The sequence below is a fragment of the Pleurodeles waltl genome, chromosome 6 (assembly GCF_031143425.1).
Source record: "Pleurodeles waltl isolate 20211129_DDA chromosome 6, aPleWal1.hap1.20221129, whole genome shotgun sequence".
Lineage (NCBI taxonomy): Eukaryota > Metazoa > Chordata > Amphibia > Caudata > Salamandridae > Pleurodeles > Pleurodeles waltl.
The window spans coordinates 505414687-505558865 of NC_090445.1; positions in this window are offsets into that span (position 1 = coordinate 505414687).

The window sequence follows — 144179 nt, forward strand, 5'->3', positions numbered from 1 at the left end:
CCTCACATTTCGGTGACAGAAAGTTCTGGAATCTGAGAGGAGCCACAAATTTCCTCCACCCAGCGTTCCCCAAGTCTCCCGATAAAAATGATACCTCACATGTGTGGGTAGGCCTAGTGCCCGTGACAGGAAATGCCCCAAAACACAACGTGGAAATATCACACTTTTCTACAGAAAACAGAGGTGTTTTTTGCAAAGTGCCTACCTGTAGATTTTAGCCTATAGCTCAGCCGGCACCTAGGGAAACCGACCAAACCTATGCGTTTTTTAAAACTAGAGACCTAGGGGAATCCAAGATGGGGTGACTTGTGGGGCTCTCACCAGGTTCTGTTACCCAGAATCCTTTGCAAACCTCACAAATTGGCTAACAAAACACATTTTCCTCAAATTTTGGTGACAGAAAGTTCTGGAATCTGAGAGGAGCCACAAGTTTCCTTCCACCCAGCGTTCCCCCAAGTTTCCTGATAAAAATGATACCTCACTTGTGTGGGTAGGCCTAGCGCCCGCGACAGGAAATGCCCCAAAACACAACATGGACACATCACATTTTTATACAGAAAACAGGTGTTTTTTGCAAAGTGCCTACCTGTAGATTTTGGCCTCTAGCTCAGCCGGCACCTAGGGAAACCGACCAAACCTATGCGTTTTTTAAAACTAGAGACCTAGGGGAATCCAAGATGGGGTGACTTGTGGGGCTCTCACCAGGTTCTGTTACCCAGAATCCTTTGCAAACCTCAAAATTTGGCTAAAAAATCACGTTTTCCTCACATTTCGGTGACAGAAAGTTCTGGAATCTGAGACGAGCCACAAATTTCCTTCCACCCAGCGTTCCCCCAAGTCTCCCGATAAAAATGATACCTCACTTGTGTGGGTAGTCCTAGTGCCCGCGACAGGAAATGCCCCAAAACACAACGTGGACACATCACATTTTTCTACAGAAAACAGATGTGTTTTTTGCAAAGTGCCTACCCGTAGATTTTAGCCTATAGCTCAGCCGACACCTTGGGAAACCGACCAAACCTGTGCATTTTTTTAAACTAGAGACGTAGGGGAATCCAAGATGGGGTGACTTGTGAGGCTCTCGCCAGGTTCTGTTACCCAGAATCCTTTGCAAACCTCACAAATTGGCTAAAAAAACAAGTTTTCCTCAAATTTTGGTGACAGAAAGTTCTGGAATCTGAGAGGAGCCACAAATTTCCTTCCACCCAGCGTTCCCCCAAGTCTCCTGATAAAAATGATACCTCACTTGTGTGGGTAGACCTAGCGCCCGCGACAGGAAATGCCCCAAAACACAACATGGACACATCACATTTTTCTACAGAAAACAGGTGTTTTTTGCAAAGTGCCTACCTGTAGATTTTGGCCTCTAGCTCAGCCGGCACCTAGGGAAACCTACCAAACCTATGCGTTTTTTAAAACTAGCGACCTAGGGGAATCCAAGATGTGGTGACTTGTGGGGCTCTCACCAGGTTCTGTTACCCAGAATCCTTTGCAAACCTCAAAATTTGGCTAAAAAATCACGTTTTCCTCACATTTTGGTGACAGAAAGTCCTGGAATCTGAGAGGAGCCACAAATTTCCTTCCACCCAGCGTTCCCCCCAAGTCTTCCGATAAAAATGATACCTCACTTGTGTGGGTAGGCCTAGCGCCCACGACAGGAAATGCCCCAAAACACAATGTGGACACATCACATTTTTTTACAGAAAACAGATGTGTTTTTTGCAAAGTGCCTACCTGTAGATTTTAGCCTCTAGCTCAGCCGGCGCCTAGGGAAACCTACCAAACCTGTGCATTTTTCAAAACTAGAGACCTACGGGAATCCAAGATTGGGTGACTTGTGGGGCTCTCACCAGGTTCTGTTACCCAGAACCCTTTGCAAACCTCAAAATGTGGCTAAAGAAACTGGTTTTCCTCACATTTCGGTGAGAGAAAGTTCTGGAATCTGAGAGGAGCCACAAATTTCCTTCCACCCAGCGTTCCCCCAAGTCTCCCGATAAAAATGATACCTTACTTGTGTGGGTAGGCCTAGGGCGCGTGACAGGAAATGCCCTAAAACACAACGTGGACACATCACATTTTTCTACAGAAAACAGAGGTGTTTTTTGCAAAGTGCCTACCTGTAGATTTTAGCCTATAGCTCAGCCGGCACCTAGGGAAACCTACCAAACCTGTGCATTTTTTTAAACTAGAGACCTAGGGGAATCCAAGATTGGGTGACTTGTGAGGCTCTCGCCAGGTTCTGTTACCCAGAATCCTTTGCAAACCTCAACATTTGGCTAAAAAAACATGTTTCCTCACATTTCGGTAACAGAAAGTTCTGGAATCTGAGAGGAGCCACAAATTTCCTTCCACCCAGCGTTCCCCCAAGTCTCCCGATAAAAATAATACCTTACTTGTGTGGGTAGGCCTAGCGCCCAGGTAGGCCTAGCGCCCGCGACAGAAAATGCCCCAAAACACAACGTGGACACATCACATTTTTCTACAGAAAACAGGTGTTTTTTGCAAAGTGCCTACCTGTAGATTTTGGCCTCTAGCTCAGCCGGCACCTAGGGAAACCTACCAAACCTGTGCATTTTTAAAAACTAGAGACCTACAGGAATCCAAGATGGGGCGACTTGTGGGGGTCTCACCAGGTTCTGTTACCCAGAATCCTTTGCAAACCTCAAAATTTGGCTACAAAAACACGTTTTCCTCACATTTCGGTGACAGAAAGTTCTGTAATCTGAGAGAAGCCACAAATTTCCTCCACACAGCGTTCCCCAAGTCTCCCGATAAAAATGATACCTCACATGTGTGGGTAGGCCTAGCGCCCGTGACAGAAAATGCCCCAAAACACAACGTGGACACATCACACTTTTCTACAGAAAACAGAGGTGTTTTTTGCAAAGTGCCTACCTGTAGATTGTGGCCTCTAGCTCAACCGGCGCCTAGGGAAACCTACCAAACCTGTGCATTTTTTAAAACTAGAGACCTACGGGAATCCAAGAAGGGGTGACTTGTGGGGCTCTCACCAGGTTCTGTTACCCAGAATCCTTTGCAAACCTCAAAATTTGGCTACAAAAACACGTTTTCCTCACATTCCGGTGACAGAAAGTTCTGGAATCTGAGAGGAGCCACAAATTTCCTCCACCCAGCGTTCCCCAAGTCTCCCGATAAAAATGATACCTCACATGTGTGGGTAGGCCTAGCGCCCGCGACAGGAAATGCCCCAAAACACAACATGGACACATCACATTTTTCTACAGAAAACAGAGGTGTTTTTTTGCAAAGTACCTACCTGTAGATTTTGGCCTCTTGCTCATCCGGCAACTAGGGAAATCTACCAAACCTGTGCATTTTTTAAAACTAGAGTCCTAGGGGAATCCAAGATGGGGTGACTTTTGGGGCTCTCACCTGGTTCTGTTACCCAGAACCCTTTGCAAACCTCAAAATTTGGCTAAAAAAACACGTTTTTCCTCACATTTCGGTGACTGAAAGTTCTAGAATCTGAGAGGAGCCACACATTTCCTTCCACCCAGCGTTACCCCAAGTCTCCCGATAAAAATGATACCTCACTTGTGTGGATAGGCCTAGCGCCCGTGACAGGAATTCCCCAAAACACAACGTGGACAAATCACATTTTTCTACAGAAAACAGAGGGTTTTTTTGCAAAGTGCCTACCTGTAGATTTTGGCCTCTAGCTCAGCCGGCACCTAGGGAAACCGACCAAACCTATGCGTTTTTTTAAACTAGAGACCTAGGGGAATCCAAGATGGGGTGACTTGTGGGGCTCTCACCAGGTTCTGTTACCCAGAATCCTTTCCAAACCTCAAAATTTGGCTATAAAATCACGTTTTCCTCACATTTCGGTGACAGAAAGTTCTGGAATCTGAGAGGAGCCACAAATTTCCTTCCACCCAGCGTTCCCCCAAGTCTTCCGATAAAAATGATACCTTACTTGTGTGGGTAGGCCTAGCGCCTGGGTAGGCCTAGCCCCCGCGACTGGAAATGCCCCAAAACACAACGTGGGCACATCACATTTTTCTACAGAAAACAGGTGTTTTTTGCAAAGTGCCTACCTGTAGGTTTTGGCCTCTAGCTCAGCCGGCACCTAAGGAAACCTACCAAACCTGTGCATTTTTTTAACCTAGAGACCTAGGGGAATCCAAGATGGGGTGACTTGTGAGGCTCTCGCCAGGTTCTGTTACTCAGAATCCTTTGCAAACCTCAAAATTTGGCTAAAAAAACATGTTTCCTCACATTTCGGTGACAGAAAGTTCTGGAATCTGAGAGGAGCCACAAATTTCCTTCCACCCAGCGTTCCCCCAAGTCTCCTGATAAAAATGATACCTCACTTGTGTGGGTAGACCTAGCGCCCGCGACAGGAAATGCCCCAAAACACAACATGGACACATCACATTTTTCTACAGAAAACAGGTGTTTTTTGCAAAGTGCCTACCTGTAGATTTTGGCCTCTAGCTCAGCCGGCACCTAGGGAAACCTACCAAACCTATGCGTTTTTTAAAACTAGCGACCTAGGGGAATCCAAGATGTGGTGACTTGTGGGGCTCTCACCAGGTTCTGTTACCCAGAATCTTTTGCAAACCTCAAAATTTGGCTAAAAAATCACGTTTTCCTCACATTGTGGTGACAGAAAGTCCTGGAATCTGAGAGGAGCCACAAATTTCCTTCCACACAGCGTTCCCCCAAGTCTTCCGATAAAAATGATACCTCACTTGTGTGGGTAGGCCTAGCGCCCACGACAGGAAATGCCCCAAAACACAATGTGGACACATCACATTTTTTTACAGAAAACAGATGTGTTTTTTGCAAAGTGCCTACCTGTAGATTTTAGCCTCTAGCTCAGCCGGCGCCTAGGGAAACCTACCAAACCTGTGCATTTTTCAAAACTAGAGACCTACTGGAATCCAAGATGGGGTGACTTGTGGGGCTCTCACCAGGTTCTGTTACCCAGAACCCTTTGCAAACCTCAAAATGTGGCTAAAGAAACAGGTTTTCCTCACATTTCGGTGAGAGAAAGTTCTGGAATCTGAGAGGAGCCACAAATTTCCTTCCACCCAGCGTTCCCCCAAGTCTCCCGATAAAAATGATACCTTACTTGTGTGGGTAGGCCTAGGGCGCGTGACAGGAAATGCCCTAAAACACAACGTGGACACATCACATTTTTCTACAGAAAACAGAGGTGTTTTTTGCAAAGTGCCTACCTGTAGATTTTAGCCTATAGCTCAGCCGGCACCTAGGGAAACCTACCAAACCTTTGCATTTTTTAAAACTAAAGACCTAGGCGAATCCAAGATTGGGTGACTTGTGAGGCTCTCGCCAGGTTCTGTTACCCAGAATCCTTTGCAAACCTCAACATTTGGCTAAAAAAACATGTTTCCTCACATTTCGGTAACAGAAAGTTCTGGAATCTGAGAGGAGCCACAAATTTCCTTCCACCCAGCGTTCCCCCAAGTCTTCCGATAAAAATGATACCTTACTTGTGTGGGTAGGCCTAGCGCCCAGGTAGGCCTAGCCCCCGCGACAGGAAATGCCCCAAAACACAACGTGGACACATCACATTTTTCTACAGAAAACAGGTGTTTTTTGCAAAGTGCCTACCTGTAGATTTTGGCCTCTAGCTCAGCCGGCACATAGGGAAACCTACCAAACCTGTGCATTTTTAAAAACTAGAGACCTACAGGAATCCAAGATGGGGCGACTTGTGGGGGTCTCACCAGGTTCTGTTCCCCAGAATCCTTTGCAAACCTCAAAATTTGGCTACAAAAACACGTTTTCCTCACATTTCGGTGACAGAAAGTTCTGTAATCTGAGAGAAGCCACAAATTTCCTCCACCCAGCGTTCCCCAAGTCTCCCGATAAAAATGATACCTCACATGTGTGGGTAGGCCTAGCGCCCGTGACAGAAAATGCCCCAAAACACAACGTGGACACATCACACTTTTCTACAGAAAACAGAGGTGTTTTTTGCAAAGTGCCTACCTGTAGATTGTGGCCTCTAGCTCAACCGGCACCTAGGGAAACCTACCAAACCTGTGCATTTTTTAAAACTAGAGACCTACGGGAATCCAAGATGGGGTGACTTGTGGGGCTCTCACCAGGTTCTGTTATCCAGAATCCTTTGCAAACCTCAAAATTTGGCTACAAAAACACGTTTTCCTCACATTCCGGTGACAGAAAGTTCTGGAATCTGAGAGGAGCCACAAATTTCCTCCACCCAGCGTTCCCCAAGTCTCCCGATAAAAATGATACCTCACATGTGTGGGTAGGCCTAGCGCCCGCGACAGGAAATGCCCCAAAACACAACATGGACACATCACATTTTTCTACAGAAAACAGAGGTGTTTTTTGCAAAGTACCTACCTGTAGATTTTGGCCTCTTGCTCATCCGGCAACTAGGGAAATCTTCCAAACCTGTGCATTTTTGAAAACTAGAGTCCTAGGGGAATCCAAGATGGGGTGACTTTTGGGGCTCTCACCTGGTTCTGTTACCCAGAACCCTTTGCAAACCTCAAAATTTGGCTAAAAAAACAAGTTTTCCTCACATTTCGGTGACTGAAAGTTCTAGAATCTGAGAGGAGCCACACATTTCCTTCCACCCAGCGTTACCCCAAGTCTCCCGATAAAAATGATACCTCACTTGTGTGGATAGGCCTAGCGCCCGTGACAGGAATTCCCCAAAACACAACGTGGACAAATCACATTTTTCTACAGAAAACAGAGGTTTTTTTTGCAAAGTGCCTACCTGTAGATTTTGGCCTCTAGCTCAGCCGGCACCTAGGGAAACCGACCAAACCTATGCGTTTTTTTAAACTAGAGACCTAGGGGAATCCAAGATGGGGTGACTTGTGGGGCTCTCACCAGGTTCTGTTACCCAGAATCCTTTCCAAACCTCAAAATTTGGCTATAAAATCACGTTTTCCTCACATTTCGGTGACAGAAAGTTCTGGAATCTGAGAGGAGCCACAAATTTCCTTCCACCCAGCGTTCCCCCAAGTCTTCCGATAAAAATGATACCTTACTTGTGTGGGTAGGCCTAGCGCCTGGGTAGGCCTAGCCCCCGCGACTGGAAATGCCCCAAAACACAACGTGGGCACATCACATTTTTCTACAGAAAACAGGTGTTTTTTGCAAAGTGCCTACCTGTAGGTTTTGGCCTCTAGCTCAGCCGGCACCTAAGGAAACCTACCAAACCTGTGCATTTTTTTAACCTAGAGACCTAGGGGAATCCAAGATGGGGTGACTTGTGAGGCTCTCGCCAGGTTCTGTTACTCAGAATCCTTTGCAAACCTCAAAATTTGGCTAAAAAAACATGTTTCCTCACATTTCGGTGACAGAAAGTTCTGGAATCTGAGAGGAGCCACAAATTTCCTTCCACCCAGCGTTCCCCCAAGTCTCCTGATAAAAATGATACCTCACTTGTGTGGGTAGACCTAGCGCCCGCGACAGGAAATGCCCCAAAACACAACATGGACACATCACATTTTTCTACAGAAAACAGGTGTTTTTTGCAAAGTGCCTACCTGTAGATTTTGGCCTCTAGCTCAGCCGGGCACCTAGGGAAACCTACCAAACCTATGCGTTTTTTAAAACTAGCGACCTAGGGGAATCCAAGATGTGGTGACTTGTGGGGCTCTCACCAGGTTCTGTTACCCAGAATCTTTTGCAAACCTCAAAATTTGGCTAAAAAATCACGTTTTCCTCACATTGTGGTGACAGAAAGTCCTGGAATCTGAGAGGAGCCACAAATTTCCTTCCACACAGCGTTCCCCCAAGTCTTCCGATAAAAATGATACCTCACTTGTGTGGGTAGGCCTAGCGCCCACGACAGGAAATGCCCCAAAACACAATGTGGACACATCACATTTTTTTACAGAAAACAGATGTGTTTTTTGCAAAGTGCCTACCTGTAGATTTTAGCCTCTAGCTCAGCCGGCGCCTAGGGAAACCTACCAAACCTGTGCATTTTTCAAAACTAGAGACCTACTGGAATCCAAGATGGGGTGACTTGTGGGGCTCTCACCAGGTTCTGTTACCCAGAACCCTTTGCAAACCTCAAAATGTGGCTAAAGAAACAGGTTTTCCTCACATTTCGGTGAGAGAAAGTTCTGGAATCTGAGAGGAGCCACAAATTTCCTTCCACCCAGCGTTCCCCCAAGTCTCCCGATAAAAATGATACCTTACTTGTGTGGGTAGGCCTAGGGCGCGTGACAGGAAATGCCCTAAAACACAACGTGGACACATCACATTTTTCTACAGAAAACAGAGGTGTTTTTTGCAAAGTGCCTACCTGTAGATTTTAGCCTATAGCTCAGCCGGCACCTAGGGAAACCTACCAAACCTTTGCATTTTTTAAAACTAGAGACCTAGGGGAATCCAAGAGTTGGGTGACTTGTGAGGCTCTCGCCAGGTTCTGTTACCCAGAATCCTTTGCAAACCTCAACATTTGGCTAAAAAAACATGTTTCCTCACATTTCGGTAACAGAAAGTTCTGGAATCTGAGAGGAGCCACAATTTCCTTCCACCCAGCGTTCCCCCAAGTCTTCCGATAAAAATGATACCTTACTTGTGTGGGTAGGCCTAGCGCCCAGGTAGGCCTAGCCCCCGCGACAGGAAATGCCCCAAAACACAACGTGGACACATCACATTTTTTCTACAGAAAACAGGTGTTTTTTGCAAAGTGCCTACCTGTAGATTTTGGCCTCTAGCTCAGCCGGCACATAGGGAAACCTACCAAACCTGTGCATTTTTAAAAACTAGAGACCTACAGGAATCCAAGATGGGGCGACTTGTGGGGGTCTCACCAGGTTCTGTTACCCAGAATCCTTTGCAAACCTCAAAATTTGGCTACAAAAACACGTTTTCCTCACATTTCGGTGACAGAAAGTTCTGTAATCTGAGAGAAGCCACAAATTTCCTCCACCCAGCGTTCCCCAAGTCTCCCGATAAAATGATACCTCACATGTGTGGGTAGGCCTAGCGCCCGTGACAGAAAATGCCCCAAAACACAACGTGGACACATCACACTTTTCTACAGAAAACAGAGGTGTTTTTTGCAAAGTACCTACCTGTAGATTTTGGCCTCTTGCTCATCCGGCACCTAGGGAAATCTACCAAACCTGTGCATTTTTGAAAACTAGAGTCCTAGGGGAATCCAAGATGGGGTGACTTTGGGGTTCTCACCTGGTTCTGTTACCCAGAACCCTTTGCAAACCTCAAAATTTGGCTAAAAAAACACGTTTTCCTCACATTTCGGTGACTGAAAGTTCTAGAATCTGAGAGGAGCCACACATTTCCTTTCACCCAGCGTTACCCCAAGTCTCCCGATAAAATGATACCTCACTTGTGTGGATAGGCCTAGCGCCCGTGACAGGAAATGCCCCAAAACACAACGTGGACAAATCACATTTTTCTACAGAAAACAGAGGTTTTTTTTGCAAAGTGCCTACCTGTAGATTTTGGCCTCTAGCTCAGCCGGCACCTAGGGAAACCGACCAAACCTATGCGTTTTTTTAAACTAGAGACCTAGGGGAATCCAAGATGGGGTGACTTGTGGGGCTCTCACCAGGTTCTGTTACCCAGAATCCTTTGCAAACCTCAAAATTTGGCTATAAAATAACGTTTTCCTCACATTTCGGAGACAGAAAGTTCTGGAATCTGAGAGGAGCCACAAATTTCCTTCCACCCAGCGTTCCCCCAAGTCTTCCGATAAAAATGATACCTTACTTGTGTGGGTAGGCCTAGCGCCCGAGTAGGCCTAGCCCCCGCGACAGGAAATGCCCCAAAACACAACGTGGGCACATCACATTTTTCTACAGAAAACAGGTGTTTTTTGCAAAGTGCCTACCTGTAGGTTTTGGCCTCTAGCTCAGCCGGCACCTAAGGAAACCTACCAAACCTGTGCATTTTTTAAACTAGAGACCTAGGGGAATCCAAGATGGGGTGACTTGTGAGGCTCTCGCCAGGTTCTGGTTACTCAGAATCCTTTGCAAACCTCATAATTTGGCTAAAAAAACATGTTTCCTCACATTTCGGTGACAGAAAGTTCTGGAATCTGAGAGGAGCCACAAATTTCCTTCCACCCAGCGTTCCCCCAAGTCTCCTGATAAAAATGATACCTCACTTGTGTGGGTAGGCCTAGCGCCCGGGTAGGCCTAGCCCCGCGACAGGAAATGCCCCAAAACACAACGTGGACACATCACATTTTTCTACAGAAAACAGGTGTTTTTTGCAAAGTGCCTACCTGTAGGTTTTGGCCTCTAGCTCAGCCGGCACCTAGGGAAACCTACCAAACCTGTGCATTTTTAAAAACTAGAGACCTACGGGAATCCAAGATTGGGTGACTTGTGGGGGTCTCACCAGGTTCTGTTACCCAGAATCCTTTGCAAACCTCAAAATTTGGCTACAAAAACACGTTTTCCCTCACATTTCGGTGACAGAAAGTTCTGGAATCTGAGAGGAGCCACAAATTTCCTCCACCCAGCGTTCCCCAAGTCTCACGATAAAAATGATACCTCACATGTGTGGGTAGGCCTAGTGCCCGTGACAGGAAATGCCCCAAAACACAACGTGGACACATCACACTTTTCTACAGAAAAACAGAGGTGTTTTTTGCAAAGTGCCTACCTGTAGATTTTAGCCTATAGCTCAGCCGGCACCTAGGGAAACGGACCAAACCTATGCGTTTTTTAAAACTAGAGACCTAGGGGAATCCAAGATGGGGTGACTTGTGGGGCTCTCACCAGGTTCTGTTACCCAGAATCCTTTGCAAACCTCACAAATTGGCTAAAAAAACACATTTTCCTCAAATTTTGGTGACAGAAAGTTCTGGAATCTGAGAGAGCCACAAGTTTCCTTCCACCCAGCGTTCCCTCCAAGTTTCCTGATAAAAATGATACCTCACTTGTGTGGGTAGGCCTAGCGCCCGCGACAGGAAATGCCCAAAACACAACATGGACACATCACATTTTTCTACAGAAAACAGGTGTTTTTTGCAAAGTGCCTACCTGTAGATTTTGGCCTCTAGCTCAGCCGGCACCTAGGGAAACCGACCAATCCTATGCGTTTTTTAAAACTAGAGACCTAGGGGAATCCAAGATGGGGTGACTTGTGGGGCTCTCACCAGGTTCTGTTACCCAGAATCCTTTGCAAACCTCAAAATTTGGCTAAAAAATCACGTTTTCCTCACATTTCGGTGACAGAAAGTTCTGGAATCTGAGACGAGCCACAAATTTCCTTCCACCCAGCGTTCCCCCAAGTCTCCCGATAAAAATGATACCTCACTTGTGTGGGTAGTCCTAGTGCCCGCGACAGGAAATGCCCCAAAACACAACGTGGACACATCACATTTTTCTACAGAAAACAGATGTGTTTTTTGCAAAGTGCCTACCCGTAGATTTTAGCCTATATCTCAGCCGACACCTAGGGAAACCTACCAAACCTGTGCATTTTTTTAAACTAGAGACGTAGGGGAATCCAAGATGGGGTGACTTGTGAGGCTCTCGCCAGGTTCTGTTACGCAGAATCCTTTGCAAACCTCACAAATTGGCTAAAAAAACAACTTTTCCTCAAATTTTGGTGACAGAAAGTTCTGGAATCTGAGAGGAGCCACAAATTTCCTTCCACCCAGCGTTCCCCCAAGTCTCCTGATAAAAATGATACTCACTTGTGTGGGTAGGCCTAGCGCCCGCGACAGGAAATGCCCCAAAACACAACATGGACACATCACATTTTTCTACAGAAAACAGGTGTTTTTTGCAAAGTGCCTACCTGTAGATTTGGCCTCTAGCTCAGCCGGCACCTAGGGAAACCTACCAAACCTATGCGTTTTTTAAAACTAGCGACCTAGGGGAATCCAAGATGTGGTGACTTGTGGGGCTCTCACCAGGTTCTGTTACCCAGAATCCTTTGCAAACCTCAAAATTTGGCTAAAAAATCACGTTTTCCTCACATTTTGGTGACAGAAAGTCCTGGAATCTGAGAGGAGCCACAAATTTCCTTCCACACAGCGTTCCCCCCAGTCTTCCGATAAAAATGATACCTCACTTGTGTGGGTAGGCCTAGCGCCCACAACAGAAAATGCCCCAAAAGACAATGTGGACACATCACATTTTTTTTACAGAAAACAGATGTGTTTTTTGCAAAGTGCCTACCTGTAGATTTTAGCCTCTAGCTCAGCCGGCGCCTAGGGAAACCTACCAAACCTGTGCATTTTTCAAAACTAGAGACCTACGGAAATCCAACATGGGGTGACTTGTGGGGCTCTCACCAGGTTCTGTTACCCAGAACCCTTTGCAAACCTCAAAATTTGGCTAAAGAAACAGGTTTTCCTCACATTTCGGTGAGAGAAAGTTCTGGAATCTGAGAGGAGCCACAAATTTCCTTCCACCCAGCGTTACCCCAAGTCTCCCGATAAAAAGGATACCTTACTTGTGTGGGTAGGCCTAGGGCGCGTGACAGGAAATGCCCCAAAACACAACGTGGACACATCACATTTTTCTACAGAAAACAGAGGTGTTTTTTGCAAAGTGCCTACCTGTAGATTTTAGCCTATAGCTCAGCCGGCACCTAGGGAAACCTACCAAACCTGTGCATTTTTTAAAACTAGAGACCTAGGGGAATCGAAGATTGGGTGACTTGTGAGGCTCTCGCCAGGTTCTGTTACCCAGAATCCTTTCCAAACCTCAACATTTGGCTAAAAAAACATGTTTCCTCACATTTCGGTGACAGAAAGTTCTGGAATCTGAGAGGAGCCACAAATTTCCTTCCACCCAGCGTTCCCCCAAGTCTCCCGATAAAAATGATACCTTACTTGTGTGGGTAGGCCTAGCGCCCAGGTAGGCCTAGCGCCCGCGACAGAAAATGCCCCAAAACACAACGTGGACACATCACATTTTTCTACAGAAAACAGGTGTTTTTTTGCAAAGTGCCTACCTGTAGATTTTGGCCTCTAGCTTAGCCGGCACCTAGGGAAACCGACCAAACCTGTGCATTTTTAAAAACTAGAGACCTACAGGAATCCAAGATGGGCGACTTGTGGGGGTCTCACCAGGTTCTGTTACCCAGAATCCTGTGCAAACCTCAAAATTTGGCTACAAAAACACGTTTTCCTCACATTTCGGTGACAGAAAGTTCTGTAATCTGAGAGAAGCCACAAATTTCCTCCACCCAGCGTTCCCCAAGTCTCCCGATAAAAATGATACCTCACATGTGTGGGTAGGCCTAGCGCCCGTGACAGAAAATGCCCCAAAACACAACGTGGACACATCACACTTTTCTACAGAAAACAGAGGTGTTTTTAGCAAAGTGCCTACCTGTAGATTGTGGCCTCTAGCTCAACCGGCGCCTAGGGAAACCTACCAAACCTGTGCATTTTTGAAAACTAGAGAACTACGGGAATCCAAGATGGGGTGACTTGTGGGGCTCTCACCAGGTTCTGTTACCCAGAATCCTTTGCAAACCTCAAAATTTGGCTAAAAAATCACGTTTTCCTCACATTTCGGTGACAGAAAGTTCTGGAATCTGAGACGAGCCACAAATTTCCTTCCACCCAGCGTTCCCCCAAGTCTCCCGATAAAAATGATACCTCACTTGTGTGGGTAGTCCTAGTGCCCGCGACAGGAAATGCCCCAAAACACAACGTGGACACATCACATTTTTCTACAGAAAACAGATGTGTTTTTTGCAAAGTGCCTACCCGTAGATTTTAGCCTATATCGGAAACCTACCAAACCTGTGCATTTTTTTAAACTAGAGACGTAGGGGAATCCAAGATGGGGTGACTTGTGGGGCTCTCACCAGGTTTCTGTTACCCAGAATCCTTTGCAAACCTCAAAATTTGGCTATAAAATCACGTTTTCCTCACATTTCGGTGACAGAAAGTTCTGGAATCTGAGAGGAGCCACAAATTTCCTTCCACCCAGCGTTCCCCCAAGTCTTCCGATAAAAATGATACCTTACTTGTGTGGGTAGGCCTAGCGCCCGGGTAGGCCTAGCCCCCGCGACAGGAAATGCCCCAAAACACAACGTGGGCTCATCACATTTTTTCTACAGAAAACAGGTGTTTTTTGCAAAGTGCCTACCTGTAGGTTTTGGCCTCTAGCTCAGCCGGCACCTAAGGAAACCTACCAAACCTGTGCATTTTTTTAACCTAGAGACCCTAGGGGAATCCAAGATGGGGTGACTTGTGAGGCTCTCGCCAGGTTCTGTTACTCAGAATCCTTTGCAAACCTCAAAATTTGGCTAAAAAAACATGTTTCCTCACATTTCGGTGACAGAAAGTTCTGGAATCTGAGAGGAGCCACAAATTTCCTTCCACCCAGCGTTCCCCCAAGTCTCCTGATAAAAATGATACCTCACTTGTGTGGGTAGACCTAGCGCCCGCGACAGGAAATGCCCCAAAACACAACATGGACACATCACATTTTTCTACAGAAAACAGGTGTTTTTTGCAAAGTGCCTACCTGTAGATTTTGGCCTCTAGCTCAGCCGGCACCTAGGGAAACCTACCAAACCTATGCGTTTTTTAAAACTAGCGACCTAGGGGAATCCAAGATGTGGTGACTTGTGGGGCTCTCACCAGGTTCTGTTACCCCAGAATCTTTTGCAAACCTCAAAATTTGGCTAAAAAATCACGTTTTCCTCACATTGTGGTGACAGAAAGTCCTGGAATCTGAGAGGAGCCACAAATTTCCTTCCACACAGCGTTCCCCCAAGTCTTCCGATAAAAATGATACCTCACTTGTGTGGGTAGGCCTAGCGCCCACGACAGGAAATGCCCCAAAACACAACATGGACACATCACATTTTTCTACAGAAAACAGGTGTTTTTTGCAAAGTGCCTACCTGTAGATTTTGGCCTCTAGCTCAGCCGGCACCTAGGGAAACCTACCAAACCTATGCGTTTTTTAAAACTAGCGACCTAGGGGAATCCAAGATGTGGTGACTTGTGGGGCTCTCACCAGGTTCTGTTACCCAGAATCTTTTGCCAAACCTCAAAATTTGGCTAAAAAATCACGTTTTCCTCACATTGTGGTGACAGAAAGTCCTGGAATCTGAGAGGGAGCCACAAATTTCCTTCCACACAGCGTTCCCCCAAGTCTTCCGATAAAAAATGATACCTCACATGTGTGGGTAGGCCTAGCGCCCGTGACAGAAAATGCCCCAAAACACAACGTGGACACATCACACTTTTCTACAGAAAACAGAGGTGTTTTTTGCAAAGTGCCTACCTGTAGATTGTGGCCTCTAGCTCAACCGGCGCCTAGGGAAACCTACCAAACCTGTGCATTTTTAAAACTAGAGACGTACGGGAATCCAAGATGGGGTGACTTGTGGGGCTCTCACCAGGTTCTGTTACCCAGAATCCTTTGAAAACCTCAAAATTTGGCTACAAAAACACGTTTTCCCTCACATTCCGGTGACAGAAAGTTCTGGAATCTGAGAGGAGCCACAAATTTCCTCCACCCAGCGTTCCCCAAGTTCTCCCGATAAAAAATGATACCTCACATGTGTGGGTAGGCCTAGCGCCCGCGACAGGAAATGCCCCAAAACACAACATGGACACATCACATTTTTCTACAGAAAACAGAGGTGTTTTTTGCAAAGTACCTACCTGTAGATTTTGGCCTCTTGCTCATCCGGCACCTAGGGAAATCTACCAAACCTGTGCATTTTTGAAAACTAGAGTCCTAGGGGAATCCAAGATGGGGTGACTTTTGGGGTTCTCACCTGGTTCTGTTACCCAGAACCCTTTGCAAACCTCAAAATTTGGCTAAAAAAACACGTTTCCCTCACATTTCGGTGACTGAAAGTTCTAGAATCTGAGAGGAGCCACACATTTCCTTTCACCCAGCGTTACCCCAAGTCTCCCGATAAAAATGATACCTCACTTGTGTGGATAGGCCTAGCGCCCGTGACAGGAAATGCCCCAAAACACAACGTGGACAAATCACATTTTTCTACAGAAAACAGAGGTTTTTTTTTGCAAAGTGCCTACCTGTAGATTTTGGCCTCTAGCTCAGCCGGCACCTAGGGAAACCGACCAAACCTATGCGTTTTTTTAAACTAGAGACCTAGGGGAATCCAAGATGGGGTGACTTGTGGGGCTCTCACCAGGTTCTGTTACCCAGAATCCTTTGCAAACCTCAAAATTTGGCTATAAAATAAAGTTTTCCTCACATTTCGGTGACAGAAAGTTCTGGAATCTGAGAGGAGCCACAAATTTCCTTCCACCCAGCGTTCCCCCCAAGTCTTCCGATAAAAATGATACCTTACTTGTGTGGGTAGGCCTAGCGCCCGAGTAGGCCTAGCCCCCGCGACAGGAAATGCCCCAAAACACAACGTGGGCACATCACATTTTTCTACAGAAAACAGGTGTTTTTTTGCAAAGTGCCTACCTGTAGGTTTTGGCCTCTAGCTCAGCCGGCACCTAAGGAAACCTACCAAACCTGTGCATTTTTTTAAACTAGAGACCTAGGGGAATCCAAGATGGGGTGACTTGTGAGGCTCTCGCCAGGTTCTGTTACTCAGAATCCTTTGCAAACCTCATAATTTGGCTAAAAAAACATGTTTCCTCACATTTCGGTGACAGAAAGTTCTGGAATCTGAGAGGGAGCCACAAATTTCCTTCCACCCAGCGTTCCCCCAAGTCTCCTGAAAAAATGATACCTCACATGTGTGGGTAGGCCTAGTGCCCGTGACAGGAAATGCCCCAAAACACAACGTGGACACATCACACTTTTCTACAGAAAACAGAGGTGTTTTTTGCAAAGTGCCTACCTGTAGATTTTAGCCTATAGCTCAGCCGGCACCTAGGGAAACCGACCAAACCTATGCGTTTTTTAAAACTAGAGACCTAGGGGAATCCAAGATGGGGTGACTTGTGGGGCTCTCACCAGGTTCTGTTACCCAGAATCCTTTGCAAACCTCACAAATTGGCTAAAAAAACACATTTTCCTCAAATTTTGGTGACAGAAAGTTCTGGAATCTGAGAGAGCCACAAGTTTCCTTCCACCCAGCGTTCCCTCCAAGTTTCCTGATAAAAATGATACCTCACTTGTGTGGGTAGGCCTAGCGCCCGCGACAGGAAATGCCCCAAAACACAACATGGACACATCACATTTTTCTACAGAAAACAGGTGTTTTTTGCAAAGTGCCTACCTGTAGATTTTGGCCTCTAGCTCAGCCGGCACCAAGGGAAACCGACCAATCCTATGCGTTTTTTAAAACGAGAGACCTAGGGGAATCCAAGATGGGGTGACTTGTGGGGCTCTCACCAGGTTCTGTTACCCAGAATCCTTTGCAAACCTCAAAATTTGGCTAAAAAATCACGTTTTCCTCACAGTTCGGTGACAGAAAGTTCTGGAATCTGAGACGAGCCACAAATTTCCTTCCACCCAGCGTTCACCCAAGTCTCCCGATAAAAATGATACCTCACTTGTGTGGGTAGTCCTAGTGCCCGCGACAGGAAATGCCCCAAAACACAACGTGGACACATCACATTTTTCTACAGAAAACAGATGTGTTTTTTGCAAAGTGCCTACCCGTAGATTTTAGCCTATATCTCAGCCGACACCTAGGGAAACCTACCAAACCTGTGCATTTTTTTAAACTAGAGACGTAGGGGAATCCAAGATGGGGTGACTTGTGAGGCTCTCGCCAGGTTCTGTTACGCAGAATCCTTTGCAAACCTCACAAATTGGCTAAAAAAACAACTTTTCCTCAAATTTTGGTGTCAGAAAGTTCTGGAATCTGAGAGGAGCCACAAATTTCCTTCCACCCAGCGTTCCCCCAAGTCTCCTGATAAAAATGATACCTCACTTGTGTGGGTAGGCCTAGCGCCCGCGACAGGAAATGCCCCAAAACACAACATGGACACATCACATTTTTCTACAGAAAACAGGTGTTTTTTGCAAAGTGCCTACCTGTAGATTTTGGCCTCTAGCTCAGCCGGCACCTAGGGAAACCTACCAAACCTATGCGTTTTTTAAAACTAGCGACCTTGGGGAATCCAAGATGTGGTGACTTGTGGGGCTCTCACCAGGTTCTGTTACCCAGAATCCTTTGCAAACCTCAAAATTTGGCTAAAAAATCACGTTTTCCTCACATTTTGGTGACAGAAAGTCCTGGAATCTGAGAGGAGCCACAAATTTCCTTCCACACAGCGTTCCCCCCAGTCTTCCGATAAAAATGATACCTCACTTGTGTGGGTAGGCCTAGCGCCCACAACAGAAAATGCCCCAAAAGACAATGTGGACACATCACATTTTTTTACAGAAAACAGATGTGTTTTTTGCAAAGTGCCTACCTGTAGATTTTAGCCTCTAGCTCAGCCGGCGCCTAGGGAAACCTACCAAAGCTGTGCATTTTTCAAAACTAGAGACCTACGGAAATCCAACATGGGGTGACTTGTGGGGCTCTCACCAGGTTCTGTTACCCAGAACCCTTTGCAAACCTCAAAATGTGGCTAAAGAAACAGGTTTTCCTCACATTTCGGTGAGAGAAAGTTCTGGAATCTGAGAGGAGCCACAAATTTCCTTCCACCCAGCGTTCCCCCAAGTCTCCCGATAAAAAGGATACCTTACTTGTGTGGGTAGGCCTAGGGCGCGTGACAGGAAATGCCCCAAAACACAACGTGGACACATCACATTTTTCTACAGAAAACAGAGGTGTTTTTTGCAAAGTGCCTACCTGTAGATTTTAGCCTATAGCTCAGCCGGCACCTAGGGAAACCTACCAAACCTGTGCATTTTTTAAAACTAGAGACCTAGGGGAATCCAAGATTGGGTGACTTGTGAGGCTCTCGCCAGGTTCTGTTACCCAGAATCCTTTCCAAACCTCAACATTTGGCTAAAAAAACATGTTTCCTCACATTTCGGTGACAGAAAGTTCTGGAATCTGAGAGGAGCCACAAATTTCCTTCCACCCAGCGTTCCCCCAAGTCTCCCGATAAAAATGATACCTTACTTGTGTGGGTAGGCCTAGCGCCCAGGTAGGCCTAGCGCCCGCGACAGAAAATGCCCCAAAACACAACGTGGACACATCACATTTTTCTACAGAAAACAGGTGTTTTTTGCAAAGTGCCTACCTGTAGATAATGGCCTCTAGCTTAGCCGGCACCTAGGGAAACCGACCAAACCTGTGCATTTTTAAAAACTAGAGACCTACAGGAATCCAAGATGGGGCGACTTGTGGGGGTCTCACCAGGTTCTGTTACCCAGAATCCTGTGCAAACCTCAAAATTTGGCTACAAAAACACGTTTTCCTCACATTTCGGTGACAGAAAGTTCTGTAATCTGAGAGAAGCCACAAATTTCCTCCACCCAGCGTTCCCCAAGTCTCCCGATAAAAATGATACCTCACATGTGTGGGTAGGCCTAGCGCCCGTGACAGAAAATGCCCCAAAACACAACGTGGACACATCACACTTTTCTACAGAAAACAGAGGTGTTTTTAGCAAAGTGCCTACCTGTAGATTGTGGCCTCTAGCTCAACCGGCGCCTAGGGAAACCTACCAAACCTGTGCATTTTTGAAAACTAGAGACCTACGGGAATCCAAGATGGGGTGACTTGTGGGGCTCTCACCAGGTTCTGTTACCCAGAATCCTTTGCAAACCTCAAAATTTGGCTAAAAAATCACGTTTTCCTCACATTTCGGTGACAGAAAGCTCTGGAATCTGAGACGAGCCACAAATTTCCTTCCACCCAGCGTTCCCCCAAGTCTCCCGATAAAAATGATACCTCACTTGTGTGGGTAGTCCTAGTGCCCGCGACAGGAAATGCCCCAAAACACAACGTGGACACATCACATTTTTCTACAGAAAACAGATGTGTTTTTTGCAAAGTGCCTACCCGTAGATTTTAGCCTATATCTCAGCCGACACCTAGGGAAACCTACCAAACCTGTGCATTTTTTTAAACTAGAGACGTAGGGGAATCCAAGATGGGGTGACTTGTGAGGCTCTCGCCAGGTTCTGTTACGCAGAATCCTTTGCAAACCTCACAAATTGGCTAAAAAAACAACTTTTCCTCAAATTTTGGTGACAGAAAGTTCTGGAATCTGAGAGGAGCCACAAATTTCCTTCCACCCAGCGTTCCCCCAAGTCTCCTGATAAAAATGATACCTCACTTGTGTGGGTAGCCTAGCGCCCGCGACAGGAAATGCCCCAAAACACAACATGGACACATCACATTTTTCTACAGAAAACAGGTGTTTTTTGCAAAGTGCCTACCTGTAGATTTTGGCCTCTAGCTCAGCCGGCACCTAGGGAAACCTACCAAACCTATGCGTTTTTTAAAACTAGCGACCTAGGGGAATCCAAGATGTGGTGACTTGTGGGCTCTCACCAGGTTCTGTTACCCAGAATCCTTTGCAAACCTCAAAATTTGGCTAAAAAATCACGTTTTCCTCACATTTTGGTGACAGAAAGTCCTGGGAGCCACAAATTTCCTTCCACACAGCGTTCCCCCCAGTCTTCCGATAAAAATGATACCTCACTTGTGTGGGTAGGCCTAGCGCCCACAACAGAAAATGCCCCAAAAGACAATGTGGACACATCACATTTTTTTACAGAAAACAGATGTGTTTTTTGCAAAGTGCCTACCTGTAGATTTTAGCCTCTAGCTCAGCCGGCGCCTAGGGAAACCTACCAAAGCTGTGCATTTTTCAAAACTAGAGACCTACGGAAATCCAACATGGGGTGACTTGTGGGGCTCTCACGAGGTTCTGTTACCCAGAACCCTTTGCAAACCTCAAAATGTGGCTAAAGAAACAGGTTTTCCTCACATTTCGGTGAGAGAAAGTTCTGGAATCTGAGAGGAGCCACAAATTTCCTTCCACCCAGCGTTCCCCCAAGTCTCCCGATAAAAAGGATACCTTACTTGTGTGGGTAGGCCTAGGGCGCGTGACAGGAAATGCCCCAAAACACAACGTGGACACATCACATTTTTCTACAGAAAACAGAGGTGTTTTTTGCAAAGTGCCTACCTGTAGATTTTAGCCTATAGCTCAGCCGGCACCTAGGGAAACCTACCAAACCTGTGCATTTTTTAAAACTAGAGACCTAGGGGAATCCAAGATTGGGTGACTTGTGAGGCTCTCGCCAGGTTCTGTTACCCAGAATCCTTTCCAAACCTCAACATTTGGCTAAAAAAACATGTTTCCTCACATTTCGGTGACAGAAAGTTCTGGAATCTGAGAGGAGCCACAAATTTCCTTCCACCCAGCGTTCCCCCAAGTCTCCCGATAAAAATGATACCTTACTTGTGTGGGTAGGCCTAGCGCCCAGGTAGGCCTAGCGCCCACGACAGAAAATGCCCCAAAACACAACGTGGACACATCACATTTTTCTACAGAAAACAGGTGTTTTTTGCAAAGTGCCTACCTGTAGGTTTTGGCCTCTAGCTCAGCCGGCACCTAGGGAAACCGACCAAACCTGTGCATTTTTAAAAACTAGAGACCTACAGGAATCCAAGATGGGGCAACTTGTGGGGGTCTCACCAGGTTCTGTTACCCAGAATCCTGTGCAAACCTCAAAATTTGGCTACAAAAACATGTTTTCCTCACATTTCGGTGACAGAAAGTTCTGTAATCTGAGAGAAGCCACAAATTTCCTCCACCCAGCGTTCCCCAAGTCTCCCGATAAAAATGATACCTCACATGTGTGGGTAGGCCTAGCGCCCGTGACAGAAAATGCCCCAAAACACAACGTGGACACATCACACTTTTCTACAGAAAACAGAGGTGTTTTTAGCAAAGTGCCTACCTGTAGATTGTGGCCTCTCGCTCAACCGGCGCCTAGGGAAACCTACCAAACCTGTGCATTTTTGAAAACTAGAGACCTACGGGAATCCAAGATGGGGTGACTTGTGGGGCTCTCACCAGGTTCTGTTACCCAGAATCCTTTGCAAACCTCAAAATTTGGCTACAAAAACACGTTTTCCTCACATTCCGGTGACAGAAAGTTCTGGAATCTGAGAGGAGCCACAAATTTCCTACACCCAGCGTTCCCCAAGTCTCCCGATAAAAATAATACCTCACATGTGTGGGTAGGCCTAGCGCCCGCGACAGGAAATGCCCCAAAACACAACATGGACACATCACATTTTTCTACAGAAAACAGAGGTGTTTTTTGCAAAGTACCTACCTGTAGATTTTGGCCTCTTGCTCAACCGGCACCTAAGGAAATCTACCAAACCTGTGCATTTTTGAAAACTAGAGTCCTAGGGGAATCCAAGATGGGGTGACTTTTGGGGCTCTCACCAGGTTCTGTTACCCAGAACCCTTTGCAAACCTCAAAATTTGGCTAAAAAAACACGTTTTCCTCACATTTCGGTGACAGAAAGTTATAGAATCTGAGAGGAGCCACACATTTCCTTCCACCCAGCGTTACCCCAAGTCTCCCGATAAAAATGATACCTCACTTGTGTGGATAGGCCTAGCACCCGTGACAGGAAATGCCCCAAAACACAACGTGGACAAATCACATTTTTCTACAGAAAACAGAGGATTTTTTTGCAAAGTGCCTACCTGTAGATTTTGGTCTCTAGCTCAGCCGGCACCTTGGGGAAACCTACCAAACTTGTGCATTTTTTAAAACTAGAGACCTAGGGGAATTCAAGATGGGGTGACTTGTGGGGCTCTTACCAGGTTTTGTTACCCAGAATCCTTTGCAAACCTCAAAATTTGGCTAAAAAAAACACGTTTTCCTCACATTTCGGTGACAGAAAGTTCTGGAATCTGAGAGGAGCCACAAATTTCCTTCCACCCAGCGTTCCCCCACATCTCCCGATAAAAATGATACCTCACTTGTGTGGGTAGGCCTTGTGCACACAACAGGAAATGCCCCAAAACACAACGTGGACACATCACATTTTTCTACAGAAAACGGAGGTGTTTTTTGCAAAGTGCCTACCTGTAGATTTTAGCCTCTAGCTCAGCCGGCGCCTAGGGAAACCGACCAAACCTGTGCATTTTTTAAAACTAGAGACCTACGGGAATTCAAGATGGGGTGACTTGTGGGGCTCTCACCAGGTTCTGTTACCCAGAATCCTTTGCAAACCTCAAAATTTGGCTACAAAAACACGTTTTCCTCACATTTCGGTGACAGAAAGTTCTGGAATCAGAGGGGAGCCACAAATTTCCTCCACCCCGGCGTTCCCCAAGTCTCCCGATAAAAATGATACCTCACATGTGTGGGTAGGCTTTGCGCCCGTGACAGGAAATGCCCCAAAACACAACGTGGACACATCACACTTTTCTACAGAAGACAGAGGTGTTTTTTGCAAAGTGCCTACCTGTAGATTTTGGCCTCTAGCTCAACCGGCGCCTAGGGAAACCTACCAAACCTGTGCATTTTTGAAAACTAGAGACCTACGGGAATCCAAGATGGGGTGACTTGTGGGGCTTTCACCAGGTTCTGTTACCCAGAATCCTTTGCAAACCTCAAAATTTGGCTACAAAAACACGTTTTCCTCACATTTCGGTGACAGAAAGTTCTGGAATCTGAGAGGAGCCACAAATTTCCTCCACCCAGCGTTCCCCAAGTCTCCCGATAAAAATGATACATCACATGTGTGGGTAGGCCTAGCGCCCGCGACAGGAAATGCCCCAAAATACAACATGGACACATCACATTTTTCTACAGAAAACAGAGGTGTTTTTTGCAAAGTACCTACCTGTAGATTTTGGCCTCTTGCTCATCCGGCACCTAGGGAAATCTACCAAACCTGTGCATTTTTGAAAACTAGAGTCCTAGGGGAATCCAAGATGGGGTGACTTGTGGGGCTCTGACCAGGTTCTGTTACCCAGAACCCTTTGCAAACCTCAAAATTTGGCTAAAAAAACACCTTTTCCTCACATTTCGGTGACAGAAAGTTCTGGAATCTGAGAGGAGCCACACATTTCCTTCCACCCAGCGTTACCCCAAGTCTCCCGATAAAAATTATACCTCACTTGTGTGGATAGGCCTAGCGCCCGTGACAGGAAATGCCCCAAAACACAACGTGGACAAATCACATTTTTCTACAGAAAACAAAGGTTTTTTTTGCAAAGTGCCTACCTGTAGATTTTGGCCTCTATCTCAGCCGGCACCTTGCAGAAACCTACCAAACTTGTGCATTTTTTAAAACTAGAGACCTAGGGGAATTCAAGATGGGGTGACTTGTGGGGCTCTTACCAGGTTCTGTTACCCAGAATCCTTTGCAAACCTCAAAATTCGGCTAAAAAAACATGTTTTCCTCATATTTCGGTGACAGAAAGTTCTGGAATCTGAGAGGAGCCACAAATTTCCTTCTACCCAGCGTTCCCCCACGTCTCCCGATAAAAATGATACCTCACTTGTGTGGGTAGGCCTAGTGCCCACGACAGGAAATGCCCCAAAACACAACGTGGACACATCACATTCTTCTACAGAAAACAGAGGTGTTTTTTGCAAAGTGCCTACCTGTAGATGTTGGCCTCTAGCTCAGCCGGCACCTAGGGAAACCTACCAAACCTGAGCATTTTTAAAAACTAGAGACTTAGGGGAATCCAAGATGGGGTGACTTGTGAGGCTCTCGCAAGGTTCTGTTACCCAGAATCCTTTGCAAACCTCAAAATTTGGCTAAAAAAACACGTTTTCCTCACATTTCGGTGACAGAAAGTTCTGGAATCAGAGGGGAGTCACAAATTTCCTCCACCCGGCGTTCCCCAAGTCTCCCGATAAAAATGATACCTCACATGTGTGGGTAGGCTTTGCGCCCGTGACAGGAAATGCCCCAAAACACAACGTGGACACATCACACTTTTCTACAGAAAACAGAGGTGTTTTTTGCAAAGTGCCTACCTGTAGATTTTGGCCTCTAGCTCAACCGGCGCCTAGGGAAACCTACCAAACCTGTGCATTTTTGAAAACTAGAGACCTACGGGAATCCAAGATGGGGTGACTTGTGGGGCTTTCACCAGGTTCTGTTACCCAGAATTCCCTTTGCAAACCTCAAAATTTGGCTACAAAAACACGTTTTCCTCACATTTCGGTGACAGAAAGTTCTGGAATCTGAGAGGAGCCACAAATTTCCTCCACCCAGCGTTCCCCAAGTCTCCCGATAAAAATGATACCTCACATGTGTGGGTAGGCCTAGCGCCCGCGACAGGAAATGCCCCAAAATACAACATGGACACATCACATTTTTCTACAGAAAACAGAGGTGTTTTTTGCAAAGTACCTACCTGTAGATTTTGGCCTCTTGCTCATCCGGCACCTAGGGAAATCTACCAAACCTGTGCATTTTTGAAAACTAGAGTCCTAGGGGAATCCAAGATGGGGTGACTTGTGGGGCTCTGACCAGGTTCTGTTACCCAGAACCCTTTGCAAACCTCAAAATTTGGCTAAAAAAACACGTTTTCCTCACATTTCGGTGACAGAAAGTTCTGGAATCTGAGAGGAGCCACAAATTTCCTTCTACCCAGCGTTCCCCCACGTCTCCCGATAAAAATGATACCTCACTTGTGTGGGTAGGCCTAGTGCCCACGACAGGAAATGCCCCAAAACACAACGCGGACACATCACATTCTTCTACAGAAAACAGAGGTGTTTTTTGCAAAGTGCCTACCTGTAGATGTTGGCCTCTAGCTCAGCCGGCACCTAGGGAAACCTACCAAACCTGAGCATTTTAAAAACTAGAGACTTAGGGGAATCCAAGATGGGGTGACTTGTGAGGCTCTCGCCAGGTTCTGTTACTCAGAATCCTTTGCAAACCTCAAAATTTGGCTAAAAAAACACGTTTTCCTCACATTTCGGTGACAGAAAGTTCTGGAATCTGAGAGGAGCCACACATTTCCTTCCACCCAGCGTTACCCCAAGTCTCCCGATAAAAATGATACCTCACTTGTGTGGATAGGCCTAGCACCCGTGACAGAAAATGCCCCAAAACACAACGTGGACAAATCACATTTTTCTACAGAAAACAGAGGTTTTTTTTGCAAAGTGCCTACCTGTAGATTTTGGCCTCTAGCTCAGCCGGCACCTTGGGGAAACCTACCAAACTTGTGCATTTTTTTAAACTAGAGACCTAGGGGAATTCAAGATGGGGTGACTTGTGGGGCTCTCACCAGGTTCTGTTACCCAGAATCCTTTGCAAACCTCAAAATATGGCTAAAAAAACACGTTTTCCTCACATTTCGGTGACAGAAAGTTCTGGAATCTGAGGGGAGCCACAAATTTCCTCCACCCAGCGTTCCCCAAGTCTCCCGATAAAAATGATACCTCACATGTGTGGGTAGGCTTTGCGCCCGTGACAGGAAATGCCCCAAAACACAACGTGGACACATCACACTTTTCTACAGAAAACAGAGGTGTTTTTTGCAAAGTGCCTACCTGTAGATTTTGGCCTCTAGCTCAACCGGCGCCTAGGGAAACCTACCAAACCTGTGCATTTTTGAAAACTAGAGACCTACGGGAATCCAAGATGGGGTGACTTGTGGGGCTTTCACCAGGTTCTGTTACCCAGAATCCTTTGCAAACCTCAAAATTTGGCTACAAAAACACGTTTTCCTCACATTTCGGTGACAGAAAGTTCTGGAATCTGAGAGGAGCCACAAATTTCCTCCACCCAGCGTTCCCCAAGTCTCCCGATAAAAATGATACCTCACATGTGTGGGTAGGCCTAGCGCCCGCGACAGGAAATGCCCCAAAATACAACATGGACACATCACATTTTTCTACAGAAAACCGAGGTGTTTTTTGCAAAGTACCTACCTGTAGATTTTGGCCTCTTGCTCATCCGGCACCTAGGGAAATCTACCAAAACCTGTGCATTTTTGAAAACTAGAGGCCTAGGGGAATCCAAGATGGGGTGACTTGTGGGGCTCTCACCAGGTTCTGTTACCCAGAACCCTTTGCAAACCTCAAAATTTGGCTAAAAAAACAAGTTTTCCTCACATTTCGGTGACAGAAAGTTCTGGAATCTGAGAGGAGCCACACATTTCCTTCCACCCAGCGTTACCCCAAGTCTCCCGATAAAAATGATACCTCACTTGTGTGGATAGGCCTAGCGCCCGTGACAGGAAATGCCCCAAAACACAACGTGGACAAATCACATTTTTCTACAGAAAACAGAGGTTTTTTTTGCAAAGTGCCTACCTGTAGATTTTGGCCTCTATCTCAGCGGCACCTTGCGGAAACCTACCAAACTTGTGCATTTTTTAAAACTAGAGACCTAGGGGAATTCAAGATGGGGTGACTTGTGGGGCTCTTATCAGGTTCTGTTACCCAGAATCCTTTGCAAACCTCAAAATTTGGCTAAAAAAACATGTTTTCCTCATATTTCGGTGACAGAAAGTTCTGGAATCTGAGAGGAGCCACAAATTTCCTTCTACCCAGCGTTCCCCCACGTCTCCCGATAAAAATGATACCTCACTTGTGTGGGTAGGCCGAGTGCCCACGATAGGAAATGCCCCAAAACACAACGTGGACACATCACATTCTTCTACAGAAAACAGAGGTGTTTTTTGCAAAGTGCCTACCTGTAGATTTTGGCCTCTAGCTCAGCCGGCACCTTGGGGAAACCTACCAAACTTGTGCATTTTTTAAAACTAGAGACATAGGGGAATTCAAGATGGGGTGACTTGTGGGGCTCTTACCAGGTTTTGTAACCCAGAATCCTTTGCAAACCTCAAAATTTGGCAAAAAAAACCACGTTTTCCTCACATTTCGGTGACAGAAAGTTCTGGAATCTGAGAGGAGGCACAAATTTCCTTCCACCCAGCGTTCCCCCACATCTCCCGATAAAAATGATACCTCACTTGTGTGGGTAGGCCTTGTGCACACAACAGGAAGTGCCCCAAAACACAACGTGGACACATCACATTTTTCTACAGAAAACTGAGGTGTTTTTTGCAAAGTGCCTACCTGTAGATTTTAGCCTCTAGCTCAGCCGGCGCCTAGGGAAACCGACCAAACCTGTGCATTTTTTAAAACTAGAGACCTACGGGAATCCAAGATGGGGTGACTTGTGGGGCTCTCACCAGGTTCTGTTACCCAGAATCCTTTGCAAACCTCAAAATTTGGCTACAAAAACACGTTTTCCTCACATTTCGGTGACAGAAAGTTCTGGAATCAGAGGGGAGCCACAAATTTCCTCCACCCGGCGTTCCCCCAAGTCTCCCGGTAAAAATGATACCTTACTTGTGTGGGTAGGCCTAGCGCCCGCGACAGGAAATGCCCCAAAACACAACATGGACACATCACATTTTTCTACAGAAAACAGAGGTGTTTTTTGCAAAGTACCTACCTGTAGATTTTGGCCTCTTGCTCATCCGGCACCTAGGGAAATCTACCAAACCTGTGCATTTTTTAAAACTAGAGTCCTAGGGGAATCCAAGATGGGGTGACTTTTGGGGCTCTCGCCAGGTTCTGTTACCCAGAATCCTTTGCAAACCTCAACATTTGGCTAAAAAAACATGTTTCCTCACATTTCGGTGACAGAAAGTTCTGGAATCTGAGAGGAGCCACAAATTTCCTTCCACCCAGCGTTCCCCCAAGTCTCCCGGTAAAAATGATACCTTACTTGTGTGGGTAGGCCTAGCGCCCAGGTAGGCCTAGCACCCACGACAGGAAATGCCCCAAAATACAACATGGACACATCACATTTTTCTACAGAAAACAGAGGTGTTTTTTGCAAAGTACCTACCTGTAGATTTTGGCCTCTTTCTCATCCGGCACCTAGGGAAATCTACCAAACCTGTGCATTTTTGAAAACTAGAGTCCTAGGGGAATCCAAGATGGGGTGACTTGTGGGGCTCTCACCAGGTTCTGTTACCCAGAACCCTTTGCAAACCTCAAAATTTGGCTAAAAAAACACTTTTTCCTCACATTTCGGTGACAGAAAGTTCTGGAATCTGAGAGGAGCCACACATTTCCTTCCACCCAGCATTACCCCAAGTCTCCCGATAAAAATGATACTTCACTTGTGTGGATAGGCCTAGCGCCCGTGACAGGAAATGCCCCAAAACAAAACGTGGACAAATCACATTTTTCTACAGAAAACAGAGGTTTTTTTTGCAAAGTGCCTACCTGTAGATTTTGGCCTCTATCTCAGCCGGCACCTTGGGGAAACCTACCAAACTTGTGCATTTTTTAAAACTAGAGACCTAGGGGAATTCAAGATGGGGTGACTTGTGGGGCTCTTACCAGGTTCTGTTACCCAGAATCCTTTGCAAACCTCAAAATTTGGCTAAAAAAACATGTTTTCCTCATATTTCGGTGACAGAAAGTTCTGGAATCTGAGAGGAGCCACACATTTCCTTCTACCCAGCGTTCCCCCATGTCTCCCGATAAAAATGATTCCTCACTTGTGTGGGTAGGCCTAGCGCCCGTGACAGGAAATGCCCCAAAACACAACGTGGACACATCACATTTTTCTACAGAAAACAGAGGTGTTTTTTGCAAAGTGCCTACCTGTAGATGTTGGCCTCTAGCTCAGCCGGCACCTAGGGAAACCTACCAAACCTGAGCATTTTTAAAAACTAGAGACTTAGGGGAATCCAAGATGGGGTGACTTCTGGGGCTCTCACCAGGTTCTGTTACCCAGAACCCTTTGCAAACCTCAAAATTTGGCTAAAAAAACACATTTTCTTCACATTTCGGTGACAGAAAGTTCTGGAATCTTAGAGGAGCAACACATTTCCTTCCACCCAGCGTTACCCCAAGTCTCCCGATAAAAATGATATCTCACTTGTGTGGGTAGGCCTAGCGCCTGTGACAGAAAATGCCCCAAAACACAACGTGGACACATCACACTTTTCTACAGAAAACAGAGGTGTTTTTTGCAAAGTGCCTACCTGTAGATTGTGGCCTCTAGCTCAACCGGCACCTAGGGAAACCTACCAAACCTGTGCATTTTTTAAAACTAGAGACCTACGGGAATCCAAGATAGGGTGACTTGTGGGGCTCTCACCAGGTTCTGTTACCCAGAATCCTTTGCAAACCTCAAAATTTGGCTACAAAAACACGTTTTCCTCACATTTCGGTGACAGAAAGTTCTGGAATCAGAGGGGAGCCACAAATTTCCTCCACCCGGCGTTCCCCAAGTCTCCCGATAAAAATGATACCTCACATGTGTGGGTAGGCTTTGCGCCCGTGACAGGAAATGCCCCAAAACACAACGTGGACACATCACACTTTTCTACAGAAAACAGAGGTGTTTTTTGCAAAGTGCCTACCTGTAGATTTTGGCCTCTAGCTCAACCGGCGCCTAGGGAAACCTACCAAACCTGTGCATTTTTGAAAACTATAGACCTACGGGAATCCAAGATGGGGTGACTTGTGGGGCTTTCACCAGGTTCTGTTACCCAGAATCCATTGCAAACCTCAAAATTTGGCTACAAAAACACGTTTTCCTCACATTTCGGTGACAGAAAGTTCTGGAATCTGAGAGGAGCCACAAATTTCCTCCACCCAGCGTTCCCCAAGTCTCCCGATAAAAATGATACCTCACTTGTGTGGATAGGCCTAGCGCCCGTGACAGGAAATGCCCCAAAACACAACGTGGACACATCACATTTTTCTACAGAAAACAGAGGTTTTTTTTGCAAAGTGCCTACCTGTAGATTTTGGCCTCTATCTCAGCCGGCACCTTGCGGAAACCTACCAAACTTGTGCATTTTTTAAAACTAGAGACCTAGGGGAATTCAAGATGGGGTGACTTGTGGGGCTCTTACCAGGTTCTGTTACCCAGAATCCTTTGCAAACCTCAAAATTTGGCTAAAAAAACATGTTTTCCTCATATTTCGGTGACAGAAAGTTCTGGAATCTGAGAGGAGCCACAAATTTCCTTCTACCCAGCGTTCCCCCACGTCTCCCGATAAAAATGATACCTCACTTGTGTGGCTAGGCCTAGTGCCCACGACAGGAAATGCCCCAAAACACAACGTGGACACATCACATTCTTCTACAGAAAACAGAGGTGTTTTTTGCAAAGTGCCTACCTGTAGATGTTGGCCTCTAGCTCAGCCGGCACCTAGGGAAACCTACCAAACCTGAGCATTTTTAAAAACTAGAGACTTAGGGGAATCCAAGATGGGGTGACTTCTGGGGCTCTCACCAGGTTCTGTTACCCAGAACCCTTTGCAAACCTCAAAATTTGGCTAAAAAAACACGTTTTCCTCACATTTCGGTGACAGAAAGTTCTGGAATCTTAGAGGAGCCACACATTTCCTTCCACCCAGCGTTACCCCAAGTATCCCGATAAAAATGATACCTCACTTGTGTGGATAGGCCTAGCGCCCGTGACAGGAAATGCCCCAAAACACAACGTGGACAAATCACATTTTTCTACAGAAAACAGAGGTTTTTTTTGCAAAGTGCCTACCTGTAGATTTTGGCCTCTAGCTCAGCCGGCATCTTGGGGAAACCTACCAAACTTGTGCATTTTTTTAAACTAGAGACCTAGGGGAATTCAAGATGGGGTGACTTGTGGGGCTCTTACCAGGTTCTGTTACCCAGAATCCTTTGCAAACCTCAAAATTTGGCTAAAAACACATGTTTTCCTCATATTTCGGTGACAGAAAGTTCTGGAATCTGAGAGGAGCCACACATTTCCTTCTACCCAGCGTTCCCCCACGTCTCCCGATAAAAATGATACCTCACTTGTGTGGGTAGGCCTAGCGCCCGTGACAGGAAATGCCCCAAAACACAACGTGGACACATCACATTTTACTACAGAAAACAGAGGTGTTTTTTGCAAAGTGCCTACCTGTAGATTTTGGCCTCTATATCAGCCGGCACCTTGCGGAAACCTACCAAACTTGTGCATTTTTTAAAACTAGAGACCTAGGGGAATTCAAGATGGGGTGACTTGTGGGGCTCTCACCAGGTTCTGTTACCCAGAACCCTTTGCAAACCTCAAAATTTGGCTAAAAAAACACGTTTTCCTCACATTTCGGTGACAGAAAGTTCTGGAATCTTAGAGGAGCCACACATTTCCTTCCACCCAGCGTTACCCCAAGTCTCCCGATAAAAATGATACCTCACTTGGGTGGATAGGCCTAGCGCCCGTGACAGGAAATGCCCCAAAACACAACGTGGACAAATCACATTTTTCTACAGAAAACAGAGGTTTTTTTTGCAAAGTGCCTACCTGTAGATTTTGGCCTCTAGCTCAGCCGGCACCTTGGGGAAACCTACCAAACTTGTGCATTTTTTTAAACTAGAGACCTAGGGGAATTCAAGATGGGGTGACTTGTGGGGCTCTCACCAGGTTCTGTTACCCAGAATCCTTTGCAAACCTCAAAATATGGCTAAAAAAACACGTTTTCCTCACATTTCGGTGACAGAAAGTTCTGGAATCTGAGGGGAGCCACAAATTTCCTCCACCCGGCGTTCCCCAAGTCTCCCGATAAAAATGATACCTCACATGTGTGGGTAGGCTTTGCGCCCGTGACAGGAAATGCCCCAAAACACAACGTGGACACATCACACTTTTCTACAGAAAACAGAGGTGTTTTTTGCAAAGTGCCTACCTGTAGATTTTGGCCTCTAGCTCAACCGGCGCCTAGGGAAACCTACCAAACCTGTGCATTTTTGAAAACTAGAGACCTACGGGAATCCAAGATGGGGTGACTTGTGGGGCTCTCACCAGGTTCTGTTACCCAGAACCCTTTGCAAACCTCAAAATTTGGCTTAAAAAACACGTTTTCCTCACATTTCGGTGACAGAAAGTTCTGGAATCTGAGAGGAGCCACACATTTCCTTCCACCCAGCGTTACACCAAGTCTCCCGATAAAAATGATACCTCACTTGTGTGGATAGGCCTAGCGCCCGTGACAGGAAATGCCCCAAAACACAACGTGGACAAATCACATTTTTCTACAGAAAACAGAGGCTTTTTTGCAAAGTGCCTACCTGTAGATTTTGGCCTCTATCTCAGCCGGCACCTTGCGGAAACCTACCAAACTTGTGCATTTTTTAAAACTAGAGACCTAGGGGAATTCAAGATGGGGTGACTTGTGGGGCTCTTACCAGGTTCTGTTACCCAGAATCCTTTGCGAACCTCAAAATATGGCTAAAAAAACATGTTTTCCTCATATTTCGGTGACAGAAAGTTCTGGAATCTGAGAGGAGCCACAAATGTCCTGCTACCCAGCGTTCCCCCACGTCTCCCGATAAAAATGATACCTCACTTGTGTGGGTAGGCCTAGTGCCCACGACAGGAAATGCCTCAAAACACAACGTGGACACATCACATTCTTCTACAGAAAACAGAGGTGTTTTTTGCAAAGTGCCTACCTGTAGATGTTGGCCTCTAGCTCAGCCGGCACCTAGGGAAACCTACCAAACCTGAGCATTTTTAAAAACTAGAGACTTAGGGGAATCCAAGATGGGGTGACTTCTGGGGCTCTCACCAGGTTCTGTTACCCAGAACCCTTTGCAAACCTCAAAATTTGGCTAAAAAAACACGTTTTCCTCACATTTCGGTGACAGAAAGTTCTGGAATCTTAGAGGAGCCACACATTTCCTTCCACCCAGCGTTACCCCAAGTCTCCCGATAAAAATGATACCTCACTTGTGTGGATAGGCCAAGCGCCCGTGACAGGAAATGCCCCAAAACACAACTTGGACAAATCACATTTTTCTACAGAAAACAGAGGTTTTTTTTGCAAAGTGCCTACCTGTAGATTTTGGCCTCTAGCTCAGCCGGCACCTTGGGGAAACCTACCAAACTTGTGCATTTTTTTAAACTAGAGACCTAGGGGAATTCAAGATGGGGTGACTTGTGGGGCTCTCACCAGGTTCTGTTACCCAGAATCCTTTGCAAACCTCAAAATATGGCTAAAAAAACACCTTTTCCTCACATTTCGGTGACAGAAAGTTCTGGAATCTGAGGGGAGCCACAAATTTCCTCCACCCAGCGTTCCCCAAGTCTCCCGATAAAAATGATACCTCACATGTGTGGGTAGGCTTTGCGCCCGTGACAGGAAATGCCCCAAAACACAACGTGGACACATCACACTTTTCTACAGAAAACAGAGGTGTTTTTTGCAAAGTGCCTACCTGTAGATTTTGGCCTCTAGCTCAACCGGCGCCTAGGGAAACCTACCAAACCTGTGCATTTTTTAAAACTAGTGACCTACGGGAATCCAAGATGGGGTGACTTGTGGGGCTTTCACCAGGTTCTGTTACCCAGAATCCTTTGCAAACCTCAAAATTTGGCTACAAAAACACGTTTTCCTCACATTTCGGTGACAGAAAGTTCTGGAATCTGAGATGAGCCACAAATTTCCTCCACCCAGCGTTCCCCAAGTCTCCCGATAAAAATGATACCTCACAAGTGTGGGTAGGCCTAGCGCCCGCGACAGGAAATGCCCCAAAATACAACATGGACACATCACATTTTTCTACAGAAAACCGAGGTGTTTTTTGCAAAGTACCTACCTGTAGATTTTGGCCTCTTGCTCATCCGGCACCTAGGGAAATCTACCAAAACCTGTGCATTTTTGAAAACTAGAGGCCTAGGGGAATCCAAGATGGGGTGACTTGTGGGGCTCTCACCAGGTTCTGTTACCCAGAACCCTTTGCAAACCTCAAAATTTGGCTAAAAAAACAAGTTTTCCTCACATTTCGGTGACAGAAAGTTCTGGAATCTGAGAGGAGCCACACATTTCCTTCCACCCAGCGTTACCCCAAGTCTCCCGATAAAAATGATACCTCACTTGTGTGGATAGGCCTAGCGCCCGTGACAGGAAATGCCCCAAAACACAACGTGGACAAATCACATTTTTCTACAGAAAACAGAGGTTTTTTTTGCAAAGTGCCTACCTGTAGATTTTGGCCTCTATCTCAGCCGGCACCTTGCGGAAACCTACCAAACTTGTGCATTTTTTAAAACTAGATACCTAGGGGAATTCAAGATGGGGTGACTTGTGGGGCTCTTACCAGGTTCTGTTACCCAGAATCCTTTGCAAACCTCAAAATTTGGCTAAAAAAACATGTTTTCCTCATATGTCGGTGACAGAAAGTTCTGGAATCTGAGAGGAGCCACAAATTTCCTTCTACCCAGCGTTCCCCCACGTCTCCCGATAAAAATGATACCTCACTTGTGTGGGTAGGCCTAGTGCCCACGACAGGAAATGCCCCAAAACACAACGTGGACACATCACATTCTTCTACAGAAAACAGAGGTGTTTTTTCCAAAGTGCCTACCTGTAGATGTTGGCCTCTAGCTCAGCCGGCACCTAGGGAAACCTACAAAACCTGAGCATTTTTAAAAACTAGAGACTTAGGGGAATCCAAGATGGGGTGACTTCTGGGGCTCTCACCAGGTTCTGTTACCCAGAACCCTTTGCAAACCTCAAAATTTGGCTAAAAAAACACGTTTTCCTCACATTTCGGTGACAGAAAGTTCTGGAATCTTAGAGGAGCCACACATTTCCTTCCACCCAGCGTTACCCCAAGTATCCCGATAAAAATGATACCTCACTTGTGTGGATAGGCCTAGCGCCCGTGACAGGAAATGCCCCAAAACACAACGTGGACAAATCACATTTTTCTACAGAAAACAGAGGTTTTTTTTGCAAAGTGCCTACCTGTAGATTTTGGCCTCTAGCTCAGCCGGCATCTTGGGGAAACCTACCAAACTTGTGCATTTTTTTAAACTAGAGACCTAGGGGAATTCAAGATGGGGTGACTTGTGGGGCTCTCACCAGGTTCTGTTACCCAGAATCCTTTGCAAACCTCAAAATATGGCTAAAAAAACACGTTTTCCTCACATTTCGGTGACAGAAAGTTCTGGAATATGAGGGGAGCCACAAATTTCCTCCACCCGGCGTTCCCCAAGTCTCCCGATAAAAATGATACCTCACATGTGTGGGTAGGCTTTGCGCCCGTGACAGGAAATGCCCCAAAACACAACGTGGACACATCACACTTTTCTACAGAAAACAGAGGTGTTTTTTGCAAAGTGCCTACCTGTAGATGTTGGCCTCTAGCTCATCCGGCACCTAGGGAAATCTACCAAAACCTGTGCATTTTTGAAAACTAGAGGCCTAGGGGAATCCAAGATGGGGTGACTTGTGGGGCTCTCACCAGGTTCTGTTACCCAGAACCCTTTGCAAACCTCAAAATTTGGCTAAAAAAACAAGTTTTCCTCACATTTCGGTGACAGAAAGTTCTGGAATCTGAGAGGAGCCACACATTTCCTTCCACCCAGCGTTACCCCAAGTCTCCCGATAAAAATGATACCTCACTTGTGTGGATAGGCCTAGCGCCCGTGACAGGAAATGCCCCAAAACACAACGTGGACAAATCACATTTTTCTACAGAAAACAGAGGTTTTTTTTGCAAAGTGCCTACCTGTAGATTTTGGCCTCTATCTCAGCCGGCACCTTGCGGAAACCTACCAAACTTGTGCATTTTTTAAAACTAGATACCTAGGGGAATTCAAGATGGGGTGACTTGTGGGGCTCTTACCAGGTTCTGTTACCCAGAATCCTTTGCAAACCTCAAAATTTGGCTAAAAAAACATGTTTTCCTCATATGTCGGTGACAGAAAGTTCTGGAATCTGAGAGGAGCCACAAATTTCCTTCTACCCAGCGTTCCCCCACGTCTCCCGATAAAAATGATACCTCACTTGTGTGGGTAGGCCTAGTGCCCACGACAGGAAATGCCCCAAAACACAACGTGGACACATCACATTCTTCTACAGAAAACAGAGGTGTTTTTTCCAAAGTGCCTACCTGTAGATGTTGGCCTCTAGCTCAGCCGGCACCTAGGGAAACCTACAAAACCTGAGCATTTTTAAAAACTAGAGACTTAGGGGAATCCAAGATGGGGTGACTTCTGGGGCTCTCACCAGGTTCTGTTACCCAGAACCCTTTGCAAACCTCAAAATTTGGCTAAAAAAACACGTTTTCCTCACATTTCGGTGACAGAAAGTTCTGGAATCTTAGAGGAGCCACACATTTCCTTCCACCCAGCGTTACCCCAAGTATCCCGATAAAAATGATACCTCACTTGTGTGGATAGGCCTAGCGCCCGTGACAGGAAATGCCCCAAAACACAACGTGGACAAATCACATTTTTCTACAGAAAACAGAGGTTTTTTTTGCAAAGTGCCTACCTGTAGATTTTGGCCTCTAGCTCAGCCGGCATCTTGGGGAAACCTACCAAACTTGTGCATTTTTTTAAACTAGAGACCTAGGGGAATTCAAGATGGGGTGACTTGTGGGGCTCTCACCAGGTTCTGTTACCCAGAATCCTTTGCAAACCTCAAAATATGGCTAAAAAAACACGTTTTCCTCACATTTCGGTGACAGAAAGTTCTGGAATATGAGGGGAGCCACAAATTTCCTCCACCCGGCGTTCCCCAAGTCTCCCGATAAAAATGATACCTCACATGTGTGGGTAGGCTTTGCGCCCGTGACAGGAAATGCCCCAAAACACAACGTGGACACATCACACTTTTCTACAGAAAACAGAGGTGTTTTTTGCAAAGTGCCTACCTGTAGATGTTGGCCTCTAGCTCAGCCGGCACCTAGGGAAACCTACGAAACCTGAGCATTTTTAAAAACTAGAGACTTAGGGGAATCCAAGATGGGGTGACTTCTGGTGCTCTCACCAGGTTCTGTTACCCAGAACCCTTTGCAAACCTCAAAATTTGGCTAAAAAAACACGTTTTCCTCACATTTCGGTGACAGAAAGTTCTGGAATCTTAGAGGAGCCACACATTTCCTTCCACCCAGCGTTACCCCAAGTCTCCCGATAAAAATGATACCTCACTTGTGTGGATAGGCCTAGCGCCCGTGACAGGAAATGCCCCAAAACACAACGTGGACAAATCACATTTTTCTACAGAAAACAGAGGTTTTTTTTGCAAAGTGCCTACCTGTAGATTTTGGCCTCTAGCTCAACCGGCGCCTAGGGAAACCTACCAAACCTGTGCATTTTTTAAAACTAGTGACCTACGGGAATCCAAGATGGGGTGACTTGTGGGGCTTTCACCAGGTTCTGTTACCCAGAATCCTTTGCAAACCTCAAAATTTGGCTACAAAAACACGTTTTCCTCACATTTCGGTGACAGAAAGTTCTGGAATCTGAGATGAGCCACAAATTTCCTCCACCCAGCGTTCCCCAAGTCTCCCGATAAAAATGATACCTCACAAGTGTGGGTAGGCCTAGCGCCCGCGACAGGAAATGCCCCAAAATACAACATGGACACATCACATTTTTCTACAGAAAACCGAGGTGTTTTTTGCAAAGTACCTACCTGTAGATTTTGGCCTCTTGCTCATCCGGCACCTAGGGAAATCTACCAAAACCTGTGCATTTTTGAAAACTAGAGGCCTAGGGGAATCCAAGATGGGGTGACTTGTGGGGCTCTCACCAGGTTCTGTTACCCAGAACCCTTTGCAAACCTCAAAATTTGGCTAAAAAAACAAGTTTTCCTCACATTTCGGTGACAGAAAGTTCTGGAATCTGAGAGGAGCCACACATTTCCTTCCACCCAGCGTTACCCCAAGTCTCCCGATAAAAATGATACCTCACTTGTGTGGATAGGCCTAGCGCCCGTGACAGGAAATGCCCCAAAACACAACGTGGACAAATCACATTTTTCTACAGAAAACAGAGGTTTTTTTTGCAAAGTGCCTACCTGTAGATTTTGGCCTCTATCTCAGCCGGCACCTTGCGGAAACCTACCAAACTTGTGCATTTTTTAAAACTAGATACCTAGGGGAATTCAAGATGGGGTGACTTGTGGGGCTCTTACCAGGTTCTGTTACCCAGAATCCTTTGCAAACCTCAAAATTTGGCTAAAAAAACATGTTTTCCTCATATGTCGGTGACAGAAAGTTCTGGAATCTGAGAGGAGCCACAAATTTCCTTCTACCCAGCGTTCCCCCACGTCTCCCGATAAAAATGATACCTCACTTGTGTGGGTAGGCCTAGTGCCCACGACAGGAAATGCCCCAAAACACAACGTGGACGCATCACATTCTTCTACAGAAAACAGAGGTGTTTTTTCCAAAGTGCCTACCTGTAGATGTTGGCCTCTAGCTCAGCCGGCACCTAGGGAAACCTACAAAACCTGAGCATTTTTAAAAACTAGAGACTTAGGGGAATCCAAGATGGGGTGACTTCTGGGGCTCTCACCAGGTTCTGTTACCCAGAACCCTTTGCAAACCTCAAAATTTGGCTAAAAAAACACGTTTTCCTCACATTTCGGTGACAGAAAGTTCTGGAATCTTAGAGGAGCAACACATTTCCTTCCACCCAGCGTTACCCCAAGTCTCCCGATAAAAATGATACCTCACTTGTGTGGGTAGGCCTAGCGCCCGTGACAGAAAATGCCCCAAAACACAACGTGGACACATCACACTTTTCTACAGAAAACAGAGGTGTTTTTTGCAAAGTGCCTACCTGTAGATTGTGGCCTCTAGCTCAACCGGCACCTAGGGAAACCTACCAAACCTGTGCATTTTTTAAAACTAGAGACCTACGGGAATCCAAGATGGGGTGACTTGTGGGGCTCTCACCAGGTGCTGTTACCCAGAATCCTTTGCAAACCTCAAAATTTGGCTACAAAAACACGTTTTCCTCACATTTCGGTGACAGAAAGTTCTGGAATCAGAGGGGAGCCACAAAGTTCCTCCACCCGGCGTTCCCCAAGTCTCCCGATAAAAATGATACCTCACATGTGTGGGTAGGCTTTGCGCCCGTGACAGGAAATGCCCCAAAACACAACGTGGACAAATCACATTTTTCTACAGAAAACAGAGATTTTTTTTGCAAAGTGCCTACCTGTAGATTTTGGCCTCTAGCTCAGCCGGCACCTTGGGGAAACCTACCAAACTTGTGCATTTTTTTAAACTAGAGACCTAGGGGAATTCAAGATGGGGTGACTTGTGGGGCTCTCACCAGGTTCTGTTACCCAGAATCCTTTGCAAACCTCAAAATATGGCTAAAAAAACACGTTTTCCTCACATTTCGGTGACAGAAAGTTCTGGAATCTGAGGGGAGCCACAAATTTCCTCCACCCGGCGTTCCCCAAGTCTCCCGATAAAAATGATACTTCACTTGTGTGGATAGGCCTAGCGCCCGTGACAGGAAATGCCCCAAAACACAACGTGGACAAATCACATTTTTCTACAGAAAACAGAGTTTTTTTTTGCAAAGTGCCTACCTGTAGATTTTGGCCTCTATCTCAGCCGGCACCTTGGGGAAACCTACCAAACTTGTGCATTTTTTAAAACTAGAGACCTAGGGGAATTCAAGATGGGGTGACTTGTGGGGCTCTTACCAGGTTCTGTTACCCAGAATCCTTTGCAAACCTCAAAATTTGGCTAAAAACACATGTTTTCCTCATATTTCGGTGACAGAAAGTTCTGGAATCTGAGAGGAGCCACACATTTCCTTCTACCCAGCGTTCCCCCACGTCTCCCGATAAAAATGATACCTCACTTGTGTGGGTAGGCCTAGCGCCCGTGACAGGAAATGCCCCAAAACACAACGTGGACACATCACATTTTACTACAGAAAACAGAGGTGTTTTTTGCAAAGTGCCTACCTGTAGATTTTGGCCTCTATATCAGCCGGCACCTTGCGGAAACCTACCAAACTTGTGCATTTTTTAAAACTAGAGACCTAGGGGAATTCAAGATGGGGTGACTTGTGGGGCTCTCACCAGGTTCTGTTACCCAGAACCCTTTGCAAACCTCAAAATTTGGCTAAAAAAACACGTTTTCCTCACATTTCGGTGACAGAAAGTTCTGGAATCTTAGAGGAGCCACACATTTCCTTCCACCCAGCGTTACCCCAAGTCTCCCGATAAAAATGATACCTCACTTGGGTGGATAGGCCTAGCGCCCGTGACAGGAAATGCCCCAAAACACAACGTGGACAAATCACATTTTTCTACAGAAAACAGAGGGTTTTTTTGCAAAGTGCCTACCTGTAGATTTTGGCCTCTAGCTCAGCCGGCACCTTGGGGAAACCTACCAAACTTGTGCATTTTTTTAAACTAGAGACCTAGGGGAATTCAAGATGGGGTGACTTGTGGGGCTCTCACCAGGTTCTGTTACCCAGAATCCTTTGCAAACCTCAAAATATGGCTAAAAAAACACGTTTTCCTCACATTTCGGTGACAGAAAGTTCTGGAATCTGAGGGGAGCCACAAATTTCCTCCACCCGGCGTTCCCCAAGTCTCCCGATAAAAATGATACCTCACATGTGTGGGTAGGCTTTGCGCCCGTGACAGGAAATGCCCCAAAACACAACGTGGACACATCACACTTTTCTACAGAAAACAGAGGTGTTTTTTGCAAAGTGCCTACCTGTAGATTTTGGCCTCTAGCTCAACCGGCGCCTAGGGAAACCTACCAAACCTGTGCATTTTTTAAAACTAGAGACCTACGGGAATCCAAGATGGGGTGACTTGTGGGGCTCTCACCAGGTTCTGTTACCCAGAACCCTTTGCAAACCTCAAAATTTGGCTTAAAAAACACGTTTTCCTCACATTTCGGTGACAGAAAGTTCTGGAATCTGAGAGGAGCCACACATTTCCTTCCACCCAGCGTTACACCAAGTCTCCCGATAAAAATGATACCTCACTTGTGTGGATAGGCCTAGCGCCCGTGACAGGAAATGCCCCAAAACACAACGTGGACAAATCACATTTTTCTACAGAAAACAGAGGCTTTTTTTGCAAAGTGCCTACCTGTAGATTTTGGCCTCTATCTCAGCCGGCACCTTGCGGAAACCTACCAAACTTGTGCATTTTTTAAAACTAGAGACCTAGGGGAATTCAAGATGGGGTGACTTGTGGGGCTCTTACCAGGTTCTGTTACCCAGAATCCTTTGCGAACCTCAAAATATGGCTAAAAAAACATGTTTTCCTCATATTTCGGTGACAGAAAGTTCTGGAATCTGAGAGGAGCCACAAATGTCCTGCTACCCAGCGTTCCCCCACGTCTCCCGATAAAAATGATACCTCACTTGTGTGGGTAGGCCTAGTGCCCACGACAGGAAATGCCTCAAAACACAACGTGGACACATCACATTCTTCTACAGAAAACAGAGGTGTTTTTTGCAAAGTGCCTACCTGTAGATGTTGGCCTCTAGCTCAGCCGGCACCTAGGGAAACCTACCAAACCTGAGCATTTTTAAAAACTAGAGACTTAGGGGAATCCAAGATGGGGTGACTTCTGGGGCTCTCACCAGGTTCTGTTACCCAGAACCCTTTGCAAACCTCAAAATTTGGCTAAAAAAACACGTTTTCCTCACATTTCGGTGACAGAAAGTTCTGGAATCTTAGAGGAGCCACACATTTCCTTCCACCCAGCGTTACCCCAAGTCTCCCGATAAAAATGATACCTCACTTGTGTGGATAGGCCAAGCGCCCGTGACAGGAAATGCCCCAAAACACAACTTGGACAAATCACATTTTTCTACAGAAAACAGAGGTTTTTTTTGCAAAGTGCCTACCTGTAGATTTTGGCCTCTAGCTCAGCCGGCACCTTGGGGAAACCTACCAAACTTGTGCATTTTTTTAAACTAGAGACCTAGGGGAATTCAAGATGGGGTGACTTGTGGGGCTCTCACCAGGTTCTGTTACCCAGAATCCTTTGCAAACCTCAAAATATGGCTAAAAAAACACGTTTTCCTCACATTTCGGTGACAGAAAGTTCTGGAATCTGAGGGGAGCCACAAATTTCCTCCACCCAGCGTTCCCCAAGTCTCCCGATAAAAATGATACCTCACATGTGTGGGTAGGCTTTGCGCCCGTGACAGGAAATGCCCCAAAACACAACGTGGACACATCACACTTTTCTACAGAAAACAGAGGTGTTTTTTGCAAAGTGCCTACCTGTAGATTTTGGCCTCTAGCTCAACCGGCGCCTAGGGAAACCTACCAAACCTGTGCATTTTTTAAAACTAGTGACCTACGGGAATCCAAGATGGGGTGACTTGTGGGGCTTTCACCAGGTTCTGTTACCCAGAATCCTTTGCAAACCTCAAAATTTGGCTACAAAAACACGTTTTCCTCACATTTCGGTGACAGAAAGTTCTGGAATCTGAGATGAGCCACAAATTTCCTCCACCCAGCGTTCCCCAAGTCTCCCGATAAAAATGATACCTCACAAGTGTGGGTAGGCCTAGCGCCCGCGACAGGAAATGCCCCAAAATACAACATGGACACATCACATTTTTCTACAGAAAACCGAGGTGTTTTTTGCAAAGTACCTACCTGTAGATTTTGGCCTCTTGCTCATCCGGCACCTAGGGAAATCTACCAAAACCTGTGCATTTTTGAAAACTAGAGGCCTAGGGGAATCCAAGATGGGGTGACTTGTGGGGCTCTCACCAGGTTCTGTTACCCAGAACCCTTTGCAAACCTCAAAATTTGGCTAAAAAAACAAGTTTTCCTCACATTTCGGTGACAGAAAGTTCTGGAATCTGAGAGGAGCCACACATTTCCTTCCACCCAGCGTTACCCCAAGTCTCCCGATAAAAATGATACCTCACTTGTGTGGATAGGCCTAGTGCCCACGACAGGAAATGCCCCAAAACACAACGTGGACGCATCACATTCTTCTACAGAAAACAGAGGTGTTTTTTCCAAAGTGCCTACCTGTAGATGTTGGCCTCTAGCTCAGCCGGCACCTAGGGAAACCTACAAAACCTGAGCATTTTTAAAAACTAGAGACTTAGGGGAATCCAAGATGGGGTGACTTCTGGGGCTCTCACCAGGTTCTGTTACCCAGAACCCTTTGCAAACCTCAAAATTTGGCTAAAAAAACACGTTTTCCTCACATTTCGGTGACAGAAAGTTCTGGAATCTTAGAGGAGCAACACATTTCCTTCCACCCAGCGTTACCCCAAGTCTCCCGATAAAAATGATACCTCACTTGTGTGGGTAGGCCTAGCGCCCGTGACAGAAAATGCCCCAAAACACAACGTGGACACATCACACTTTTCTACAGAAAACAGAGGTGTTTTTTGCAAAGTGCCTACCTGTAGATTGTGGCCTCTAGCTCAACCGGCACCTAGGGAAACCTACCAAACCTGTGCATTTTTTAAAACTAGAGACCTACGGGAATCCAAGATGGGGTGACTTGTGGGGCTCTCACCAGGTGCTGTTACCCAGAATCCTTTGCAAACCTCAAAATTTGGCTACAAAAACACGTTTTCCTCACATTTCGGTGACAGAAAGTTCTGGAATCAGAGGGGAGCCACAAAGTTCCTCCACCCGGCGTTCCCCAAGTCTCCCGATAAAAATGATACCTCACATGTGTGGGTAGGCTTTGCGCCCGTGACAGGAAATGCCCCAAAACACAACGTGGACAAATCACATTTTTCTACAGAAAACAGAGATTTTTTTTGCAAAGTGCCTACCTGTAGATTTTGGCCTCTAGCTCAGCCGGCACCTTGGGGAAACCTACCAAACTTGTGCATTTTTTTAAACTAGAGACCTAGGGGAATTCAAGATGGGGTGACTTGTGGGGCTCTCACCAGGTTCTGTTACCCAGAATCCTTTGCAAACCTCAAAATATGGCTAAAAAAACACGTTTTCCTCACATTTCGGTGACAGAAAGTTCTGGAATCTGAGGGGAGCCACAAATTTCCTCCACCCGGCGTTCCCCAAGTCTCCCGATAAAAATGATACTTCACTTGTGTGGATAGGCCTAGCGCCCGTGACAGGAAATGCCCCAAAACACAACGTGGACAAATCACATTTTTCTACAGAAAACAGAGTTTTTTTTTGCAAAGTGCCTACCTGTAGATTTTGGCCTCTATCTCAGCCGGCACCTTGGGGAAACCTACCAAACTTGTGCATTTTTTAAAACTAGAGACCTAGGGGAATTCAAGATGGGGTGACTTGTGGGGCTCTTACCAGGTTCTGTTACCCAGAATCCTTTGCAAACCTCAAAATTTGGCTAAAAACACATGTTTTCCTCATATTTCGGTGACAGAAAGTTCTGGAATCTGAGAGGAGCCACACATTTCCTTCTACCCAGCGTTCCCCCACGTCTCCCGATAAAAATGATACCTCACTTGTGTGGGTAGGCCTAGCGCCCGTGACAGGAAATGCCCCAAAACACAACGTGGACACATCACATTTTACTACAGAAAACAGAGGTGTTTTTTGCAAAGTGCCTACCTGTAGATTTTGGCCTCTATATCAGCCGGCACCTTGCGGAAACCTACCAAACTTGTGCATTTTTTAAAACTAGAGACCTAGGGGAATTCAAGATGGGGTGACTTGTGGGGCTCTCACCAGGTTCTGTTACCCAGAACCCTTTGCAAACCTCAAAATTTGGCTAAAAAAACACGTTTTCCTCACATTTCGGTGACAGAAAGTTCTGGAATCTTAGAGGAGCCACACATTTCCTTCCACCCAGCGTTACCCCAAGTCTCCCGATAAAAATGATACCTCACTTGGGTGGATAGGCCTAGCGCCCGTGACAGGAAATGCCCCAAAACACAACGTGGACAAATCACATTTTTCTACAGAAAACAGAGGGTTTTTTTGCAAAGTGCCTACCTGTAGATTTTGGCCTCTAGCTCAGCCGGCACCTTGGGGAAACCTACCAAACTTGTGCATTTTTTTAAACTAGAGACCTAGGGGAATTCAAGATGGGGTGACTTGTGGGGCTCTCACCAGGTTCTGTTACCCAGAATCCTTTGCAAACCTCAAAATATGGCTAAAAAAACACGTTTTCCTCACATTTCGGTGACAGAAAGTTCTGGAATCTGAGGGGAGCCACAAATTTCCTCCACCCGGCGTTCCCCAAGTCTCCCGATAAAAATGATACCTCACATGTGTGGGTAGGCTTTGCGCCCGTGACAGGAAATGCCCCAAAACACAACGTGGACACATCACACTTTTCTACAGAAAACAGAGGTGTTTTTTGCAAAGTGCCTACCTGTAGATTTTGGCCTCTAGCTCAACCGGCGCCTAGGGAAACCTACCAAACCTGTGCATTTTTTAAAACTAGAGACCTACGGGAATCCAAGATGGGGTGACTTGTGGGGCTCTCACCAGGTTCTGTTACCCAGAACCCTTTGCAAACCTCAAAATTTGGCTTAAAAAACACGTTTTCCTCACATTTTGGTGACAGAAAGTTCTGGAATCTGAGAGGAGCCACACATTTCCTTCCACCCAGCGTTACACCAAGTCTCCCGATAAAAATGATACCTCACTTGTGTGGATAGGCCTAGCGCCCGTGACAGGAAATGCCCCAAAACACAACGTGGACAAATCACATTTTTCTACAGAAAACAGAGGCTTTTTTTGCAAAGTGCCTACCTGTAGATTTTGGCCTCTATCTCAGCCGGCACCTTGCGGAAACCTACCAAACTTGTGCATTTTTTAAAACTAGAGACCTAGGGGAATTCAAGATGGGGTGACTTGTGGGGCTCTTACCAGGTTCTGTTACCCAGAATCCTTTGCGAACCTCAAAATATGGCTAAAAAAACATGTTTTCCTCATATTTCGGTGACAGAAAGTTCTGGAATCTGAGAGGAGCCACAAATGTCCTGCTACCCAGCGTTCCCCCACGTCTCCCGATAAAAATGATACCTCACTTGTGTGGGTAGGCCTAGTGCCCACGACAGGAAATGCCTCAAAACACAACGTGGACACATCACATTCTTCTACAGAAAACAGAGGTGTTTTTTGCAAAGTGCCTACCTGTAGATGTTGGCCTCTAGCTCAGCCGGCACCTAGGGAAACCTACCAAACCTGAGCATTTTTAAAAACTAGAGACTTAGGGGAATCCAAGATGGGGTGACTTCTGGGGCTCTCACCAGGTTCTGTTACCCAGAACCCTTTGCAAACCTCAAAATTTGGCTAAAAAAACACGTTTTCCTCACATTTCGGTGACAGAAAGTTCTGGAATCTTAGAGGAGCCACACATTTCCTTCCACCCAGCGTTACCCCAAGTCTCCCGATAAAAATGATACCTCACTTGTGTGGATAGGCCAAGCGCCCGTGACAGGAAATGCCCCAAAACACAACTTGGACAAATCACATTTTTCTACAGAAAACAGAGGTTTTTTTTGCAAAGTGCCTACCTGTAGATTTTGGCCTCTAGCTCAGCCGGCACCTTGGGGAAACCTACCAAACTTGTGCATTTTTTTAAACTAGAGACCTAGGGGAATTCAAGATGGGGTGACTTGTGGGGCTCTCACCAGGTTCTGTTACCCAGAATCCTTTGCAAACCTCAAAATATGGCTAAAAAAACACGTTTTCCTCACATTTCGGTGACAGAAAGTTCTGGAATCTGAGGGGAGCCACAAATTTCCTCCACCCAGCGTTCCCCAAGTCTCCCGATAAAAATGATACCTCACATGTGTGGGTAGGCTTTGCGCCTGTGACAGGAAATGCCCCAAAACACAACGTGGACACATCACACTTTTCTACAGAAAACAGAGGTGTTTTTTGCAAAGTGCCTACCTGTAGATTTTGGCCTCTAGCTCAACCGGCGCCTAGGGAAACCTACCAAACCTGTGCATTTTTTAAAACTAGTGACCTACGGGAATCCAAGATGGGGTGACTTGTGGGGCTTTCACCAGGTTCTGTTACCCAGAATCCTTTGCAAACCTCAAAATTTGGCTACAAAAACACGTTTTCCTCACATTTCGGTGACAGAAAGTTCTGGAATCTGAGATGAGCCACAAATTTCCTCCACCCAGCGTTCCCCAAGTCTCCCGATAAAAATGATACCTCACAAGTGTGGGTAGGCCTAGCGCCCGCGACAGGAAATGCCCCAAAATACAACATGGACACATCACATTTTTCTACAGAAAACCGAGGTGTTTTTTGCAAAGTACCTACCTGTAGATTTTGGCCTCTTGCTCATCCGGCACCTAGGGAAATCTACCAAAACCTGTGCATTTTTGAAAACTAGAGGCCTAGGGGAATCCAAGATGGGGTGACTTGTGGGGCTCTCACCAGGTTCTGTTACCCAGAACCCTTTGCAAACCTCAAAATTTGGCTAAAAAAACAAGTTTTCCTCACATTTCGGTGACAGAAAGTTCTGGAATCTGAGAGGAGCCACACATTTCCTTCCACCCAGCGTTACCCCAAGTCTCCCGATAAAAATGATACCTCACTTGTGTGGATAGGCCTAGCGCCCGTGACAGGAAATGCCCCAAAACACAACGTGGACAAATCACATTTTTCTACAGAAAACAGAGGTTTTTTTTGCAAAGTGCCTACCTGTAGATTTTGGCCTCTATCTCAGCCGGCACCTTGCGGAAACCTACCAAACTTGTGCATTTTTTAAAACTAGATACCTAGGGGAATTCAAGATGGGGTGACTTGTGGGGCTCTTACCAGGTTCTGTTACCCAGAATCCTTTGCAAACCTCAAAATTTGGCTAAAAAAACATGTTTTCCTCATATGTCGGTGACAGAAAGTTCTGGAATCTGAGAGGAGCCACAAATTTCCTTCTACCCAGCGTTCCCCCACGTCTCCCGATAAAAATGATACCTCACTTGTGTGGGTAGGCCTAGTGCCCACGACAGGAAATGCCCCAAAACACAACGTGGACACATCACATTCTTCTACAGAAAACAGAGGTGTTTTTTCCAAAGTGCCTACCTGTAGATGTTGGCCTCTAGCTCAGCCGGCACCTAGGGAAACCTACAAAACCTGAGCATTTTTAAAAACTAGAGACTTAGGGGAATCCAAGATGGGGTGACTTCTGGGGCTCTCACCAGGTTCTGTTACCCAGAACCCTTTGCAAACCTCAAAATTTGGCTAAAAAAACACGTTTTCCTCACATTTCGGTGACAGAAAGTTCTGGAATCTTAGAGGAGCCACACATTTCCTTCCACCCAGCGTTACCCCAAGTCTCCCGATAAAAATGATACCTCACTTGTGTGGATAGGCCTAGCGCCCGTGACAGGAAATGCCCCAAAACACAATGTGGACAAATCACATTTTTCTACAGAAAACAGAGGTTTTTTTTGCAAAGTGCCTACCTGTAGATTTTGGCCTCTAGCTCAGCCGGCATCTTGGGGAAACCTACCAAACTTGTGCATTTTTTTAAACTAGAGACCTAGGGGAATTCAAGATGGGGTGACTTGTGGGGCTCTCACCAGGTTCTGTTACCCAGAATCCTTTGCAAATCTCAAAATATGGCTAAAAAAACACGTTTTCCTCACATTTCGGTGACAGAAAGTTCTGGAATATGAGGGGAGCCACAAATTTCCTCCACCCGGCGTTCCCCAAGTCTCCCGATAAAAATGATACCTCACATGTGTGGGTAGGCTTTGCGCCCGTGACAGGAAATGCCCCAAAACACAACGTGGACACATCACACTTTTCTACAGAAAACAGAGGTGTTTTTTGCAAAGTGCCTACCTGTAGATGTTGGCCTCTAGCTCAGCCGGCACCTAGGGAAACCTACCAAACCTGAGCATTTTTAAAAACTAGAGACTTAGGGGAATCCAAGATGGGGTGACTTCTGGTGCTCTCACCAGGTTCTGTTACCCAGAACCCTTTGCAAACCTCAAAATTTGGCTAAAAAAACACGTTTTCCTCACATTTCGGTGACAGAAAGTTCTGGAATCTTAGAGGAGCCACACATTTCCTTCCACCCAGCGTTACCCCAAGTCTCCCGATAAAAATGATACCTCACTTGTGTGGATAGGCCTAGCGCCCGTGACAGGAAATGCCCCAAAACACAACGTGGACAAATCACATTTTTCTACAGAAAACAGAGTTTTTTTTTGCAAAGTGACTACCTGTAGATTTTGGCCTCTATCTCAGCCGGCACCTTGGGGAAACCTACCAAACTTGTGCATTTTTTAAAACTAGAGACCTAGGGGAATTCAAGATGGGGTGACTTGTGGGGCTCTTACCAGGTTCTGTTACCCAGAATCCTTTGCAAACCTCAAAATTTGGCTAAAAACACATGTTTTCCTCATATTTCGGTGACAGAAAGTTCTGGAATCTGAGAGGAGCCACACATTTCCTTCTACCCAGCGTTCCCCCACGTCTCCCGATAAAAATGATACCTCACTTGTGTGGGTAGGCCTAGCGCCCGTGACAGGAAATGCCCCAAAACACAACGTGGACACATCACATTTTACTACAGAAAACAGAGGTGTTTTTTGCAAAGTGCCTACCTGTAGATTTTGGCCTCTATATCAGCCGGCACCTTGCGGAAACCTACCAAACTTGTGCATTTTTTAAAACTAGAGACCTAGGGGAATTCAAGATGGGGTGACTTGTGGGGCTCTCACCAGGTTCTGTTACCCAGAACCCTTTGCAAACCTCAAAATTTGGCTAAAAAAACACGTTTTCCTCACATTTCGGTGACAGAAAGTTCTGGAATCTTAGAGGAGCCACACATTTCCTTCCACCCAGCGTTACCCCAAGTCTCCCGATAAAAATGATACCTCACTTGGGTGGATAGGCCTAGCGCCCGTGACAGGAAATGCCCCAAAACACAACGTGGACAAATCACATTTTTCTACAGAAAACAGAGGGTTTTTTTGCAAAGTGCCTACCTGTAGATTTTGGCCTCTAGCTCAGCCGGCACCTTGGGGAAACCTACCAAACTTGTGCATTTTTTTAAACTAGAGACCTAGGGGAATTCAAGATGGGGTGACTTGTGGGGCTCTCACCAGGTTCTGTTACCCAGAATCCTTTGCAAACCTCAAAATATGGCTAAAAAAACACGTTTTCCTCACATTTCGGTGACAGAAAGTTCTGGAATCTGAGGGGAGCCACAAATTTCCTCCACCCGGCGTTCCCCAAGTCTCCCGATAAAAATGATACCTCACATGTGTGGGTAGGCTTTGCGCCCGTGACAGGAAATGCCCCAAAACACAACGTGGACACATCACACTTTTCTACAGAAAACAGAGGTGTTTTTTGCAAAGTGCCTACCTGTAGATTTTGGCCTCTAGCTCAACCGGCGCCTAGGGAAACCTACCAAACCTGTGCATTTTTTAAAACTAGAGACCTACGGGAATCCAAGATGGGGTGACTTGTGGGGCTCTCACCAGGTTCTGTTACCCAGAACCCTTTGCAAACCTCAAAATTTGGCTTAAAAAACACGTTTTCCTCACATTTCGGTGACAGAAAGTTCTGGAATCTGAGAGGAGCCACACATTTCCTTCCACCCAGCGTTACACCAAGTCTCCCGATAAAAATGATACCTCACTTGTGTGGATAGGCCTAGCGCCCGTGACAGGAAATGCCCCAAAACACAACGTGGACAAATCACATTTTTCTACAGAAAACAGAGGCTTTTTTTGCAAAGTGCCTACCTGTAGATTTTGGCCTCTATCTCAGCCGGCACCTTGCGGAAACCTACCAAACTTGTGCATTTTTTAAAACTAGAGACCTAGGGGAATTCAAGATGGGGTGACTTGTGGGGCTCTTACCAGGTTCTGTTACCCAGAATCCTTTGCGAACCTCAAAATATGGCTAAAAAAACATGTTTTCCTCATATTTCGGTGACAGAAAGTTCTGGAATCTGAGAGGAGCCACAAATGTCCTGCTACCCAGCGTTCCCCCACGTCTCCCGATAAAAATGATACCTCACTTGTGTGGGTAGGCCTAGTGCCCACGACAGGAAATGCCTCAAAACACAACGTGGACACATCACATTCTTCTACAGAAAACAGAGGTGTTTTTTGCAAAGTGCCTACCTGTAGATGTTGGCCTCTAGCTCAGCCGGCACCTAGGGAAACCTACCAAACCTGAGCATTTTTAAAAACTAGAGACTTAGGGGAATCCAAGATGGGGTGACTTCTGGGGCTCTCACCAGGTTCTGTTACCCAGAACCCTTTGCAAACCTCAAAATTTGGCTAAAAAAACACGTTTTCCTCACATTTCGGTGACAGAAAGTTCTGGAATCTTAGAGGAGCCACAAATTTCCTCCACCCAGCGTTCCCCAAGTCTCCCGATAAAAATGATACCTCACATGTGTGGGTAGGCTTTGCGCCCGTGACAGGAAATGCCCCAAAACACAACGTGGACACATCACACTTTTCTACAGAAAACAGAGGTGTTTTTTGCAAAGTGCCTACCTGTAGATTTTGGCCTCTAGCTCAACCGGCGCCTAGGGAAACCTACCAAACCTGTGCATTTTTTAAAACTAGTGACCTACGGGAATCCAAGATGGGGTGACTTGTGGGGCTTTCACCAGGTTCTGTTACCCAGAATCCTTTGCAAACCTCAAAATTTGGCTACAAAAACACGTTTTCCTCACATTTCGGTGACAGAAAGTTCTGGAATCTGAGATGAGCCACAAATTTCCTCCACCCAGCGTTCCCCAAGTCTCCCGATAAAAATGATACCTCACAAGTGTGGGTAGGCCTAGCGCCCGCGACAGGAAATTCCCCAAAATACAACATGGACACATCACATTTTTCTACAGAAAACCGAGGTGTTTTTTGCAAAGTACCTACCTGTAGATTTTGGCCTCTTGCTCATCCGGCACCTAGGGAAATCTACCAAAACCTGTGCATTTTTGAAAACTAGAGGCCTAGGGGAATCCAAGATGGGGTGACTTGTGGGGCTCTCACCAGGTTCTGTTACCCAGAACCCTTTGCAAACCTCAAAATTTGGCTAAAAAAACAAGTTTTCCTCACATTTCGGTGACAGAAAGTTCTGGAATCTGAGAGGAGCCACACATTTCCTTCCACCCAGCGTTACCCCAAGTCTCCCGATAAAAATGATACCTCACTTGTGTGGATAGGCCTAGCGCCCGTGACAGGAAATGCCCCAAAACACAACGTGGACAAATCACATTTTTCTACAGAAAACAGAGGTTTTTTTTGCAAAGTGCCTACCTGTAGATTTTGGCCTCTATCTCAGCCGGCACCTTGCGGAAACCTACCAAACTTGTGCATTTTTTAAAACTAGATACCTAGGGGAATTCAAGATGGGGTGACTTGTGGGGCTCTTACCAGGTTCTGTTACCCAGAATCCTTTGCAAACCTCAAAATTTGGCTAAAAAAACATGTTTTCCTCATATGTCGGTGACAGAAAGTTCTGGAATCTGAGAGGAGCCACAAATTTCCTTCTACCCAGCGTTCCCCCACGTCTCCCGATAAAAATGATACCTCACTTGTGTGGGTAGGCCTAGTGCCCACGACAGGAAATGCCCCAAAACACAACGTGGACACATCACATTCTTCTACAGAAAACAGAGGTGTTTTTTCCAAAGTGCCTACCTGTAGATGTTGGCCTCTAGCTCAGCCGGCACCTAGGGAAACCTACAAAACCTGAGCATTTTTAAAAACTAGAGACTTAGGGGAATCCAAGATGGGGTGACTTCTGGGGCTCTCACCAGGTTCTGTTACCCAGAACCCTTTGCAAACCTCAAAATTTGGCTAAAAAAACACGTTTTCCTCACATTTCGGTGACAGAAAGTTCTGGAATCTTAGAGGAGCCACACATTTCCTTCCACCCAGCGTTACCCCAAGTCTCCCGATAAAAATGATACCTCACTTGTGTGGATAGGCCTAGCGCCCGTGACAGGAAATGCCCCAAAACACAATGTGGACAAATCACATTTTTCTACAGAAAACAGAGGTTTTTTTTGCAAAGTGCCTACCTGTAGATTTTGGCCTCTAGCTCAGCCGGCATCTTGGGGAAACCTACCAAACTTGTGCATTTTTTTAAACTAGAGACCTAGGGGAATTCAAGATGGGGTGACTTGTGGGGCTCTCACCAGGTTCTGTTACCCAGAATCCTTTGCAAATCTCAAAATATGGCTAAAAAAACACGTTTTCCTCACATTTCGGTGACAGAAAGTTCTGGAATATGAGGGGAGCCACAAATTTCCTCCACCCGGCGTTCCCCAAGTCTCCCGATAAAAATGATACCTCACATGTGTGGGTAGGCTTTGCGCCCGTGACAGGAAATGCCCCAAAACACAACGTGGACACATCACACTTTTCTACAGAAAACAGAGGTGTTTTTTGCAAAGTGCCTACCTGTAGATGTTGGCCTCTAGCTCAGCCGGCACCTAGGGAAACCTACCAAACCTGAGCATTTTTAAAAACTAGAGACTTAGGGGAATCCAAGATGGGGTGACTTCTGGTGCTCTCACCAGGTTCTGTTACCCAGAACCCTTTGCAAACCTCAAAATTTGGCTAAAAAAACACGTTTTCCTCACATTTCGGTGACAGAAAGTTCTGGAATCTTAGAGGAGCCACACATTTCCTTCCACCCAGCGTTACCCCAAGTCTCCCGATAAAAATGATACCTCACTTGTGTGGATAGGCCTAGCGCCCGTGACAGGAAATGCCCCAAAACACAACGTGGACAAATCACATTTTTCTACAGAAAACAGAGTTTTTTTTTGCAAAGTGCCTACCTGTAGATTTTGGCCTCTATCTCAGCCGGCACCTTGGGGAAACCTACCAAACTTGTGCATTTTTTAAAACTAGAGACCTAGGGGAATTCAAGATGGGGTGACTTGTGGGGCTCTTACCAGGTTCTGTTACCCAGAATCCTTTGCAAACCTCAAAATTTGGCTAAAAACACATGTTTTCCTCATATTTCGGTGACAGAAAGTTCTGGAATCTGAGAGGAGCCACACATTTCCTTCTACCCAGCGTTCCCCCACGTCTCCCGATAAAAATGATACCTCACTTGTGTGGGTAGGCCTAGCGCCCGTGACAGGAAATGCCCCAAAACACAACGTGGACACATCACATTTTACTACAGAAAACAGAGGTGTTTTTTGCAAAGTGCCTACCTGTAGATTTTGGCCTCTATATCAGCCGGCACCTTGCGGAAACCTACCAAACTTGTGCATTTTTTAAAACTAGAGACCTAGGGGAATTCAAGATGGGGTGACTTGTGGGGCTCTCACCAGGTTCTGTTACCCAGAACCCTTTGCAAACCTCAAAATTTGGCTAAAAAAACACGTTTTCCTCACATTTCGGTGACAGAAAGTTCTGGAATCTTAGAGGAGCCACACATTTCCTTCCACCCAGCGTTACCCCAAGTCTCCCGATAAAAATGATACCTCACTTGGGTGGATAGGCCTAGCGCCCGTGACAGGAAATGCCCCAAAACACAACGTGGACAAATCACATTTTTCTACAGAAAACAGAGGTTTTTTTTGCAAAGTGCCTACCTGTAGATTTTGGCCTCTAGCTCAGCCGGCACCTTGGGGAAACCTACCAAACTTGTGCATTTTTTTAAACTAGAGACCTAGGGGAATTCAAGATGGGGTGACTTGTGGGGCTCTCACCAGGTTCTGTTACCCAGAATCCTTTGCAAACCTCAAAATATGGCTAAAAAAACACGTTTTCCTCACATTTCGGTGACAGAAAGTTCTGGAATCTGAGGGGAGCCACAAATTTCCTCCACCCGGCGTTCCCCAAGTCTCCCGATAAAAATGATACCTCACATGTGTGGGTAGGCTTTGCGCCCGTGACAGGAAATGCCCCAAAACACAACGTGGACACATCACACTTTTCTACAGAAAACAGAGGTGTTTTTTGCAAAGTGCCTACCTGTAGATTTTGGCCTCTAGCTCAACCGGCGCCTAGGGAAACCTACCAAACCTGTGCATTTTTTAAAACTAGAGACCTACGGGAATCCAAGATGGGGTGACTTGTGGGGCTCTCACCAGGTTCTGTTACCCAGAACCCTTTGCAAACCTCAAAATTTGGCTTAAAAAACACGTTTTCCTCACATTTCGGTGACAGAAAGTTCTGGAATCTGAGAGGAGCCACACATTTCCTTCCACCCAGCGTTACACCAAGTCTCCCGATAAAAATGATACCTCACTTGTGTGGATAGGCCTAGCGCCCGTGACAGGAAATGCCCCAAAACACAACGTGGACAAATCACATTTTTCTACAGAAAACAGAGGCTTTTTTTGCAAAGTGCCTACCTGTAGATTTTGGCCTCTATCTCAGCCGGCACCTTGCGGAAACCTACCAAACTTGTGCATTTTTTAAAACTAGAGACCTAGGGGAATTCAAGATGGGGTGACTTGTGGGGCTCTTACCAGGTTCTGTTACCCAGAATCCTTTGCGAACCTCAAAATATGGCTAAAAAAACATGTTTTCCTCATATTTCGGTGACAGAAAGTTCTGGAATCTGAGAGGAGCCACAAATGTCCTGCTACCCAGCGTTCCCCCACGTCTCCCGATAAAAATGATACCTCACTTGTGTGGGTAGGCCTAGTGCCCACGACAGGAAATGCCTCAAAACACAACGTGGACACATCACATTCTTCTACAGAAAACAAAGGTGTTTTTTGCAAAGTGCCTACCTGTAGATGTTGGCCTCTAGCTCAGCCGGCACCTAGGGAAACCTACCAAACCTGAGCATTTTTAAAAACTAGAGACTTAGGGGAATCCAAGATGGGGTGACTTCTGGGGCTCTCACCAGGTTCTGTTACCCAGAACCCTTTGCAAACCTCAAAATTTGGCTAAAAAAACACGTTTTCCTCACATTTCGGTGACAGAAAGTTCTGGAATCTTAGAGGAGCCACACATTTCCTTCCACCCAGCGTTACCCCAAGTCTCCCGATAAAAATGATACCTCACTTGTGTGGATAGGCCAAGCGCCCGTGACAGGAAATGCCCCAAAACACAACTTGGACAAATCACATTTTTCTACAGAAAACAGAGGTTTTTTTTGCAAAGTGCCTACCTGTAGATTTTGGCCTCTAGCTCAGCCGGCACCTTGGGGAAACCTACCAAACTTGTGCATTTTTTTAAACTAGAGACCTAGGGGAATTCAAGATGGGGTGACTTGTGGGGCTCTCACCAGGTTCTGTTACCCAGAATCCTTTGCAAACCTCAAAATATGGCTAAAAAAACACGTTTTCCTCACATTTCGGTGACAGAAAGTTCTGGAATCTGAGGGGAGCCACAAATTTCCTCCACCCAGCGTTCCCCAAGTCTCCCGATAAAAATGATACCTCACATGTGTGGGTAGGCTTTGCGCCCGTGACAGGAAATGCCCCAAAACACAACGTGGACACATCACACTTTTCTACAGAAAACAGAGGTGTTTTTTGCAAAGTGCCTACCTGTAGATTTTGGCCTCTAGCTCAACCGGCGCCTAGGGAAACCTACCAAACCTGTGCATTTTTTAAAACTAGTGACCTACGGGAATCCAAGATGGGGTGACTTGTGGGGCTTTCACCAGGTTCTGTTACCCAGAATCCTTTGCAAACCTCAAAATTTGGCTACAAAAACACGTTTTCCTCACATTTCGGTGACAGAAAGTTCTGGAATCTGAGATGAGCCACAAATTTCCTCCACCCAGCGTTCCCCAAGTCTCCCGATAAAAATGATACCTCACAAGTGTGGGTAGGCCTAGCGCCCGCGACAGGAAATGCCCCAAAATACAACATGGACACATCACATTTTTCTACAGAAAACCGAGGTGTTTTTTGCAAAGTACCTACCTGTAGATTTTGGCCTCTTGCTCATCCGGCACCTAGGGAAATCTACCAAAACCTGTGCATTTTTGAAAACTAGAGGCCTAGGGGAATCCAAGATGGGGTGACTTGTGGGGCTCTCACCAGGTTCTGTTACCCAGAACCCTTTGCAAACCTCAAAATTTGGCTAAAAAAACAAGTTTTCCTCACATTTCGGTGACAGAAAGTTCTGGAATCTGAGAGGAGCCACACATTTCCTTCCACCCAGCGTTACCCCAAGTCTCCCGATAAAAATGATACCTCACTTGTGTGGATAGGCCTAGCGCCCGTGACAGGAAATGCCCCAAAACACAACGTGGACAAATCACATTTTTCTACAGAAAACAGAGGTTTTTTTTGCAAAGTGCCTACCTGTAGATTTTGGCCTCTATCTCAGCCGGCACCTTGCGGAAACCTACCAAACTTGTGCATTTTTTAAAACTAGATACCTAGGGGAATTCAAGATGGGGTGACTTGTGGGGCTCTTACCAGGTTCTGTTACCCAGAATCCTTTGCAAACCTCAAAATTTGGCTAAAAAAACATGTTTTCCTCATATGTCGGTGACAGAAAGTTCTGGAATCTGAGAGGAGCCACAAATTTCCTTCTACCCAGCGTTCCCCCACGTCTCCCGATAAAAATGATACCTCACTTGTGTGGGTAGGCCTAGTGCCCACGACAGGAAATGCCCCAAAACACAACGTGGACACATCACATTCTTCTACAGAAAACAGAGGTGTTTTTTCCAAAGTGCCTACCTGTAGATGTTGGCCTCTAGCTCAGCCGGCACCTAGGGAAACCTACAAAACCTGAGCATTTTTAAAAACTAGAGACTTAGGGGAATCCAAGATGGGGTGACTTCTGGGGCTCTCACCAGGTTCTGTTACCCAGAACCCTTTGCAAACCTCAAAATTTGGCTAAAAAAACACGTTTTCCTCACATTTCGGTGACAGAAAGTTCTGGAATCTTAGAGGAGCCACACATTTCCTTCCACCCAGCGTTACCCCAAGTCTCCCGATAAAAATGATACCTCACTTGTGTGGATAGGCCTAGCGCCCGTGACAGGAAATGCCCCAAAACACAATGTGGACAAATCACATTTTTCTACAGAAAACAGAGGTTTTTTTTGCAAAGTGCCTACCTGTAGATTTTGGCCTCTAGCTCAGCCGGCATCTTGGGGAAACCTACCAAACTTGTGCATTTTTTTAAACTAGAGACCTAGGGGAATTCAAGATGGGGTGACTTGTGGGGCTCTCACCAGGTTCTGTTACCCAGAATCCTTTGCAAACCTCAAAATATGGCTAAAAAAACACGTTTTCCTCACATTTCGGTGACAGAAAGTTCTGGAATATGAGGGGAGCCACAAATTTCCTCCACCCGGCGTTCCCCAAGTCTCCCGATAAAAATGATACCTCACATGTGTGGGTAGGCTTTGCGCCCGTGACAGGAAATGCCCCAAAACACAACGTGGACACATCACACTTTTCTACAGAAAACAGAGGTGTTTTTTGCAAAGTGCCTACCTGTAGATGTTGGCCTCTAGCTCAGCCGGCACCTAGGGAAACCTACCAAACCTGAGCATTTTTAAAAACTAGAGACTTAGGGGAATCCAAGATGGGGTGACTTCTGGTGCTCTCACCAGGTTCTGTTACCCAGAACCCTTTGCAAACCTCAAAATTTGGCTAAAAAAACACGTTTTCCTCACATTTCGGTGACAGAAAGTTCTGGAATCTTAGAGGAGCCACACATTTCCTTCCACCCAGCGTTACCCCAAGTCTCCCGATAAAAATGATACCTCACTTGTGTGGATAGGCCTAGCGCCCGTGACAGGAAATGCCCCAAAACACAACGTGGACAAATCACATTTTTCTACAGAAAACAGAGGTTTTTTTTGCAAAGTGCCTACCTGTAGATTTTGGCCTCTAGCTCAACCGGCGCCTAGGGAAACCTACCAAACCTGTGCATTTTTTAAAACTAGTGACCTACGGGAATCCAAGATGGGGTGACTTGTGGGGCTTTCACCAGGTTCTGTTACCCAGAATCCTTTGCAAACCTCAAAATTTGGCTACAAAAACACGTTTTCCTCACATTTCGGTGACAGAAAGTTCTGGAATCTGAGATGAGCCACAAATTTCCTCCACCCAGCGTTCCCCAAGTCTCCCGATAAAAATGATACCTCACAAGTGTGGGTAGGCCTAGCGCCCGCGACAGGAAATGCCCCAAAATACAACATGGACACATCACATTTTTCTACAGAAAACCGAGGTGTTTTTTGCAAAGTACCTACCTGTAGATTTTGGCCTCTTGCTCATCCGGCACCTAGGGAAATCTACCAAAACCTGTGCATTTTTGAAAACTAGAGGCCTAGGGGAATCCAAGATGGGGTGACTTGTGGGGCTCTCACCAGGTTCTGTTACCCAGAACCCTTTGCAAACCTCAAAATTTGGCTAAAAAAACAAGTTTTCCTCACATTTCGGTGACAGAAAGTTCTGGAATCTGAGAGGAGCCACACATTTCCTTCCACCCAGCGTTACCCCAAGTCTCCCGATAAAAATGATACCTCACTTGTGTGGATAGGCCTAGCGCCCGTGACAGGAAATGCCCCAAAACACAACGTGGACAAATCACATTTTTCTACAGAAAACAGAGGTTTTTTTTGCAAAGTGCCTACCTGTAGATTTTGGCCTCTATCTCAACCGGCACCTTGCGGAAACCTACCAAACTTGTGCATTTTTTAAAACTAGATACCTAGGGGAATTCAAGATGGGGTGACTTGTGGGGCTCTTACCAGGTTCTGTTACCCAGAATCCTTTGCAAACCTCAAAATTTGGCTAAAAAAACATGTTTTCCTCATATGTCGGTGACAGAAAGTTCTGGAATCTGAGAGGAGCCACAAATTTCCTTCTACCCAGCGTTCCCCCACGTCTCCCGATAAAAATGATACCTCACTTGTGTGGGTAGGCCTAGTGCCCACGACAGGAAATGCCCCAAAACACAACGTGGACACATCACATTCTTCTACAGAAAACAGAGGTGTTTTTTCCAAAGTGCCTACCTGTAGATGTTGGCCTCTAGCTCAGCCGGCACCTAGGGAAACCTACAAAACCTGAGCATTTTTAAAAACTAGAGACTTAGGGGAATCCAAGATGGGGTGACTTCTGGGGCTCTCACCAGGTTCTGTTACCCAGAACCCTTTGCAAACCTCAAAATTTGGCTAAAAAAACACGTTTAACTCACATTTCGGTGACAGAAAGTTCTGGAATCTTAGAGGAGCCACACATTTCCTTCCACCCAGCGTTACCCCAAGTCTCCCGATAAAAATGATACCTCACTTGTGTGGATAGGCCTAGCGCCCGTGACAGGAAATGCCCCAAAACACAACGTGGACAAATCACATTTTTCTACAGAAAACAGAGGTTTTTTTTGCAAAGTGCCTACCTGTAGATTTTGGCCTCTAGCTCAGCCGGCATCTTGGGGAAACCTACCAAACTTGTGCATTTTTTTAAACTAGAGACCTAGGGGAATTCAAGATGGGGTGACTGGTGGGGCTCTCACCAGGTTCTGTTACCCAGAATCCTTTGCAAACCTCAAAATATGGCTAAAAAAACACGTTTTCCTCACATTTCGGTGACAGAAAGTTCTGGAATCTGAGAGGAGCCACAAATTTCCTCCACCCGGCGTTCCCCAAGTCTCCCGATAAAAATGATACCTCACATGTGTGGGTAGGCTTTGCGCCCGTGACAGGAAATGCCCCAAAACACAACGTGGACACATCACACTTTTCTACAGAAAACAGAGGTGTTTTTTGCAAAGTGCCTACCTGTAGATGTTGGCCTCTAGCTCAGCCGGCACCTAGGGAAACCTACCAAACCTGAGCATTTTTAAAAACTAGAGACTTAGGGGAATCCAAGATGGGGTGACTTCTGGTGCTCTCACCAGGTTCTGTTACCCAGAACCCTTTGCAAACCTCAAAATTTGGCTAAAAAAACACATTTTCTTCACATTTCGGTGACAGAAAGTTCTGGAATCTTAGAGGAGCAACACATTTCCTTCCACCCAGCGTTACCCCAAGTCTCCCGATAAAAATGATACCTCACTTGTGTGGGTAGGCCTAGCGCCCGTGACAGAAAATGCCCCAAAACACAACGTGGACACATCACACTTTTCTACAGAAAACAGAGGTGTTTTTTGCAAAGTGCCTACCTGTAGATTGTGGCCTCTAGCTCAACCGGCACCTAGGGAAACCTACCAAACCTGTGCATTTTTTAAAACTAGAGACCTACGGGAATCCAAGATGGGGTGACTTGTGGGGCTCTCACCAGGTTCTGTTACCCAGAATCCTTTGCAAACCTCAAAATATGGCTAAAAAAACACGTTTTCCTCACATTTCGGTGACAGAAAGTTCTGGAATCTGAGGGGAGCCACAAATTTCTTCCACCCAGCGTTCCCCAAGTCTCCCGATAAAAATGATACCTCACATGTGTGGGTAGGCTTTGCGCCCGTGACAGGAAATGCCCCAAAACACAACGTGGACACATCACACTTTTCTACAGAAAACAGAGGTGTTTTTTGCAAAGTGCCTACCTGTAGATTTTGGCCTCTAGCTCAACCGGCGCCTAGGGAAACCTACCAAACCTGTGCATTTTTTAAAACTAGAGACCTACGGGAATCCAAGATGGGGTGACTTGTGGGGCTTTCACCAGGTTCTGTTACCCAGAATCCTTTGCAAACCTCAAAATTTGGCTACAAAAACACGTTTTCCTCACATTTCGGTGACAGAAAGTTCTGGAATCTGAGAGGAGCCACAAATTTCCTCCACCCAGCGTTCCCCAAGTCTCCCGATAAAAATGATACCTCACATGTGTGGGTAAGCCTAGCGCCCGCGACAGGAAATGCCCCAAAATACAACATGGACACATCACATTTTTCTACAGAAAACCGAGGTGTTTTTTGCAAAGTACCTACCTGTAGATTTTGGCCTCTTGCTCATCCGGCACCTAGGGAAATCTACCAAAACCTGTGCATTTTTGAAAACTAGAGGCCTAGGGGAATCCAAGATGGGGTGACTTGTGGGGCTCTCACCAGGTTCTGTTACCCAGAACCCTTTGCAAACCTCAAAATTTGGCTAAAAAAACAAGTTTTCCTCACATTTCGGTGACAGAAAGTTCTGGAATCTGAGAGGAGCCACACATTTCCTTCCACCCAGCGTTACCCCAAGTCTCCCGATAAAAATGATACCTCACTTGTGTGGATAGGCCTAGCGCCCGTGACAGGAAATGCCCCAAAACACAACGTGGACAAATCACATTTTTCTACAGAAAACAGAGGGTTTTTTTGCAAAGTGCCTACCTGTAGATTTTGGCCTCTATCTCAGCCGGCACCTTGCGGAAACCTACCAAACTTGTGCATTTTTTAAAACTAGATACCTAGGGGAATTCAAGATGGGGTGACTTGTGGGGCTCTTACCAGGTTCTGTTACCCAGAATCCTTTGCAAACCTCAAAATTTGGCTAAAAAAACATGTTTTCCTCATATTTCGGTGACAGAAAGTTCTGGAATCTGAGAGGAGCCACAAATTTCCTTCTACCCAGCGTTCCCCCACGTCTCCCGATAAAAATGATACCTCACTTGTGTGGGTAGGCCTAGTGCCCACGACAGGAAATGCCCCAAAACACAACGTGGACACATCACATTCTTCTACAGAAAACAGAGGTGTTTTTTGCAAAGTGCCTACCTGTAGATGTTGGCCTCTAGCTCAGCCGGCACCTAGGGAAACCTACAAAACCTGAGCATTTTTAAAAACTAGAGACTTAGGGGAATCCAAGATGGGGTGACTTCTGGGGCTCTCACCAGGTTCTGTTACCCAGAACCCTTTGCAAACCTCAAAATTTGGCTAAAAAAACACGTTTTCCTCACATTTCGGTGACAGAAAGTTCTGGAATCTTAGAGGAGCCACACATTTCCTTCCACCCAGCGTTACCCCAAGTCTCCCGATAAAAATGATACCTCACTTGTGTGGATAGGCCTAGCGCCCGTGACAGGAAATGCCCCAAAACACAACGTGGACAAATCACATTTTTCTACAGAAAACAGAGGTTTTTTTTGCAAAGTGCCTACCTGTAGATTTTGGCCTCTAGCTCAGCCGGCACCTTGGGGAAACCTACCAAACTTGTGCATTTTTTTAAACTAGAGACCTAGGGGAATTCAAGATGGGGTGACTTGTGGGGCTCTCACCAGGTTCTGTTACCCAGAATCCTTTGCAAACCTCAAAATATGGCTACAAAAACACGTTTTCCTCACATTTCGGTGACAGAAAGTTCTGGAATCTGAGGGGAGCCACAAATTTCCTCCACCCGGCGTTCCCCAAGTCTCCCGATAAAAATGATACCTCACATGTGTGGGTAGGCTTTGCGCCCGTGACAGGAAATGCCCCAAACACAACGTGGACACATCACACTTTTCTACAGAAAACAGAGGTGTTTTTTGCAAAGTGCCTACCTGTAGATGTTGGCCTCTAGCTCAGCCGGCACCTAGGGAAACCTACCAAACCTGAGCATTTTTAAAAACTAGAGACTTAGGGGAATCCAAGATGGGGTGACTTCTGGGGCTCTCACCAGGTTCTGTTACCCAGAACCCTTTGCAAACCTCAAAATTTGGCTAAAAAAACACATTTTCTTCACATTTCGGTGACAGAAAGTTCTGGAATCTTAGAGGAGCAACACATTTCCTTCCACCCAGCGTTAGCCCAAGTCTCCCGATAAAAATGATACCTCACTTGTGTGGGTAGGCCTAGCGCCCGTGACAGAAAATGCCCCAAAACACAACGTGGACACATCACACTTTTCTACAGAAAACAGAGGTGTTTTTTGCAAAGTGCCTACCTGTAGATTGTGGCCTCTAGCTCAACCGGCACCTAGGGAAACCTACCAAACCTGTGCATTTTTTAAAACTAGAGACCTACGGGAATCCAAGATGGGGTGACTTGTGGGGCTCTCACCAGGTTCTGTTACCCAGAATCCTTTGCAAACCTCAAAATTTGGCTACAAAAACACGTTTTCCTCACATTTCGGTGACAGAAAGTTCTGGAATCAGAGGGGAGCCACAAATTTCCTCCACCCGGCGTTCCCCAAGTCTCCCGATAAAAATGATACCTCACATGTGTGGGTAGGCTTTGCGCCCGTGACAGGAAATGCCCCAAAACACAACGTGGACACATCACACTTTTCTACAGAAAACAGAGGTGTTTTTTGCAATGTGCCTACCTGTAGATTTTGGCCTCTAGCTCAACCGGCGCCTAGGGAAACCTACCAAACCTGTGCATTTTTGAAAACTAGAGACCTACGGGAATCCAAGATGGGGTGACTTGTGGGGCTTTCACCAGGTTCTGTTACCCAGAATCCTTTGCAAACCTCAAAATTTGGCTACAAAAACACGTTTTCCTCACATTTCGGTGACAGAAAGTTCTGGAATCTGAGAGGAGCCACAAATTTCCTCCACCCAGCGTTCCCCAAGTCTCCCGATAAAAATGATACCTCACATGTGTGGGTAGGCCTAGCGCCCGCGACAGGAAATGCCCCAAAATACAACATGGACACATCACATTTTTCTACAGAAAACCGAGGTGTTTTTTGCAAAGTACCTACCTGTAGATTTTGGCCTCTTGCTCATCCGGCACCTAGGGAAATCTACCAAACCTGTGCATTTTTGAAAACTAGAGTCCTAGGGGAATCCAAGATGGGGTGACTTGTGGGGCTCTGACCAGGTTCTGTTACCCAGAACCCTTTGCAAACCTCAAAATTTGGCTAAAAAAACACGTTTTCCTCACATTTCGGTGACAGAAAGTTCTGGAATCTGAGAGGAGCCACACATTTCCTTCCACCCAGCGTTCCCCCAAGTCTCCCGATAAAAATGATACCTCACTTGTGTGGATAGGCCTAGCGCCCGTGACAGGAAATGCCCCAAAACACAACGTGGACAAATCACATTTTTCTACAGAAAACAGAGGTTTTTTTTGCAAAGTGCCTACCTGTAGATTTTGGCCTCTAGCTCAGCCGGCACCTTGGGGAAACCTACCAAACTTGTGCATTTTTTTAAACTAGAGACCTAGGGGAATTCAAGATGGGGTGACTTGTGGGGCTCTTAGCAGTTTCTGTTACCCAGAATCCTTTGCAAACCTCAAAATTTGGCTAAAAAAACATGTTTTCCTCATATTTCGGTGACAGAAAGTTCTGGAATCTGAGAGGAGCCACACATTTCCTTCTACCCAGCGTTCCCCCACGTCTCCCGATAAAAATGATACCTCACTTGTGTGGGTAGGCCTAGTGCCCACGACAGGAAATGCCCCAAAACACAACGTGGACACATCACATTTTTCTACAGAAAACAGAGGTGTTTTTTGCAAAGTGCCTACCTGTAGATGTTGGCCTCTAGCTCAGCCGGCACCTAGGGAAACCTACCAAGCCTGAGCATTTTTATAAACTAGAGACTTAGGGGAATCCAAGATGGGGTGACTTCTGGGGCTCTCACCAGGTTCTGTTTCCCAGAACCCTTTGCAAACCTCAAAATTTGGCTAAAAAAACAAATTTTCTTCACATTTCGGAGACAGAAAGTTCTGGAATCTTAGAGGAGCAACACATTTCCTTCCACCCAGCGTTACCCCAAGTCTCCCGATAAAAATGATACCTCACTTGTGTGGGTAGGCCTAGCGCCCGTGACAGAAAATGCCCCAAAACACAACGTGGACACATCACACTTTTCTACAGAAAACAGAGGTGTTTTTTGCAAAGTGCCAACCTGTAGATTGTGGCCTCTAGCTCAACCGGCACCTAGGGAAACCTACCAAACCTGTGCATTTTTTAAAACTAGAGACCTACGGGAATCCAAGATGGGGTGACTTGTGGGGCTTTCACCAGGTTCTGTTACCCAGAATCCTTTGCAAACCTCAAAATTTGGCTACAAAAACACGTTTTCCTCACATTTCGGTGACAGAAAGTTCTGGAATCTGAGAGGAGCCACAAATTTCCTCCACCCAGCGTTCCCCAAGTCTCCCGATAAAAACGATACCTCACATGTGTGGGTAGGCCTAGCGCCCGCGACAGGAAATGCCCCAAAATACAACATGGACACATCACATTTTTCTACAGAAAACCGAGGTGTTTTTTGCAAAGTACCTACCTGTAGATTTTGGCCTCTTGCTCATCCGGCACCTAGGGAAATCTACCAAACCTGTGCATTTTTGAAAACTAGAGTCCTAGGGGAATCCAAGATGGGGTGACTTGTGGGGCTCTGACCAGGTTCTGTTACCCAGAACCCTTTGCAAACCTCAAAATTTGGCTAAAAAAACACGTTTTCCTCACATTTCGGTGACAGAAAGTTCTGGAATCTGAGAGGAGCCACACATTTCCTTCCACCCAGCGTTACCCCAAGTCTCCCGATAAAAATGATAAGTCACTTGTGTGGATAGGCCTAGCGCCCGTGACAGGAAATGCCCCAAAACACAACGTGGACAAATCACATTTTTCTACAGAAAACAGAGGTTTTTTTTGCAAAGTGCCTACCTGTAGATTTTGGCCTCTATCTCAGCCGGCACCTTGCGGAAACCTACCAAACTTGTGCATTTTTTAAAACTAGAGACCTAGGGGAATTCAAGATGGGGTGACTTGTGGGGCTCTTACCAGGTTCTGTTACCCAGAATCCTTTGCAAACCTCAAAATTTGGCTAAAAAAACATGTTTTCCTCATATTTCGGTGACAGAAAGTTCTGGAATCTGAGAGGAGCCACAAATTTCCTTCTACCCAGCGTTCCCCCACGTCTCCCAATAAAAATGATACCTCACTTGTGTGGGTAGGCCTAGTGCCCACGACAGGAAATGCCCCAAAACACAACGTGGACACATCACATTCTTCTACAGAAAACAGAGGTGTTTTTTGCAAAGTGCCTACCTGTAGATGTTGGCCTCTAGCTCAGCCGGCACCTAGGGAAACCTACCAAACCTGAGCATTTTTAAAAACTAGAGACTTAGGGGAATCCAGGATGGGGTGACTTCTGGGCCTCCCACCAGGTTCTGTTACCCAGAACCCTTTGCAAACCTCAAAATTTGGCTAAAAAAACACATTTTCCTCACATTTCGGTGACAGAAAGTTCTGGAATCTTAGAGGAGCCACACATTTCCTTCCACCCAGCGTTACCCCAAGTCTCCCGATAAAAATTATACCTCACTTGTGTGGATAGGCCAAGCGCCCGTGACAGGAAATGCCCCAAAACACAACTTGGACAAATCACATTTTTCTACAGAAAACAGAGGTTTTTTTTGCAAAGTGCCTACCTGTAGATTTTGGCCTCTAGCTCAGCCGGCACCTTGGGGAAACCTACCAAACTTGTGCATTTTTTTAAACTAGAGACCTAGGGGAATTCAAGATGGGGTGACTTGTGGGGCTCTCACCAGGTTCTGTTACCCAGAATCCTTTGCAAACCTCAAAATATGGCTAAAAAAAACACGTTTTCCTCACATTCCGGTGACAGAAAGTTCTGGAATCTGAGAGGAGCCACAAATTTCCTTCCACCTAGCGTTCCCCCACGTCTCCCGATAAAAATGATACCTCACATGTGTGGGTAGGCCTAGCGCCCGCGACAGGAAATGCCCCAAAACACAACATGGACACATCACATTTTTCTACAGAAAACAGAGGTGTTTTTTGCAAAGTACCTACCTGTAGATTTTGGCCTCTTGCTCATCCGGCACCTAGGGAAATCTACCAAACCTGTGCATTTTTGAAAACTAGAGTCCTAGGGGAATCCAAGATGGGGTGACTTTTGGGGCTCTCGCCAGGTTCTGTTACCCAGAATCCTTTGCAAACCTCAACATTTGGCTAAAAAAACATGTTTCCTCACATTTCGGTGACAGAAAGTTCTGGAATCTGAGAGGAACCACAAATTTCCTTCCACCCAGCGTTCCCCCAAGTCTCCCGGTAAAAATGATACCTTACTTGTGTGGGTAGGCCTAGCGCCCAGGTAGGCCTAGCACCCGCGACAGGAAATGCCCCAAAATACAACTTGGACACATCACATTTTTCTACAGAAAACAGAGGTTTTTTTTGCAAAGTGCCTACCTGTAGATTTTGGCCTCTAGCTCAGCCGGCACCTTGGGGAAACCTACCAAACTTGTGCATTTTTTTAAACTAGAGACCTAGGGGAATTCAAGATGGGGTGACTTGTGGGGCTCTCACCAGGTTCTGTTACCCAGAATCCTTTGCAAACCTCAAAATATGGCTAAAAAAAACACGTTTTCCTCACATTCCGGTGACAGAAAGTTCTGGAATCTGAGAGGAGCCACAGATTTCCTTCCACCTAGTGTTCCCCCACGTCTCCCGATAAAAATGATACCTCACATGTGTGGGTAGGCCTAGCGCCCGAGACAGGAAATGCCCCAAAACACAACATGGACACATCACATTTTTCTACAGAAAACAGAGGTGTTTTTTGCAAAGTACCTACCTGTAGATTTTGGCCTCTTGCTCATCCGGCACCTAGGGAAATCTACCAAACCTGTGCATTTTTGAAAACTAGAGTCCTAGGGGAATCCAAGATGGGGTGACTTTTGGGGCTCTCGCCAGGTTCTGTTAACCAGAATCCTTTGCAAACCTCAACATTTGGCTAAAAAAACATGTTTCCTCCCATTTCGGTGACAGAAAGTTCTGGAATCTGAGAGGAGCCACAAATTTCCTTCCACCTAGCATTCCCCCACGTCTCCCGATAAAAATGATACCTCACATGTGTGGGTAGGCCTAGCGCCCGCGACAGGAAATGCCCCAAAACACAACATGGACACATCACATTTTTCTACAGAAAACAGAGGTGTTTTTTGCAAAGTACCTACCTGTAGATTTTGGCCTCTTTCTCATCCGGCACCTAGGGAAATCTACCAAACCTGTGCATTTTTGAAAACTAGAGTCCTAGGGGAATCCAAGATGGGGTGACTTGTGGGGCTCTCACCAGGTTCTGTTACCCAGAACCCTTTGCAAACCTCAAAATTTGGCTAAAAAAACACGTTTTCCTCACATTTCGGTGACAGAAAGTTCTGGAATCTGAGAGGAGCCACACATTTCCTTCCACCCAGCGTTACCCCAAGTCTCCCGATAAAAATGATACTTCACTTGTGTGGATAGGCCTAGCGCCCGTCACAGGAAATGCCCCAAAACACAACGTGGACACATCACATTTTTCTACAGAAAACAGAGGTGTTTTTTGCAAAGTGCCTACCTGTAGATGTTGGCCTCTAGCTCAGCCGGCACCTAGGGAAACCTACCAAACCTGAGCATTTTTAAAAACTAGAGACTTAGGGGAATCCAAGATGAGGTGACTTCTGGGGCTCTCAACAGGTTCTGTTACCCAGAACCCTTTGCAAACCTCAAAATTTGGCTAAAAAAACACATTTTCTTCACATTTCGGTGACAGAAAGTTCTGGAATCTTAGAGGAGCAACACATTTCCTTCCACCCAGCGTTACCCCAAGTCTCCCGATAAAAATGATACCTCACCTAGGCCTAGGGTAGGCCTAGCGCCCGTGACAGAAAATGCCCCAAAACACAACGTGGACACATCACACTTTTCTACAGAAAACAGAGGTGTTTTTTGCAAAGTGCCTACCTGTAGATTGTGGCCTCTAGCTCAACCGGCACCTAGGGAAACCTAGCAAACCTGTGCATTTTTTAAAACTAGAGACCTACGGGAATCCAAGATGGGGTGACTTGTGGGGCTCTCACCAGGTTCTGTTACCCAGAATCCTTTGCAAACCTCAAAATTTGGCTACAAAAACACGTTTTCCTCACATTTCGGTGACAGAAAGTTCTGGAATCAGAGGGGAGCCACAAATTTCCTCCACCCGGCGTTCCCCAAGTCTCCCGATAAAAATGATACCTCACATGTGTGGGTAGGCTTTGCGCCCGTGACAGGAAATGCCCCAAAACACAACGTGGACACATCACACTTTTCTACAGAAAACAGAGGTGTTTTTTGCAAAGTGCCTACCTGTAGATTTTGGCCTCTAGCTCAACCGGCGCCTAGGGAAACCTACCAAACCTGTGTATTTTTGAAAACTAGAGACCTACGGGAATCCAAGATGGGGTGACTTGTGGGGCTTTCACCAGGTTCTGTTACCCAGAATCCTTTGCAAACCTCAAAATTTGGCTACAAAAACACGTTTTCCTCACATTTCGGAGACAGAAAGTTCTGGAATCTGAGAGGAGCCACAAATTTCCTCCACCCAGCGTTCCCCAAGTCTCCCGATAAAAATGATACCTCACAGGTGTGGGTAGGCCTAGCGCCCGCGACAGGAAATGCCCCAAAATACAACATGGACACATCACATTTTTCTACAGAAAACCGAGGTGTTTTTTGCAAAGTACCTACCTGTAGATTTTGGCCTCTTGCTCATCCGGCACCTAGGGAAATCTACCAAACCTGTGCATTTTTGAAAACTAGAGTCCTAGGGGAATCCAAGATGGGGTGACTTGTGGGGCTCTGACCAGGTTCTGTTACCCAGAACCCTTTGCAAACCTCAAAATTTGGCAAAAAAAACACGTTTTCCTCACATTTCGGTGACAGAAAGTTCTGGAATCTGAGAGGAGCCACACATTGCCTTCTACCCAGCGTTCCCCCATGTCTCCCGATAAAAATGATACCTCACTTGTGTGGGTAGGCCTAGTGCCCACGACAGGAAATGCCCCAAAACACAACGTGGACACATCACATTCTTCTACAGAAAACAGAGGTGTTTTTTGCAAAGTGCCTACCTGTAGATGTTGGCCTCTAGCTCAGCCGGCACCTAGGGAAACCTACCAAACGTGAGCATTTTTATAAACTAGAGACTTAGGGGAATCCAAGATGGGGTGACTTCTGGGGCTCTCACCAGGTTCTGTTACCCAGAACCCTTTGCAAACCTCAAAATTTGGCTAAAAAAACACGTTTTCCTCACATTTCGGTGACAGAAAGTTCTGGAATCTTAGAGGAGCCACACATTTCCTTCCACCCAGCGTTCCCCCAAGTCTCCCGATAAAAATGATACCTCACTTGTGTGGATAGGCCTAGCGCCCGTGACAGGAAATGCCCCAAAACACAACGTGGACACATCACATTTTTCTACAGAAAACAGAGGTGTTTTTTGCAAAGTGCCTACCTGTAGATGTTGGCCTCTAGCTCAGCCGGCACCTAGGGAAACCTACCAAACCTGAGCATTTTTAAAAACTAGAGACTTAGGGGAATCCAAGATGGGGTAACTTCTGGGGCTCTCACCAGGTTCTGTTACCCAGAACCCTTTGCAAACCTCAAAATTTGGCTAAAAAAAACACATTTTCTTCACATTTCGGTGACAGAAAGTTCTGGAATCTTAGAGGAGCAACACATTTCCTTCCACCCAGCGTTACCCCAAGTCTCCCGGTAAAAATTATACCTTACTTGTGTGGGTAGGCCTAGCGCCCAGGTAGGCCTAGCACCCGCGACAGGAAATGCCCCAAAATACAACATGGACACATCACATTTTTCTACAGAAAACAGAGGTGTTTTTTGCAAAGTACCTACCTGTAGATTTTGGCCTCTTTCTCATCCGGCACCTAGGGAAATCTACCAAACCTGTGCATTTTTGAAAACTAGAGTCCTAGGGGAATCCAAGATGGGGTGACTTGTGGGGCTCTCACCAGGTTCTGTTACCCAGAACCCTTTGCAAACCTCAAAATTTGGCTAAAAAAACACGTTTTCCTCACATTTCGGTGACAGAAAGTTCTGGAATCTGAGAGGAGCCACACATTTCCTTCCACCCAGCGTTACCCCAAGTCTCCCGATAAAAATGATACTTCACTTGTGTGGATAGGCCTAGCGCCCGTGACAGGAAATGCCCCAAAACACAACGTGGACAAATCACATTTTTCTACAGAAAACAGAGGTTTTTTTTGCAAAGTGCCTACCTGTAGATTTTGGCCTCTATCTCAGCCGGCACCTTGGGGAAACCTACCAAACTTGTGCATTTTTTAAAACTAGAGACCTAGGGGAATTCAAGATGGGGTGACTTGTGGGGCTCTTACCAGGTTCTGTTACCCAGAATCCTTTGCAAACCTCAAAATTTGGCTAAAAAAACATGTTTTCCTCATATTTCGGTGACAGAAAATTCTGGAATCTGAGAGGAGCCACACATTTCCTTCTACCCAGCGTTCCCCCACGTCTCCCGATAAAAATGATACCTCACTTGTGTGGGTAGGCCTAGTGCCCACGACAGGAAATGCCCCAAAACACAACGTGGACACATCACATTTTTCTACAGAAAACAGAGGTGTTTTTTGCAAAGTGCCTACCTGTAGATGTTGGCCTCTAGCTCAGCCGGCACCTAGGGAAACCTACCAAACCTGAGCATTTTTAAAAACTAGAGACTTAGGGGAATCCAAGATGGGGTGACTTCTGGGGCTCTCACCAGGTTCTGTTACCCAGAACCCTTTGCAAACCTCAAAATTTGGCTAAAAAAACACATTTTCTTCACATTTCGGTGACAGAAAGTTCTGGAATCTTAGAGGAGCAACACATTTCCTTCCACCCAGCATTACCCCAAGTCTCCCGATAAAAATGATACCTCACTTGTGTGGATAGGCCTAGCGCCCGTGACAGGAAATGCCCCAAAACACAACGTGGACAAATCACATTTTTCTACAGAAAACAGAGGTTTTTTTTGTAAAGTGCCTACCTGTAGATTTTGGCCTCTAGCTCAGCCGGCACCTTGGGGAAACCTACCAAACTTGTGCATTTTTTTAAACTAGAGACCTAGGGGAATTCAAGATGGGGTGACTTGTGGGGCTCTTACCAGGTTCTGTTATCCAGAATCCTTTGCAAACCTCAAAATTTGGCTAAAAAAACACGTTTTCCTCACATTTCGGTGACAGAATTTTCTGGAATCTGAGAGGAGCCACAAATTTCCTTCCACCTTGCGTTCCCCCACGTCTCCCTATAAAAATGATTCCTCACTTGTGTAGGTAGGCCTAGTGCCCACAACAGGAAATGCCCCAAAACACAACGTGGACACATCACATTTTTCTACAGAAAACAGAGGTGTTTTTTGCAAAGTGCCTACCTGTAGATGTTGGCCTCTAGCTCAGCCGCCACCTAGGGAAACCTACCAAACCTGAGCATTTTTAAAAACTACAGACTTAGGGGAATCCAAGATGGGGTGACTTGTGGGGCTCTCACCAGGTTCTGTTTCCTGGAATCCTTTGCAAACCTCAAAATTTGGCTAAAAAAACACTCTTTCCTCACATTTCTGTGACAGAAAGTTCTGGAAACTGAGAGGAGCCACAGATTTCCTTCCACCCAGTGTTCCCCCAAGTCTCCCGATAAAAATGATACCTCACTTGTGTGGGTGGGCCAGGTGCCTGCAACAGAAAAAGGCCACAAACTTGTAGAGATTATGGGGATAGAACAGCAAGTTGATAAGCACATATTCTTCTTTTATACATCTTTAGGCTGACTCTGCTTTGGGGACCCACACAAGTGAGGTGTCATTTTACTTGGGAGACTGAGGGGAACGCTGGGGAGTAGGAACTTTGTGCTGGAGTGGTGATTGTACAAAGAAAAGTCAGGAAAATATGCTTTTTTAAACAAATTGTGAGGTTTGCAGAGGAGTCTGGGTAAGAAAATGTTGGGGGATCCACGCAAGCCACACCTCCCTGGACTCCCTGGGGTGGCTAGTTTTAAAAAATGTCTGGGTTTGGTAGGTTTCCCTAGATGAAGGCCGCACCCAGGACCAAAAACATAGGTGCCACCTCCCCCCAAACACAGCTAGTTTTGTAATATATCATTTTGATGTGTCCACATACGTCTCTGATGTGCCAAACACTAAAATTGTGAAAAGAAACGCACTTAGGTTATGTGAAAAGGACCCCTCACCCACCAACCATGTTGGTGGCATGCTTCATCATCGGGGTCCCACCTGAGACACCTAGCGTGTCACAAGTGTGCTGCGACGCCTGATTACAGTGGAGCAGGTTTTTAAATTTTTACCACACATACTGTTTGGATTTGGCACAAGGGTGAGTGATGGCTCAGTAGATCAATTTTATTAACAAGAGATTTCCCAAAAGTTAAATGCACTGTTAATAACTGAAAGGCCAAAAAACTGAACCAATGACTCACAGCTCGTGAGCTGTAAAGCCACGGCAAGACACTAACCACTTTACAGTCCATTCACACACCTTTCATACATGACATGCACAAGACAATTCACGTCGCCAGCCACGGGCCCAGCACATTACAACACTTGCATCGACAGACAGCGCCAGTCAAGGGCCCATCACTTTCATACGCCCACATGCCTGATACAGCAATCACACCAGCTGATGAGTGTGTGGACTGGCGTTTGGCTGGCACCGCTAGCCAAGCGCCACCCCACGCACACCGCCAGCCATGCGCCACCCCACGCACACCACCAGCCAAGCGCCACCCCATGCACACCGCCAGCCAAGCGCCACCCCAAGCACACCGTCAGCCAAGCGCCACCCCACGCACACCGCCAGCCAAGCGCCACCCCATGCACACCACCAGCCAAGCGCCACCCCATGCACACCGCCAGCCAAGCACCACTCCACGCACACCGCCAGCCAAGCGCCACCCCACGCACACCACCATCACCCTGTTTTTGTTTATAAACAACAAAGAAACCACTAACTAATTATAAAATAAGTACAAAACTACAAACACAAAAGCTCTAACTAAATACATGACAGTAATGCCAACCGTGAAACCGAACATATGAAAATATAAAATAGGCAGTTTACGCTCACGGTATTTCCCAAAAGTTTTTCCTAGTGTGGTAACTTCTAAAACAGCCGGCCACACACAGCCTAGGCTTTGAAGGGCAATCGAGGCAGTACATCCGGCTCTCCCTCCGGATTGCTCTCCGGGCACATACTCTACATTTCTTTGTGGGCAAGTCTTTTTTGGGAGTGGGAGGAATGTATTCTGGAAAGGACTGATCTTTCAATCTAGCCACATCCTCCACCAATTCTACTCTAGGAACTCTTGCCTGTTCCACCACAATAAGGCTCTCTATCACTGACTCCTGAAATTTTACAAATGTCATCCTTGACTCAGGTGAACAATCCTTGAACACAATAAAAGCATTAAAAGTAGCCAAATGAAATAAATGTAGGGCAAACTTTTTAAACCACATGTAAGACTTACGAAGAGCAGTGTAAAGTTCCAACCTCTGATCTACTCTATCAACACCACCCATGTGCCTATTGTAGTCCAAAATGCATGCAGGTTTGCACACTTCTGCAACCTGACCCCAAACAGTCACAGGGGAAGTACTCTCATCATGGATGGTAGATTGCATGTACACATCCCTCCTGTCTGAAAATTTCAGAGCTCGCAGCTCATTATTCCGCAAGGCACTGCACTGTCCCCTTTCAAGTTTTTTACAGACAAGCTCCCTTGGATAGCCTTTCCGGTTAGAACGTATTATGCCACAAGCAACAGTGTCCACTCTAAACAACTCCTTGAATAACTGCACTCCAGTGTAGAAATTATCTACGTACAAATGGTGACCTTTGTTAAACAGTCGTCTACCAAGTTCCCACACAATTTTTCCGCTAAATCCAAAAGTGGCCGGAAAACCAGGAGGGTCAATACTGGAATCCCTACCAGTGTAGACCCGGAAATTATACACTTATCCTGTACTGCTTTCTGTCAGCATATACAATGTAATCCCATACCGTGCCCTCTTACTAGGAATGTACTGCTTAAAAACTAAACGCCTCTTGAAAAGGACCAAAGACTCGCCCACACTTATCTCTTTGCCTGGAACATAGACCTCTGAAAACCGATATACAAAACGATCAAGGACAGGCCTAATCTTAAAAAGACGGTCACAATCAGGGTGATCTCATGGAAAGGCTAAAGCACTGTCTACAAAATGCAGCATGCGAAGAAGAAGCAAATAGCGATTACGTGTCATAGTTGCAGGAAATATAGCCGTTGCCATCAAGGGACTAGTAGAACAATAAGAAGCCAGTGACGGCTTCCTGATCAACCCCATCTAAAAAGTCAAACCTAAAAACTTTTTCATCTCTTCCAGATATGTGGGAACCCACTGAGTAGCTCTAGACTGAGGCCTAAGTCTGGCAGTGTTGTCCCTCAAATATTGCTCTGCATACAAATTAGTCTGCTCCACAATCTCTTCCAAAAATACATTGTCTATAAACAAGTGAAAGAAATGGACAGGCAAAAAGTTTTCTGTATTGACTCTACATCCTGGGAGACCAGTAAATGCAGGTAACTGTGGCTGCTCCATGTTTGGGGCAATTCAGGTGTCAGGTCTTCTAATGGGAAACCCTTCAGCCCCAGGCTGCTGGATTCTTGGCACATCAATGTCCTCCTCTAAAACAGGCCCTTCATCTGCACTGAGAGTAGCTTCCTCATCAGAAGAATACTCTTGGATAGAAAACTCACTGCCAGAATCTCTCGCTTCCTCCTCTGCCTCAGATGCAGAGTCAGTCTCGTAATCATGGTCTGAAGACGACTCAAAGAGCATGCCAACAACCTGCTGAGCGGTCACTCTGGAGCTAGCCATGATCCTCACTAACAACAAATTGATTGCCAACAACAACTAGCACTAAAATAAGTAATAAACAAAGTGTAGCTTTATCACAAAGAGTTATGTACTAAAGAACTATACCACTCACTTGCCTGAAAAAGCTACTCATCAGCAACTACTCTGCACAGACACAGCAATCACCAAAGATATCCCACTAAAAAGAAAAAAGAAAAAAGCAAATTAGACATATGACAACACAAATATAATTTGCTCAAATCTAAGGACAATTTCACACACAATACTGCATTTAGTATACCACCTACAAACATGTCATTCATGCATGTCAACAATACTCCTTTGGAGTAAATTGCTTTCACTTACCTAAAACATGTAACTATGCAAACCACAGGACAACTACTGCCAAAACCGCAAGGATCCACAGCAAAGGAAGCAAAAGCTTTGAACTAGAACAAAAAGAAGAAATAAATTGTATAATCACAAATACAAACACCCCGCCACCAAGTACTTAGAAATTGTCCCTGGTACCTAAATGGAGGCAGATGGGCCTAAAAGAAAAATAGGCTGATCTGCTCCCAAGTGGGGCAGAAATGGCCTACAGCTCTGTACCCTGTTTGGGGGGGGCGGCTTTGCCAAAGGGGGCGAATGGTGGTGCCCCCAGCATAAAAACAACAAAGGGAACCAAAAAACAAATAATCTCTGACATCTTGGTGCCTTCGGCCCATCTTTGGGGGCAGATGGGCCTAAAAAAAATTAGGCTGACCTGCCTCCAAGGTGGGCAGAAATGGCCATCACTAACGTGCCCCCTTTGGGGGGCGACCCTTGCCAAAGGTGCCACCCCCCCCACACAAAACACACACACACACACAGGATCCCTGGTGCCTAAGTGGATTCTGCCCCCTTGGGGGCAGATGGGCGTAAACAAAAATTGGCCGATCAGCCCCCAAGGGGGGCAGAAATGGAAAACAGCTCTGTGCCCCCTTTAGGGGGCGACCCTTGCCAAAGGGGGCAAAAGGGGGCACACCCAGCACTAAACAAAAAAAGGGGAACAAAAAAAAATCCCTGCCGTATTGGTGGTTTCTGCTCTCCATGGGGGCAGATGGGCCTACAAAAATAAGGGGGGGGGGGTCAGAGATGGCCAATACGAAATTTCTTCCCTTTGGGGGGGGTGACCCTTGCCCAAGGGGTGCCCCCAAACACACAAAACGCACACCACACAATCCCTGGCGCCTAGTGGGTTTCGACCGCCCCGGGGGCCAGATCGGCCAAAAACATGGCTGATCTAGCCCCATGGGGGGCCGAAACATATAAAAAGTTATTGCCTCCGGGGCAGCGACCCTTGCCTAAGGGTCACTGCCCAAAAACAAAGAAAATAAATTCCCTGGTGTCTAGTGGATTTGGGACCACCCCCCCCCGGAGGCAGATCGGCCGAAAAATCAGCCGATCTGCCCCCAGGGGGGCCGTAATAGGAAAAAAAAAACTAGCCCCCAATGGGAGCGACCCTTGCCCAAGGGGTCGCTCCCAAAAAACATGACCAACATAAATTCCCTGGTGTATAGTGGTTTTCTTCCCCCCGGGGGGGCCGAAATAGGAAAAGAAAATAGCCCCCAATGGGAGCGACCCTTGCCAAGGGGTCGCTCCCCTAAATCCCATTACAAAGAATCCCTGGTACCTTGGACGAGATCACCTCGTCCTCGGCACAGAAGAAGTTAATACAACCTCTATGACTCCATTAGGACAATTTACACATGGTGGAGTGAGCATTGTTGATTTATTGGAGGTATGACATTGGTATTTCCATATTACCTTCTTCAGGCTACTGTACTTTTGTCAGCAACATGTCTGGATTTTGGACGTTCAATTCTTATTATTGTGGGATTGTGCATGTGACAAATAGCTGTATGCATGACCTTGTGTTGGATCTGTGGGAATGAACTTGGCATTGCCTATTGCATGACAACAGGTAACTGAGGTATGCTACATGAGGCAAACCATTGAAGGTGAGGAGGTCTCCTACTTGTTTAATGGTTACTGTGTTGCACAATGTCATCCATGCATATAGAGTTGTCTGAGATTTGGATTTCCCTGAGGGCAACTGTTGATAGTTCATGTGGCGTGCATGCATATGGTATGGTGAATGTATGAGCCACTTTGATGGAGTTTGTTGCTGGGGCCTACTTATGTCATGGTAATGTTTGCTAATCACAGCTGTTGTTCAATTGTGATCAGGGGATATAGGCCCATATTAATTTTTTTGTAGCGCCGTATTTGCATCATCTTTTTACGCAAAAGCGGCACAAACCTACAAAATATAATTGTATTTTGTAAGCTTGCGCTGCTTTTGCATCACAAAATGACGCAAATGCAGCACTAAAATAGTATAAATATGGGCCATACTGTCCTTATTTCTATTTGTATTTGCAGAATCGTCTCAATGAAGGAGAGATGGTGGAACCAAGTGGGGAAGAATCTGGCCATGACACCACCGACACAGAGGGGGTCGACACGGAGGACACAGGATCAACCTTGTCATCATCTGATTCTACCTCCAGAGTCCACTCCCTAGTGGTGGCTAACCTATCAGGACCTGCTCCTGTACCACCCCAGTTCTATTGCCACCCTCCCTGTTGTTCCCCACACAGTTGGTCGTGCCCGCTCTCCCAAGAGGGTGGGCATCTCCTTTGCTGCAGGCACCTCAACCACAGACCCTGTTACCCTGAGTGAGGAGGCTATTGACTTCCTGAGGAGCATCTATGTGGGGCAGACTGCCATTGTAAATGTCATCCAGGGTTTGGCCAGCCAACTTCAGCAGACAAGTGCATACCTGTAGGGCCTTCATAGTGACATCTCTTCAGGCTCTGGCCTCCTCACTGACGGCAGCCATCCACCCCCACAATCCTCCCCCTACCACCTCCCTGTTCCCAATCCAAATTCCCTATTTGCCTACCTGTCCAAATCACAACGACACATCTGCACGCAATCACCTCAATACATACAAGCAGCCTATATAGGCACAAGCATTACAAGACATACCAACATGCAAGCACTCAACAGTTACCCACAGCCGCCAATATTCCCACAGACACCCCACCACTCACACACAACACAACCACCATATCCACAGATATACCACAACAGCCAGTGACACATCCACCATACCCACAGACACCACCCAATACACACAGGCATAACCACCATATTCACAATAACCCCCCACACTACCCCAACAGCCACACACACATCCACCACTCCCACATCACCCAGCACCTCCACTCCATAGCCCCAAGACACGCAAATACCCACACTCACACACAGAACAGACACCACCCAAACCCAACCATACCTCACTCATGCACACACCAAAGGCATCAACACCCACAGGCAAGACCACCACTTCCTTAACCTCCAAATCCCCACTCCCTTCTGATGACCCTACCCAATTTCCCAAAGAAAGTTTCCTTTTTTACCTTGCCCTTTACCCTTTTTCCTCCACCCCCTCTGAAACCCGAGACCCCCACCCACATCCCATCCCATACCTTGCATATCCAAGTCCTTCCCTGTTGCACATGCCCCCATGCAAGCACCTATACCCCTCCCCCACAGAAGCCCACCCCTCTGAAGGAAGTCCACCCTTCCCAAACGTCAACCCACCCATCCTACATCTGACCCACCCCACCCAAGCATGGTCCCAGAGGTGTCTGCATGGCCACTTGATGTCCCTTCTTGTGGAGGTTCCCTGGCAGTGCTTTGAGTCAAGCGTGGGCACAATCATGTGCATAGACTAGCATTTGGACAGTCCAAAGGCCTTTCCTCTTCTGCATTTGCTTGTAATAAACCCAAATTGTTTTTGTGTTGGGGACATTCTGATAAATGGCCTCTCTGAAGGGTCACCCCAAATGTTTTGCCTTCCTCCTCTTCTTTTTCTGACCTAATTTTTGTTGGTTTTAGGACTCTGGGCACTTTATCACTGATTACCAGTGCTAAACTGCATGTGCTCTCTCCCTTAATACATGGTAACCTTGGTTCATACCCACTGGCATATTTAATGTGCTTGTAAGTCCCTAGTAAACTACACTACATGTGTCCAGGCCTGTCAATTAAATGCTACTAGTGGGCCTGCAGCACTGATTATGCCACCCACATAAGTAGCCCCTTAACCATTGCAAGGCCTGTGGGTGCAATTTGACTGCCACTTAGACTTAGCATTTAAAACTACTTGCCAAGACTTAAACTCCCCTTTTTCTACATATGTCACCCCTAAAGTAGGCCCTACGTGAGCCATAGGGCAGGGTGCTTTGTAGGTAAAAGGAAGGACATATACTTATGTGTTTTACATGTCCTGGTAGTGAAAACTTCACAAATTCGTGTTCCACTACTGTGAGGCCTGCTCCTCTCATAGAATAGCATTAGAACTCCCCTCATTTACTTTTAAGTGGTAGATTATGATCTGGAAGAAGTAGCCATGTCATATTTGGTATTGACAGAATGATAACAGAAAATCCTGCTTGCTGGTAAAGTTGGATTTAATATAACTATTTTAGAAATGCCACTTTTAGAAAGTAGGCATTTCTCTGCACTTATTACCATCTGTGCCTTACAGCCTGGATTACAGGCCTAATTGATGAATGTAGCCTACCTCTAATCCAATCTGGTATGTGCTTGTTGGCAGCTCCCCTTGTGCATTCCACCCAGACAACCACAAACACAGGACAGTCAGTCACATCTGCATTAATATGCATACTAAATAGGTCTCCCTGGGCAGGAAGGGTGGAGAGGCTCACAGTTACATTTCAAAGAACAGTTGCCTGCACAACAAAGGAATGATAACACTCCACAAGGATCCTGACAGCCAGGACTGGGCTGAAAGGGGAACATGTGCACTTTAAAACCACTCTTTGAAGTTTTCCCCACTTCAAAGGCATTTTGGGGTATATAAGCTGGGCCTCTGACCCCACCAAATCAGACACTTTTGGAACTACACCTACACTCTGTCAGAGGCACTGCCTGGCTGCCCCAATGACTCAACCAATCAATCAAGGTTGTTCCAGCTCTTTGCAGTGAGGTAGGTGAAGGACCTTCCTCCGGCAATGGTTTTCCCTATGCGTGGGAGGTGGCCAGTGCCTGCTGGGCGGAGGGGTCTGTGGGGGGTGTGGAAGGAGATGCAGTGATTTAGGTAAGCCGGTCCGATGCTGTGAATGGCTTTGACGGTGAGGGTGAGTAGCTTGAAGATGATTTGTTTCTCCACCAGGAGCCAGGGGGAGGGCCTCAGGTGCTGGCAGATAAGTTACTGGAGGGGGAGGTTCAGGACGAGTCTGGCGGTGGCATTTTAGAAGAGATGCGGATTTCTGATGTTTTTTGTTGTGGTGCTGGCATAGAGTGCAATGCCGTAGTCGAGTTGCTTGTGATTAAGGCGTGGGTGACTATCCTGTGGCAGACTATTGAGATCCATTTGAAAATCTTTCGGAGTTGGCGGAGGGTGTGCCAGCAGGAGGAGGTGACTGTGTTTACCTGCCGGGTCATTGATAGGGCGGAGTTAAGGATGATTCCTAGGTTGGGGGCGTGGTCAATCAGAGAAGGCAGGGTGCTGAGAGATGTTGTCCTCCAGGAGTCGTCCCAGGCTGAGGTGGAGTTTCCGAAGATGAGGAGCTTGATCTTATCTGAGTTGAGCTTGAGGCAGCTCTCTGTCATCCAGGGGGGCAACAGCTTCCATTCCTGTGTGGAAAATCCTCTTGGCCTTGTCCGGGTTTTCAGTGAGGGATATGATGAGTTGTGTCTCATTGGCGTATGACATGATGTTATTTTGGTGGCCTCTGACAATGGCTGCGAGTGAGGCCATGTCTTTGTTGAAGAGTATTGGGCTCAGGGAGTATCCCTGAGGAACTCCACAGCTGACTTCAGTAGGTTTGGATGTGTAGGGTGGAAGCCTGACTCTCTGTGTTCTTCCGGAGATGAAGGAGTGGATCCATTGCAGGGCTTTTCCGCGGATTCTTGCATCATTGAGTCTGGTGCATAAGCTGCTGTTGAAGACTGTGGCGAACGCTGCTGAGAGGGCGAGGAGTAGGTGTGCTATGGTGTGGCCATTGTCTAGGAGTGTGCGGATGTCATTGGTGGCTGCAAGAAGAGATGTCTCCTTGCTGTGGTTGCTGCAGAACCCAGACTGGAAAGGTGTCCAGTGAGTTGTTGTCCTCGTTGAATTGCTACAGCTGTGAGCTGATGGCTTTTCCCAGTGCTTTGGCTGGGTAGGATAACAGCGAGATGGGCTGGAAATTCTTTAGCCTAGGGTTTCTTCAGGACGGGGACTACCTTGGTGTGTTTCCAGTCTTCAGGGAAAGTAGCTGTGTTGATGGAGCAGTTCATTGTCTGGCAAAGCTCGGGGGCAGGGTGCGGTGACGGTGGAGTGTAGGCAGTCCTGGTCTGTCCAGTCCAGGGTGGAGATGATCTTGATGGTAATCAAGGTGCTTGAGGTAAAGATGGGGTTCAGTGTGTGTCCTGCGGTGTGTGTGGGTGCAGTGACAGTTGTCTGAGGCTGAGGGTGGCGAGGCTGTTGAGTAGGGAGGTGGTATTTTGGTCATTGCAGTCGTCAAGGTGGAAATTCAGGTCGCCGAGGAGGAGGTAGTCGAAGGACACCAGGGCCTGGGGGTTGGTGATGTCTACAATGGTGTCGATGAATGCTGGGCAGGGAATGGGTGGTTTGTAGACCAGGGTGCCGCAAATGGAGGAGTTGTGATCAGCGTGGATCAGGAAGTGAAGGTGTTCCATTGTTGTGCAGTGCTCCTCCGTGTTGGCTGTGATGCCTAGTGAGGACTTGTGTATGACAGCAAGTCCTCTGCCTGGACGGGAGGGCTGGCCCTTTGTTAGGATGCTGTCGCCAGCCGGGATAGCAATGGCGATGTCTGGTCCAGAGGTAGGATTGGTCTATGTGTCGGTAAGGAAAGCGATGTCTGGTCGGGCATAGTTGATCAGGTCCCAGAGTTCGGCAGGGTGCTTATGGAGGGAGGGTATATTCAGAAGGCAGCAGTTGATGAGGTTGTTGTAGGCATTGGTGTTTCCAGGTGTGGGGTGTTTCTTCTGATTGTTGTGGCTGAAACTGAAGTTGCAGTTCCTGCAGGAGAAAGATCCGTGGGTGTCCTTGGGATTAGCGATGTAGCAGTCGCTGAGATGTTTGGTGTTGAGGTGGTGGAAGGTCTGAGCATCATAATGGAGGGTGGCCGGGGAACAGTTCATCAGAGATGCAGGGTTTCTGGTGCTGGGCGCGGTCCAGGCACGGACAGGCACAGACAAGCTTGCCTTTAGTGCACCAGGGGCACGGTCGCACTGCAGCTGCCATCAAGAAAGGGAGGGAAGCTGGGGGTTCGGTCAGTTGGGATAGAGGCACTTCACGAAGGGGGGTGGGGCCACAGGGGCAGCAGTGGCGTGGGAGGGAGAGGGCTGAGCGGGAGGAGAAAGGGCAGGAGAAAAGGAGTAAAAAGGAGTAAAAGGAGAAATGGAGTAAAAAGGAGTAAATGTAGAAAAGGAGTCAAAAGGAATTAAAAAAGGAGTAAAAAGAAGAGAGAAAGAGTGAAAGAGTAGAGATACTTACTTGTAGATGGCCAATGGGCCACCAGGGATGAGGCACAGGTAGGAGCCTGAGGGTTGGGGAGGGCCTCGAACTGAGAAGCCTCTCAGTTCGATCCTAGAGGCAGAGAAGCAGCAGCAGCGGCAGCAGCATCTGGACTGCTTTGCTGAGAAGCAGCATCTGAACTACTTTGCTAAGAAGGACTGCTGCCCTGCTTGTAGCCCTGCTGGCCTCTGACACTGCTGGAAGGACTCTGCCTTCCACCTGAAGTGCTCTCCAAGGGCTTTTATTGAGCTTGTCTCCCATTTCTGAAGTCTCAGAACCAACAAAGACTTCACCTCTTCAAGAAATTCCTTCTGCGTCGAAAATCAATGCAACACCTGCGTAAATTGACGCAAAGCCTTCAATGCAGCCTGGAAATCACCACACCGCAGACCGGAACGACGCAACACCAACTTCCCAACAGAGAATTAGATGCAGCACCTGCCTTGCTAGGGAAAATTTGACACATCGTCTACTGGATCGATGCACGGCCTGCTCCTTCTAACAGAGCATCAAGGATTTTCAACGTATTGTCCCTGGACGTCAAAATATCCACCCATTGCAGTGAGGAACCAAGACTGTGTGTCTGAAAAACAATGCAACCCCTTGCAGCATGGAATAAAACGATGCCTTGTCTGTGCCGTGCCGTCAAATCTGACGCAACACCTTATTTTTCCACACATCTCCTCCACTGCGGTCCCCGTGCATCGTTATATTTGACGCATCGCAGGTACTGTGTGTAGCAAAGAAAGAACTGTTGATTTTTTAAGGATTGAGACTTTTAAACCTTTTAAAAGTGATATTTCAAATTGTAAGTATTGGCTCCTTGTCGTTTTGATCTTATTTTATTCAGATAAATATTATCTATTTGGCAGTGTATTTTGTGGTCTTTCCACTGTGTGGCTGTTGGATTTATTGCACAACTACTTTACACATTGCCTTCTAAGTTAAGCCTGACTGCTCAGTGCCAAGTTACCAGAGGGTGGGCAAAGGTTAATTTGGATTGTGTTGTGACTTACTTGAACTAGGATTGTCAGCCCTATTTGGACAAGGGTGTGTACCTCTGCCAACTAGAGACCTCATGTCTAACATTGGTGATCAGTGGTGAGGATGGGACTTGTGTGCACTATGTACCAACAGTTAAATGTCAATTTTATTAGTTTTCTTTTTGTTCAAATTTCCCTACTTGATATTCTTTAATCAATTCTGTTTCTGGCTGGATCCACAAGTGGAGCTGGGGAGTCTGACCTGGCTCAGCTGGGGGGATCCACAGTTAACCAACTGAAGGGCTTTCCAAGAAGGAGGAGTACCAAAAGGAGCTGAGGGCCTGGTGGAGAAGCCCACTCACAAGAGCATGATGAGTTGGGGGAGCAAGTGGATGGCTTTCCAGAGGAGCTGCCAACAGCAGTGCGGGATAACACCCCTGAATTTATGCCCCCTGCGAAACCAGGGAGCAGTGTTAAAAATTGCGGCATAGGAGAAGGGAGCTGAGGTTGAAAGAGCCTTAGCTGAGAAGAAAGCTCATAATATGAAATTGACATGGCGTTCCTGAAGAGCACTGGGGGTGTGGGTCTGTGGAAACACGTGAATACACTTAAGAGGGACACACTTCAGACAGAGGTTGGGGACCAGATCAAGTACACCCCCAGGACAACCATTTTGATTGCCAAATTTAGACTGATCCCTGAGAAATATCACCAAAGGTTCAGGGACAGTAGCAAGCTCTCCAAACAAACCTGGGTAAACTGCATTGATTACTCCAGCAAGGCACTGAATGGCTGGATGCAGGGCAGCAAAGTTAATGATTATGTTGGGTTATACAATTTCACCATGAGGAAGTACCTGCTCGGAATCTGTTTTACAGAGTTAACATATTTTTCCGTGCATCTCCTCCACTGCAGTCTCCGTGAGTAATTATTTTTTATGCATCCCAGGTATTGGGTGTAACAAAGAAACAACTGTTGATTTCCAAAGATTGAGACTCTTTTGAAAGTGATATTTCAACTTGTGCTTATTGGATCTTTGTCCTATTGATACTATTTTTCTAAGCCTGTGTGGTGTATTTGTGTGATGTTTTGACTGTGTTACTGTATGATTCCTTGCACAAATGCTTTACACATTGCCTTCTAAGTTAAGCGTGACTGCTGAGTGCCAAGTTAGCAGAGGGTGGGCAGAGGATAGCTTGGATTGTGTTATGACTTACACTGACTAGGATTGTGGTCCCTATTTGGACAGGGGCATATACCTCTGCCAACTAGAGACCCCATTTTGAACTATAAATTCCATTACTTTTCTACCTTTTGTTGTTCCTGAGTAATTTGTGTTGTAGGTCTATAGTTGTGTGTTGCATCCTGATTGCTGATCGATTTGGCAAAATCTGACTTTGTGGGCTGTGCTGGTTTCACCCAGGACAAGAGTAGATATTCACCATCTGGATATGTGTCTGTTAATCCAATTGGGGTGTCATTGCATTGTGTTATGTTTGACATGGTAAGTCAGGTTGGGTTGGCCAATGTCAGCATGAATAGTGTTGGAATTGTCCCCCTGATATGGTTTGGACATTTGGCTCATGTATGAAAGCTAGAGTTTTGTTTGTCCACAAATGGATGGTGTTAAGTTGTGCTACCTTCCTTTACATTTGACTGACCATGTGCCTATTTTGGTGTGTGCACCTTGCAGCTACTTCATCTAAATGCATAACCCATGCTGTTGCATTTGCTTCATCTACAGATATGGCCCATGAGGTTGTATTAGCTTCCTTGACTTGCAATTACTCATTTGGCAGATAGGCATGTCACTTGGTCCTATTATTGTTTGTGTGCACCATCAAACAGAGGTAAAAGTCCCACTCGAACGTTTCTTTAGACAGTCAAATTCAAACTTTATTGCATTGTATTAACAGTAAATATTTTTCTTCCAAGTGTTCAAAAGAAAGAAGGCATTTCTTATCCTTTAGTAAAAGTAACATCCAAAATAGTGGCACGGAAAAAAGAAAAGAAAAAGTAAAAAACAGCCTTGTTATGCTTCCAATTGTTCAAAAGGAAAGATCACTTCTTGTCCTTTAGTAAGAGCAACTTCCAAAGTAATCGCTAGAGAAGAAAAGAGGATAAGCAGCCCAATTGTTCAAAAGGAAAGACCACTTCTTGTCCTTTAGTAAGAGCAACTTCCAAAGTAATGGCTCGAGAAGAAAAGAGGATAAACAGCCAACACGTGTTTCGCCCCCTCTGGCATTCTCAGCCGGGGCTTTCTCAAGGCTGCAAGGCAAACAAAAAACTTATAGAAAATATTGGTGAAAAGATATTGGTGAAAAAGTATCTATAGAGTTCACCAAAATGTGGACAAGGAAGCAGGAAATTCTGCAGAAAAAGTCACCACTATTTGTGTGATAGATGAAACCGGTACCAAGACGCAGATCATATGTAAATAATTTCAAAATCACTAGGGTAATTAATAAGACAAGATGAATTGATCTGATACCTAGATCCCAAAAAGAGAAAGAGGGAAAAAGAGTGAAAGGCAGAAAAAAGAAAGGAGAAAAGAGAAGTGAAAAAAAGAAGAAGAAAAGACAGTGCTGAGAACTTTATACCATAAGGCTAGTTATTGAAGCACTTTGATGAAAAGTCAAAAGGTATCACAGTGAGATGCATACATTAATAATATTTCATTTTATACATTTCATTTCATACATAGCTATATAACAGTTGTTTTGAACATGTAATATTTTAGATCGTAATATTCATTTAAATAGTCAAGGTAGTGATTAAATATAAGCACACAAAATAAGTTTTTGAGCCATTGAGGCTCATCTACAATATTTATACTATTCAGAAGTCACAAATTGCTACCCTAAAGACAATAATATAAGTTTGTTTAATAAAGAGATCCGCTGGGGCAAGGGGGCAAAGTCTCCGTATGTAGCAGAGACCACTCTTTGCCTTAAGACTGTATTGTAGTCGAAAAAGGCCGGCTCTCATAGTCGAGAGACCAGACAGTAACTGAAACAATCGCGTTAAGTGTCACGCTCGTAAATGAGCCAGAAATGTTATCGATTCGGAAAATCCGACTATTATCATAATAATTATTAATAGAAAAAAGGGTAGAGCTCCTCACCTTTAGCTTATATTAACATCGGGAAAAACGACCCTCATGACTGAGAGGCCATTCAGAAACGGGACGGGAGCGTTAAGCGTCATGTTCCCAATGAGCTTATATTGGTTGCAAACGTTCTAGTGTCGTTCTGTTTCCAGGTAGAAACAGACGACGGACTATTGTCATTGTAAACGTTAAGAAAAGGCGTTAAGAAAAAAGGAGGAGGAAAATGGCCGACATTTTTACACGGTACATTATGTCAAGGAAAAGCAATCATTAAAAAATAATTGTTATAGACACGAAGCGTATCAATACATCGTGTCAAATTTTTTATATAAAGCAGGCACATCACCTAATATTACAGCTGGGATAAAACGAGTGGGGCAACGTTGGAATAAAGAATATAAGTCAAAACTAGAACGAAAGTCAGACTAGAAATATATTTCCAATTATTTAAATGCTTAAATGAAACTGAAGGAAGGAATAAAGTAAAAAAATAACGTAAAAAAATATAATAGTACAGTGAAAAAGGTGGGGGAAATAGCTGGAAAGAGAAAAGCAAACATATCAAGAACAATCTTAGGAAATGTTTTAGGTCACAATTACCTAACAAAATACGGAAACTGGCTATTGAAATGTCATGATAAGCGCTGGGGGTCGCGTAACTAGTTAGCATGGAGGAGTCTCGTTCGTTATCGGAATTAACCAGACAAATCGCTCCACCAACTAAGAACGGCCATGCACCACCACCCACAGAATCGAGAAAGAGCTATCAATCTGTCAATCCTTTCCGTTAATTTTTCTATTAATAATTATTATGATAATAGTCGGATTTTCCGAATCGATAACATTTCTGGCTCATTTACGAGCGTGACGCTTAACGCGATTGTTTCAGTTACTGTCTGGTCTCTCGACTATGAGAGCCGGCCTTTTTCGACTACAATACAGTCTTAAGGCAAAGAGTGGTCTCTGCTACATACGGAGACTTTGCCCCCTTGCCCCAGCGGATCTCTTTATTAAACAAACTTATATTATTGTCTTTAGGGTAGCAATTTGTGACTTCTGAATAGTATAAATATTGTAGATGAGCCTCAATGGCTCAAAAACTTATTTTGTGTGCTTATATTTAATCACTACCTTGACTATTTAAATGAATATTACGATCTAAAATATTACATGTTCAAAACAACTGTTATATAGCTATGTATGAAATGAAATGTATAAAATGAAATATTATTAATGTATGCATGTCACTGTGATACCTTTTGACTTTTCATCAAAGTGCTTCAATAACTAGCCTTATGGTATAAAGTTCTCAGCACTGTCTTTTCTTCTTCTTTTTTTCACTTCTCTTTTCTCCTTTCTTTTTTCTGCCTTTCACTCTTTTTCCCTCTTTCTCTTTTTGGGATCTAGGTATCAGATCAATTCATCTTGTCTTATTAATTACCCTAGTGATTTTGAAATTATTTACATATGATCTGCGTCTTGGTACCGGTTTCATCTATCACACAAATAGTGGTGACTTTTTCTGCAGAATTTCCTGCTTCCTTGTCCACATTTTGGTGAACTCTATAGATACTTTTTCACCAATATCTTTTCACCAATATTTTCTATAAGTTTTTCGTTTGCCTTGCAGCCTTGAGAAAGCCCCGGCTGAGAATGCCAGAGGGGGCGAAACACGTGTTGGCTGTTTATCCTCTTTTCTTCTCGAGCCATTACTTTGGAAGTTGCTCTTACTAAAGGACAAGAAGTGATCTTTCCTTTTGAACAATTGGGCTGCTTATCCTCTTTTCTTCTCGAGCGATTACTTTGGAAGTTGCTCTACTAAAGGACAAGAAGTGATCTTTTGATCTTTTGAACAATTGGAAGCATAACAAGGCCGTTTTTTACTTTTTCTTTTCTTTTTTCCGTGCCACTATTTTGGATGTTACTTTTACTAAAGGATAAGAAATGCCTTCTTTCTTTTGAACACTTGGAAGAAAAATATTTACTGTTAATACAATGCAATAAAGTTTGAATTTGACTGTCTAAAGAAACTTTCGAGTGGGACTTTTACCTCTGTTTGATGGTGCACACTTTATCATTGAGGACGTTTGGGTCCCTGTCCTCTGGTTGAGTCCCATATCTGCTGAATTAGGCTCTCATACAGGAGAATAGTATCTTGGACCCTCTCCATTTTTTGGAACCTTGTTTTTCTATTATTGTTTGTACCTGAGATACATGAGGGGCCAGTTCCTGTGCAAATGTTGTTTTGGGGCATGTGCAAAGTGGAATATGTCCCAGGGTAGCATCCTTCTAGGAGTACTCCTGATGCCCACATCCCTATTGTGGAAGTACTGTTTGAATTTTGAGCTTTAGATATTTGTCTCACAAACTATTGTGCATCCCTTTGACCTTCCATTGTGTTGCAATGTGGGTGATATGTGTAGGTCCATAACAGGGGAGTTTCATGGGAGGGGTATTTGTGTTAAATGAAACATCCATACATGTGTCTTCAACTTGACAACAGCACAGGGCATTTGAACAATGTGAGGGTGTCAGTTCAGTTGGCAAGTGTAATGTTGATGTGGTGTTGCTGTTGTGGGAGTATGGTGGTGCAGTGTCAGTGACCTGCTCAAAGGGGGTGTTTTATGGCTATGAATGTGTCATTTGTTGTGAATGACACCGACCCTGGACACAATGGCAAGTCTACTTGGTCCACGGAGCGTGACCTCCATAGCATGAGGATGACGGCATGACGATCTGATATTGACCTTAATGACACAGGTAGGTGTGTGTTCTTATCGAAGGTTACATCCATGGCTGTGTGAATTTTGGGCTCCATCCATGAGCAGCGGCAGGACGTGTGTGATTGGCTCCATGGCAGTACAGCATGTGTAATGCTGCCTGCAGGGGAGTTCCTTCCTTTATACTCTCCATTTCGGTCCGATGGAACGTGGTTGTTGGACCGCCGTCGTCACATCGCCGAAAGGCAACATCATAATGTGTCCTGTGGGAACACTGGTTCCAACGGGTTCAATGGCTTATCTCACCACAGCAGCGGTCTGCACTGCCTGGCAGTGCCAGCGGCACCGCAGCATCTTTCCTCTATTGAAACACATTCATCGTAATAAGCTGGTCCGATCACCGCTGCTGCCATGGAAGTCTACAGACCGCCAAATTTGTAACAGTGCCCTTACTTACTTGTAAAGGTAGGGCTTTTTTGGTTTTCTGTTGGCAATCTGCCAGGGTTTTCTTGTCTAGTAGCTTTAGTGTGGTAAGTCAAATTTTCTCCTTTTTTTAACTAATTTGAATGGTTAGTTTGCTTTAGACTTGTGTTTATTGGTTAGTGTTCATTTACTTTGAATCTTTATCAATTAATACTTTTTATGGTGGATGGTAATCAGTGTTTCTACTTTCATGTGAAAAATATGTTTCTGTTTTGTGTGTTATTTTGGATGTATTTTTATGTTTCATTGTATTTATTGGTGTTTATGTTTTGGATTACATTAATTGTAAAACAATACTTTTGTTTAATAATTATTATATGTTTTGAAATTATTTTCATTTTTTATGTGTTTAAAGTTTATTTTATTGTAATGAAATTTAAATAGTGTAGTTAGTCGATTTATTGATTTATGTAGAGTTTATTTTTTTGTTAACGTAATAAAGAGCTATATTATTTGTAATATTTGGATTTATTTTCTGTGAGATTAGTGTTTCAATATTTTGTGTTTCAGTATTTTTGAATTTTTAATTATAGGTAACAATATTTTTGATTATGATATTTTGGTTTCAGTGTTAATAGAGACAGGTATTTTTAATAGAAATATTTCAGTCATTGTTATTTGTGCTGTTGTAAATCAAGTATAGGATGGCAATATTTTTGTAAATTATAACTTTTTTCTAATGGTTTTGTGAATTATTGTTTTCAATGATAATATCAAGTGAAGTGATCAACTCTGTTACTTAAGGTAGCATCAACTGCACAAACTGTTTCAAGACAGATAATAAATAGGGCACAACCGAGTCCAGAGGCACACTGGAATCATGTGCAAATCAGTGTGTCAATACAGTGCATGATGTCATTATTTGTGCAATAACTTATGACATATTTACACGTGTCTAAGCTTATTACGTATGGTGTATATACAGGAATGATCTCTTGTTTGTCCATTCACATTGTTAATAGTCCAGACAGTGAATCAACCATAATGGAGATAAGCTATGCATAAACTAATTATGAGTGGGAATTATTTATATTTGGCATTCCAAATTATTAACAACAGAAACGTCTTTTTTAGTTAGGAACTAACATGAAATGGCCAATCACCCATCAGAACACTAAAAAAAGAATGATCAGTATTCATCAGAAAAACCTAGGACCAATTTCTGAAAAAAGTATGGCTATTTTGTGCCATATACAGCCCTGAATTTTGCTTTAAGAGATCCAGATTAGAACTGTGATCATGCTTATGATTGATGCTCATGATATCAGTGTTCTTTTAATGAGATATGTCCGGCCTTACATGGTTTAACCGGGTCCCTAGTTACATCCATCGGATGTCATCATTTTGACCTGTTAAATGAGTGCCCAGTGTGTACACCCATCCCTGTTCAGAAGTGATTGCTGATATTGTGTAGATAAACGATCAGGGTTTATGTCTTGTTTATCAAGTGTTATCTATGTCTGATAGTCTTATTTGTGTCATACGTGTAAATAATGACCCTACATATGGGTGTTATTTTGTTGACACCTAGAGTTACTTCTGTGTTCTCTTCTTATCCAGACCTTCTTTGTAGCCATGCCAATATATTGTATCTTACAGGCTCTGGTGATTGTGTGAACATTTCTGTGCTGCAGTTAATGTGTAATCTCAGCAGCCACTTCTTATCCAGCCCTAGATCTACTACTTTACTTGGAGTGTGTAGGGGTAGATTCTTCATCTTCTACATGAGTAATGGGGCCTCAGTGTGGTTTCAAACTTTTGGTAGGCCTTGCCTGTCCTAGGAATTCCCTCAGACTGGTTCCCCTCTTACAGGAAACAGAAGTTTGTGACATTTTCTATCACCTGTATTTAATATAGTCCAATGTTTCTTAAAATTCTTTTGAACCATGGGCGAACATAGGAAAAATGCAGTGACACAAGTCAATCTCTTATTCGGTTGCTGTGTGTGATTTTCCAGAAATAACTTACAATTATTATTGTATGTCCTCTTATTGGCTCTCCTAATGATCCTGCTTGGATCTTGTTGCTGTTGTACTTTGGAAGAAAGTTGTTGGGCCTGTTGGCAAAACTTCTTTATGTTAGCACAGTTGTGCCTTATGCTTAAGAATTGACCGAATCATAGGTTTTCCCTAAAGAGTTGGAGGTGATGACTGTCAAACCTGAGAAAGCCATGCCTATCGGTGACTTTATGGTAACCTCTGTAAAAAGACCACCAGCTTTTGGAAACATTTTTAGATCCAAGAAGGTCAATTCAGACAGACTCAAATGAAATGCTAATTTCAGAAAGATCTCTTGTCTGTTGAGCCACTGAATAAAGTAAAGTACTTGCTCCTCCATACAAGTCAATGTATACAAGATGTTGTTGCTATAAGACCATAGTTACAAATGGGTTTGATATGGGTTGTTAGATGTATAACTATATTTGCTTTAAAAATCATGCACATATAGGAAGAGCAACCTCAGTGCTAATATACTACTAAATAAAGTGCCCTGAATCTGAAGACTGAGTTTACTCTCAGATTCAAAATATATTCCTGATTAATGTCAGTCTTGCACTTTCCACTACACAAAATACGGTTGTGATATTTGTTAGAAATTGGGTCTTTGGTTGGCAGTCAGGTTACCCCCTGTCCAAGCAAGGACCCTCACTCTAGTCAGGATGAAGGAGAATCACCCTCAGTTAACTCCCGCTCACCCCCTTGGTAGCTTGACATGAGCAGGCAGGCTTAACTTCTGAAGCAAGTTGTAAAGTAGCTATACCACCACACATAGTAACTCAGTGAGAACACTACAAAATGACACAACACAGGTTTAGAACAATAGACAATATTTATCTAAACAAAACAAGACCAAAACAACAAAAATCCAACATACATAAGTAAAACTATGAATTATAAAAGGAATTAGGCCCTCATTACAACCCTGGTGGTCGGTGTTTTAAGTGGCGGTAATACCGCCAACAGTCCGGCGGTAAGAAAAATGGAATCATGACCACGGCGGCAACTGCCAACATAGACAACCACTTTAACACTCCGACTGCCACGGCGGTAGCAACAAACACCGCAGCAGTAACCGCCAACACACAGGCGGAGGACAATGTACCGCCCACCCCATTACAATCCGCCAGCTTTTCTAGGGCAGTACCAACACCATCAAAAGCACGGCAGAAACAGTACTTGGAAGGGAAACCACTCACCTCTCGACACTCAACGAAGAACCAGGACGCCATAGAGCCCGAACTACAGGTGTTACCAATGTTGGTGTATCTTCTCATTTACCAGGAGTACGAACGGCAGCGGCGAAGACCGCGGTGAGTACTGCACCTAGCACACAGTGGAAGGGGGAGGAAAAAGAGAGTGACACACACACACAACAAGCAACACCACCACTCTCACCCCCAACACCATACACACAAACACATGCATCAACATTACATATACACCTTGTAACCCTCAGGAATAATGCATGGACAAAAGAATGGAGTCAAATTAGTGTCATATTAGAAATAGTCAGATATACGTTACAAATGCAAAAACAGTATTTACAATATATAAAATATGTACATAAAGTGATACGTTGTCCACTCAAAATGTCCGTGGGCCACTGGGCCAAAACTCATAGGCCAAGCCCACACTTGAGTCCTGCCTCAAGACGGAGAGAACACTGCAGTGGCATCAGGTTGAAAACACACAGGCACCTCAGGGGGATGGGGAAGGGGGGCACCTCAGCCGGAAGATGGGACAACTCCACTGCTCCTGGAGGGGGATCCATGCCCACATCGATGTCCTTGGGAGTGCAAGACCATTGTCTCTCAAGTCTCTCAAGTGGGTGGTTTGTCCACTGCTTGGTCCTGGGGAGTGCAAAGCCACAGTCTCTCAAGTGGGAGGTCTGCCTACTGCCTGGTCCTGGGGAGTGGAAAGCCACAGTATCTCAAGTCTCTCAAGTGGGTGGTTTGCCCACTGCCTGGTCCTGGAGAGTGCAAAGCCACAGTCTCTTAAGTGGGTGACATGTTCCACTGGTTCTGGAGGGGGTTTTGTGCCCAGTGTGCTTCATCCTGACAAGGATAGGATGAGTGGATGTCTTTCTCCACAGGTTCTGGAGGGGGCTTTGTGCCCAGTGTGCTTCATCCTGCCAAGGACAGGGTGAGTGAATGCCTTTCCCCACTAGTTCTGAAGGGGGCTGCTTTGTGCTCAATGTTACAACACTTGGGGGGTGGCAGTTCACAGTCCCTCACCTGGGTGTCTGAGCCAGAGATTTGCAGTGACCAGGATGCATGATAGTCCATGGAGGCAGGGCTAGAGTCCATCCGGCAGTGGTCACGGCTGCACAGTGGTGGTAGTGCCGGTGTTGGTGGGGGTGCTGCCAGTGGTTGAGGGAGGCTCCAGCCCTTCTCCTGCAGCCTCGGATGGCTGCCCACTGGGGCTGCTGCTATTGCCAGTGGTGCTACTGTCAGCGGTGCAGGTGGTGGTGCTTGCGGCGGGGCTTGCGGCGGTGCTTGCGGTGGTGCAGGTGGTGGTGGTGGTGCTGGCCACGGTGGAGGTGCCGGTGCTGACAGTTGTGGGGGGAGGCTCCAGCCTTTCCCCTGCAGCCTGGGACGGCTGCCCACTGGGACTGCTGCTGCTGACAGTAGTGGTGCTTGCGGTGGTGCAGGTTGCGGTGCATGCGGCGGGGCTGCTGGAGGTGCTGGCGGTTGTGCTGGTAGCCACCAGCCCTTCTCCTGCAGCCTCGGACAGCTGAAGTGCCTTGCCTGTTGTTTTGTGCCCCTTCCTGACCTTGGCAGATGGTGGTGTCACTTTGAGTCTGGCAGCTGGAGTCTTTGAGGTGGGCTTGCTGGGTTATTGTTGTTCCTTCCCCTTGCTTGATGCTGTCCCCTTCTTCACCTTTCCAGGTGGCGGAATGGTTTTAGCCTTGGTAGCCTTGGTAGGCACACTGGCTGGCCTGACAGGTGTCCCCTTTGAACCTCTGACAGCTGCAGGAACCACAGCGGACGTGGACTTGGTGGATGGGGTGCTGGGCTGGGTTTTGGCCCCACTGGCCTGATAGGAAGGACGGGGGGGAGGGGTATGGAACAGGTCATTGTTTGCCAGGAAAAGCTTCGTAGGGACACTGGGGTGGGAAGAGGGAGAAGGTTTGGGAGTGGAGGAAGAGGAAGTGGTTGTAGGAGGTGTCTGTCTGCTGAGTTTGGGTGCAGGTGCATATGCATGGGCTGGATGCTGTTGTGAGGTGGATGGCTGTTGGGTGGGTGCTTGTGTTTGTGTACTTTGGGAGGAGGTGTCACAGACACAGTGGGAGAGGACACAGGAGACATGTGCATGGGTGTGGGGGTGGTGACTGCCAGTGAGGGGTGTGTAGTGATGGGTGTGCTGGTGATGGAGGTAGTGGATGAGGATTTAGTGCATGCAGGTGTGAGTGGAGACGCTACTGGGTGGATGGCTGTTGGGTGGGTGGGTGCTTGCGTTTGTGTACTTTGGGAGGAGGGGGTCACAGACACAGTGGGAGAGGACACAGGGGACATGTGCATGGATATGGGGGTGGTGACTGCCAGTGAAGAGTGTGTAGTGATGGGTGTGCTGGTGAAGGAGGTAGTGGATGAGGATGTAGTACATGCAGGTGTGAGTGGAGATGCTACTGGGATGGAGGTGGACAACGAGGAGGAGGGGGCCACAGTGGAGGCAGTGGATGTTGGTGTGTCTGCATGGTGATGGTGCTTGTGTGAGTGCCTGTGAGATGAAGTCTGGTGCTTGTGTTTGCCTGAGCCACTTCTGTGTGTTGATTTGGGTGAATGCTGGTCTGAAGGTGTACTTGGGATAGACTGAGGTTGAGGGGATTGGGACTGGGAAGAGGAAGTTGGAGGGGGGAGGCTAGAGACAGGGACAATGGCTGCCATCAGTGCAGAGGCAGAGCCTGAAATGTTCTCTGCTGGGCTGCCACGCCAGAGTGAATCCCCTCCAGGTATGCATTTGTTTGTTGCAAATGCCTCTCGACAACCTGAATGGCATTCAGAATGGTTGACTGCCCAACAGTGAGGGATCTCAGGAGGTCAATAGCCTCCTCACTCAGGGCAGCAGGGCTGACTGGGGCAGGGCCTGAGGTGCCTGGGGCAAAGGAGATGCCCACCCTCCTGGGTGAGCGGTCACGGGAAACTCGCTGAGGGGCTGCTGGGAGGGTGGTGCTGGTAGGGGGTGGCAGCTGTACCTGTAGCTGGGGTGGCCACCAGGGAGCTCCCATCGGAGGAGGTGTCCATGTCCGAACTGTCCCCTCCTGTCTCCGCCGTGGTGTGCTCCCCTCACCCTCTTTCCCACGGTGCCCTCACCGTTGGTGGATTCGGCCTCCTGGGTCCTGTGAGATGCAGCTCCCTCTGTCGCCGGTGCCTCTGCTCCTCCACCAGATCATGCTAATGCACATAAAGACAGGGTGACCAAACAAAAATTGGGGAAGACACAAAGGATACACTTGGTCAATGGGGCCAACAACACTACCATTGGCATACTCAACACATTCACTCACAGGGAACAGCCCTATGCAATAAGCAATGCACTACCAGTCACAATGCTATTCACCAGGCCATGTATTGGGACACCTAACGCTAGTTGCAGCATACTTGAGAACCACAGACCCCTGCCCTGTAGTGGATGCCTACTAGCTTGGTTGGAGGACTTTCACATCAGAATCCTGCACAACATGGGACCTACTCTGCAATGCCAGGCCTTGGCTAGGGGCACCCACAGGACCCCCACCCGGCTACCACCCCACCAGGTGTAAGTTGTAATGTAGGGCACTGTACTCAGTCTCTTGTGGCTGCTGTTATGTCCCCAAGCACCCATCTAGCTCTGGATAGGCCACCGCCAGTATGCAGGCCACCAGGGGCGTCAGGGTTTGAGGGGCACCCCTTCCTCGTTGGGAGGCCATCCCCAGCTGGGCCTCCGCGGTCTTCTGTGTCCAGCCTCTCAAGTCCTCCCACTGTTTCTGACAGTGGGTGCTCTGCTTGTCGTAGACCCCCAGGGGCCGCACGTCCTTGGCAATGGCACTCCATATACCCTTCTTTTGACGGGCACTGACCTGTAGTGAAATGGACACAGGGAGAGGAATTAGTCCCACCGTCCTGCCTGTCACACTCATGGCCCACCATGCCCCTTCCCATCCCCATTAGCACAGACATGGCCCACCATACATGCTGCACGCTGCCCAGGGCCCATCCAACACCCACCCCCTACATGAGGCCTTCACACACAGCACTCCATTCATTCATGCACCATGCATCGTACTCACAGTGGACTAACCTGTTGCTATGGAGGCACATACAGCATTCCGTACTGGGGTAGGGCACCATCCACCAGTCTCTCCAACTCCGCCGAGGTGAAGGCAGGGGCCCTTTCCCCAGTCACACGAGCCATGGTAAGTTCCAGACACAGGTCACAGCAGCACATGCAGTGTAGAGCCTCTCCTGTTGAAGGTAGGGTAGCAAGTGAGTGAACAGATAGAAAATGACGGTGAAGTCCACGGCGGTGCATACCGTCTCAGCTGGCGTACATCACCATTGGCCACTGTACCCCATACGGCCCAATGTTAACCACCTCCCGCAACGGTGCACAGCGTCAGCGGAATTTCCTCATTTCCACCTGTCCCTCCATACAGGACCGGCGGATGCCATTTCGGGGGGGGGGGGGGGGAGGCCATGGATCCTAACTGCGTCAGAGTACACAAATGCACCATTTGGACATCTCCAACAAAATACTGTTACAATCAAAACATGCATTGAACTGTAGTGGTTGGAATTAAGAGATAATGACCAGCTGCTCACCATTTTACCCCATAGTTTGCAACCTCTGCGGATGAATAAGAGATGGAGACATCCCCCCCGTGTACAGACCCCTGGTGGACTTGGCAACAATGGAGTACAGGCACATTATCGTCACCTATAGACTGGACAGGGCCAGAATCACAGAGCTGTGTGCCCAATTGGAGCCTGGCCTAATCTCTGCTATCCGTCACCCCACCAGGATCCTCCCTCTTGTGCCAGTGCTATCAGTGCTCCATTTCCTGGCAACTGGCTCCTTCCAAGTGACAGTGGGTTAAGCAGCAGGAATATCTCAGCCAATGTTCTCAATAGTGCTGACCAGAGTGTTGTCTGCCCTGATTAAACACATGTGCAGCTACATAGTTTTCCCTCCGGTGGAAGATTTGGCTCAGTGAAGGCTGATTTCTATGCAATGGGACATATCCCCAACATTATTGGGGCTATTGATGGAACACATATTGCATTTGTCCCTCCTCTGCAAAATGAACAGGTATTCAGAAATCGAAAGAGCTTTCACTCAATGAATGTGCAGATGGTGTCCCTGGTGGACTAGTACATCTCCCATGGTGATGCAAAGTATCTGGTCTGTGCATGATGCCTTTATCCTGAGGAATAACAGCATCCCAGATGTGATGGCTCAACTCCAGAAGCACAGGGTGTGGCTAATAGGTGAGCCTTGGTTCCCACCCAGTATATGTTGGTGTATGGGTATGGTTTGGGACCTAAGGGTTAGTGTGTGTCTAACAGTTCTCCCTCAATATTTGCAGGTGACTCTGGTTACCCATGGCTACTGACCCCTGTGAGGAATCCCAGGACAAGGGCAGAGGAACGTTACAGTGAAGCACATGGGCGAACAAGAAGAATTATAGAGAGGACCTTTGGCCTCCTGAAGACCAGGTTTCATTGCCTCCATCTAACAGGTGGGTCCCTGTGCTACTCACCCAAGAAGGTCTGCCAGATCATCGTGGCATGCTGTATGTTGCACAACCTTGCCTTGTGTCACCAGGTGCCTTTTCTGCAGGAGGAGGAGGCTGGAGATGGCCATGTGGCAGCAGTGGACACTGTGAATAGTGAAGATGAGGAGACAGAGGATGAGGATAACAGAAGTGCAATAATTCGTCAATACTTCAAATGACACACAGGTAAGACAGTGTATATTCACATTTTTTTGTGTTTGACATTGTCACTGGCAGGCTGATTTTCCCACTTCTATGGCCACTCACCGTACCCTTTGGCATCTCTATTTGCAGATATTTGTGCCCCACTGTCGCTCCTGATGTGTTGACTGCAGCCAACTACAGGTCTTTCCTATGTATACATTACTGTACAGTTGAATTGCAATGTTTAAACCTTGTTAAATGAATACATAACTTAAATCATTTGACATACTCCATACTTACATTTTTTCACAGAGTGTTTATTTGAGTGATAAGAAGCAGAAGGGGTAGTGGAATGAAATGGGTTGATGATGGAGAAAAGTCCAGGATAGAGTCCAGTCTATTTGTATCACAGGTGCATTGTCCAAGGAGGTATAGGAAGGGGAGCAATGGCAGTTCAAGGTGGACAGGGAGACAGAGTGGGACACAAGGGTGACAACCAGGAGAGTCTTATTTCCTGGTGGGGGTCTTGGCAATAGTCTCTGGCTTTTTCCTGGATCGTAGGGAACATTTGCAGGGTGCTTCTCCTTCTGTAGGGGGAGGGGTGCTGGTGGCCTGTTGGTCCTGAGGTGGGGCCTCCTATCCACTAACGGCAGCAGACCTGGAGGGCTGTTCATCAGTGTGGCTAGTGTCAGGAGCCCAGTGAAGTGCCACTGCCTCCCTCATAGTGTTGGCCATGTCTGCTAGCACCCCCCCTGCAATGGAGACCAGGGTGGTGTTGATGACCTTCAAGTCCTCCCTGATCCCCAGGTACTGTCCCTCCTGCAGCTGCATGTTCTCCTGCAACATGTCCGGTATCTGGCCCAGCGTATCCTGGGAATGTTGGTATGCTCCCAGGATCACGGTGAGTGCCTCCTGGAGTCTCGGTTCTCTGGGCCTGTCTTCCTCCCGTCACACAGCAGTCCACTCAGCTTCCTTGTTGCCTGTGCCTCTGTCCCCTCAACCGTGTGCTCACTGCCACTGACCCCAGGTCCCTGATCATCCTGTGTTTGTGGGGTGGCCTGGGGTCCCTGTAGTGGTGGACACACTGCTGATTGACGTGTCCTGGGGACAGACGTATGGGCCCGCTGGGTGGGTGCTGTGGTGGTGTTTCCTTAGGGGGGAGGCTCTGTGCTAGTGTGTGACTGTGCCTGGGTAACCGACTGTCCGGAGTTCCCTGATGGGCCAGGTTGGTCATCCAGATCCAGGCGAGCAGAGCTGCTGTCATCACTGTGGGCCTCTTCTTGGGGGGCGGGAACATGATGTTGCTGGCACATCTTCTCCAGTGACATTGGCTGGGGTACGTGTGGTGATGTGTATGCAGTGTTATTGTTTCTGCGTGTGACATATTGTGCATGGGTGTGTTGCCCTCTATGGTTGTTGTTGCCCTGGCAGATTTGCCTTTGTGTGAGTTGCTATTTGGTGGGCTAGGTGATTCTCTCCAGTGTGCATGCAGTGGATGATAGTGTGTCCGTTCAGGTCTGGGAGGGGTGTGCCTGCATTGGTGTTGCATGCAGGGCTTGGTATTGGGATGAGTGGGTTGTGATGGTGGGGTATGTGGGAGGTGGTGAGGTGATGGGAATGAGGGTAAGGGTGGAGGTTTGAGATAGCATGCAGGTGGGGGGGTGATAGTGATAGAGATTTGATTTAGCAGAATCCAGTCCTCCTCCAACTCCCACCAGGCCCTCAGAATGCATGTTTGCCAGGACTTGCTCCTCCCATGTTGTTAGTTGTGGGGGGAGAGGTGGGGGTCCAACGCCAGGTCGCTGTACAGCTAGTTGGTGTCTTGCTGTCACAGAATGCACCTTCCCCCGTAGGTCGATCCAACTCTTCCTGATGTCATCCCTTATTCTGGGGTTCTGTCGCACGGTGTTGACCCTGTCCACGATTCTCCACAATAGCTCCATCTTCCTAGCAATGGATGTCCGCTGCACCTGTGATCCAAATAGCTGTGGCTCTACTTGGATGATTTCCTCTACCATGAAGCTCCTCCTCTGAGAACCTGGGGTGTTGTTGTGGTGCCATGGGTGTAGTGTGAGTGGTGTGGGTGAGGGTGTGCGGGGTGATGTGTTGGGGTGTGTTATGTAAGGTGCGTGGAGGGTGTATAGGTGATGGTGTTATGTGGATCTGGTTGTGTGGGTGCTCTTGCTGTATCTCTCTCTGGTGGCAATTATTTCTAGTCGTAAAGGGATGTGGGTATTGTGGGTGTGTGTTTTAAAATGGTGTGGGTGTGGTGTGTATATGGGTGTCAGGTGTGTGTAGTTTGAATTGTCCAATGTGGTGTAATTTTGTTTGAGTGTGTGTATTTTGAGCGCGGCAGTATGTACTGCCAATGGTTTACCTCCGTTGAATGTCCGCCCCAGTGATTTGTGGGTCATAATGTGATGGGCATTGTTCTGTTGTCGTAACGGTGTGGGTTTGGATACCACCAGTTTATCACTGACCTTTGGGCTGGCGGACTTGTGTTTGTGGCTGTATAGCGACAGTTTGGTATGTGTGTCATAATATGGTTGGCAGTTATCTGCCGCCACAGTGTTATGTTGGCGTCAGTCGGCATGGCGGTAAGCGGGATTTACCGCCAATGTCATAATGAGGACCTACGTCCAGGTTTGAGTGTAATTCATCAATGACGTCTATTTTGGTTTTGGACATATTTCTGAAGGATGTAGGTTTGGTTTTAAATATGGTCTCAAATGCAGCAATGACCAATTAAGAGAAGCCAGTGGAAAGATCAATAACTGAGTACCAACAATGAAATCCTATGCTGGGGAGAAACGTTGGTGTATGCACTGTTTCAGCATTTTATTGACTCAATGTGGAACAGTTTGAGGAGTCTTCAAAAGGCGCACCGATACGATAATATACTAGGCCACAGTCTCACAGAGCAGAGGATTATAATCGTACCTCCGCATTTGCCTCCATATACCAGAGTAAAGATATTATAGACCTTTACAAAAAATAACATGAAGTCAGTTACAAATTTATTGTGTGTAGCTCACTTGACGTGTTATATTCACTTGGTTTTGCTGGAGGGCAGTTTAATTTTTACGACAACCACCAATGTGTGACTGAATCTGTTTGATGACAACTGAATTTACCCATTTGTTGTTACGTCATTTTTATGTTTGATTCACGGATTGAATATGAAACATTGTCAGATGACTTATTACATGCATATGCATATAAATGTGTGATGTGTGATATTTTCACCGGCGCCCTACACCGTCTTACACCCATTTAGTTAGCATATGTGCGGTTAAAGGCAGCTTTGAACATGGATGGGATTTCTGATGCAAACTGCTGACCTTGCATGAGGCTTAAATCTAATGACTGAAACCTCAAACATGGGAGGACAATTGACTATCCTGTAAATGTCCCAATCATTTTGGTTGTAATCTTCCCATAGGGAGCAAAAATACAATTATTAAAGATGTAACTTTTGGTCATTTTATTTTTTCCATGCGTTTCCTGTTGACTGCACTGAAGCACTATCATTTTCACACAAAATGATCTCCATTAAAAACTCATAGGCGAAGGCGCCCATTCGAATTAGATGCAACCCAATGATATTGCATGCCAGCAAAGTAGGTGAGGGTTTATTTCCTTTCAAATGACTATATTTGGGTCATTTCTGATTGATTCATCCAGTCTTCTCTTCTAGAAACAAGCTTTCTAATATCTGAATGGTCTAATTTCTTCTATGGAAACCCTGCCCACCTCTCTCATACCCCCTTTTGGTTTGTATGTTCGCACTTGTATGGCAGGAAGGCCTGTTGGATGATTCAGTTCAGAACTGCACTACGAAAGTGCTTTCAGTAATTCGTGCGTAAATTGCGTAATTATGTTTAAAATATATTATTTTAAACTTTAGCCAAAACGAATGCTAATTGCTATATCCTCAAACCCATTTAGTGTAAAAATGAATTTACATGTTGACTAAGGAAACTGGGGACTCCGTTCTGCTGTTAGCAAGCAATTAGGTAAACATATGTTCCAATGATTCGCCTCGAGTTTAAATCTGAAAAGCTAACCAATGCGAGTAGATTTCTGACTGAAAATCCAAACATCTCATCTTAACGGAAATATTGTTTTCCATTTACTCGCTCTAGCATCCACTATTAATGCCTGGTCACTTGCGAGTCGGCGAGATACGCTTCAAGCAAAGAGGACGTTAAACGAAAATGCAAAGAATGTTTCGAGAGGATCTCCAGAGAAAATCCACATAAATTAACATTAGCCATATATCGACCGCCATTGATAAGTGAAGTGTTGAAATCGTCCCTTGGGCTTCTGAGACGGGCGGTGAGAAATTAAGAAAGCGCCTAGTTGTGGAATGTGACAGGACTAACCCATTAGCGATGCTAAATATGCTTTGTGTATTCTAATGTATACAGCGGGGGGTCCAAAGGTTATCTATAGAACTTTACACGAGCTCAAACAGCAAGTGCATCTTTCACTTGATATTAATACAAGTTAGAATTTTTCCCAGTGTATTCGGTATTGAAGCGAAAAAAAGTCTGCCGTTTTAGTGTCCACAGCATGTTCAAGATATACGTCCATTTCAGTTGTTGTGCAGGTAGAAATATATGTTATTTTCCGGAAGTTGCAAGATCGAGCAGTGCGAAACTGGAGCCTTCATTTAACGGTTCCCAGGATACAGGTTTTTTGCAGCGAGGCGAGCTTTCCTCAAACTCTCCCGTCAATGTGGTATAACCAACTTTGAAAGACAGTCCGTGGAGAGAAGTTGCTTAACGTGACGTCACTACCTAGACAGTAGCCGGAGGTGACATGTGCAAAACATAATGTATGCAAACTAAAAGTAGAAAAAATTTAAAATGATGCAGTCGCGGGTTACCAAATAGTGAAAGGTCCTTGCTAAGATGCACTATTCATATAAGGTACGAAGAGGGATATCTAATTTAAAGGAGCACATAACTTAATGGCCTACTGGAACTGTTTTTAAGTCAGAAATATTGCAAATGCAACAGTCCCAAGTTTCTCCTACAGGGGCATGTTAATGTAGTGACTGTGCATTATTCCTATTCCTGGCAGGGTCGGACTGGGACAGAAAATCAGCCGGGCACTGTAAGAAAAGTGGCGAAACATTGGCAACACCTGCTTCTGGGAGGGTCACGTAGAGCACGCATTATGCTCCGTGTTTGAGGCTGTTTTGGTGTGCTGATGGTGGAATGACAGAATCGAAGATGGCGGACAATTAGCTCTCTTTATGCTCTGTTTCGTGCTCACCCCGAGAAAACATGAATTTTCTATACTATGTTACCGGCATTAGGCAGCGGTCTTCCCTCTTAGGCGCTAGGTCCTCAGGATGACTTTGCAATCAGCAACCGCCCGCCCCATCGTGACCCCGCTGAAAATCCTGGGGAAGGCAACTTGGTCAGGTAGGACTCCACATCAACCACAGAACCCAAACTGCCCTCATCGCCGCCATCGACAACATCAGAACCATACTGGACAGTGACAAAACCACGACCCTCATCCTCCTGGACCTCTTGGCCGCATTCAACACCGTCTGCCACCACACCCTACGCTCACGCCTCAGCAATGCTGGAATCCGCGACAGAGCTCTGGACTATGTCACCTCCTTTCTTACCGGCAGAACCCAGAGAGTCCGCCTCCCCCCATTCCGCTCAGAGGCCACCAAAATCATCTGCGGCGTACCCCAGGGTTCGTCCCTCAGCCCGACCCTCTTCAACGTCTACATGCCCCTCTTGCTAACATCTCCCGATCCCACAACCTCAACATCATCTCATACGCTGACGACACCCAGCTGATCCTCGCCCTCACCAAGGACTCCGCCAAGACCTACCTCCATGAAGGAATGAAGACCATCGCTGAATGGATGGAGAGCAGCTGCCTCAAACTCAGTCCTGACAAGACAGGAGTGCTCATCTTTGGTTCCACCCCCTCTGCATGGGATGACTCCTGGTAGCCTGCCACTCTCGGAACCACTCCGACCCCCACCGACCACACACTCAAACTTGGATTCATCTTGGACCCCTCACTATCCATTACCCAGCAAGTCAATGCCATCTCCTCCTCCTGCTCCAACACCCTCCGCATGCTCTGAAAGATCTACAAATGGATACCCACTGAAACCAGAAGAACAGTCACCCAAGCCCTCGTAAGCAACAAGCTGGACTTCGGCATTGCCCTCCATGCAGTAACCACAGCCAAACTCCAGAAGAGGCTGCAATGCATCCAGAACGCCTCTGCATGCCTCATCCTGGACATCCTCCGCCCCTGCCACATCACAGACTACCTGAAAAACCTGCACTGGCTCCCAGTCAACAAGAGAATCACCTTCAAACTCCTCACCCATGCTCACAAAGCACTGCATAACACCGGACCAGAGCACCTCAACAGGTGACTCTCCTTCTACACCCCTGCCCGGCATCTCTGCTCCGCCGACCTCCCCCTCGCAACTGTCCCCCACGTTCGCAGAAGTACAACCGGCGGTAGATCATTCTCACACCTCACCGCCAAAATGTGGAACACTCTTCCCACCCACCTGCGCCAGACCAAAGACCTCCTTGTTCGAGCAGTAGCAGCACCTCTCCCTTCTCCCCCCTCCCCCCTCCACTCCTCAGCACCCTTGAGACCCTCACGGATGAGTAGTGCACTTTGCAAATTCCTGACTGATTGATTGATTGATGGCATGGAGCAAGATGAGTGAGTGCTGTGGCTGAGCCCGGATAGAAACAATGAAGGACGACTTCACAATTTCTGTCTAAAGTCTTTTGCCTCACCTGCTGCAAGCAAGCTACTGTTTGTCACTAAAGGGGGAGCACCTGCACGCAGACCCAAGTCAAGGAAGATCATCCTGGATTCATCCCAGTACTTCAGCAGGGCTATTCCTGTAATTATCTGCTGAAGTCATCCTAAACCATCCTGAAGTATGTGAATAGGATGACATTTTTAAATGAGATGACTCTAGGGTAGTCACAAGAACTACTACAGGATGACTTCCTGATGACTTCAATGCAAATCGTGATGATCATGGATTGCTGTAGGATGATTCCACAATGGCTTCAGGATGGGTTTGTATTATCCCATGCATGCCTCCATAATGATTTCAGGAAGGTGCTGGATTACTCCAGGATGATTCCATGATGACTTTACAATGGGGCAGGATTACTCCAACATAATTTCATAATGAAATAGGGATGGGGCTGCACTACTCAAGGATGATACAACAAAGCCTTCACTATTGTATTATAATGCAGCATTTATATATCTCTTTATACCTTTCTGCAAGGCGCTGAAGCACTTACATGGGAAGAAAGCAATGCCATGTACGGTGTGTGGTTAAAAAGGTGTTGTCTTTGTTTTGTACACCTATGTGGGAAGTGTTTCCATGTTGTGTGTGATGACAAGCGAGGTGCAGTTATCGGATGCAGCACGTAGTAGTATGGTGGATGATAAGGTGTTAGAGACAGACATGCAGTTCATAGTTTTCAGAACATTGGCAATTTTGAACAGCTCTGCAGGTCCTTAACGATATTTCGTACGACTAAGATCTAAGTTAGCTATAAAAAATAAAACGTAGCAGTTTTGTTTATCCTGCTGGCCACTATTTTCCAGTCACAAGCCTTCTGTTTGCAGGGCACTAGAAGTTAAAAAGAATACAACAGTACCTCAGTCACGGTGGGAACAGTGGATGGGCACTGATTAAGATGAATCATTCAGTGCTTGGCCTCTTCTCCACAAAGAGGAACAGAAATGATGTCTGACCTGAAGTGACAAATTAGGAGACTGTAAAGAAGAATGCCGGGCAGGCCAACAAATGATACGCAGCAGGCGGGCTCGAACCCCTTCACTGTACACAACAGTCTAGCAATCGAAACGCATGCACCAGCGCATGCGGTCACAGACTCAGTCCTAAAAATGGAAGCTGGGATTTAAACCAATGCCTTCTGTTATGTTGTTTCCAGTTTGCTTACTGTTTCAGAATTAGGGTAGAGAACACCCACATCAGAAGGAAATTATCTTCACTAAAACAGATAGCACAAGTTCTTAACACACTTATTTTGTGCTTGATTTTTCTTTAATGCTTTCTTCAGACTAAAAAAAATCTGATCATGACCAACCTTACACTATGCAGAATAATTTTAGAGTATTCCACGCTTCTGAAATGGTGGGTCAGAAAGTAACTACTTTTACCTAACAAATTCAGTCTGATCTTGTGGAAAAATAAAGATTTCAAAAGCAATTTTGTCTGCCAACATTTTTCCTAATAGTGGCAAATTCTGAGGTAAAACTGCCCAGGTTTTTTATTAGACCTTGATGACAGTCACCATGTAAAAATGGTCACCACAGTAAAATTTGAGACAGTGTATTTTTTCTAATAATGAGGAAGAGATGCTGTGCCTTAGTAATCTCCTAACGCAGAGCTGACTTTGTTAGGAACCAGTATGGTCTAGTGAATATCCTAAGATATCTCTATTGAACTAAAGATGAGTTGACTAACTTAGGGGATGAAGACTACTTGACTGAGTAAGAGAGCTATTTTCTCTTAATTATTAATAGTGCATAAGTCAAGGCTAATTTTGGAGGTACTGAAAATGGACGGGCTTCTGCTCCAGCCCTTCCAGAAATGGCAAATTAATATGCACTGTTTTTCACAATCAAAAGTAGTGTGTTCTTAGCTAGCAGTGCTTTAACTCATCTCTCTCACACTAACTACTCTTTGGGACAGACCCAGAGCACACGCCATACTGATATGCACCATCAAGTGAATGTATAAACTTCTAACCAGATATATCCACTGCAAACTAGTGGACTCACACAAAGGTGCTGACATGGTTGACTCCTCACCTCATGCAGTTATTATTAACTTTATTATTTATTGGGGTAATCAGGGTTAGCTTTTGCTAAAAGATCAACCCTTAACCTTCACCATCAGGTCTCATAGGCAGGAGCAACCATGGGCAGTCCAAATCAAGAAATGCAAGCAAAGCAATGCATAGTGTCATTATTGCTGCTGCTCATCGCTAGTGCCCCAACTGGCGCAGCACCCTAGTTCCAAGTTGCTGTATTTATGTGTCCGAACTATCAACCATATTTATATAAAAGACTATTGCTATTATGTGCATCTGGCTCCAAGGCACCTCCAAACTGTGTATCAAAGGGAAACATTGCTCACCCTTATGTAATACATTTTTAGGCAAAGAAGTGAGTCGATTTCAGGCAGAAGCCCAAAACGTTTCACCGCATCCCTCAACTGGGGTAGTTTTACTGAACAGAAAGCTGAAACCAGTTCAGATTAGCTGTACCTAAAGTACCAAATTCTTTGGCGCAAACTTTAAATTCATGATAAAAAAGATTGACATGGAAAATATGCTGAGCAACATACAAGAAATCAGATGAGAGACAATGCCGGCTGAGTGATAGCAGGTGGGATTAGAAACAGAGAATGCAGCAAAAGGAAACTAAATGGCAGAAGAGTGATCATGAAGCAGAGAGTTACTGTTGGAAATGGCCTCTCTGCAGGGTCACCCCCAAACATTTTGCCTTCCTCCTCTTCTTTTTCTGACTTCATTTTTTCTGACTTTAGGAATCTGGACACTTTACCACTGCAAACCAGTGCTAAAGTGTATGTGCTGTCTCCCTAAAAACATGGTAATATTGGCTCCGACCCAATTGGCATATTTTATTTACTTGTAAGTCCCTAGTAACGTGCACTACATGTGCCCAAGACCTGTAAATTGAATGCTACTAGTGGGCTGCAGCACTGATTGTGCCACCCACATAAGTAGCCCCTTAACCATGTCTCAGGCCTGTCATTGCAAGGTCTGTGTCTGCAGTTTCACTGCCACTTCCACTTGGCATTTAAAAGTACTTGCCAAGCCTTAAACTCCCCTTTTTCTACATATGTCACCCCTAAGGTAGGCCCTAGGTAACCCAAAGGGCAGGGTGCTATGTAAATAAAGGGCAGGACATGTACATGTGTGTACTATATGTTCTGGTAGAGGAAAACTCCTAAATTGGGTTTCCACTACTGTGAGGTCTGATCCTGTCGGAGGATAGCATTAGGGCTACCCTCATATACTGTTTGAGTGGTAGATTGTGATCAGAAAGGGGCAAATAGTTCATGTTTAGTATGGCCAGAATGGTAATAGAAAATCCTGCTTATTGGTGAAGTTGGATTTTATATTACTATTTTAGAAATGGCACTTTTAGAAAGTGAGCGTTTCTCTGCAGCTAAAATCCATCTGTGTCTTACAGCTGGCCTCCCATCCGCATCTGGGCTGGGCTGGTTGACAGCTCCCTTGTGCATTCCACCCAGACAACCACAAACACAGGACACTCAGTTAGACCTGCACTCATCTGCATACTGAATGGGTCTTCCTGGAATGAAAGAGTGGAGGGCCTGACACTTACATTTCATAGGGTAGTTGCCTGCCCTCACAAAATGGACTGCCAAACCCCCTACTGGGACCCTGGCAGACAGAACTGTACTGAAAGGGGAACATGTGCACTTCAAAACCACTCTTTGAAGTCTCTCCCACTTCAAAGGCATTTTTGGGTATAAACTGGGTCCCTGGCCCCACCAAATCAGACACTTCTGGAGCTGAACCTGAAACCTGTCAAGAAGAGCTGCCTGGGTGCTTTGATGAGAAGGACTGCAGCCCTGCTGTTGCCCTGCTGCCTTGCTGCCCTGTGATTTTGCTGAGAAGTGCTCTCCATGGATTGAGCTTGCCTCCTGTTTTCTGAAGTCTCAGGGCCAAACAGAGTTAGGGGGGTCATTACGACCCCAGCGGTCGGCATTAATATGGCGGTAAGTACCGCCACCAGGCTGGCGCTATGTACCGCCATATTATGACACTGGCGGCTTGGCAATGTACCACTCCGACCGCCACAGCAGTAACAGCCGCTGGGCTGGAGATATCCATCTCCATCCGGGCCGCCATCACTGTTCCACCTGCAGGATTATGACCCCGCCTACTGCCATGGTTTCCGTGGCGTTCGTAACGCCACGAAAACCATGGTGGTAGGCCATATCAGTGACAGGGAATTCCTCCACTGTCACTGATAGGGGTCTCCCCCTTCCTCTCCAGGTATCCCCCCACCCACTCTACCTCTCCAAAGCACCCCCCCACCCCATAAATTCACACCCTCCTTCACACACACACACACACACACACACACTCACACACACACGCACACACACACACATTCCCACATGCTTCCATGCATGCATGCATCCATTCACAAACACATCCGCACATACTTTCAAACACGCTTGCAGACACGCATTTGCATAACTCAACTGTTGGAAGGTGGGTCATTAGTTGTGTGGCCTGCACAAGTAATGGGTCTGCATGCAACCGCCACTTGCAGAGCAGTCCAAAAGCTTACTCAAGGGAGGTGGTGTGGGCTAGTAGTCCCCATTCACGAGCACACAAGCATGACTCTGAATAAATGATTGTCCAGTCTGTGCTTTTGATAAAGTAAAAGTACATGTATTACTCACACACACACTACTCAATACTATGCAACAATCTACAAATATACACAAAGTGATGGAATCACTCTGGGATGACATTGTTCAATCTCTCATGTCTCCTCCAAGGGGGGATATAATCCAACAACACCCCTGGAAAAACAGTCCCCGGTGTTCCCCTGCAACATTTGAACATTTGACAGTAATGTGGAATGAGCACACCTACATCTGCAATTGAGTACATCTAGCTTGCCAAGAGGTGGCTGTCAGTCTCATTATTCAAATTAGGATCAACACAGAACATATAGGAATATATATTTCAGCCCTTTAAAGATTAGGATTACTTTTAAATTATTTTAGGATTATTTTCAAATTACTCTTAGTTAACAATCAAATTACAGTTAAGTACATTGGGTAATACCAGCTTACACCTGTAGTAGGCACAGTTCCCCAAGCCAGAACAAAAGTCAACATAAGCTTGTGCTTTAACTAGCAGTAGAATCCTTGGGGGGGTTATCATTCTTTTGTCCCACCCTACCTAGGGTGGGGACACAAACTGTGTTGGGGTGAGGCTGCGCTGCTCTTGCAGCTCCCCCTGTCCATGGCCACTGGTTTAATGGTGGCCCCATCTTCCTTGGACCACCACAAGTGGGTTAGGGGTGTAGCCCCCTGCTGGTGTTCTTCAACGCATGCTGGGGCGGCCGCATACTAAATGAGCGGCTCTCCTGCTGAGCCGGATAGAGCCGCGGTGCGGCCGAAGCGGGTGTTCTGCCGAGGGGGTGTCCGGTCCCACCTGGACACCCTTACACCAGGCAAGAGCTCCCTCGTAGGAGGGTGGAGCAGGGACCCTACCCTGGCTGCCCTGCCAGCTCCCCGCACGGCCAGCACCTCTGTGTGCTGCCATGGGATCTGGCCCTTTTCTGTGGTGTCTGCCCGCTCCCGCTGACAGATGCTTGCAGGGCTGCGGCCGGATGGGCCACCTGGGGACTGCACTGGCACTCCCCACTTCCTCCGCTACACCTTTGGGCCCCGGGATGGGGTCCGGGGCCCATTCTCATCTCCACGACGTCCTCTTCCTCATGGGGCAGCAGGACAGGGTCCGGGGCCCCTCTGGTGATTTTCTCAGGGGGCACGACAGCCCTCCCTGACTTTACTTTGGCCACAGGGGACTCTTGGATGGTGGCTAGGGTCCCTACCCACCGCGGCAGGGGGGTGCGCGACAGCATCCCCCCATCAAGTCGAACTGACCAGGCTTCACAGGGACCCGGGATGGGGTCAAGGGCCCCTTCTTCTTCCAGAGGGGAGTGCGACGGCACTCCCCCGGCTCCTCTTCCTCCTGCGGCAGCCCCCAGGCCCTGGCCCACCCGGGGGGCACAGTCTGGAGCAACAGCAGAGCCCCACGCGCTTCGTCGCTGCCTCTCTCAAAGATCACAATCGTTCTTCCCTGGATATCTCGGGACCCCAAGGCCGATTTTCATGATTCCAGCATCATTTCACTCCTGGTGAAAAGCCCTTGCCACCAGGAGCACTCTCCTTAGGCCTCCTGACCTAGAAGGGTCTCAGATTATAGGGAGCCAGTCCCACTGACTCCCTGTGCCAGCCTTTCCTCTTGGTGCCCTCTTTTTCTTCTGGGCAGTGTGCTCTCCTTGCGCTAGCCCAGTCCTTCCCCCAACTAGTCCTCATGGGAAGTAAAGGGGCCAGCTTGTCTGGCCCTGGCATTTGCCTCGCTGGCCTGAAGTCCTTCAGGGGCAGTGTCCCTGTCCCAGGGGCAGTCAGGGGGTTCTTCCTTCCAGTTGTCCATGATGCCCATCTGCAGTCCCAGTGTCCAGCAGTGAAGCACAGCCAAGAGAGAGAGCTCTCCCCTGTGCAGGACCTTTCAAGTGGAGGCGGAAGTGTCCAGCAGGTTTGCACCTGTGGCCTATCCAGATGTGCTACATCACTTCCTTACCCCCGTCCCCTTCTTCCTGCACAGTCTTCTGGGATAGCTCAAAATGGCATCATCCAGGAGTTAGTTGCCACATGTGCTCAGAAATTTTCAGCCCCTCCTCACTAACATTCCTCCCATGGCCTCTCCTGCCTGCTCCTGGCATGGAATGACAGCGGGCTGATTGATGCAAGGCCCTGCTCAAGCAACTGGACAGAGCAGTAATGGCCCTAATCCTGATTTGAGTCAGAGAAAGATAACATTCCTGGATGACCCATAAGTTGTACAACTATGTTGTTGTAACCTACTGCATCATTCTTTTCTTACAGGTTACAGTGTACCTAGGTGTGACTCTGGTCTCAGTGGACCCCAGAGAACTGGAGTTGCACCTTAGGCCATCCTTCCCCATTGACATTTAATGGAGTATCCCCACAATGCAAATACATTAAGCACACTGACATTGGTATTTAATGGAGTGTCCATAAAGTGAAAAGACAGTAAACACACTGACTCTCCCTCACATGTGTACACCCCTCCCATGCAGGTCACCACCCACTCTGCATAGTTCCTCCTGCACCAGGCTTAACTAAGCGCAGTTCTTGGGCTGTGCACACCAGGAATCATCCTCCCACAGCCCTCCATGTACACACATGATCACATGTAACCTGCCCGGGGCCTCCTGCCCTTGCTGCACCACAGCAGCCTTTCCTTAGCACGGTGGCACCGGCAGTAAACACACGCAGTCCATTTTACCATGAGTTTACTGTGCATGAGTTCTCGCAAGGAGGCTCTCTCACAGTAAAAGGTCAAAACCAGGTGGTCAAAAAAAGAAAAATCAGGGAAGACCTGATAATCAGAACCGTCCTCTAACATCAACATAAACGCACTCACACCTCCATACATGCACACACGCCTTCAACATGCAACACACACCCGCATCCACGCAAACACATTCACCCACCCCCACACACACAAACACAACACCCCCCACCACCTCCCCTGTTGGAGACCCAACTTACCTGCCACAGACAGATTTCTGCCATTCTCGTGGTGGAAATCTGGCTGTGGTCATAGTACGGCGGATGCCTGGTAGCCGTGGTGACAGTTGCCGCGGTGGTAGGCATTTTGTTATCGCCAATCTCAAAATGAGGGCCTAAACCTCTTCAAGGAATTCCTTATGCGCTGAACATCGACTCACAGTCTGCTGAAAATGACGCACAGCCTGCCTTGCGATGAGAAAATCTCTGCACAGCTGAACCTGGAATGATGCAGCCTTACTTCCCGAATGACGAATCAACGCAGTGCCTACATTGCAGCCAGAAATTTGATGCACAGCCCTACTGGATTGATGCACAGCCAAACCGGAACAATGCAGCCAGACTTTCCAAGTGAAGAATCAACACAGCGCCTGCCATGTGACAGAGAATTCGATGCATCGCCTACCGGATCGATGCAACACCTGTGACTTCGTCTCGCACACCCAGGATTTGCATGCATCATTCCTGGGCATCAAAAAGATCCCCACATTGCAGTGAGGAACCAAGCCTTCATGCTGGAAATTGACGCAAAGCCCCTTGCAGCATGGAAAGAAATAATGCATTGTCTGTGCTGCACTGGAAAATCCAATGCCCACCATATTTTTCCACGCACCTCCTCCTCTGCGGTCTCCGTACATGTTATTTTTGATGTAAACCAGGTACTTTGTGAAACCAAGACAACTGTTGATTTTTAAGATTTAAGACTTTTTTTAAACCTTTAAAAGTGATAGCTCAACTTATGCTTATTGAATCTTTATGATTTTGACCTTTATTTAAATAAATATCTTATATTTTTCTAAGCCTCTGTGGTGTATTTCTCTGGTGTTCTCACTGTGTTACTGTATGGTTTATTGCACAAATACTTTGCACATTACCTTCTAAGTTAAGCCTCACTACTCTGTGCCAAGCTACCTGATGGTGGGCACAGGATAATTTAGATTGTGTGTAACTTACCCTGAGTAGGATTGTGATCTCTGTTTGGACAAGGGTGAATACCTCTGCCAAGTAGAGAGCCCATTTCTAACAGTTACAGACAGAAAAATAGCAAGAAGGAAGAGTACCAATCTGAAAAAGTTTTTGAGAATATTACAGAGGGAAGTGACAAGTAATAGAGTGTAGATAGGTAACAGAGAAATATATCACAGGATCAGGGAATAGGGGAGTCGAAAGGCAAAGACATTATACTTCAGTGGACTGGCAGAAATGGAGAGAGTAGAGGTGTGCCAATATGGAGTACAAGTACTCAAATACCAGTAAAATACCAGTGGCGTGACAATGACAAAATAAGAAAGGGAAGTGATTTTTGCACAGTGAGAACATATATATGCAAAAAAGAAGAGAGAACTTTGCTAGATAAACAGACATTTGAGGTGAGCAAATCTAGAGTGCACCTGGTGTTGCAGGGTGCTCCTTATTTCCTTATTGAAGCTGCTCTCCACCTAAACTTGAGAACTACCCAGAGTTTTCTCTTCTTTGTTTGCATAATTTATTTGTTACTCTAACCCAGAAAGGGCCTTGTTTAAAAAAAAAAATATATATATATATATATATATATATATATATATATATATTCACTGAAAAAAAACAAAAGTTACAGGGACTTTATAGTTAAGTTCTGAATTTACTCTTACAAAACAATAGAAATTCAGCAGTTATAGTTAGAGTTCTATTAAGTAACTATAACTCGCACCCTAAGGTAAATATAACTTGCACCCTTGCCATGCACAGTTGTCTCATCAATGTTTGTTGCAAATCTTGCAATAACAATATAAAAGATGACATAGAATATGTCAACTATATAATATGTGGAGTAATTAGCTGTGCATGGCAAAGGCGCAGGTTATAGTTACCTTAGGGCGCGCGTTTTAGTTATTTGAAAGAACTCTAACTATAACTGCTGAATTTCTATGGTTTTGTAAGAGTAAATTCAGAACCTAACTATAACGTCCCTGTATCCTTTGTTTATTTCAGTGAATTTCTATGTTTTTTTCAATATATAGTAATTTTAATTGCTATATTTGATTCCAACCACTGCCGCACACCCGGTGGGTCACAGGGCCAACCCCTTATAAGCACCGAAATTTGCACAGTGCACTGCCTTCTCCTGTGCACAGTAGAGGTTGCCTGCAAGGGCTGGCCTGCAGCCAGTCCCTGCAGCCAATCTCTCTAACCACCCAACCTGATGTTGTGCAAGGCCCTTTGTGCATGCACTGCGAAAGTTAGCCCTGCCCCTATTGGTGTGTAAATAGGTGTGAGAGGCTGTATTTGGGGGTAAGAGTGGCTGTCATAGTGTCTGGGTGTGTCAGTGCATACATCAGTTTTTCAGTAAATGCATCACTATGTGCACAGGTCTGTGAGTGGTGCCCCCCAAACAAAACGTTTAATGCTCCCGGGACCTGGCCCATCCATGGGCCTATAAAAAAACAAGCTTGGGAGCCCACACTTCTTTTGTTTAAAAAAAAAAAAAAATTATGAAAATTCACGAATCTAGCACCGAAAAATTAATGAAAAAAATGTTTTTTTGCTCTGGTGAGGAGGTTCCTATGTGGTCCCCTACTACTGATAAGAGGTCAGGGTATCTCTACCCTGGCCCCTTTTACTTATTTTTTCCTTTTTTTCCTGGTTTGAAGTGTTGGCAGCCAATCAGAGCTGTGCATTTTCCTACACAAGCTTGTCTTTTTTTGCAAATACTTCATGGCCAGAGATATACAAATATGAATTTTCCAAAATTTCTCAAACCACTGAACGGATTTAGACCAATTAACATAATGCACAATCTGCATACCGCCAGCTACCTTTCTGCCAAATTTTGGTGCAATTCCATCCAGTTGTTCGGGCTGTAGTCCTAATGACAGATCCTATTGGAATTAAAATGGGAAACAAAAAAGTTTGAGGCCTCTTTTTCTCGGCTCCTGCTTAATGGATCACCCTGAAACTTTCCATTCTCATCAAGAATCACCGGGACACATTTGTTTGGAAACTTTCATGAAGATTCCTCAAATGGTGCCAAAGATAGAGGCAAGTCAAAAACCACTTTTTCTATGGAAACATGGCTTTAACTACAACTACCTACTGGCGACCACCAGTAGGTAATAGATATATATATATAACCCTGAAAGGGCCTTGGTTTGATATATATATATATATATATATATATATATATACATATATATATATATATATATATATATATATATATATATATATATATAAATATATATATATATATTATATGTAGTTCTAATTAAGAAGTAGAAGTTTTACTTTCCTTATAAATACTTAACATTTTATTGTAAAGACATTGCATGGTGAAGGCATGAGTGGTACATGAACTCTTTGTAATGTGATAAAACCCTTATGTAGTAAGCAGACACTCATTTCAAATCATCCCTAAGTCATCCGGAACAACTGCATTTTGTTGTTGCCAGTGAAGTCATCAGATACTTATTTTAAGTGATCCTCAGATCCCCAGGAACAATTACATGCTGTCAAGTCATCAGCTACTAATTTTCAAGTCATCCTCCCCAAGTCTCTACACTCTGCTGATGACTTTAAGAGCTTGATGAAGTCTGATGATGAACAAAATACTTCTACAGAAGTTGGACGATCATCTAATGACTCTGGGATGGCTACCAAAGTCATCCTGTTTGACCGGGGGAGAGTCGTATTGGGGCTTACTGCTGATTGATAATGTTATAATCACACGCTGCATGCAGTATTGGAAAAGAAGCTTTTACCAAAAGGTAATTTCTTTCACCTTAATTTGCCTCCTGCAAGCAAGATACTGTCTGCCACTAAAGGAGGGGTGGCTGCAAGTTGAGAGTTACATTGCCGATTGATATTGTATATAATCTCACACTGCATGCAGTACTGGAAAACAATAGACAGATTGAGAGAGCAATGCAATAGGAGGGGAGATCCCGGGCAGTGATGGGAAGCCATATTCTAATTTGCAGGTGCTCTTTTCAGGCACATTGTCAAGAGACTATAAATAAGAGAGGCATCCATGAATCCCACCAGGAAGCTATCAACTCAGTCAGTACAGTGGCAAGGAGACCTCTACGGCCAACAGCCCAGTGGCAACCCTATAGCCAGCTTTGTTAATGCACACCCCGAGGGGGAAATAGGCTTCCCGGGGGAGTCATTCCAGTGGGTAGTAGCAGAAGCAGCCTGTGTAGCTACAGGTGTGGCTTGTGACTCACAAAGGCAACCCGCAGCGCAGGTCTGCACACAGGTCAGTGCATAAGATTTAAGTGGCTGTCAAGGGAATCAATAACTAAGAACTGTGTGATTGTCAGTCTGGTGCATAGCTCAAAACTTTGTGGTCATACCTTGGTCAAAGGTGTCAGACTCAAATTATCAGGTGCAGCATCCAAAAGCATCTCCCCCAACACATTGTCAGGTTAGCAGACCTACTCACAAATGGATGGAGCAACTCTTAAGCTCTCTGAAAGCAATTCCACATGCAATAAGGAAGCCCTAGCATCTACAGAACTTAGAGCTAATGATGCTACGTTCCTCGGCGCATCGGGCATGGATTCAACTATGGTAAAAGAGCCAAATTAAATTCCATGTAGAAACTCTCAGGATGGCTCAGAAATGGAAAAGGGAGAGCCAAGTTTATAAACCTCCAATCCTCCAGAATCGAAGCAAGTACAGGCATGTCACCCGTTTGCTAATACTAGTGCCAAAGAACATTGCAAGGAAGGAAGGTACTTCTTAAGAAAGGACAGCTCTCTTTGTGAAGCACACAATAATGTAGCCTATTTAATTTTAACATCTATTGCTCCTTCACCTCTTACAACAGGGAGCAGTTTGCAGAGAGAGGAGGTGGATGTTTTCAAAGCACAAGCCCTAGTATCTAAGACTTAGAAGATACAGGGGAAGAACAAAATCTCAGGATAGGTGAATCTCAGGTGGTGTCAATAAACTCACTTCTACATCATATTCTAGGGGAACTAAAACAAATACAAATTTCTCAAAAAGAGGCACATAAAAAAAACAGAGCAATAGCTTACTTTAATCCAGTCTAATATGCAGCAGTTAACAGCATGAATTTCAGGGGCTGAGCAACAAATTTTGGTTTTGAAGGATGTAGAGCTACATCAAGAAACTCTAACACGTAAACTACAGACTGAACTGCTGAAACCCCAGAAGTAGGTGGACAATGCAGAAAATAGATTGCGTCGGTCCAACCAAAGATTCACAGGGATGCCAAAGGGGTGCAAAAAAAGACAATTGGTTGCTTGCCTAGTTTCTGATCTTATTCTAAAACAGCTCTATCTAGAGGCTGCCACACAAAAGATTGACTTGACATTTATGTAAGCTCACTGTGTTCTGACAGTCCATCCCCCCAATGACAAATATCCTCGTATGATTGATGTGAACTTTGCGGACTGCAGGATAAAGGAGTGCATCTTGGCTAATGCCAATAGAGATAAATCAAATCAGACCACTGAGAATTTCTCCTTTAATATTGTTTTCAGATATATCCATGTTGTCTACAAAATGCCACAAATAATTTAAAGCCATGGCTGTTTTCAAAAGCTTGGCTTCCTGGCAGGCATCACCCAGCAATCTAAACTAAAGCTTCTACACAAGAAACATACATATATGTTTCAGACTGTTGAGTAGCACAGGAGTTCCTTCATTCTCTTCAACATTCGGGGTGGGAGCTGGCGAGTAGTAGAAAGTGGGGGGAGATGTTATTTTGACTCCTCTTCTAGGCAGCGCTACAACAGACGTGTATTATAATTGAATCCTAGTAACTAGAGGCTTTAAGTAAAGCCATCAGCTGGCCCTAGACTACCTCTAGGCCCATTTCAAGATGTCATAGTAGGGAGAGGGGGAAACAAAGGGGTGGGACTGGTGGGAATGGGAGGAGGAAGAGTTGCATGGAGGAGAGAAGGAAGGGCAAGTCTTCAAGGGACCCAAGGACAAGGAGAGTGTGAGGGGAACAAGGGAGCCCTAGGGGGGAAGGGAAGGTCATGAGAAACATTAATGAAAAATGGTTATTAAGAGAATAATTATTATACAGTCAGAGTATCTCTCACCCTAGAATGTTCATTAAAAAAAAAGATTTTGGGAAGGATCCTAGGACTTAGCATGGTGATAAATCAAAGTATGAAGAAGCTAATGACGGAATATTAATATGACTATCCTAAGATCCAAAGTGGAAATATTAAGGGCTTTCTCATGTAACATGAATGGCATCAATAATCCAAGCAAACGTAGATCGATTCTACCATGGCTTAAATCTACAGGCGCACCAATAATTTTTCTTCAAGAGACAAATTTGAAGGCGTCATCCAAGCAATCAGCAATGCCAAGATGTGGATTACAGACATCTGCAAATACGGTAGTGAGGTGGGTGTCGCTATCCTACTAACTTAGATTTACAGGAGAGGTGCTATGGGTGGTGCAAGATCCAAAAGCCATGTGGATGCTGGTTAGCCTAAGAGCCTCCTTCTAGTCATCAATCTAGTCAGTTTCTATGGGCCCATCAAGGATGAAGCAACTTCACTGAAAGAAGTCTACAGTATTTTAGGCCCACTTACGGGATTAGTAGTAAAGGGAGGCAATGTCAATCTCATTCAAGAGGTTAGCCATTATTGTTCTTTCAAAAACAGACTTCAGAATAAACCTAAGTCAGCAAAGGTTTTGGCTCAGCTGGGGTGAGATCTCGGTTTGACCGACCTCTGGAGAGCTGATCACACAATGGGGTATGTGTTTACGTGCTTTTAGAAATGCTTCAACTCTGCATCCTGTATTGATTATTTCTTAATATCGCATAGTTGGAGAACAGCTGGATCAGACATATATTCCAACCCTTTTTCCGGCCATTTTGCTCCAAACAGAGATTTGAAAATGATTAACCCCTTAAGGAAGGAACACAATGGGACAATCTCTATTGACCCAAGAAGGCTGGGTATCCAGTATACAAATTGCCTGTACTGATTCTCTATAAAGGAACATAGGTTTGGCCTCAAATTGGTCAGTCTGGGGGGGGCTTGTGAATGCTGTTATATGAGGAAAAACCTTAGCCCATACAGCTTATTTAAATAGAGCATTCCTCAAGAAAATTGCATCCCTGCAACAAGAATTAAAAGAGGCTAGAAGGGAGGATCTTGACTTAAATACAACAGAGTCTAAAGCTAGACTGGTGGTGGCAAGCCAGAATCTTAAAGATTATTTTGATTTGAGAGACACAATCAATCAGAAGTCCTGTTTCAGAAATTCTATGATGAGAGTGAGCATGCTAGACACTTTTTATTGAAGTCAGTTAAGAAGAGACGGATCCAGTTCAGATAGGTAAGGTAGTTCCAGACCACAATGTCACCAGGCACAAGGTGCACCAAAGGAAAGCCCTTCTGTGCCCATCTGCATCCGGACCACGCCCAGAACCAGGGCCCCTAACTCTTCCACCCCATCAAGATACACCACTGCTGGCCTCCAAAACCTGGACCCTTGATGCACCAACAACCACTGCTGCCAAGTACCACCAGAAGGCCGTTTTCCTGCCTACACTGCTGCCTCACCTTCACCACCGAAGCAACCAATGCACCCAACATATTGACTGAGACCACCAGGACACAACTTCAGGTGCATCCTACTCATCGAACTTTCACTAGTTAAACATGCCACCGAGGTCTGGGACATGATTTCCTCCCTCACCTCAGATGTCATCTTCCTCACAGAAACCTGGCTCAACCCTGTCTCCAAATCAGGAATCACCACCGCCATCCCACAAGGGAACACGATAATACACCCAGACCGAAGCAACAAGCATGGAGACGCAATCACCGTCATCCACAGGGACACCATCCATTGCATGACATCGCCTGATGACCCAACACCAGTAATGGAACACCTCAACTTTCAAGTCCAACAGCGGAAAAAGCACCATCAGAGGAAACCCTGCCTACAGACCACAAAGACCTTGGCCTAGCTTCTGCAATGCCATCCCGGAACTAATTGCCCCTTAAACAATTCACTCTGAGCACTACATATTCCTAGGAGACTTCAGCTTCCACCCCGATGACCCAAGCAACACCAACTCCACCAATCTCCTGGAAAGCTTGAGTAACATCGGCCTCAAGCAGTTTGTCACTGACCCTACCCATATCCCGGGGCACATGTTTGACCTCATCTTCACCTGGAGGAACACCAGTACATCCACACTACACCACTCAGCTGGTCCGACCACCACAGCTTACACTTCACCATCTCTGGGCCCAAATACCCCTGCACCGTGCCCTGCAGATCTACGTGAACAAACTGGAAAAAGGTATCAGAAAACCAGTGGAACAGCAGTCTCTGCTCCCACATCCCAGACTCTAAACATGACCCTGAAAAAGCAGCAAAGAGGTTCTCCCAGTGGATCACAAAATGTGCTGGTGCCATCGTCCCCCGCCAAGTAAGCCAAGGTCAGAGAACAAAGCAAAAGAGCAAGCCGGTACACCAAGGAACTGCACTCCTCCAAATGCAGCTGCTGACAACTTGAAAAGAAGTTGTGCATCAGCAAAAAAACAGAAGACCTTACCAACTTCAGGATATCATCAACCAGTACCACTGCTTCCTGAAAGAAATCAAGAAGAATGCACTACAAGACCGGATCAAAGCCAGCACAAAACACAGAAAAGATCTCTCCACCATTGTGAAGTAGTTCACCAATTACGCAGCCACTTAGAATGACATCACTCCTTCCGAGGAACTGTGCGACAACCTAGGGGACTTCTTCCATGACAAGATCTTGGCTATTTATGAAAACTTTGAAAGCCAACCCTCCACCGCAGAAAGCACCAACCAGCTCACATGCACAAACACAAACCCCAAACACCTTCTCACCCAATGGGATTCCCTCACCATGCAATACGCTATCTCCATCTGTACATTCAGGAGCACCCATGGATCCTTGCCTCCCCTACATCTTCAACCTCAGAAGCAAGACATTCAACGATAAGCTCAGGAAGGTTCTGAATACCTTCATTACTGCAGCCTTCTTCCCAGAGGACTGGAAACACTGCCAACCCAGCCAAATTAAATAACTATTGCCCCATCTCTCCGCTCCCCTATCCAAGAAAAGTCCTTCAGAAAGCGATTAACCAGCAACTCACCCAACACCTAGAAGACCACAGCCTCTTGAACCGCTCTCAATCTGGATTTTGAGTTAACCACAGCACGGTGATAGCCCTTAATGCAGCCACAGATTACATCAGAACCCTCCTGTACCATAGGGAAACAGCAGCCCTCATCCTCCTAGACCTGTCCACCACATTTGACACCGTATCCCATCACATCCTGATCAACAGACTGCATTGTATCAGGATTCAAGAAAATGCCCTCAAATGGAGTCCCCCGAGGATTGTCCCTCAGTCTGACCTACTTCAACCCCTACATGACCTAACTGGCCAACACCTTCAGATCACACAGACTCAGCATCATCTCCTACACCGATGACACACAGTTCATCCTCTCATTGTCCAAAGATCCCTCCAGCACAAAATCTAACTTCCACAGATGCATTATGAACATAGCAGACTGGATGAAGGACAACTATCTCAAACTCAACACTGAAAAAAATGGAAGTCCTCATCATATAGGAACAATACCTCACCATGGACTGACACTTGTGTGGTCTGCATAGCTGGGCACATTCCCAGCCCCAACAGATCACACCTGCAACTTCAGCATCATCCTCAATAGCAAGCTATGCATGAAGAATCAAGTTGACGCAGTCTTATCCGCTTGGTTCCACACCATTTGCATGTTCAGCAAGATCTTCAGGTGGCTCCCAGCAGTCACCAGAAGGACCATCATGCAGAGCTTAATCACCAGCAGACTTGACTACAGAAACATGCTCTGTGAGGAAATCACATCACGCATCCTGAAAAGACTCCAAACTTACAAAACTCAGAGGCAAGACTCGTACTCAACCTCCCCAGCATTACCTACATGATACCCTATTCATAAAATGACACTGACTTCTGATTCAGAAGAAATGGCAGTTCAAGATGCTGAACCACGCCTTCAAGGTCCAGCACAATGAAGGACCAGCATACATCAACAAATGCCTGACCTTTCCCCAATTGACCAGACACCTCAGTTCAGCTTCCCTCTCCCTCACAGACACTCCACGGATCCGTCAAGCCAACAGCAGAGGAGGTTCCTTCTTGCACCTGGCAGCTGAGGCATGGAACAACCTCCCTCTGCACCTCAGGACTGCACTGTCACTCCAGCTATTCAGAAGAGAATTAAAGGCCTGGATGCTAAAATGATCATTCCTCCATGCAGCAGCATACTTCTCCAAAGCCTCTAGACCCTCACAAGAAATCTTCTGTGCTCCATAATTGTCTGATTTATTGCAGCTGAATTATACACTTCCAGCAACAAGCCCCTGCCCAGCACAATTGAAGCTTTTTTGCATTTGATTAAACTCTTAAACTCCCTTTACTGGATAATAAATTACAGAAAATGACAGAAGCCCTTATTACGTGGACAGAAATTCAAGATGCTATTAAACATCGAGCTACGTTGCCCTTATCACCCCATAAACTTGCTAAATGATTATAAATTCTTTGCTAAAATGTTGGCGTTAAGACTAGCTCCTGCAGCACCAGTGGTACATGGGCACCAAAATGGCTTTCTGCCTGGAAGTTCTCTATCAATCAATACGAATTTGCTGATGCAGGCAATGCATTGCTTCTCGGCTAATTATATAGAAGCAGCTATAACCAGGCTTGACGCTGAAAAGCTTTCAGTCGTGTACAAAGGGAGGGCTTGTTAGTGATTCCTTCATGCTTTGGTTTCACCTCTAAATGTATAGGGCTTTTGTGCAATCTATATGTTAAAGCAGACACCAAGATTATGATTAACTCCCATACAGTAGGATCCATTTCAATACTCAGAGGCACGCATCAGGACTGTCTGATATTCCCGATTCTCCTTTCTATGTTCATGGAGTCGCTGGCCTCGGCTCTTAGACAAGATCCTGAAATCCTGCCGCCACTTTACGGAGCTCCTAAATTAAAACTATTTTCCAATTACATTGTTCTCTATTTAGCAGGCACGGCCCTTAACATTTATAATACTTTGACCAAAAGTCAATGCTTTTCAGACATTGGGGGCTACTAGATCAACCAGGTTAAAGCAGAAGTGCTTCTTTACTACTGCTCGTATGCAATCTTACCCAGTGAGAGGCAGCAACATTTCTCGGCTGCTCGTCCCATAAGTTATTTAGGCATTTTTGTCTCACATGACTTTTCAGGTCTCATTAAACTGAACTATATCGCCACTCTAAGTAAGGCACTCACCATTTTGGCCAGCTTGCATAATTTACCACTGTCCATCATAAGACGGGTTGCAGCAATCAAAGTTTCATTTCTCCCCTTCTTTTTTTTTCATTTTTTCAAACATCATGATTACAGTAAATCAATTGTTATTTGTGGAAGTGGAACTGATGATGCAGGAGTTGTTATGGCAAGGGAAAAATGTGTAACAAACTTACCACAATTCAGCTCTCTATTGAAGTTGAGTGTCTGGCATTCCCTGTATGAGGAAATATTACCAAGCTGCATTTTTGAATTGGCTAAATTGTGTTGCGGCCGAAAACATTTTGCAAGCTGATTTAGGGGGTTATTCTAACTTTGGAGGAGGTGTTAATCCGTCCCAAAAGTGACGGAAAAGTGACGGATTTACCACCAGCCGTATTACGAGTCCATTATATCCTATGGAACTCGTAATACGGCTGGTGGTATATCCGTCACTTTACCGTCACTTTTGGGACGGATTAACACTCCTCCAAAGTTAGAATAACCCCCTTAATCTTTAGAAGATGCTTACCGAGTCATCAATTTAGCAACCTGTATTTTTGAAAATCCTGAAGCTACCCAAGCCTGCTATACGTTTTTGAGGGCACTCACAAAAAAAGCTTTTGCAGCTCCAAGAGGAATATCAGTTCCCTCTGATGCATAACCAGATGCCATTGGAGGAATGTAGGCTAATAGGCCTAAACTTGCACAATAACACCATCAGAAAATAGACCAGGGAAGGGTATAATAACTCTGATAACTTCTTGATAGCTGGGCAGATAAAAACCTGGAGACAGGTATCAGCGGATAGCACCAACATCTCATCTGACCTGCATTTTCCTATCTCCAGATTCATGAGCACCTTAAGGCCTATATTCAGGCATCATGCTCAGCAAAAGAATATATAAACAAAGCCGATTTTAAATAAACTTGTTGGTATGTGTAACTGATATCGGATACTATATTCGACCTCACATGATATACTTTATCGTCATTTGCTTAGATTTCACATTATATTGAAGGGAAAATCGATTTTGCAGGCTGAGGTAGATTCAATTGTATAACCCACAAAGCAATTTATAAACACATGGCTTTTTATACTAAATGGGCTCTGTATTACACTGCATTTCACCTGCAGCAAATGTTCCCGACCTCCTCGGCTAAATACTTTAGATGTAACCATCCACAATGAAATTGGGCTGATGTAGTTTTTTTGTCCTAAACTATGCAATTTTTATTAAGTTTATTCATTTTATGGGGGAAATGCTACAGGTCCATATTAAACCATATCCACAGGGGGCGTTGTTTGGGACTGTACCATTCCATTGTAAATAAGGGATGCAACAGCAACAATAATTCTTCATTGGATCTCTAGTAGCGAAGTCACTAACCTTAGAAAAATGGAAATCCCGATTAGCCCCTCATTTGAAACCTTGCTATCTAAAATGGGCCGAATTAGCTTATATGCTTAAAGGAAGGGTGCACTGAGGAAAGCTAAGGGAATTTGGGATCCTTAAGAGGGAGGCTGATGAAGAAGTTGTGATTGATTAAGATTACGTTTTTTCTCTATTCTTTGAGTAAGATGAATTATGAATAACAATGTATTCTTTTTTGTAAAATAAAATAACTTTTCACAATTATGTAACAACCTTTCCATTTGTTAACATCAAAATCTTATATCTGATTATATTAAAAAAGAAAGTGGCCCCATTAGCTAATCGGATAGCTAAGAAACTGGCCCTCATTTGAAAATCAGGGTAGGTAAAACATGCTGTGTATGTGTTTTGAAAGACATGGGTGACTACATGCATTGTGCTTGCTGCAGGCAATGTGTGCTGTAATATCAGAGAACAGAACTGTTTACCAGACCATAAAAAGGCCCACAAACATAAATAAACCGACCCACACATTAATGTATAAGACCAGCCTTTTGTGCACTGCCAGGTCGCCCTATAGGCCAGTCCAACCCTGGTACCAGGCCAGTCCTAATTTCTAACTCTGATTGGGGATCACATGCAGAAAGCAACAATCATGTGCCAATCCCCTCACTCTATTACCCAGTGTCATTAGGAATTGCAAAGCAGGTAAAAAGAAAACCTAGGTGAAAGACTGCTAACCAATTGGTTCCCTGCAGGTTTCAACTAGTATCTCTTCACTCACCAAATCAAGATTACTAGTCGAGTTGATAAATGCCTGAGTCAGTGCTTTACAAACGTTTTAGAACCACAAACCCATTTTTAAAACAACTAACTTTTGCAACACATCTAACTTTAATGGACGTGAGGCAGGAGATGTTTTTAATGTAGATAAAGAACCATGTGGTAGCGCACTGTCATTTACATTCAGAAGATGTTCCTTTGAAAGGGCCTCAAAATTTGCAAAGACAGACAGTTTTACTGATAGAACTCAGCTGCACACAAATTATAATGTGTGAAATTGGGTTTCAGTAAATATTTATCATGTATGCAATAGCAAGTAAAGGGACTTTGTTAGACCCAGCATCCTTGGAGTGGTTCTACCGTTTTGCCTTCTACCCTCCTGTTTTGCCTTGCTTTTGCCAGCTTCATTCCACTTCTATCCAGTGCTAAAGTGCTTGTGCTATCTCCTTAAAACATGTTAAAATTGTCTCACACATAACTGGTCTATATCATTTACTTGTAAGTAGAAGTAAAGTGGTACTACTTGTGTCCAAGGACTGTATTTTAAATGCTACTACTGGGTTTGCAGAAATGATTGTGCACCCCCCCCAAGTCACCTTTAAACATGTCTGTCTCAGGCCTGCCATTGCAACCTGTGTGTGCAGTTCTAAACTGCTATTTTGACCTGGCAAAACAAACCTTTTGCTAGGCCAGACCTCCCAGTTCAATACACATAAAATGCCCCTAGATTAGGCCGTACACAGCCCAGAGGGCTGAGTGCAGTGTATTTAAACACTTGGACATGCACTTTTCACATTTATATGTCCTAGTTTTTCACTACTGTGAGGCCTACCTTTCCCATAGGATAACATTAGGTAATCTTATTAAACGGTGTAGACTTCCCTGGTGCAAGGACATCGCATCCCCCAATAGAGTCCATTGGCACTGTCTCTGTGTGGCGCATCCCCACGCAAAGACATTGCCTCACCCGGCGCAGCATTTCAGCACTGCTGCTACATGATGCATCTCCACGCAAGGACATTGCATTTCACTTTGCAGCTGCCCAGAATCGGCACTGCATGATGCATGACACCTGAACCTTGCATCACCTTGGTTGTGCAATGCATCCTCAAAGTGGCGCTCCACATCTCTTCATATCCAACGGAACTAAGTGGATCTCTGTAGCCAGCGCGGTTGCCTTTACCTTGTGACTTTAGTCCAGTCTGGTGCAATCAGAGAACCACGATTGAGGATTTGTGTTTTTTTGTGTTATTTTCACTTAAATCTTTAAAACTGGATACCTCCAGTTCTCCTGTTGGCTTTTTGTCATTTTGGTCATGATTTATTTATTATAGCCTACTCTATATTCCTAAATTGATGTGGGGATTTTCTTGTATTGTGTTCTTACTTTATTGGTGTGGGTTTTTTCTTGTTTCTTGTGTTCTCACGTTATTACTGTTTGAAGTGTTTTGCACATTGCCTCTAAGTTAAGCCTGACTGCTTTGTGCCAAACTGCCAGAGGGTTGTGCACAGGGTAATCTGGGTTTGCTTCTCATTTCACCCTGAAAAGGTGTGTTATTGTTACTTGAGTAGGGTTTCACTCCCCTGCCCGTCAGTGACCCAATTTCGTTCCATCTTGTTTTTTTTTTTTGATCATGTTAAAATCTTTGTTTCCAGCACCCTTCAGAATTACAATAAACATGCTTTATTTTTGTTTTCCCAGCTGCTGAACGTGTACAGTTCATTTACAGGTATTTATATTTTATTATGTGTTACAAAAGTGACATACTACAGCCTCTTCTTTCAACTCCTTGCACCCTACAGACATAGTCACATAATTTACTTTACTTTTCTCCAAAGTGAGCGGAGGTTATAAACATCAATCTCCAGGTTTTAAAAAACAGCAATTAGTCAGAAGACATAGCCCGATATTTGACCTCGGTCTTTGAAGCACAGCAAATGTGACAGCAGAAGTACTCCATTCGTTTAATTGCATCTTTATTTATTTGCTTGGACTTTCATGACCAACAAAAAATCAGCTTGACCGACCAGTAGTTTGTGACCCACAGTTCTGGAAACGCTGGCCTATATCATTGTCTCTGATCAAGTGTAGGATCAACCATTATATATGATCTGCAAAGCACAGGACTAATGCTCAATATATTCCCAGGAGGAAACAAGAGTTGGCAAAGCCAATAGGTCCTGTCTTTCGCACCTATTGGGTTTGCCATTGTGTTCTGGAAATGCTGTACACCATCGAAAATATGAGTGTAGCATGAGCTAAAAAAAAAAAGAGTGATGATGTAGCCTGAGCAGCTATGTCATTTTGTAGGCATAAATGTGCGATCACGTCTGCACAAACATGCATCAATACCAATGCACACTTAAAACATGACATAGGTGTAAATTTTTACTTACCAGTCCAATATTGATCGATGAATTAAAAAATATGAAAAAGAAGTAACACTAAATTGCTTTTTTGTAAGGTGAAGGGGCCAGCAGAAATATGCTGCCTTTTCCCTATCTCTGAAAAACTAATAAAACATTTTAAAAAACTGTAAAAAAAAAAGACAGTGGGCATAGATTTGTATGGAGGAGCATGTGGGTGTGCATTGTGAAGTGGATTGGCAGGAAAAGCAGCATATTAGGGTCAGCAAGATAGGGATCATGGATAGCAGTACAGAAGGGAGAAAGCAACATGGAATGAAAACATATGGCAATGGTGGAAGCACAAAATAGAGAGAACTTGCAACACAAGGAAGACAGCAACGCAGAGCAAGGGGTGGGAATTTTAGGGGGGAAACTACATCATAAGGCAGAGCATGGGAAAAATATGCACACTCATGGATTGCTTAAGCACAAAGAGAAAAATGTAGTTCCCGAAAAGAAATCCGTGGAAGTATAGAAGCCAGCCAATCAGAGAGATCGTAAAGAATCTGTGCTGTGGGAGAAGACAAACACACTATAGAAAAGCTGGGGCAAGGAAAACAAATAACAAGCAGAGAAATAAGAGTGACAATAAAGCCAACCAATGGTAGGCAATAAGCAGGCTGTAAATCCCTGCAAGGTCTTAGTAAACCCACAATATGTCTTTAACTTGCACTGTCTCGACCTAAAAAGTATGCACATGTTTAAGCGCAAGAATGCTTCAAAGGCTTCAGGGCAGACAGAAGACTCCAACATTGTCTGATATCATGAGTATGAATACAGCCTGGATTAAGAAGCGCTTCCTTGGAAAAGGTTGAACATTTGCATTTACACTTTGAATGGAAGAAAATTGAAGTCAGTGTCATGTTTAGGTCTGGGTTTTAAAAGCACCACTGTCAATCATACTTATTTTTTATCATATTTTTAGAGTGGCTTTGGTTCAACCCTTTCCAGTATTGGTTAACGTCAGCCACTCTCTTTCTGCTGATTGGGGGTAACGTTCAGCCTCTACTGGAGTGCTTTCATTTATTTGTTTGTGGGACTAATTTACAACTATAACCATATTAGCTACTATTAGCTCCCTTTGATTTGGATCAGGGGTGTAATGCAGGCTCCTGCAGCCCCTGAAGTGCAGGAGTGGCCAAAGACCTTTTAATCACTTTGAGTTATGGGAGTCTGAGGGGCACCTCACCACATTTTGGAGAGGGCCTGTCAACATTTAGCATCAACATTTTAAACTGCAATTCTTGAGTTTAGCGGGGCTTTGATGACATATTTGTAAAACCTGTTTTTTCATAATTTGATGAAGGATTGTATTTTTAATTCTTTATTTAAGAATAACAATCTCTTCTAGAGGTGTACACGTCTAGTTATACAAGGAAATCATAAGTCTGCATTTCTTGGCACTGTGTTTCCACAGTCTCTGCCCTCACACTGCAGGTCTAGCTGCACTCATCTTTGTCACACCTTAGTGTGCATAGAGCTGGATTCCATATAGAAGCATAATTATTCCCTCATACAAAATGTTCTTGTTACATGCTTGTTGGAAATGGCCTTTCTGCAGGGTCACCCCCAAACTTTTTGCCTTCCTCCTTCTCTTTTTCTGACCTCATTTTTGCTGGCTTTAGGACTCTGCACACTTTACCACTGCTAATCAGTGCTAAAATGCATATGCTTTCTCCTTAAAACATGGTGACATTGGCTCATACCCAATTGGCTTATTTAATTTACTTATAAGTCCCTAGTTAAGTGCACTACATGTGCCCATGGCCTGTAAATTAAATGGTACTAGGGGGCTGCAGCACTGGTTGTGCCACCCACATACTTTGCCTCCTAACCATGTCTCAGGCTGCTACTGCAGGGCCTGTGTGCGCAGTTTCACTGCCACTTCGACTTGGCATTTAAAAGTACTTGCCAAACCTTAAACTCCCCTTTTTCCACATATATATCACCTATAAGGTAGGCAACAGGTAGCCTATAGGGCAGGGTACTATGTAGGTAAAAGGCAGGACATGAACATGTTTATTCTATATTCCTGGTGGTGTAAAAATCCTAAATTCGTTTTATACTGCTGTGAGGCCTGCTCCTTTCATAGGATAGCATTAGGGCTACCCTCATATACTGTTTGAGTGATAGATGCTGATCTGAAAGGAGTAGCCAGGTCATATTTAGTATGGCCAGAATGGTGATACAAAATCCTGCTCAATGGTGAAGTTGGATTTTTTATTACTATTTTAGAAATGTTACTTTTAGAAAGTGAGCATTTCTCTACACCTAATTCTATCTGTGCCTTTCAGTTCACGTCTGGCTAGATTTAGTTGAGAGCTCCCTTGTGCATTCACTCAGAGAATCCCAAACACAGGATGCTCAGTCACACTTGCATACATCTGCATATTGAACAGATCTTCCTGGGCTGGGAGGGTGAAGGGCCTGACACTTACATGTCAAAGGACAGTAGCCTGCCCTCACACAAAGGACTGCCACACCCCCTACGGGAACCCTGGAACTGAAAGGGGACCTTGTGCATTTCGAAGCCACTCTTTGAAGTCTCCCCCAATTCAAAGGCACATTTGGGTATTTAAGCAGGGTCTCTGACCCTACCAACTCAGACACTTCTGAGGTAGACACTTCTACTTCACAGACACTTCCTGGAGAAGAAACTCTGAACCAGAACCTGCATTCTGCCAAGAAGAACTGCGTGGCTGACCAAAGGACTCACCTGGACTGCTTTTCTGAGAAGGACTGCTGCCCTGCTGTTGCCTTGCTGCCTTGATGCTCTCTGGCTGTGCTGAGAAGTGCTCTCCAAGTGCTTGGATAGAGCTTGCCTCCTGTTCCATGAAGTCTCAGGACCAAAAACACTTCATTCCTGCAAAAGAACTTCTTGTGCTGCAAAAAGTGATGCACAGACTGCAAGAAACGACGCACAACCTGCATTGCGGTGAGAAAATCACCACATGCCGAATCGTAACGACGCAACCTGACTTCGCAAGGAGAAGATTGACGCAGTACCAGCGATGCGACGAGCTGGGACGACGCACCTCGACTTCCTGAGAGGAATCGACGCAGCTCCTGCCGTGCAGCAAAAGTTTCCATGCATTGCCCACCGGATCGACGCAGCCCCTGTGACTTCGTCCTGCACGCCCAGGATTTTGATGCATCATCCCTGGGGTGTCAGAAAACCCTGCAAACTGAAGAGGATCCCGGTCTACGTGCTGGACATCAAAGCAAAGCCTGCCCTGTGTGAAAACTCAACAACGCATAATCAGTGTACTCCAGAAAATCGACGCACACCTCCCCATTTTCCACGCATCTTCTCCTCTGCGGTCCCATGCAGAGAATTTGAATGGAAACCAGGTACTTTGTGCTTGCAAGAGACACTTGTTGCTTTTTAAGAGCCTAAGACATTTTATACCATTTTACAGTGATATTTCAACATATACTTATCAAATCTTGATCGTTATGACCTGCATCATACCAAATAAATATTATATATTTTTCTAAACACTGTGTGGTGTATCTTTGTGGTGTTCTACTGTGTTATTGCATGATGTATTGCACAAATACTTCACACATTGCCTTCTAAGTTAAGCCTGACTCAGTGCCACGTTTCCAGAGGGTGGGCACAAGATAATTTGGATTGTGTGTGACTTACCCTGACTAGGGTGAGGGTCCTTGCTTGGGCAGGGGGTAAACTGACTGCCAACCAAAAGACCACATTTCTAACAATGCTACCTTTTTAACGTGGACTTCCCTAACATTAGATGGATTTCCAACAGCATAGGCTCTATTAGTTATTTCTATTTGTGAACTAAGGGCACCTTTCAACTCCCCAGTTTATATTTGTCATTATATAAGCAATTATGTACTGTAATTACCACAACAAATTCCCTCTTTTCCCTTTGCTCGGCAGCTCAACTCAAATAGAATCTTTCTCCTTTTAGGAGAAACCTGGTTATGGTTTGCATTCAAATATTCCTGAAAATGTCTCCAATCACAGAAGGTGTGCTATCTGGAGTATTTGTTACTATTGATTCATTGATAATGTAAACATTCCACCATGGTGGCTCTCTTACTTACGGCCTCCAAATGCCACTTCCTAATTTGTTAAAGGTTCTTCCATATAACTCTGTTCAGCTACACCATACTGCATGTTAAAGAGATTCCTAGACATCCTAGAGAGTTATCAGTATGTTTGTTCCATGAATGGAAAATATGTTACGCTACAAAAAGTATTCATTGAGCATCAGTATTTTCTAAGTATTTTCAAAGTACATGGGTATGTATTTGCTTGTTTTTATCTGTATTTTAAAATGTAGCATTCACCTCCCAAGGGACATTATGGCACTAGAAGAAGTACCCATATAAAAGACATAAACCATGCTAGGCTCTGTAGAAAGTAGCAAACATTTTCTAATTAGATAAACTAAACAACTGTGCCTTCAAGGCATTCTAAAATGTAAAAACTTAGGGGGTCATTATGACCCCAGTGTTAGGTTGTAATGTGGCGGTAGTACCGACAACAGGCTGGCGGTACATACCGCCACATTATGACATTGGCGGGTTGGCTGCAGCCAACCCGGCAATTTACCACTCCTATCACCATGGCGGTCGCAGCCGCTGGGCCGGAGATAACAATCTCCAGCCCCGCGGGCGCTATTGTGCAGCCGGCAGCATTTTGAGCCTGCCTACCGCTGTGGTTTTCGTGGCGTTAGCAATGCCATGAAAACCATAGCAGTAGGCCCTACCAGTGACAGGGAATTCCTTCTCTGTCACTGGTAGGAGGCTCACCTACCCCCCCAAACACTACCCAGATGCCCCCACCCCCTCCATCTACGCTCCCCTCTTCTGATCCCCCACCCCCCATACACGCACACACTCGCAGACACTCACCTCGCATACACCCAATCACTCTCACTGGCATACACACATTCATTCACGCATACATCCATTCATTCTCGCACACATCCGTTCAGACATTCACACTGACATGCAGACACGCATTCACATTTCCATTTATACACTTTTTCACACACATGCATACACCCACACAAACAACACTATACACACAGGCGCATTCACGTACACACTCACACAATCATGCACACAACTCTCCCCCCCACATACACACATAAACCCCCACCCACCCTCCTCCCCTGTCAGGAGCTCAACTTACCTAAATCCAGGTGGTCTTCCGGCAGGGAACAGGATGGGGCGCTGCTACCGCCAGCAGCGACCGCCAGGAGAACACCGCCAGGCCGTATCATGTGTCATGATACGGCTGGCGGCGGGCGGTCTACTGGTGTGGCGGTGCTGTTGGTAGCAGCACTACCTTACCACCATCCCCCAGTATGGCCACGGATGGATTTCCACCATTATTGTTGAGGAATTCCTAATCTGGCGAACTGATGGTATCCGAAGTGACGGTGTTTTGGCGGCCGTCACTGCCAATGTCTTAATGTGGGCCTCAGTTCTCTGTCTCATATTCAATGACAGTCATATGTACTTAATATCAATGGCCACTGAAAATGCATGGCCACTAAAAGATTTAAACATGATTCTTTCTTTCCAGAGAAGTCAATGTAAAGAAGCCAGAACTGGAGTTTGTGTTTCAGGTCTTTATCACCAAATTTAGCTAACAGGGTGACAGGCAGACCATCAGGATTTATAATACTTAGAGTGGAGTGCAGGATTTTCACACAAGCAGAGGCAACTGGCATAAGATCCAAGGAGGAAGACAAGAAATGTTGGTCCCAGACAGAGATGGTCTGATGTGATGTGACCTTTGAGTTTCAAGTATTTTTTGCTACTCAGAACATCTGGTGATGCAGTAATGCAGTGAGATGGTGGTATTGTTGATATCGTATTTGACCTTCAGCACAATCTGAGTGTCTTAAGCATAAAGGAACGAGTTGAATCTACAAGGGTATGTCAGATGGGCCTAGGGTATCATATACAGGTTCAATAATAAAGGAGATAAAATAGGTCCATGTGGGAGTCCATAATCTGGGGGTTGGACGGTAGAGGTACATGTGAGGTTTGCAACCTGAAATATCCTATCAGATATAAAACTGGAGAACCGGGTGAGCAAAGTGCCATTGATATACATTTCAGTCAGGCTGTTCAGCAGGTCTTACAGAATCAAAGTAGTAAGAAGATTCTGATCATCACAGCAACAGATTTAGGGGGTCATTCTAAGTCTGGCGGGCGGCGGAGGCCGCCCGCCAGACTTCCCCCTCCGAAATACCGCTCCGCGGTCGAAAGACCACGGAGGGTATTCTAAGTTTTTCCCTGGGCTGGCGGGCGGTCGCCAAAAGACCGCCCGCCAGCCCAGGGAAAAACTCCCTTCCCACAAGGATGCCGGCTCGTAATCGAGCCGGCGGAGTGGGAAGGTGCGACGGGTGCTGTTGCACCTGTCGCGTATTTCACTGTCTGCCAAGCAGACAGTGAAATACTTGTAGGGGCCCTCTTACGGGGGCCCCTGCAGTGCCCATGCCAGTGGCATGGGCACTGCAGGGGCCCCCAGGGGCCCCGCGACCCCCCCTACCGCCATCCGGTTCCCGGCGGGCGGACCGCCGGGAACTGGATGGCGGTAGGGGGGGTCGGAATCCCCTCGGCGGCGCAGCTAGCTGCGCCGCCTTGGAGGATTCAATAGGGCAGCGGTACACTGGCGGGAGACCGCCAGTGTTGCCGGTCTGACCGCGGCTTTACCGCCGCGGTCAGAATGCCCTGCGGGGCACCGCCGGCTGTCGGCGGTGCTCCCGCCGACCCTGGCCCCGGCGGTCTAAGACCGCCGGGGTCAGAATCACCCCCTTAATCTGGTACTGATACCAGCATCACCTTAGTATCAAGGCCAGAGTGGAAGACAATGGAAGACATTAAAAATCTCCCTCAAAAATAGTTTTTGACTTGCCGCAATTCCTTGTAAGATATTGCCTCAGCAAAATTAGTGGTAGTTAAGATATTGCAGTTGAAAAAATACATGCTTTTTCAGTAGTTGCTATACAAAATATTTCATTTCAGCCAACTTGAGCTTCAAACTAGGTTAAAGTTCCACCACCAGCAGTGTTCTGTTGAACACAAGGAGCATTTCAAAGTAGCCAGTTAATCTGAGAACAAACTACAAGTAGGGTGGCAGGGTTTAATTGATGCCAACACCTCAGGGACTATGTGGCCCAGTGTTGAGTTTAGATAAGCATTATGACTCAGTAGTAGATATAGATCTCTGTGGGTAGCTATGCCATTATAAAAAGGAGATGTTGTTTGGTGTACATTATATGGACAAAATGGCATCCCAGGTTTCAATTGAATTTTCCACTTCATCAAATGATGCGATTCTTTTTTTTTTTTTTTTTTTTTTTTTTGTCCTCATTCAGCCCCGCTTACTGAGACCCCTCTTCGTTTCTATAACCTTTTCGCCCTCTTGTCTACGAAGAGAGACTCAAGTCAGGGGGTGCACCTTTGTAGCTCCTGGTCCACCTGGACAGACCCGCCGAGGCGTCAAACGGTGCTTAATCATTGGACTAAAGCAGAAAGAAGTTCATTAGGACATTTTCACATAAGTACCCCGCAGTAAACTTTAGCAGGGGGGCAAATTTAGTCAATTCCCTGCCAATTTAATAATGGTGACCATATTTCTACTCTTTTCTTTGAGCCCTGCGTATTTAAGTCCATATTTGCCACACGGCGAGCCGCGTTCAACCAGTCTGTATAGTTCGGCGAGTGCTCCTTCAACCATTTTTTGCAGATTTCATTTCGTCCCAGCACAATTACATAGAACAAAAATGAACGATTAGTTTTGTTCACCCTTTTCCATATCCCCTCGTCCTGGAGCTGCCCGAATATAATTAATGGGAGTGATACATTAATTTTCCAACCTAACATCGATGAAACTACCCTAAAAACCTCCTCCCAGAACAACCGAACAGAGGGGCAGTCCCAGAACATGTGTACATCCGTTGCTCCCAGCCCACCACATTTCGGACACTTGATCACCTCCCCCTTCTTAAATTTGGACAATTTTGCCGGAGATATGTATGCTCTATGTAGAGTATAAAGATGATTTTTCCTTAATGGCGCCGGTTTCACTACTTCATACAATGTCGTGCACGACTTCCTCCACCATAACCCAATCTTGTCGCCTAACATCGCCTTGCCCCATAACTTGCTTGGTAGGTCAAAGTTCTCATCCAGGGTTTCTAATATTTCCCAATACCAAACCGCCACCCTCTTCCCCGAAGCCGAGACCGCCAGGTCTAAAAAAGAGTCCTCCAGGCCATTTACCACTCCTAATCCCCCCTTAGTTTCTTTTTCCCACTGTCTTATCTGTAAATATTTTAACCTGGACAGGGAACCGTCCGTTATTCTTACCAGTTCCTCCCAAGAAAGTAAGATGCCATCTCGCGCAATCTCCCCCCACCTTTCCACACCTGCCCTTTTAAGTGGTAATGCGAGAATATCCTGGCAACATTCTGGGGTGCCCGGGGAATCCCAGATAGGGGCCTGTAAGCTGTAATAATGTGCACCTAACTGCCTCCTCAACTGGTACCAGCTACTTGCCATTCCTTGCAGCACTTTTAGTTACATTTTTTTGAAGAATTTAGGGTCGCCAAATTTAAATAGAAAAGAATGTAAGCCCCCTTTTTCTGACAAAACCATAGCCTTGTACATTCTGCCTACTGCTGAGCCGTCTGGAGATATAAACAGCATCCTTGAGTTTTTAAACAAAAAAGCCCACGCATAATATGTCAAATCAGGGAGAGTCAGTCCACCTTTTCCCCTCCTTCTGCGTAGCTTTTTCCATGATATCCTCGGCCCCTTTGAGTTCCAAATGAAACTACTTATCGCTTGTTGCATTTTATCTAGATGCCCCTTGTGCATTGCCAAGGGTATAGCTGAAAACACAAAGTTCCATTTGGGCAAGATAAACATCTTAATTAGATTTACCCTCCCAAGAATCGTCAAGGGGAGACATGCCCATTTTTGTAGCATAATTTTGCATTCCACTAATAACTTTCGAGCACTCTCTGCTATGTCCTTCAAATTTTGAGTCACTAAAATGCCCAAGTACCGTATTTCCTGCTTATTTGTTATCAACCCTCCTTCCATATTCCACTGCATAATATCTGTTTTCCCCACATTAATCCGGTACCCAGATATCCTTCCAAATTGATCAGCCAAATCTTTGACTGTGTTAAAAGCCAGGGACAGGTTATTTGTATATATTAGTACGTCGTCTGCATATAAGGAAATTTTCTTCTCCCAACCATTACAGCAGAAGGGTGCGATAAAAGGGTTTTGTCTGATTTTTCTAGCAAATGGCTCAATATATAGATTGAACAATACCGGCGACAGGGGGCAGCCCTGCCTCGTACCTCTTGAAATAGTAAAAGGACCCGTAAGTTTACCGTTCACCAGAATCTTCGCAGAAGGGGATGTATAAATCTGGTCAATTACACCACAAAACTTGGAGCCTAAATTGGCCCGCCTCAAAACCGATTTCAAAAAATTCCAATTAACTTGGTCGAAAGCCTTCATTGCGTCTAACATAATAACTGCCAAAGGCGAACCAAACGTTGTGGCCATATCTATTGCCCCGATCAGTTCGAAGGTTAATTCATGCAAATATCTGCCTTTAGAAAAGCCTTTCTGGTCGGGGTGCACTAAATTATTCGCTATCCTAGTCAGCCTATCTGCTAGAAGCTTAGCTAGCAGTTTATAATCACTGTTCAGCAATGATATCGGCCTATATGAGGCACAATTCGCTGGGTTTTTATCCGGTTTCAAAATTAAGGAGATCACCGCTTCATTCCATGAAAGAGGAATATCATTGCCAAACTCCAGGATCCCTCCAAACAGTTCTGTCAATACTGGGATAACTGAATCTCCTAATACCTTATAAACTTCCACTGGAATACCATCCGGGCCAGGTGCCGTTCCTAACTTACTACTAGTCAGAGTTCTCCTAATTTCCTCAGCCGTTATTGGGGCGTTCAATGCTTCCTTCTCCTGCAATGATAAACCTAAAAGTCTATCAGCCCCTATCCAGTCCGTTACCATACCTTCATCCACCACTAACCTTTCCGAATACAATTGCGAAAAAAAGTTTCGGAAAGCCGATTCTATTGCCGCCTCATCTGATCTTTTTTCACCTGTATACTCCACTTCAACCTCCTTAATGTAGTTCCTAACCCGGTCCGCTTTACCTTTCCAGGCTAATAACTTCCCCGCATTTTCCCCGTATTCAAAATGGGCCAGTTTACTGGCTTCCCATTTACTTTGAATTCTTCCCTGTAGTATATTTTCCAACTGACTTCTCAACCCATCCCAGCTGGACCTCAAAGCCTCCGTCTCACCTGCTTCAATTATTTTGGCTTTATATTTTCGCATTTCCTGCTCCAACGCAGAAATCTCTTTTTTCTGACGTTTATGTTTCTGAATGGCACAACTCCTTAACTCCCCACGGATGACTGCTTTAAACGTGTCCCATACTACAGATAAAGGGGCGGAGCCCAAATTTACACTAAAAAAGAATTCGGCTTCCTTGCGCAGCTTTAACAACACCTCTTGATCTAATAATAATGTCCGATCAATCGTCCACCGGGCACTACAACTTATCTGACGAAAGCACATATTTAACACCACCGCAGAATGATCTGATAGATGCGAGGGCAGATACACAATATTCTTCACCTCCTCTCTCAAACGCATATCTAATAGAAAATAATCAATTCGCGACGCATGTCTGTATTTCTTATTAAAAAAAGCAAAATCCCTGCTCTTCCCTGCCCTTTGCCTCCAAATATCGCCCAAACCAAATTCCTTCATCATTCTCCTTAAAAACTGTTGTGACTTAGGTGTACCTCGTGATTTACAGTTCTGCCTATCCAACTCGTTGTCTAATACCACATTAAAGTCGCCCATCACAATGACCGGGTCCGAGAATTCCAGAAGCTGAGAAAAAAGCTGTTTTAAGGATTCTATATCGTCGCAGTTGGGCCCATAGTAGCCTGCTAAAACCAGATTACGACCCCCAAATTGTATTTTAGCTATCACCCATCGCCCTGCTAAGTCTGATCTAGACTCCAGGATTCCCACACCCCCCAACTGTGCATGTTTAACTAAAATAGCCACCCCTTTATTATGATAGTTGTGTTCTGTAAATGTAAATGTTCGCACCCATCTTAGTTTTTGTATTATGTTAGTACACTCCACCTTTGTGAGGTGCGTTTCCTGCAAGACTAAAATTTGTGCCGTAGAATCCTGCAGATACTGTAATATTCGTTCCCTCCTTCCTTGCACCCTTAAGCCATTAACATTCCATGAAAGAATTTGTAGTGGTATATTCTGCACCCTCTGGCTTCCCTCCCTACTAGCCATCTATTAATCTTGAATAACCAATAGTTGGGCTGAACGAGGCACTGCTTTTTACTTTCTTCCAACTCCCCCTCCCCCACTTTAAACCTCTCTCCCCCTCCCCACCCCCTTCACCCCCACCCATGGAGAACCCCCCCCAACTAAGGACCATAATGATCCAAATATTAGAGCGCCCCCCGGTTCCTGGGAGAATTTCACCATTACCCATTGCATGCAGCCTTACTCAGTAGCCTGCCCATTTTTGACCGCCACCAATAACTCATCCGCTTCACTAATATCTCTGATATTATACATTTTGTTGTTATACATGACCCTAAGGAAGGCTGGAAATTTCAGCTGGGCAGAGACCCCCAAAGATTTGAAAATCTCCAACCGTTTTCCCAGTTCCCATTGCCTATCCATAGTCTCCCTGGATAGGTCCGATCTAATCTCAAACACAATATCCTTCACTCTTAAGGACTTCAGTTTCAATGCTCTGGATAAAATCTTTTCCTTCATCTGGTACGACAGAAAGTTTATCAAAATTTTCCGAGGTCTACTACTGTTTGTTCGTAGCTTAAAGGGGTCTCGATGAATTCTCTGAATATCCTTCCCAATTTCATCCTCGGTCTCCTCTAGATCCACCGCTGATTTAATTAATGATACTATGAAGGCTTGAAGATCGCTCCCTTCCGTGCCTTCCGGCACTTTCAGCAGTTTTAGATTATTTCTTCTGGAATAGTTTTCCATCTGCTCCACCCTGTTTTTTAGACCCTGTTCACTCCTCTTCAATGTATCGATCTCACCCTTATGCTGAATCAGCTCCTCCTTCATACCCCCCATCGCTTCTTCCAGGGCCTGCGATCTTACCATTACGCCATCAATTTTCTTTTCTAAATTAGCACAAACCTCTCTTATCTCCCCTTGATTTACTTCTGAATTCGCAAAGCCCTTTTTTACATCCTCAGAAATGGACAAGATTAACGCCTCCAACGAGGAACTCAGTAAGGGGGGGATCACCGAGGCAGCCTCAGGAGGCTCCAGCACTACCGACTTAGATGCGAAGTCCTGAACCTCTACTGGGTTATGGTTTGGGAACTGAACTAGCACTGGGGCCGTCAGATCTTCTCCTGGCCGTGGCGGGGGGGACCTCAACCCCTCTCTGCCCTCATCCGTACCGTTTTCCACCTGCCTGGTGGTAACCTCCATTGCAACTCTAGGCTGCCCAAGGGTAAGTGTAACTACCTCAGGTCTCACTTTAAAAAAAGACCTTAGAGAGGGCGTCAATTTGTCTCTACCCTTCAGCTTGCTCTCCCCCGCTTTCCTCCCCGCACTCCTGCCTCCTTCCCCCAGTTTAGGTCTCAGGATTTTTTTTTTTGCTGATCCTCCCTTGTCCCCCTTTTCCTCTGTAGTCACAGCCGAGTTGTCCTGGGGCGACTGAGCCGTCCCCTCCACACTTGTTAAGGGGAACGGGGGGGGCAGGAAAAACGCCCCCCACCCCACGCTGCCTCACCGTCTTCTTCCTGGCGTCCTTCTCTGGATTCTCTTTGGGTTGCTCACCCGGCCGCCACTTTTCGGGAGCGGCTCCACCCGTTCTGCTGCTGCAGCTACCGCTGCCGCTATTCCCCCGGAGGGGAATTTGCGCCACACTTTTACGGGTCCGGCGCAGCTCCAGCACGGCCCGGTGCCACCAGACAGCCCCTGCTGTCCTCCAGATTGCCTC